Here is a 144,179-nt window from a genome sequence, read left to right as displayed (position 1 = left end):
TGTGCATAATAGTTAATTAATTGTGCAGATTAGTAGAAAGCCACTGAAAGCCACTATTATCGTTAACTAAAATGTATTAAAACCATTCTTGTTACTTGAAATAAAGCTGAAAAAAATATATAAATATTAACTGAAAAACCTAAGCTAAGTGAAAATTACAAATTAGTTCAACAAATAAGTTGAAGTACTAACTGGATTACTTCAGCTTTTCTTCAGCTTTATTTCAAGTAACAAGAATGGTTTTAATACATTTTAGTTAACTAAAATAACCCTTGATAATAACCCTTTTCTGTGTCATGTGAAGATAAAATGCAATGGAGGGCGATGGAGGACCCAGACAGGCCTCTGCCAGTGTTATGCCACATACAGTATGCATGAAAAAAAAGAGCTGTTATCTTCAAAAGCCATCGCCTGGTGACTCACAACACGCCGGGGACCTCGCTGCTCCGCAGACATACTGCATTCCAGCGCTCATTCCACACAGTACAATAACTTCCTGGAATTCTTCGAAGCCTGGCCGACGGAGCCAGGGCACTTCCTGTTGTCCTTGTTGTAGCACTTCCTGCGTGGCCAGCGCGATCAGGTTCTGTTGCTATGGTAAGGAGCAAACACCTCCAGCCGGTTTATGCCGGAGAGTTCGGTTTTGAAGCAAACATCCAGTGCATGACAAATGTTGGTGCGGTACCAGGTGACATTACATAAACAGGATGATATATCCAGTTGCCATTGTCACTAGATGATTTCTCGAAGACATTTCGTAATAAAAAAATAAAAGACTTAATTTTACAAACTATTGTCTCAAAGTGCTAGCTGATTTATATTTTGTTTTAAATTCATAAGGGTGAAACACCCCAGATTTGCAGATTTACAAGTAACATTTCTTGTGTTGATAACAGTTGTGCTACTTCATATTTTTATGAAAATTGTGATACATATTTAAAAATTAGTCTCCTGAATGAAGTCTAAATGCTCTGATTTGCCAAGATACCAAAGTCTCTGTATGAACTCAAACATTTCTCTGAGCTACTATACCCTTTTATCTTATAGCTCTATACTTCCGTACTCTAAAAGCAATGCTAAATGCAAAAATTAAATGCAACAAAGCATATCGTTTTTTATAAGCTTATCAAAATTTTAAAAGGTGTAGAAAACAAGTAAGTTTTCTTGTATTGTTTGTCGCACAGGTCATGTGTCCATTCAAACCGCAAATTAATCGGTCACTTAGAAGCTCAACAGGTTGCATGAAACAGTGTAAACAGTTTACAGATTAAACCATGCTTGATCTGTGCATATTTCTCTCCCAATTCAGAAAAGTGAATTTCACTGAAGAAAGTAATATTATGGATAGAACACTTCAGCCAGGAGCAGCAGTTTGAAGTTAAAAAATCTTAATTGGTTTGCTTTACAAAAAACAACAACAACGACAACAACAAAAAAAACAGCTTTTGACATCACATGATTTTAATTAATGGATTTAATGGACGTCATTCTGACGGCACCCATTCACTTCAGAGGATCCATTGGCAAGCAAGTGATGTAATGATACATTTCTCCAAATCTAATGAGGAAAAAAACACATTTACATCTTGGATTGCCTAAGGGCAAGTATCCCTTTTCAGCAATTTTTTTTTTTGGGTGGACATTTTTTTTAATTTTGAAACAAGTACAATTGAAAACCACAGATCTATATAGTTTTAGATGCAGGATAATTTCAAACCCTCCTAAGGTTTTAACCATGCGTCCTGGATAAAAACAAAAAATCCAGATGAGAAACCAATGATCCATACGATTATAGAAACAGGATTTTTAAATCCACCTTCAGGCTAAGGTTTAAACACACACAGTGATTGATAGCACCTGCTTAGACTAGACTGTTGACAAATCACTGTCAAGTTTGCTCTGGGCCTACATTCTGTATGCCAGAGAAATTCACAGGAATGATTAAGGTAAATGTGTTTGTTTGACATGTCTTTACAAAATCCACACACATACTGTATATGGCTTCTTAAATGCGTGCATGTGTTTGAGTCTTCATTGTATTTCAGTAAGTAGATTTATATACTCTGTTTTTGCATTCCAGACAAATTCTTACATAAAATTGTGCTCAAACATCCAATGATTTGCATTTTGGAACTGAACTGCTTAACTCTCCTAAAATACTTCCTTAGATGAGAGAATGGCAGATTATATTTCACGTAACTATGAATTGTTTCTACAGATCTGGGTTTTCTTCTGGCACATTCCTGCAAATCTTATGTAATGCTCGAATTGAACTCACGACAGGATTATGGAGAACCTCTTTCCGCTGGACTAAAGCCATCACTCCAAATCATGCTGATGGCCCAGAAGATAACACCATGCCACATGGCAAAAAACACCTTGGCGGTTCTCATTTAAGGTGCTTTCTTCATTATATTATAGTTGCTTTTTCTCAGAATGCAAGTATACCATTAAAAGAAAGTCATTTCACTAGTTCACGCTTACATATAATTAGCTGAGGTATGGTATGCGTATTTGGCGTGCTGTCCGGGGAAGGGCTCAGAGCTCAGGAATGGCCCGAACCTAGAGTACCCCCCTTCCCCGTCTATTTATAGAGTGAACTCAAAGTGAGGAGATAGGGTGGAGGAGGGATGCTTATAAACCGTCAATGGATAGAGGTAAGTCAGCGATATTTATACTATGGGATTGATTTCTTGATTATGGTCCACCTGTGTTGATTAGGCTAAGTATCTGACGCGCTCCTCCTGAATCTTGTTAATAAAAACGTCATTTCACTAGTTCACGCTTGCATATAATTAGCTGAGGTGTAGTATGCGTATTTGGCGTGCTGTCTGGGGAAGGGCTCCGAGCTCTGGAATGGCCCGAACCTAGAGTACCCCCCAAAAGCGAATTGTACAAGAGGACAGCCGCCAGTTTAAAGAACGCCCCCCCAAAAATAGCATAGAGTACTGGCGGGGGCCTGATTTGGTTTTCTGAGAAGTTGTCACGTTGGCAGGCTGCAAGGGCCTACGTATTCCGAAGGGAGCGACTTGGGCGTTGGAAGAGTAGGCCCTACCTGCTGCAGGTAGTGAACTACGTGGTTGTTGGCGCCCGGTCGGTAGGGCTCGAGCCGATGCTCAACGGGAGCTTGTGGCGTTGGAACGGTGTCGGCGTACGGGCCCTACTGGCTGATAGCCGCTGCTATTCAGTGGGCGAAGGGCCTAATGCTGACCGAGAGGGCCCATGAAGCCTCCGACAGGAGATTGAGACTCAGGATGACGGACGTCTGGGTCCTCTCGGTTTGGCAGATAAAAAGCTTTGGGCCGGCTGACATGGAGGACTCTGGCGACATCCGAAGGGAGATCCCGACTCACGGCATCGGATGGAGGAGACTCGCTTGCGGCCGGCAAGAACTCTCGCCAGACGTCTGAAGGGAGCACACGCATCAGACGGGTAAGCCTCGCCGGACGGGGAGAGTAGAAAGGAAAACCTGACTGGGAGGACTCTCGCGGCATCCGATGGGGCATTAGACTCAGAACATCGAATGGGTAAGCCTCGCCAGGCGGGGTTAAAAGATGTGAGGGTAGCTGAGAGGTAAGGTTGTCTAACCGGGAGGCTCCTGCCGGCTTCCGAAGGGAGCACACGCATCGAACGGGTAAGCCTCTCCAGATGTGGGACAGAAAAGGTAACATTAGGTGGCCAGGAGGCTCTCGCCAGCATCCAACGGAAACAACTGGGTAAGCCTCGCAGGCCGTAGGATGGAAAAGGTAAGTTTGTGTGGTCGTGAGGCTCTCGTCGACGTCTTATGGAAGTTTGCTACTCACGGCATGAGACGGGTAAGCCTTGACGACCTTAGGAAGGAGGGAGGGTTTATTTGTGTGTTTGGTACTTGCGGCATCGGATGGCTTGCCTATGGGTTTTGTAACCTAAACCACGTGGAATGGTCGTGGTTGTCGTGGTTGTCTGGCCAGGAGGCTCTTGCCAGCGTCCGATGGGAGCACTCGCATCGAACGAGTGAGCCTCGCTGGCCAAAGGATGGAAAAGGTCATGTTGTCTAGCCGGGAGGCTCTGACCGACGTCCGATAGGAGCTTAGCTCCAGGAATCGAACGGGTAAACCTCTCTGGCTGAAGGACAAAAAGGGTTGTCTAGCTGGGAGGCTCTTACCTTCGTCCGACAGGAGCTTAGCTCCCGGAATCGAACGGTTAAGCCTCGCTGGCCAAAAGACGGAAAAGGTAAGGTTGTCTAGTCGGTAGGCTCTCACGCCCAATGGGAGCCCCGACTCCATGCATTGGATGGGTAAACCTCTCCGTACGTAAGACAGAAAGGCAAGAAAGGTAGCCGGGGGCTTTCACCTACGTCCAAAGGGAGTGTGGCTCCTGGCAACGAACGGGTAAGCCTTGCTGGCCGCAGAATGGAAAAGGTGAGGTTGTCTGGCCAGGAGGCTCTCGTCAGCATCAGATTGGAGCTGGAGCTCCTGGCATCGAAGAGAGAAGCCTCGCCGACCATAGGATAGAAAAGTTAAGGTTATCTGGCCGGGAGGCTATGGCCGGCATCCAGGTTTTTTTATTTTTAATTTTTTATTTGAGACACCGGATGGCTAGTCTCTCCGGACATCAGAGGGAAAATTGAGATTGTTTTATCTGCGAAGCACCCGTTGGTGTTTGGCGAAAGCTTAATTTGCAGTATTGGATGGGTACCTCTTGCCATCGGAGGGAAAATTTGTTTTAGCTGCGATGTACTCATTGGTGTTCGATAGGTACGTGACGCAGACTGAAATTATTTATTTATTTATTTATTTATTTTTCTATTATTATTATTTTTTTTATCGGGTAAGCTTTGCTGGTGGTCGGATGGAAAGTCCAATATTGCTTAAGCGGGAAAGCTCTTGCAGCATCTGACAGGAGTTTAATACTCGCGATGTCATACGAGTAAGCTTTGCTGAAAGTTGAACGGAGAAGGCAAAGGTTGGCTCAACCGGGAGCACTCTTGCACCGCCTGACAGGAAGTTCAATACTAAGGACGATTTGGTTGTCTACGAGGGTAGACGCTGTGAGGCTTACTTGAATAATTGTTTAGCAAATCCGATGAGCTGCTTCCGATAACGAGTCAGAAAAATCTTGAAGTCATTGTATTAGAAATTAAGCGTGCAAAAAATAAATTGAATTTCCTGTACCAGTGGACCCCAAATAGGTGCCATGAATCAGCGATGTGGTCATTGTTAAATCGTCATATTGTCGGCATGTGGGATCGATGGTACATATCGACGATGTAATCGTGCATGGGTGGAGTAAGAGAAAGATTCTTTATTCTTGTCAGAGCTTACTATTTGCCATTTTAACCATGCAGGTGCACGAAAAAGAGCCTATGGAATCACCAATAATCGAAAAATATACTTTCATACGTACTGATAAACTGGCATTAAATATAAAATACTATATTTAGAACAGCTAGTTCATGTAGTTGGCACTACGGTCATCTCACTTGTCCTGTGACAAATTTTTTTGCATCTGCGCACTTACACTTTATCAGTCTAAATGTTCTGCAAAATCAGTCAACGGTGCAAAAACAATTGTAGATTTCATTTAAAGTCCAACGATTTAACACTAATATGGATGTAAACGAACGCTTTAAATATAAGGTATTCAAAAACAGGTAAGTTCATATATTTGGAGTGAGTTCGTTTGAACTGATGCCTTGGTCATGCGCGCTCCGGACCACGTGCCTCCTGATGGGACCGACGCGCCGCCCCGGAAACAAGAATGAGATGCATTCTAACGTAACTGTGTCATTTAAATACGTTAGCGAGAGCTCGTTTAAAATATGGCACGTATCGGATTGCCTGTTACAGTACGATGGAATACCTTATATCTGCAACGATGTATGTCTATTTGTGGATGGAGACTTCTTCGCCGCCTATGGGCTCGAATCATCCTTTGAGAGCACGGGCGAGCGTGAAATGCAGTGCTGAGATGGGATAACGGAGCAGTTTGATAGCTGATTTATGGTAGGCCGCCTAATAATGATAATAAAAAAAACGTTGATTGGAGAATGAGCCAAATATCGTCTTGGCTATCGTCGATACATGATACTATTCACCGCAACCTAGGATGCATGGCATACCTTTTAAGCGGAGGTGATGTGAGGCAGTGAGGAGATACGGAAAAGTCTCATGCGGGAGCAGACACTGCTGCGGCAGTGAGGAGATACGGAAAAGGCTCCTGCGGGAGCAGACACTGCTGCGGCAGTGAGGAGATACGGAAAAGGCTCCTGCGTGGCAGTGAGGAGATACGGAAAAGGCTCCTGCGGGAGCAGACACTGCAGCGGCAGTGAGGAGATACGGAAAAGTCTCCTGCGGAAGCAGACACTGCAGCAGCAGTGGGGAGATGCGGAGAACAGAGAAGTAAACGGGAGCATGAGAAGCGGAGCGGAGGAGAGATAGCTGCTTGGGCTGCCTGCGGAGCTTGCTTCGGCTGCTATAGATGTTGGCTGCGGGAAGAGTAAAAGGGTTAGTAACATTTGATGGGGCAAGCTAAAAAATGGATGGGTAGCCTACTGTGTTGCCAGCTTAGCAATTGGTTGCCTGATTTGACAATTCCTCAAGCATTTTCCACATTATTATGTTCCTGTTGGAAAAGCATCTTTCCTCTCATTTGGCCTCCGGGCTTTTTAGACGGTCTCCAGACGGATACATTTGGAACGTTGCTTTCACATGGTAGTATGGACTGTGGAAACAGAGGCTTTTGGAAACGATGAAGGATGATTAGTCTTGTAAGACGTTGTACCGAAAGACATGATTATAGCAGTAACGTTAGCCCCTTACCAGTCACCCCCCATTTTTTGTCATGGAGACATAAATTACATACCCAAAATAAAAATGTTTCTGCTCATGATTCTTTCTGACTAGATACATGATCCACGAGCTGACACTTCAACGTTTACCCTTCAGGAATCGGAATCGTTTTCCTGACATAAAATTACTAAATAACTGTCACTGAAACGATGTTTTATCGAAACATTGGTCAAATATCGAAGCTAGAGTCTTTAGATTTCAATTTATGCACAGTTTGTCAAGATCAATTAAGAGAGTGATGTTTAACGTGCTGTGAAAGTGAAACGATGATAAACTGGGGCCGTTGTTTGCGAGCAAATGGGTTATAAGCAGTTGTGTGCTATTCGCATCCAAGTGGTTTCTAAAGATATTTACTTGCCTGTTTTTGTATTACAGTTCTAAAAAGGCAACAGAAATTTTACTCATGCTTGCTGTCCTGCGTCAAAACACGAGGGCAGTTGCGTTTTGGATGAATTTTGAGTGATCACGCCAGTGAATGGTGAAATTGGTCCCTAAATAAATTGGTCCTGCCAGAATACTTGCATGGAAATTAAAATTTAAAAATGTATGCATTTAGCGGACGCTTTTATCCAAAGCGACTTACAGTGCATTCGGGCTATTGATTTTTTTTTTTTAAAATTTTTTACCTATCAAACTTATGTCTGTATCATTTCAGTGAGGTTTAAACATGCAAGGTAAGGCGAATGTAATGTCTTGGACATATCGGTGTGGATGAAGACTCTGGAAATAATGTCTTGGCTTCGTGGTGAAAGTGGCATCGTCGTCCGACGGAACTACGTTTGTGTCTGTCTTCCAAATCTATGCGCACTCCACACTCCAGATCGGCAGGTGGTAGTAACGCACCTTTACACTGGTTTGACAACCCGCCATGAAACACTAGTAGAAGAAGAAGACGGAACTGCGTCATGACGTCGTTTAACGAACTTTACCCGCAAACCTGCTTTTAGCGTCTTCGCCTGAAAATGTATTGGTTTACGTCACGCGGTCTGCGCCGCTAGATGAAGCGGCCTCAAACTGAGCCTCGGCCGGAAAAGCTGCGGTGAAAGGCTGAGCCGTGGCGGGAAGTGAGAGAGGCTTGCTGCGGTGAGAACTGGGGTGCGGCCCAGGCTGGTTGAATGGCTGCTACTGCTGCTGCAATCCAGCGCTCGAGGAGAGCTCGGTCTTGGGCGACACGATCGTTGTGTCGAGCGAGGCGAGCTCGGGGCTTGCACAGTCTATTTGCCACGACGTGTGGCTTGGCGAGGAGAGCAGATGATGCTTAATGGTGCTCAACGGCCATGTTTGGCTGGGTAGGAATGATCGCAGGTCCGGCAAAAGCAGCAGATCTGAATAATCCCCGGTATAGCTCTCTTCGTTGGTAGGAAAATTGGAGCTGTGATAAGGTGACAGACGAAGCGAGCCAGCATGCTGATAAACCATCAATGGATAGAGGTAAGTCAGCGATATTTATACTATGGGATTGATTACTTGATTATGGTCCACCTGTGTTGATTAGGCTAAGTATATGACGCGCTCCTCCCAAATCTTGTTAATAAAAACGTCATTTAGTTTTGAAGCACATTTTGAATCTGAATTTTCTGTAATAAGACAATGCACTTGTCAAAAAAAAAGAAAAAAAGATACAAAGAAAGTAACGCCATTTATATCTACATTTTAGGTGCACTAAACACAAATAGTGTTTTGTGCATTTAAATATCAAATAATATTTATAAATATATATTATAAAAGATAACTTATCTTTGGCAATAACATATATGTTGTTGCTGGTGGAAAAGGACCCAGATAGCGGAGAGGACGCCAGAGGAGGAAGTGGTAAGTATCCAACGAGAGGAGTCAGGTAAGTTGATGCATGCATGTGAACACCAGTCAGATTTCTGCAAAGAAATTCAACAACTTCTGAAGAAAGTGTGAGGGCCACTTTTTGGTGCAAAATTACAATTACGGTGCCAGGTGTTGTGGGCAAATAGTCTGCTAAAAACCAGCTGTAAACAATCAGAGATGATTTGTTGGTTTAAGCTGATCTAATGTACATTAATACTGATGGTGAATTGTAACAAACCTTGCATGCATTTCTATGAGCTATCCTGTTTAGTAAGCAGAGGTGAAATGTTTCAAGCCCTCATGAAAATAAGAGATGAAAAAGTCCTCTTACATCCACGATGGAGCTTGGTTTCGGCAGATGATGATGGGTTGAAAAACATCCTCTTTTCACTTAATTCATGGCTTGACATTTCAAAAATCTAATTTTTGCTTCGCACAATATGCTATAATATTCCATGCTTTCATTTGTCTATAAAGCAATGCTTTACCAGATTTCTCAAGCATATGTCCAATTCTAATATTATAACCTAATATGTTACTAGAACAGTAATATTTTTGTCTCTTGTCTAGGAGGCTAAACACTTGAGACAAGAAGAGCAGTAGCCATTTTGGTTTTAAATCTCTCACCTGTGATAATATACTGAGTTGTGGTGAGGTGGAATATGTGATTGTGTTGTGTGTGTCACGACACAAACAGCACCCATCATTGATGCACAACAACCATTTGTAACTTCTTGTTGTCTTGTTCTGCCACTTCATGTTTTTAAGTTAGTTATTTTGCACTGCGAGGGAGATTGTAAGCAATGGGGTAAAATGAGTTAAAGTGTAAGTTAAAATTAATGTCCATCTTTATAGTTAATTTATCTAAATAAATTTGTACTTTACAAAACAATGTGAAGTAATGTAATTCAGTTAGTTTGCAGTCTGTAAAGATGAGGTGAAGTAATATGTATGTATAGGTACAGTTTCTTTATGTTTTACATTTAAAAATGAACAATATTCAAGCTTCTTTCCTCCTTTTCAGTTTTCTCCATCTCGTGTGAACTATGTGAGTAGATTTGTGAATGTGAGCTGCACTGCATGCGGGTATTTTTGATGAGCACATGTGCACCCTGACTGATTTATTTGCCCTGTCCGATGTCCCATGTGGTGTTCGTGACTTCACACTTTGTAAGAGCCGTCCCGCATAGAGGCGAGTGTCATTTATGCGGCGCTCTGTGCAATAACTGTGGACTTTGCAGCACACGGTCCTTGATTCATCCCGTCTCAATGGCGTGAGTCCAGGAATGAAGCGTGCAAAGAGATTGGCTTCCCTAATCCCCTATGCAACCAGACATGGGCTTAGCAAATATTTATACGTCCCTGGGGTCTAAGACACAAAATGTAACCTCTACCTCAATATCTGCCTAAAACGCGAAGTGACGTGCTTGTCTTCGGTTTCACAGTAGAATGTAGTCTGAATATGTTTCTTTAGGCCTCTGGGCTCCCTTTCAAAACCACTTTGCCACCCACTATCCTACTTCCAGTCAGTGCTGTTTGCGTCATCATGACACAGAAATGGAGTGCACATTATTCACATGGATGTGCTGTCATGGGTCATCCAGATTGACTTGGATCTGGTTGTTGGTACCTGGCTCTGTTCTGTCTACCTGTCTGTCTTCTGACTGAAACGTGTTCAGCATACCGAGCTTGTTTTTATAGATGCCATTGCCTCTACATGCCTTTTCACAGATTTGAAGTCTATGAAATACATTATGCATACCATCTAAGATGTAGATTAGTTTGTTTCTTCATTGGAACAGATTTAGAGAAATTTAGCATTACATCACTTGCTCACCAATGGATTCTCTGCAGTGAATGGGTGCCTTCAGAATGCTGATAAAAACATCCCGATAATCCACAAGTAATCCACACGACTCTTGTCCATCAATCGACATGTAGTGAAATGAAAAGTTGTGTTAGTAAGAAACAAGTCAATCATTAACACATTTTCAAACAAGCTTCTGGCCAAAAAAATCCATAATCCATAATAACACTTCCTCCAGTGAAAAAGTCCCATTTTGTCCTCTCACAACAAAATCCACCAACACATATGTTTAAAACTGTTTTGGACTGTTTTCACTTACAGTGCTTGATCTGTGCAGATTTCTGTCCTGATTCAGATGAGACTTTTTCTCCGCACAGCAATATTAAGGATAGAAGAACATAGAAGACTCAACGTCACATGGTCATTCCTGTGTCAAATGGGTTGTGCAGTTCAGGTGGCACTACCCCCTGTTGTTCTGCAAGAGGCTATTCCCCTGTGCGCCTCAGCACATAAAAGAGCATTTCCCTAAAATAAAAATTTCTCTAAACGAGCTATAAACGTGTGCATCTTTGTAAAGATGACGGATCGTCTTTTTAAAGAAGCCGTTTTCACCCATGCGTATCTGGATGCATTCGTTACCTGGTGTTGGGTGATGGTCATGGTCACTGCCTCACGTGGATGGTGGCAAAGCCTGAATCGGATCTAGAGATGTCAGCTATACTTCCCCGGGCTGCCAAGAAGATAGGGTTCGAGTGGAAAAATCGAGTGGAAAAATGGTTTTTGGGGGGGCTCATGCTGGTTCTCAGTGCCGCGCCTCGATGCCTTTCTTCCCAGAAGTGCATGAGGAGCTCACCAGGTAGTGAATGGCACATTTTACTGCCACAAATCAGCATGTTGGTTCCTCCTCCCTCACCACCTTTGATGGTGGTGCAGCAGGGGGGTATACAAGGGTCCCCCCGGTGGAGTGGTCGGTTGCAAAGCAGTTGTGTCCTAATACCACCTCCACTTGGCAGGGCGAACCGTGCCTCCCCTCCCTGGTTTGAAGGTACTCGTCTAGCCTGTCCGGCGATGCGTATATGGGCTGTGGAGAAGCTGCCTTCACCCATCTTCCGGCCGCAGTGCCCCAGCCTGGTTGTCGCAGAGGCAAGCTCCCTGCATCCATCCCCGTTCCCGTGCCGCCCGCAACCCGCACCCGCAAAAGCCTCCAGCAATTGACCCCATGGAGCTGGGTGTAGGCAGGCTGCCCCACCTGTCCTGGCCCCTTTCAAACCTGGCGGTGAGCAGAAGAGCAAGAGGCCCTGGGACGGGTGACCCAGAGAGAGAGAGGAAGCTGTTTTTTGGGGGATGGTGAAAGCACCTCTCCCTCCCACAGAGGTGGAATGGGTGGAGAATCTGGTCAATTGCCTAGAGTTGTTAGTAGTGTGCCTTACCTTGAACCGTCTCAAAGGCTGCTGCACATTTTCAGAACCGCTCAGGTAGACCTGTTTGCTTCTCCAGAAAACTCTCACTACCAGTTGTTCTATTCCCTGACTGAGGGAGGCCACGGGGCCTATGCAAATATGTGTTTCCCCCAGTGCGCCTTCTCACACAGACACTGTGCAAAGTCTGGAGAACGAGGAGCAAGTTTTGCTAGTGGTGCCATATTGGCCTGAACTAGTGCTCCTTGTAATAGCCCCTCCTTGGCCGATTCCTCTGAGGAAGGATCTACTGATTCAGAGACGGGGGCACCGTTTGGCACCCACGTCCAGACATTTGGAAACTGTATCTCTGGTCCATGGACAAGACGCAGAGGTTCTAGGTGACCTACCCCAGCAGGTAGCGAACACCATAACTTTGGTGAGATCACTGTCCACGAGACTCGCTTATGCCTTGAAGTGGAACCTGTTGAAGTGGAACCTGCTTAAAAGAGATGGTCTTCATCCCTCCTGAGGTGGCGCCACTCTTCTCTCTAGAAATTTGGCAAATAGTCTTCGTGTTTATACTTGACTAACTAGGGCCCAGGTCAGGAAGCAGACAGACTGGCTAAACCGACCGTCTGCTAGCTGCCTCCCGCCACAGAGGTCAGTTAATTCTCAGCACATAGACTTTTTCACCTAGATATCACACTATAGAGACTGTGTCTGTTCCCCGAACTAGAAAAAACAAAAAACGTCCAAACCAAGTTAAGATTAACAATTTAATTGAGGTTCAACAGATAAAAAACAGAAGCAATATGGATAAACAAATGATGAAGCTTGGCTTATTGAATATCAGATCCCTTTCTACGAAAACACTTTTTGTAAATAATATGATCACTGATCATAATATAGATGTACTCTGTTTGACAGAAACCTGGCTAAAACCTGATGATTACATTATTTTAAATGAGTCCACCCCCCAAGATTACTGTTATAAACATGATCCGCGTCTAAAAGGCAAAGGTGGAGGTGTTGCTTCAATTTATAACAACGTTTTCAGGATCTCTCAGAGAGCAGGCTTCAAGTATAACTCGTTTGAAGTAATGGTGCTTCATATAACATTATCCAGAGAAACAAATGTTAATGATAAATCCTCTGTTATGTTTGTACTGGCTACTGTATACAGGCCACCAGGGCACCATACAGACTTTATTAAAGAGTTTGGTGATTTTACATCCGAGTTAGTTCTGGCTGCAGATAAAGTTTTAATAGTTGGTGATTTTAATATCCATGTTGATAATGAAAACGATGCATTGGGATCAGCATTTATAGACATTCTGAACTCTATTGGTGTTAGACAACACGTTTCAGGACCTACTCATTGTCGAAATCATACTCTAGATTTAATACTGTCACATGGAATTGATGTTGATGGTGTTGAAATTATTCAGCCAAGTGATGATATCTCAGATCATTATTTAGTTCTGTGAAAACTTCATATAGCCTAAATTGTAAATCCTACTTCTTGTTACAAGTATGGAAGAACCATCACTTCTAACACAAAAGACTGCTTTTTAAGTTATCTTCCTGATGTATCCAAATTCCTTAGCATATCCAAAACCTCAGAACTTGATGATGTAACAGAAACTATGGACTCTCTCTTTTCTAGCACTTTAAATACAGTTGCTCCTTTATGCTTAAGGAAGGTTAAGGAAAACACCATGACACCATGGTATAATGAGCATACTCGCACCCTAAAGAGAGCAGCCCGAAAAATGGAGCGCAGTTGGAGGAAAACAAAACTAGGGGTATTTCGTATTAATTGGCGGGAAAGTAACATATCCTACAGAAAAGCATTAAAAACTGCTAGATCCGATTACTTTTCTTCTCTTTTAGAAGAAAACAAACATAACCCCAGGTATTTATTCAATACAGTGGCTAAATTAACGAAAAATAAAGCCTCAACAAGTGTTGACATTTCCCAACATCACAGCAGTAAAGACTTTATGAACTACTTTACTTCTAAAATCGATACTATTAGAGATAAAATTGCAACCATTCAGCTGTCAGATACAGTATCATATCACACAGTGCACTATAGACCCCCTGAGGAACAGTTCCACTCATTCTCTACTATAGGAGAGGAAGAATTGTATAAACTTGTTAAATCATCTAAACCAACAACATGTATGTTAGACCCTATACCATCTAAGCTCCTAATAGAGGTGCTTCCAGAAGTCATAGATCCTCTTCTGACTATTATTAATTCCTCATTGTCATTAGGATATGTCCCCAAAACCTTCAAACTGGCTGTTATTAAGCCTCTCATCAAAAAACCACAGCTTGACCCCAAAGAACTAGTTAATTATAGACCAATCTCGAATCTCCCTTTTCTGTCCAAGATACTAGAAAAGGTGGTATCCTCACAATTATATTCCTTCTTAGAGAAAAATGGTATATGTGAGGATTTCCAGTCAGGATTTAGACCGTATCATAGTACTGAGACTGCTCTCCTTAGAGTTACAAATGATCTGCTCTTATCATCTGATCGTGGGTGTATCTCTCTATTAGTTTTATTGGATCTTAGTGCTGCGTTTGACACAATTGACCACAAAATTATTTTGCATAGACTTGAACACTTTGTTGGCATCAGTGGAAGTGCATTAGCATGGTTTAAATCATACTTATATGACCGCCATCAGTTCGTAGCAGTGAATGAAGATGTATCCTATCGATCACAAGTGCAGTATGGAGTACCTCAAGGCTCAGTACTAGGGCCGCTACTCTTCACGCTCTATATGTTACCCTTGGGAGATATCATCAGGAAACATGGTGCTAGCTTTCACTGTTATGCTGATGATACTCAACTCTATATTTCTTCGCAGCCCGGTGAAACACACCAATTTGAAAAACTAATGGATAGCTTAGTCGATATAAAAAACTGGATGACAAGTAATTTCTTACTGCTAAATTCTGAAAAAACAGAGGTGTTAATTATAGGATCTAAAAACTCCGCTTGTAATAACCTAGAACACTGTCTAAGACTTGATGGTTGGTCTGTCAATTCTTCGTCATCAGTTAGGAACCTAGGTGTGCTATTTGATCGCAATCTTTCCTTAGAAAGCCACGTTTCTAGCATTTGTAAAACTGCATTTTTCCATCTCAAAAATATATCTAAATTACGGCCTATGCTCTCAATGTCAAATGCAGAAATGTTAATCCATGCTTTTATGACCTCAAGGTTAGATTATTGTAATGATTTATTGGGTGGTTGTTCTGCACGCTTAGTAAACAAACTACAGCTAGTCCAAAATGCAGCAGCAAGAGTTCTTACTAGAACCAGGAAGTATGACCATATTAGCCCGGTCCTGTCAACACTGCACTGGCTCCCTATCAAGCATCGTATAGATTTTAAAATATTGCTTATTACCTATAAAGCCCTGAATGGTTTAGCACCTCAGTATTTGAATGAGCTCCTTTTACATTATAATCCTCTACGTCCGCTACGTTCTCAAAACTCAGGCAATTTGATAATACCTAGAATATCAAAATCAACTGCGGGCGGCAGATCCTTTTCCTATTTGGCGCCTAAACTCTGGAATAACCTACCTAACATTGTTCGGGAGGCAGACACACTCTTGCAGTTTAAATCTAGATTAAAGACCCGTCTCTTTAACCTGGCATACACATAACATACTAATATGCTTTTATTATCCAAATCCGTTAAAGGATTTTTAGGCTGCATTAATTAGGTAAACCAGAACCGGAAACACTTCCCATAACACCCTATGTACTTGCTACATCATTAGAAGAATGGCATCTACGCTAATATTTGTCTGTTTCTCTTTTGTTCCGAGGTCACCGTGGCCACCAGATCCAGTCTGTGTCCAGATCAGAGGGTCACTGCAGTCACCCGGATCCAGTATGTATCCAGACCAGATGCTGGATCAGCACCTAGAAAGGACCTCTACATCCCTGAAAGACAGCGGAGACCAGGACAACTAGAGCCCCAGATACAGATCCCCTGTAAAGACCTTGTCTCAAAGGAGCACCAGGACAAGACCACAGGAAACAGATGATTCTTCTGCACAATCTGACTTTGCTGCAGCCTGGAATTGAACTACTGGTTTCGTCTGGTCAGAGGAGAACTGGCCCCCCAACTGAGCCTGGTTTTCCCAAGGTTTTTTTCTCCATTCTGTCACCGATGGAGTTTCGGTTCCTTGCCGCTGTCGTCTCTGGCTTGCTTAGTTGGGGACACTTCATCTACAGCGATATCGTTGACTTGATTGCAAATAAATGCACACTATTTAACTGAACAGAGATGACATAACTGAATTCAATAATGAACTGCCTTTAACTATCATTTTTCATTATTGACACTGTTTTCCTAATGAATGTTGTTCAGTTGCTTTGACGCAATGTATTTTGTTTAAAGCGCTATATAAATAAAGGTGACTTTGACTTTGACTTTGACCTGTTTGTCGAGTGGTGTTCTCCTTGCCGAGAAGATCCCCGGAGATGCCCGATTGCAGTCGTGCTTTCCTTTCTGCAGCAAGGGCTGGAGCGAAGGCTGTCTTCCTCCACCATTAAAATCCAGGTTGCTGCTATTGGTGCGTACCATGACCCCATGAATGGGAAGTCTTTGGGTAAGCATAACCTTGTAATCAGGTTCCTCTAGTGCTAAAATCACTACAGCAGGGCCCATTCAAGCCTTAGCATTTAGTTGAGCTACAGATTTTTTAATTGAAAACTCTGCTCCTGCTTGCACTGGCCACCTTCAAGAGCTTAGGGTTATGTTTAGGTTACGTAAAGTAACCCTCATTCCCTGAAGGAGGTAATGGAGACATCACGTCCCATCGCCATGGTTGCTGTACCACCGCTGAGTGGCCAGGTCAATGGCTCGGCTCTTCAGCAAAAACCTGGTATGCATTGCACCTGCTGCCTTAAAATACTCACGCTGTGATTAGTGGCAGCTGGATGCAATAATTGCATGCCAATGTACATTGGTTCGTGTAGTTTACACTCAAAGTACAAAGCCACTTCCAAAAAAGTTGGGACACTGTACAAATTGTGAGTAAAAAAGGAATGGAATAATTTACAAATCTGATAAACTTATATTTTATTCACAATACAATACAGATAACATATCAAATGTTGAAATTGAGACATTTTGAAATGTTATGCCAAGTATTGGCTCATTTTGGATTTCATGAGAGCTGCACATTTCAAAAAAGTTGGGACAGGTAGCAATAAAAATGCCGTAAAAGTTAAATGTACATATAAGGAACAGCTGGAGTACTATTTGGCAAATTATTAGGTCAATTGGCAACATGATTTGGTATAAAAAGAGACTCTCAGAGTGGCAGTGTCTCTCAGAGGTCAAGATGGGCAGAGGATCACCAATTCTCAAAAATAGTTTCTCAGAGAAAAATTGCAGAGTTTCAAGTTATCATCAGCTACAGTGCATAATATCATCCAAAGATTCAGAGAATCTGGAACAATCTCTGTGCATAAGGGTCAAGGCCGGAAAACCATACTGGATGCCCATGATCTTCGGGCCCTTAGATGTACTGCATCACCTACAGGAATGCTACTGTAATGGAAATCACAACATGGGCTCAGGAATCAATCCACAATCCACAACACAATCCACTGTGCCATTCGCTGTTGCCAGCTAAAATGCTGTAGGTAAAAAAAGAACCCATATCTAAACATGATCCAGAAGCGCAGGCATTTTTTTCTTGACCAAGGCTCATTTAAAATGGACTGTGGCAAAGTGTAAAACTGTTCTGTGGTCAGACGAATCAAAATTTGAAGTTCTTTTTGGAAAACTGGGACGCCATGTCAGCCGGACTAAAGAGGACAAGGACAACCCAAGTTGTTATCAGCACTCAATTCAGAAGACTGCATCTCTGATGGTATGGGGTTGTATGAGTGCATGTGGCATGGACAGCTTACACATCTGGAAAGGCACCATGAATGCTGAAAGGTATATCCAAGTTCTACAACAACATATGCTCCCATCCAGACGTTGTCTCTTTCAGGGAAGATCTTGCATTTTTCAACATGACAATGCCAGACGATATACTGCATCAATTACAACATCATGGCTGCGTAGAAGAAGGATCCGGGTACTGAAATGGCCAGCCTGCAGATCTTTCACCCATAGAAAACATTTGGCGCATCATAAAGAGGTAGATGCGACAAAGAAGACCTAAGACAGTTGAGCAACTAGAAGCCTGTATTAGACAAGATTGGGACAACATTCCTATTCCTTAATTTGAGCAACTTGTCTCCTCAGACCCCAGACGATTGCAGACTGTTATAAAAAGAAGAGGGGATGCCACACAGTGGTAAACATGGCCTTGTCCCAACTTTTTTGAGGTGTTGATGCCATGAAATTTAAAATCAACTTATTTTTCCCTTAAAATGATACATTTTCTCAGTTTAAACATTTGATATGTCATCTATGTTGTATTCTGAATAAAATATTGAAATTTGAAACTTCCACATCATTGCATTCTGTTTTTATTCACAATTGAAAAAAATGTAACTTTTTTGGAATTGTGTTTGTAGGTTGGTCTATCAAAGTGATATATCCCAATTCATCGGTCACAGACGTGACGTCTCCGTTTCCTCCTTCAGGGAACGATGGTTAGCATATGTAACCGAGATGTTTTTTACCCAGAAGTAATGGTTTGAATTTAAAAACCTCTCAATGTTGGATTTGGTTGCTACAAAAACTTTTCACTTCACAAGACATTAATTGATAGAGTTGACTCATGTTGTGGATTATTGTGATGTAATCAGCTGTTTAAACTCTGAGGGCACTTGTTCACTGCAGAGGATCCATTGGTGAGCAAGTGATGCTAAATTCAATGCAAAATATTTTTCCAAATCTGTTCCCATGAAGAAATAAACTCTAGATTTCGGATGGTCTGAGGGTGAGTAAATTTCCAGCAAATGTTAATTTTTAAAATGCTTTTATGCGTACCATTTTAAAGCACCACTGAAATAAATTACTCAGAGTAATGTTTTATGAATTTCGTATTTTTTTACTTGACCTCTTTGTTTTGATGGGTCAAATACATGCATTATAATAATGATGGTCTCAATTTTTGAAGCAATTAAAACAGAAATGGCAAAGATCACAAGAATGCACTTTAGGTCACAGTATGCATACAGATGTCAGACATGCAGCAATCTCTAACTGTCATGAATAAACTGTAAATGAGCTGTGGTTTGTATGGGATCAGTGGAGTAGACAGCTGATCTTGTATCAACCTGTTTGGAAATACATTTAACATGCACAGAACATCACAATCAAAAAAAAAAAAAAAAAAAAAAAAAAAAAAAGGCGCCGCTGTGTGTGGCTCGCCGTTTACCTTTGCTGGGATTATTATTAATTTGTCTGTTTCTACTGCTTGTCACTCGAAATGTGTCACCGTTGCTGGTGTATGACCGCCTGACTTTGTTAAGTATATGTAACTCTGTGGAGAAAGTGCCGATCTATGGCTCTGTTGGTCAGTCAGCCACGCTGCCGCCTTTCATCGCGTCCATACCTGCCTATCTATGGCGTGAACCCTGCCTGCCACTCCGCAGAAATCGCCGCAGGAAACGCGGGAAGAGAGGCGGAATACGTGTCAGGCTCAGAGCGTACCTGACATCATCCTCCACCTGCGATCGGGGTCATCCGTGTTTTGGGTCGTCAGCTGGGTTCATCGGCTGCAATGTGCGTTCTTTGGCATGCAATTACCGGTGGCTCCGGTCGATTGTACCGGGCTCCGAGTGCCCATCTCCCCGCTACTGGAACAGGAAGCGCTCCTCCAAGCGAGGCTGCGTGCTTGGGAATCACCGCCCGCTCAGTCGTGCTTCCCAACGGACTAAAAGGCGCTCAATTCACATGGCGCTGATCAACACTAGGTCACTTACAAATAAGACTTTTATATTGAATGACTATTTTATGACAAACGCTGTGGACTTTTTGTTGTTGACGGAAACATGGTTGAAACCAGGTGATAACAGCGCCCTCTCGGAGCTCCTCCCCCCTGGCTGCTCTTTCTACAACTCCCCACGAGTGTCAGGTCGAGGCGGTGGGCCACGCTCTTCAAAAATGAGTACAGATGCCGGTTACTACCTGCACTTGTCTATAATAGTTTTGAACTTCAGCTGTTTGTGGCTGATCTAGATTATCCTGTATTGTTTGCAGTTATTTATCGCCCACCAAAGCCAAACAAAGATTTTATGCACGAGTTTTCTGAGTTTTTAGCTGATGTTGTTCCTAAATATGATAAGCTTTTGGTTTGTGGGGATTTCAATATCCATGTGTGTTGTCCCTCAAACCCACTTGCTCATGATTTTAAAACTCTTTTAAGTTCTTTTGGCTTAAATCAATGTGTGGAAGGTCCGACACATCAACTTGGCCACACGTTGGATCTCATTATTTCACACGGGCTCTCAGTTTCACTTGAAGAAATAACAGAATCTGGTATCTCAGATCACTTCCCCATTAGATTTGAGATCAGTATTCCACCACCCACTAGTAAACCTGTCTCCTCAGCCTCTAGGCGCCGCTGCATCACACCCTCCGTAGGTGTAGAGTTTGCTTCTGCGTTTATGGGCTCACAGTTTTATGCTATGAATGGTCTAGTCTCTCCTTCATCCCCAGATAATATTCTTTCTGTGTTTCTCTCCACAAGCACTGAAATTCTAGACTCTATTGCCCCTTTTCGGACTAAATCTATTAAACCTAAGGTGGATCCTTGGCTAAATGACACCACAAGGGCTCTTAGGCAACACTGTAGGCAAGCCGAACGAAAGTGGAAAAAGGACAAATTATTTTCATCACTAGGTTTATTAAGAGACAGCCTAGCCACATACCAGAGGGCTGTGAAGGCGGCGAAGATGCACTATCTTTCCTCGGTCATAAATAGCAGTTGTCATGAACCTAGAGTTTTATTTAATACCATTAACTCTGTGTTGAATCCATGCACCTCTGATCCGACAGAGGTTTCAGTTAGTACATGTGAGAAATTTCTTGGTTATTTTACTGACAAAGTAGCAGCTGTCAGGCAAAACTGCAGTGCTAATTTTAACGTGTTTGTACCTGCTGCTCCGGTGCTTTCTGCTGTTTTTGAGGATTTTAAGCCAGTTTCACTTACACTGCTTTCTGAGGTAGTGCAGCACATGAAACCCACCAACTGTCCGTTAGACATTGTCCCAGCCAGGATAGTGAAATAAGTTTTTAATACCGCCATTGGGTCAAGTTTACTCACTTTAATTAATTTGTGTCTTAGTCTAGGTTGTGTCCCAGCTGCATTTAAACATGCTGTGGTCAGGCCCCTACTTAAGAAACCAAATCTTGACCCTTCAGTGTTATCTAACTTTAGACCAGTTTCTCATCTGCCTTTTCTGTCAAAGGTTTTGGAAAAAGTTGTTTTTATACAGTTACAAGCCTTTATGCAGAAAAATTCTGTCCTTGAAAAATTTCAGTCTGGTTTTAGATCACGTCACAGTACCGAGTCTGCACTGCTAAGAGTACATAATGATATTGCCTTGTCTGTGGATGCCGGGAGTCCTGCTGTGTTAGTGCTTTTGGACCTCACAGCAGCGTTCGATACGGTGGACCATGCAGTCCTCCTCTCTCGTCTTGAGCATTGTGTGGGCATTCGAGGTTTGGCACTTCAATGGTTTAGCTCCTATTAAGCAGATAGGAGCTTCTCTGTTATGATTGGTGAATGCTCCTCGTCGGCTGCTCCTCTTTCTTGTGGGGTACCCCAGGGTTCAATTCTTGGCCCAATCTTGTTTTCTTTATATATGTTGCCGTTAGGGAGTATTATAGGAAAGCACAATCTATCTTTTCACTGTTATGCTGATGACTTGCAGATTTATTTGCCTTTAAAACCGAATGATAATGTCGCACTAGACTCCCTACTTAGTTGTATCGATGATATTAGGATGTGGTTGTCACAAAATTTTCTTAGTTTAAATAATGAAAAAACGGAGTGTATCATCTTCGGCAACCCAAACGGTTCAGCGGTGAGTTTGGGGGCTTTGGCTCATGCGCGTAATTTGCACGGGGGTTACGGGGGTCATGACCCCCCCAAAAATCAGATCCAGCTAATATAACCCCCCCAATATCATCACATCATTCAGATTAAAATAGATATGAAATATTCAGAATGAATACTTTTGTTCATTTTCTTTATTAATTTCATTTGCCAGCAAGAAAGATAGTATCATATTTTAAATAATCTGTAATGTACCCCCCGCCCACCACACCGATTTGGTATTACCAAAGTCTCTGGTATTACCCAACCCGCTTTCTGTACCAAGTTTGTTCACTATTTTGCGCAGTCGATGGGATGAATGGTTGGAGAAAGCTGACGGAAAGATGAAAAGGACACTGAAAGGCAGCCAGACAACGATTTTTTATTGTTTGTCGACACCAGCCAAAAAAAAAAGAAAAAAGAAAAAAAAAAGAAAAACGAAAAATCCTGACCAAACGGAGGTACCCTTAAGTTAGCTGTTAAGTTAGCTCAGCGTTTCTCAAAGTGTGGGGAATAGAAACATGACAAACAGGTTTTGTGCCCATCTTTTAAATTCCGTTATTTATTGACCATACACTCAAAACAAAGACACATTTAAATGTAAGCCTTGACGTTACTTAACCTCTTCACACGTAAGTTTAAAAGTATTTCAAGGCTACCGTTATTGATCGTAGTATCGCTTTATGGTTCCCATGGAGACGCGCCATTCATTGCTTGTCACACCGTAGCCACAATAGTGCTGAATAACTGATGATCTGCTTTTATTTCCTTTTTTATTCAAAATTTCACAAATGTGTTAGCTATAGCAGGATATATCTGATATTCCGATTGTCAAATATGTGCAAGTGGATGTGTTTTGTTGTTCAAACACCTTTATAACGATCGCATTACTTGAGCTGTATGCGCAACGTATTTTAGGTATCTATCTTATTAAAATACCTAAAAAAATACGTACATTATTAGGAATTTACCACCTCTGGTTCAATTTGAGATTATTTTTATTTTTGTTTGTTTGTTTGTTTTTTTGTTGTTCTTTTTGCATGGATTTTGCAAAGTGTCAAAATGAATCAAAGCACAACTAGGTTAATGTTAGTCCACACTTGTATTGATGTTATCAGAAGCTAAATGCAAACACAATTATTATTATTTTTTAATCTAATTTTGAGTCTTATTTCATGCAAAGTGATAATATAATTGCACTTTCATTTTCTTTATTTGAAATTTTTTAATGCTGTTATTTGATGTTAAGTTTTTAAAATGTGATGTTAATAAAATACATTTTAACAGTTAAACTTAAAGCCTAGTTTATTAACATTTTGTTGGGGTGATTGGGGACAGGTGGGGCTCGGAACCCTTTCCTACCTCTGAAGTGGGGAATGGCAGAAAAGTTTGAGAAACACTGAGTTAGCTGATGATTTGTTTTGTTGACTGGAGTTGGCTGGCTAGATGTTCGTTTGCCAGTGTCCTATGAGGTAAAGCCAGAGGGTGCCAGGGACTGTGTAGAACCAATGTCACTGAATTGTAACTGCTGTTTGCTCCAATACAGTCACCCGTTTTGGGGGGGATTGCATAATTAAATTATGCAAATTAGCATGTTACCTTTTACACAAGAAAATAATACAATAAATTAATAAATAAATAAATATGCCGCGAGTTTAACCCCCCCAATGGTAGACCCAAAGATACGCCCTTGCTTTGGCTCCATACCTTAAGCCTGCTGTCAGAAATTTAGGGGTTACTTTTGATTGCGACATGAAATTTGACAAGCAAATCAGCAATATTGTCAAAATGAGTTTTTTTCAGCTTCGTCTTCTAGCTAAAGTTAAGCCTTTTCTTAATAGGCATGATCTAGAAAAGGTGATTCATGCTTTTATTAGTTCGAGGTTGGATTATTGTAATGCTCTCTATGTAGGTTTAAGTCAAGGCTCTATTGCACGACTTCAACTTGTGCAAAATGCTGCCGCTCGGTTTTTAACAAATACACCTAAGCGTGTACACATTACTCCTGTCCTCTATTCCTTACACTGGCTTCCAGTACAGTTTAGAATAGATTTTAAGATTTTGTTGTTCGTTTTTAAGGCCCTAAATGGCCGAGCACCGGAGTACATAAGTGAGATTTTAACCCTGCGTGAGCACAGCCGGTCGTTACGGTCTTCAAATCAACTGGTTTTAGAAGTCCCAAGGTCAAAGTACAAGCGTTGGGGTGATCAGGCGTTTGCAGTTGCTGCCCCAAGACTTTGGAACAAGTTACCCCCTGATATCCGTACAACTGCAGATGAAACTCTTTTTAGGTCTAAACTTAAAACCCACCTGTTTAGGATGGCTTTTAATACATAGTAGTGGTGACACAATTTCCCTATTGCTGTTTTCTTTTTTGTTATATGTATTTTATGATATGATGTTTATTGTATTCTATGATGTGAAGCACTTTGGATACCTGACGGTTGTTGTAAAGCGCTATACAAATAAATGTTGATTGATTGATTGATTGATTGATCACAATCACAGTCTGTTCTTTCTCTTATTACAGGAAAAACTCCACAACATGTCCCAAAAATACACCCCAGATGAAGCCAGCAGAGCTGACACAAGCATCAAAGATGGAGTGAGTTGCTTTCCTGGGCAAATGTAGATCACGCAAACAGCCAAGAACAGAAAGGCAAACATGGGTGTCAGGCAGGGGCATTGATATCCTGTCGGGGGAGAACACAGTGTTAGTTTGGTTTTCCCGCATTTAGGCATTAATTCTTCAAGACCACTAATTTGAAAGGTGATTTCCTGTTATTTGCCATGCTGTGCTCCAGCAAATTAGGAACAGTTTCATGGCCTTGGAGCTACAGGCATGACACTTCACATGTACCACAGATTTCGTGATAGATAGATAGATAGATAGATAGATAGATAGATAGATAGATAGATAGATAGATAGATAGATAGATAGATAGATAGATAGATAGATAGATAGATAGATAGATAGATAGATAGATAGATGGATGGATGGATGGATGGATGGATGGATGTCTGTACTCGTACCCGCCCAATGCCATGAATTCTGTTGTTAGGCACATTTATTTAAAAAATAAAACTGATTAAAAGAATAGTTTGAAATTGAAACTATTTAGAAATTTATCAAAATTGAAAATTTGCTGAAAAGTTACTCATCCAAGATATAGAAGAGTTTGTTTGTTCATACAGATTTTGAGAAATTTGGCATTACATCACTGCTGCAAAAAATAAAATATATAAATAAAAAATAAATAAAATATAATCTAGTGAAATGAAAAGCTGCATCTAAGAAACATCCATGATTAAAATGTTTTAACTTTATTTGTAACTTCTATTTTCACTTTTTGGAAAAAAAGTGATGTTTTTATCAGCTGTTTGGACTATCATTCTGACGGCACCCATTCACTGCAAAGAATCCATTGGAGCTAACAAAAAATCTGTCTATAAATATCTGTTATACAAGTTATCATTAAAAATCAATTTTCCTATTGAGAAAATTAATGTAGTTATTACTTCTGGAGCATGACTGTTGCATTCTATATAACTGATGTGGTTTGTGTTGCATGATGACATAATCAAGTAGCGACTTCACACTGTTTTAAAATCCATTAAAATTCCATAACACAATTAGTTTAATGAGGCAGACTATTAATCAACATGCCAGATTATATTGATGATGGTCATGCTATCTGACACATCTTGTGTTGTTTTTTTTTTTTTTTTTTTTTTTTTTTTTAGAAATGATGAGTTTTCACATGGTTGAACAGACATAACATATTCTGATTAAACTATGAAGTGTTTCTCAAATGAGTTTTCCATTACACTGGAAACTACCAGCACTCGCCCGGACTTTTGTGTGGTTTCTCGGCTTGTCAAAAGAAACACTTTTCATCTGACACATCCTTATAGTTAATGGCATTCCAGAGTCAAAGGTGTGCTGGGATGGAGTTATGGGCTTGTTTGGATTGTTTGATTGAAGTCAGACTGTGTTTGTTTTATTACCTGCATCTTTGGCATTCCAGTCACTATTCTGTTGTTATCATTACAGTAACGGTGCGTTCTGGGCTTCATTCAGCATGGCTCTTATCTGCACCGCTGCAGAGGCCGGTTAGTGGTTCCTGTTATTGCGGTTTCATGTCACGGAAGCCGATCCGTGCACCCAGTTTGGCTGTGCAATGATCCACCGGCTTTTTCACCATCAAACAATTCAGATTGTGTGCAGCGCCGCAGTGAAGAATTTTGATTGTTTGTTATTACAATGCCAGGCCAAGCTAGGTCCAGCACACGTTGTTTTGACGTTCAAGAACAATCGGCATTTGCAATAGGAGACCCTGTCCTCCCCGAGCACACTGCGCTGGTCTTCCTGAATTGCTGGAAAGCTTGAACCAGGTCAAATGTGTTTTTCCTGTAAATGGAGGGTTTGTATTGTGTTGCGAGGCAAGACAATATGGCCCATATGTTGTTGATATTAATAGTGGAGGGTTTGATTAAAAACTAATCAGTGTGGTTTAGAAGAATATGTGACATAAACAAGTTAATTGTTTTTAAATGGGTGGTTTCCGATGTGGTTTTATTTGAGGAATTTAGTTTTTAACATAAAAATTCACAACAATGCACAAAACATGAATTGCGTGAATTGAACAAAACATGTCCTGGTTATGTTTCATCCCAAAATTAATATAATCTTGTGTATTAAAAAATAGACCATTTGGGGGCCATTAAGATGATAAGTAAGCAGTTATTTCCAAAATCCACCTTCTACTGTAATATAATGAATTAGCTAAATTATTTTAAAATCTCATCACAATAATGTAAAAAAAAAAAATTGATATTATGTTAATGCCAGTTGATGATATAAAATAAAAATACAGATTTTTCAAATGAAAAATAAGACATTAAGACAACAATTAAGCAGGAATTTAACACAATTTGAATACTACTGTAATACAATTATTTAATTAGTAAATTAATGAGAAGAAAAATAAATAAATAAATACAGCTCATTACAGTACAAATTATGTACATTTATGCAATGAATTTATACATCATGATTTTATTTGTTGTGATATCTTTAATTAATGCTAATTTAAATGGGATTTGTTTTTAGTGTAACAAGAATAAAATTTTAGCTAATCACAATAAAAAAAATTAAAAAGCTAACTTAAATAGACACATGGTTAAACAGACACATTAGAATTTAGAGAGAAAATGTGCTTAGTTGTTATGAAAATGTAAATAATTGTAATGTCACAAACCAAATACTAATGCTAGTAACATTTAAAGGTCATTTAAAAAGTCAAAAGAACAAAACAGGAAGTTGCCCTCTTGTTTTAGTCGGAGGGTCACATGAGAATTTTTCTTTTATGAATCCTGTGACTGCTCACAGGTCAGGCCGCGCTCACAGATCACAGTATTTGGCATTCCTTCATCAGTCCAGACATGATGAACACTATCCTGCTGATGTTGTTTCTGTCAGAGGGCTGAACAGACTAAATAAGGGTCCCTCGGTCGAACCTGCAGCCTTTGCTAATGTCACCCACATTACTGGGTCAGGTTTCAGGTCAGCGCAGTAAAGCAGATTTCTTTCCCTTATTTCAAATGAAGTTAATCTGAACAAATGGTTATCAGCGTGGTTCTGGATCAGGACGTTTGCTTGTTGACTTAAATATGGTGTGCATTCTTGAGACAAGGATGCATCTTATCTTCTGCAACACGCACAAACTAGTGATATGCTCACATTTGTTTAAACTTGTGAAATATTTTGCTTTACTTGGTATGGAAAACTTTATAGTTTACTTTACTGAGTTTGGTCTTCCTGGTCCCCTTCTTGAAGATTTTTTCTTCTTAATATCTATCTATCTATCTATCTATCTATCTATCTATCTATCTATCTATCTATCTATCTATCTATCTATCTATCTATCTATCTATCTATCTATCTATCTATCTATCTACAGACACACACACACACACACACACACATATAGTATTTATACTTAATAATTAATATTTCCCTTATTTAAAATATTTTTCTTTTTAATTAATTGTATTATTTTATTTAAAATACATTTCAGTGATTGATTATAGCAACATCTTTAATTTCCTGTTTAGAAATGTGATCTATTGATATAGTGAACTATTGACTTTTATTAACTATTATATTATATAAATATTTTTAGTTCACTTTTGTACAATAAACAGAGGAAACAGAACTAGTTTACAGGCACTGATTTAAATAACACTTCTCGTCTGGCTTTTTCATGTGAACACAGCCCCTATAATTAAACCTCGGCCACTGACATTTAACCAGCCCTTTCTTATTTCTGGCTCCTTATCAAGTCTCATTGTTGCAGGAGATGCACTGCGCGATATTAATGCATTTTAATGTTTCCTATCATTGTGTGAGGGACTCCATTTGTTGAAGCAACTGCAGTAGTTTCAAGGACACTAGAAGGAAATATGGACATTTGAGTTTGTCATTAATGAGTGATTGTGAATTCATTGTGCACTCACTCACACTGTGCAGTGTTTATTTTTTTAATTTATTTTTGTGATAATAAAGAATCAGTGGCAGAGGTTGTAGAGAGCAATGCTCATAGGTGAAGCCTATGCTGTCGAATCTGCCTTTTACTGAACTCACTCTTCTTTTTTTCCATCACATATCACATCTAAACAGTGTAAATCAATTGCCTAATTGATGCTAACGCATGCTAAATAATGATGTATTAATTGTGTAGCTTTTGGGATAGGTAGGCTATATGGAGGGCTTGTTGTGTACCAATAAGGTATTTTCTGTTTAATAATTTTTATGAATAAAATCATTTAAAATCTATGTTATTATTGCATCCTGTTAATGTATAACAATACTGAGGTGGAAATAGTATATATTACTATTTATAAGAATAAATAGCATGTAATTATTATTTACACTTATTTAAAAGATCTGCTACTTTTACATACCGTAATTAGAATCGCTATTTTCACTTAGTGTGAATAGCATCCCATGTGATATGTTATTAAAAAAGGAAGTAGAGTGAGTTCGGCTAAAGGTAGTTTCGAACTCTGGTCAACAGCATAGGCTTCATATACAAACACTGCTCTCTACAACCTATGCCACTGCAAAGCTTGCTAACACTTTCCAATGAGATAAAATGAACATGACACAAATGTGTTTATTCTCAGTATTTTATTTGGACTTTTGTGTCTCACAACACAACAATTTTTTCATGAAAGTTTAATATCGCATTATGATGACTTGAGTCTCGAGATGGTTTTATTTTTTGTTTTGTTTTTTATTATTGCTTGGCCCTAATCCTCTTCTGTATGTACTGCCTTTTTACTTTTTTAATAAAATTTAAATTTGATGTGATAACTTGCATATTTGAGTTGACTTAACCTAAAAAAGAGATACTAAAGAGAAACTTAAGTTTAAAAAAAGCAGCAGCTTGTTGAAACATTTTTATTTATTTATTTATTTATTTTACAATTTGGCCAAAATTTGTGATTATTTATCAGTATATGACCATGAATGAATGTATGTAAGTTTTTGACTCTACTAAAGCATAAAAATACCATAATATAGTTGCATATACTAAAGAAATATGCTAAGTTAACATACTTTTTAATCTGAATAACAATGCTACAGTCAGTTTTGTTTTGGTTTGTGAAACCCGTCCACTGTCCGTTTACCCAATTGTATTTGGCACCCTGGGTTGTCAGTTGGCGGAAAAAACACAGTGATTTTATTTTAATTATTTGTCAAGTGTGCTCATTGTTGTTTGTGTCATCAATCTGGCAACCAGCGTGTGCGTCAAGTCTGAGGAGGAGGGGCTGGGTGAAAAAAGCTTGTTTATAAGTGCTTCTCTTTACAAATTTGGTAAGATGATTGGTGCATGTTTCCAAACTATTTCTGCATGTACTGTAAACCAAGCTGCTGAAAACACCTGATCATGAGCTGCTGCTGTATTAAAGAAAACAGAGCTAAGCTTCACTCTAAACATGCAACACAAATATTTATTCAATTAAATCTCATTCTTTACAATATGATAATCACACATATTGCAATTTTAGCTTTATTTTCGTTAATCATGCAGCCATATAATTTACTCACATTAACACAGAAAGCTTTTCATATGACAATATAACGCACTAGTATACGGAGTATTAATGATACTGTTAAATTGCTTTTTGTCATATTTGAGCTTCACTGCATACTTTTTCATTTGCTTTTGTTACATGGAAATGGCAGTATGTTACACAGAAGAAATAAAGTCATACAGGTCTGGAACGACAAGAGTAAATGATGACAGAACTTTCTTTTTTGCATGAACGATACCTTTAATGAACAACTCTGAGTTCGTTTTGGCAGGTTATCTAAACAAAAGGCTTGAGCCTAAATCTCAGTGTCTCTCTCTAAACCACAGACTGATGTCAGTATGTTTATGTGTAGATGTTGTCACTCATGTTAAATAGATTTGACCTCTGACCTCTTAGAAGTACTTCCAGGTGGTGGCTCTCCAGCGTGGCTCTTCCTGTCAGGGCACTGAGACCCCCTGCGGTCAGCCAACACATCTCAATCTGTAAATATCACATTACGCTCCTTGCCCAAATATCCTCTGTGATCCTTCATACGTCCTTGATTCCTCAAAGAAGTATACACAAACACCAGACATGAGCACTTTGAGTGATGCATGCTATCAGTTACTCCAGAACAGAACAAGATGTGTAATGAGAAGATCTACCCATGCTGTCGTTAGACTAGCAGCTTGAGTGTTGCATAGTCTGTAATGCAGTATTTTTCTAAAATACATTATAAAATTGTATATTTTACAGTAAAAAAATAATAATATATTGCATAATTTATTAAAATCGAGCATCAATTTAAATGAGCACAGAAAATAGCATTACAAAAAAAATTATTTTCATGGAATTAATTTGAGATCAGAGAATTTATATATATATATATATATATATATATATATATTTATTTATTTTTTGTTTGTTTTTGTTTTTTTGTATCACAGTAATGTAGTGATGTTTGACCTAATTGTTCATTCTCAAATGTTAAAAACATCAAGCTGTAATTTTGTTTATCCTTAAAGAAATGCTAAGGTGTTGGTTAAACAACAATACTGCTATGCACTATTTTTATATTATTAAATATAAAATAAAATAAAATATATGTAATATTATTATACTTCTGTAAAAACAATAAAATGCACCATTTATTTTATTTAAATCAGCATCATTTTAAATGAGTACAACAAATACAAGCACAAAATAATACTTTTCCACAAATTTTCATGAAACTTATTATTATTAATATCTTAATATCTTTATTTTCAAATATTAAGACATCAAGCTTTTATTTTATAAATCAGACAACCACTAAGACTTGGGTTTTTATATTTTCTGAAAAAAAAATGCATGATTTATGTTAATTAAATCAGCATCAGTTTAAGTACAACACATATTAGAATCACAAACATTTATTTATTTATTTTTAAGTAATATAGTGATATTTGATCATACATCAGTGTTCTGGAAGAATTCTTGCATTTTTGCGATTCTTGCATTTCATGCCAGAATTGATTCACTCTCTCTGTAGTTTGTTGCAAACCTTATGCTACTAATTTCACAACTCCAAACCATTTACTGTTTCACATTAGATATTTGCACATTGCACTCATTTAAGATTGCATTGTAGCAGTATGATATCAGAAGCTTCACATGTGGTTCTGGAATGTGCTCTGATTCTCAGCGCCCTTGGAATGTTCCTGTGTGAACTGTGAGGTCACTGTGCATGAATGGAATGTTTCTCGCCTCATAATTCTTCACAGGTGCCACTCGGCATCCAGATTGTACTTGTAACGCTCCCCACAGGTTTTGCGCTGTTTCATTTTCCACACAATTTTGAATTAGCATGTGTTTGAAGCTTTCTTCACTTTGTACACACACAGGCCATTCCTTTCTTTTACTTTCTTTCTTCCACTTCTTACAGCACAGTTACTAATTGCAGTCTGGTGTCACTGGAGAACATGACATTCCAAAAAGCATTATTCTCTAGGTACTAAGTCTATAATGAAACATGAACAGCTTTATTAATCTCCAAAGAACTTCATAAACCGTAAATCTCGCTTTAACATGTCCAGGCCACATTTGCATCAAAACTCGAAGCAAAGAGAAAATATATTTTGCTTAAATGAAGTTTCCTTCCTAAATTGAGTTTTGTTTATAATCAAAATTATTTTATGCATATAATTTTCTTCATTTCATCAGCACTTGCATACACCAGGCCTTTCACCTTAATTTCATAATGCAATATAATGTATAAATGCATTTTCTTTTATGCAAAATCTCATTCTTTCTTTGGAATTTGAAGTAATATAACTTATCCTGTGTTATATGAGTTTTGTGTCAACGGCTTCTTAATGAGAAGAGCGTTTTTTTCAGTGTTGCAAAGAACCACTGAGAAACCACTGAGAAAATTTGAGTGTTGTGTTTTCTCATCACTTCTCATTACTCAAGTTGAGTTTATCTCTATTACTCCATCTCACCTCTCAGTGGTTTCCACACGTGTACTTTACAGCTTGTTTTTGATGGCTTCCATTCCATCACTGTACATAGATTCTAAACAGAGAAATTTACGTTCCGACTCTGAACTTTACATTCCTAATTTAAGGAGAGTCATTCATCATCCTGTCTTGATGTCATACCACACACTTACCAGACTAAAATTGTGTTTAAAATGTATTGGTATTGATGTCAATCACCAAAAGCTTTTCATGCACTTAAACTAGACGTGTGAAATATCCGTGAGGTCTTGATTATTAATTACTGACAGCATGGTCATGTGCAGTGCACGTCCTTATTCAAAACCTTTATAATGACAGTAACTTTAGAAATCGCAGCTGCACTCCTGATACAGAGGCTGTTCCAAACAGTAAAATGATTGAAGTGAGTGTGATTTTAAAAAGTAGGATGAATGCTGGTTCAGGAACAATATTCCAATAGGCCAGATTTAAATGTTTAGGTCTAGTGTTAAGGCTGGAGTTGGGAAACTGAACGTCTCATCAATCTGATATGAGTTTAGAGGTGGTTAATAAGATAAAAAATGTTGATCCAAGAACACATGCCAAAATTTAAAGCAAGACTGCACTACTGTGCAAGAGTACTTAGAAAGGAAACATTAAACCAATTGAAAATGACACTAAAGACATTTGTAAAGTTACGAAAGATTATAATAATAATAAATGTTTCTTGAGCAGCAAATTATCATATTAGAGTGATTTCTGAAGTGATTTCTCTTTTTAAAATATATTCAATGGTAAAAACAGTTATTTTAAATAGTAATAATACTTCACAATATTACTGTTTACTGTATTTTTATTCAAATAAATGCAGCCTTGATGAGCATTAAAAAAAGACTTTGGTATGCATTAACCAGGCAATATTTTAAGCGACATTGTTATATTAGTCAATTCTTTCATGATTTGACAAACATAACTTTCACAATTACTAAATTTTCATAGTCCCAACCGCTAATTATTATTAAATATGTGCTGTATTCAGGAGAGGTGTGCTGTTCATTTTATTTATTTTTTTTTAGTGATTTTAATCAAATATTACTTTGCACAAGAAAGAACCACTCCTACTTTCTCTAGAACATGTAAAAGTTAACTTTAGTTTGTACTTCTTTCTCACACATCAATTATGTTCACAGAAAACTCATTTAAAAAGAGTTGGTACAGTGAGAAGTTTTCCTAGCTGGGACTCTGGTGCTGTAAAGGCCCAGTGTGTCCCATCCTTGTGGTGCTGATGGATGATTTTATTAGAGGTTAGTGGTGGTCAGTCAAACAGAGTGACATCAGCACACACCCTCTGAGTCCGGAGGTCCCAGACGCCTGCCGTGTCGCTCTCTCATCATCTCATCAGTCTGTGGATTAGCCGGCTAAAAAAGAGCCTGTCAGCATGTGTGTGTGAGCAGTTAAGTGTGTTTGGGGTTTCTCCCTGATATGTGTTAGCGTGCTCTCCTTGTGTCAAGGGAGGCTACTTAGCGTTAGATGAAGCTTGAGGCCCTCGCTCAGAGCCAACGCTTTTCCATACCAGCAAAAAGAGCCGTTTATTGGCATTTACAGCACATGACTCCTCTGGGGTTTGGAGTGTGACATAAAATGTTGTGCACTGGAGCCCAATACTCACAACATCTGATACACACTAAATCCTTGGCTCATTTTTAAATACCCAAATGAAAATGCATGAATGCTAACAGTGGCGTCAACGCTAAAGTGTCCTTTCAGTCAGTCCGAATTTGGGTCTTGTACCACCACTTCTCCCCTGCCCCTCCAGAGGTCTGTGCACACCTCTGGATAAATAGAGTACCATTCAAAATTTTTATAAGAGTCTCTTTCTTATAAGGTTGCATATATATTTAACTTCTTGAGATGTTAATTGATGAACTGGAGTTGTGTGGATTAATTGTGGATTATTGTGATGTTTTAATCAGATGTTTGGACTCTCATTCTAAAGGCACCCATTCACTGCAGAGGATCCATTTGTGGAAAATGGATGCAATGATAAAATTCTTCAAATCTTTTCTGATGCAGAAACCAACTCATCTAAATCTTTGATGACCTGAGTACCGTGGCCGGGAAGTGCAAAACAACATTACAAAGTGTGAAACACTTTTACAAAGCTCGAGACAAATTTACATTTTAGAAAAAAATTAACAAGACGCAAAACACTTTTACCAGTCCCGAAACAATTTTACAATGACAGATTCTTCACGGAAAGGGAATGTACCACACACCGGAAGTGACGCGGTGAAAGGTGTCGTTGTTGTTAGTGAGCGCGGTAAATTCGTGTTGTGGAGTAAATGGCTTAAAGTTTATGGTGATCGAGCATGGACTGCGACCGAGGGATGTTTTGTCCGTTTTGTGGCAAACACATGAGCAGCTTAACGCGGTTTTGCTTTGCGTGTGGTCGGTGTTTGGAGTTCCTAAAGGACGCGGACCAGACGGAAACACCGGGGACGTCTCGACAGCCGGACAGTACTAAGCAAAGTAAGTTGTTAATTGTTTTTTTTTTTAGTGTATCAAAATGCTAGCTATCTGAGGCAATGTGAATAAAAATCAGTTATGCTAATAATGATTTTTTTGAGCAGCTTATAATTTTCTGTTTTGAAACGGAACTCTATACATTTCAGCAGAACAACCATGCCCATCATATAGACAGTTCATGGAGTACAGAAGCTCGAAGTCAAAAGAACGGCAGTCTTTTAACTATGGGCCAAAAGGAAGATTTAAGCCTAAAGAAAGAAAACACGTCCAGGTAACTTGTACTGACTGCCCTATACAATTTTGCAATGCGCTATATGTATTTGTGTGTATGTGTATTTTTATTTTACCTATGTATACATTAATTATATATCTTTGTTATTTTACTAGATAAATGTAGGATTGATGGTGCCACATGAAACTGATGGGACCGATTTAAAACCTCTAAGAGGAAAAACACTCCCGTTATTTACAGACCCAGAGGTAGCAGCTCCTGAACTACTGAAACAAGCTGTACAGAAAATGAGAACATTTAACAAGGACATGCACGAAGGACCTTACGTCCTTTTGTATCCAGACTGCTCACAGGTGGTCCATGTGCCTGGGTCAGAAAGGCCATTCAAATTGGCAGAATATAAAAAGGAAATAGGAAAGGCATATTCCAGGATCACTTTTTTCATTTGCCTAGAAAAACACTATAAAAGAGGTTCGTGAATCTCATGATTCAATATTTTTACATATTTTGATACTCTGCTGGACGATCGATAATGTTTGTTTGGTTTATTTTTTTTCAGTGGATGATACCTCAGACTCTGATTCTGAAATTGTCATCACAACAAGGAGCACAGCTGAATTCAATCGAGCTGACACTTTGGTACATCAGTTATTTCAAAAATAATTTATAGTTACGTATGTTTGTATTTATTTATTAGATGTGCATTGGATTTTACGCATACAATCTTTGTCCTGGTCAATAATTTTGTGGAAAATGGTTTGTTTTGATTATTTTGCAGTAACTATTATACAGTAAAACAGGAAACCATTCAGCATTGATGTACGTGGTAATGGAACAATAATGGAAGCTGTTGAAAGCTGTTGATAATTTTATCTGTTTCCTCTCAGGTTTTTGAACCACAAAATCAAAGTACTCCCAAACTCAAGCTGGAAGATGAAAGGTAGGTGTTGCACACTTGTACACAAAGGAAATTTCAGGCGTGCATGGGTTGAAATTATTTATTTACTTCTTGACTGGAAATAATAGTAATAACTCATATCTTATTGGGCTACAGTGCTTTTACTACCAGATTGAAAAAAAAATTCATTTAACTCTCAAAATTGTGATAAAACTACAAGCAGATATTTCACTCCTTATACACATACACATTTATATTGCTGTTTTGGAAATGTTTTATCACTTTTGTTCACCTGGAAATAAAGCAAGATCGCACATAAGCTCAACGTTGCTACAGGTCGTTTCTGTAACGGACTGAGGGTGCCTCCTCACTCCCTAACTAAAGGACCCACAGCTGCTTGTGTGAGCTTTACTTAATTCACCTGCAAGAGCTTATTGGTGTTTCCTAAAAACATAACAATAAGCTCTTGCAGATGAATAAACACAAATGACAAATTAACCAGACCTTAAAAAACAACAACATGAGAATGAAGTGGGGGAGATGTAATGAGAGACTATATATATATATTTTTTTTTTTTTTTTTTCTAGTGGTAATCAACCAATATGAATCTTGGTGTATACATTATGTGTACATGATTTGACTGTAGGCCCCAAGTACACCTGCTGGTTTTAAGATGTCTAAAACACCCACTCTAGCCCAGAACACATTGGCCACTAGAAAAGACCCATTGTCTCTCATTTCATCCATTTGACTCGCTGACGAAGGCTTGATACCAAATTTCATGAAAGTTTTAAATAATCGATCTTTAAGTTGTTGATGTGATCAGAGAATTCGCTCTGATGAACTTCAAACAGGAAATACTGTATGTGTAATGTGATTTTATAAAATAATATTTTTTTTTTTTATAAATCTTTCTGTTCCCTATAATACTACATTTTACTCAAAACTATATTATAGCCTTTATCATGGAGCTAATCATTTGTATGTTTTATCATGTTTCAGAGATGCACCAGGACATCCATCAACAATTCAGCCAGGACAGGTAATAAGGCAGACTGGCACCATGACATTTCTTGCTTTCAGTGTTGCTGTTACAGATATTTTAATCTTTTTTTTTTAGATAGTTATATCTGATGCTGAGGATCTGGATCCACCTGAAAAAAATCCAGAAAAAACGTCTTGCTACAGGTAAATAATAAAAAAAAATCATAATGACTGACATAATTTAACTTTATTTAACTGATTTAACGGGGAGGACATTTTTGTTTGTAAGATGTTTTAACATGGAAATGATAATTTCTCAACAGTAAATACACAGACCTGTATGCACCAAATGTTGAACAAGGGGACGAAGAGCTGGTTGCTGTCAATGTGCAGAATTTCCAACACACAACAATGTAATATGACAGCTTTTGACTATAGCACTCCTGTTTTTTCACTGTACTATAGTTCTGGTATATCTGGAATATCCACAAATTAAGTCACTTTTTGTCATTACAGGGAGGAGACAGACATTACATTATCTGACATCATAGCAAACCTGTCACTTCCTATTGATCATAAAAGAGTCAGCCGGTTCAACATCTCAAGGGCAAATGTTTGGGATGGGGCAGTCAGAGGTTTCAAGCGTGCAACATATTCAGAAACCTGTGACATGCTTGTCAAATTTACTGATGATACTGGTGTTCTGGAAGAGGGAATTGACACTGGTGGTCCAAGACGAGAGTTTTTAACTCTACTAATGAAACATCTAAAAGACCGGCCCATTTTTGATGGACCAGAAGGACATCGATTCTTGGTCTACAATGCAAAGGGTATGCATATTTGTTAGATGTGTATTATAGGCTACTAATGGTTTGTTAATGATCATTGACCATATATATCACATGACAAATGCTTGTATATTACAGTATATAATGCATTGTTTGTTTTAATTTTGCAATATGAATTAATTCACAGCTGTTAGGGAGGATGCATACTACCTGGCAGGAAAGATGATTGCGGTGTCAGTTGTGCATGGAGGTCCAGGACCCCATTTCCTGTCGAAAGATCTTGTACATTATCTTGCAGGCCAGCCTTCATTTAAAGCACCAGTTAATTTAATAACTGATGAAGAAATAGGGAAAGCTTTGCAAGAGGTGAGAATAGCATAAGGCTACGGGATGGTAGGGCAGAGTTTTACATAGTTCCTGCAGTGTTTTGAGACAGTGTTTACTTCCTATATCCAGTACAGAATTTGTTTAATTAATTCATTAATTTTTGATGGTGTAAGATTACACTATGCTGTGTATGTATCTCATTAAAAAAAATAGGCAAAGAGATAGTGCTAACAGTTACTGACTGGGGTGTTTATTCCCCTTTTCATCTTTTTCAGATTGAGAATGCTGCTTCATTGGATGCTCTGCACGAATGTATGATGAGACACAGTACAATGTTACAGACAGCAGGGTGTCTGAGACATGTGGCTACTGTAGAAGAAAAGAGAGAAATTGTTTCAGACTACCTCCAGTGGTATATTATTGACCGCAACTCATCTGTAATTGACAGGTAAGAGGATATTTGTAGTGATGAGATTTTCTTCTTTTTTATGTATTTATATAAGAAGTTTTAGTTTGAAATACCTCAGGTTTATCTTTGGTTTATGCAAGCATGTATATCCGTTACCAATTTGTCACTGTGACAGAATTTGTAACTTAGTGTATTTCAACTGATATGTAATGTCGCTTCATTCTGTGCCTTGTCAAACTACAGTGCCTTCAATTAAGTCTTCATACCTTATAGATTCAATTTAAAATAGATATTAATCTTTTTTCCTCGTCAATCTACACACAATACATCATAATAACAAGGCAAAAACAGAAATTAGATCTCAGGTTTTTCCCTCCTGACTAAGTCCTCCATAGAGTTCATGAGGAAAATCAGTCCAGTTACCCCTTAAAGTGATCGATCCACCTCTACTGCACATCTGGCACCAGAGTGATGGTTTAAGGCTCACTTGATCCATCAAACTCTTGATGACTTGTTGCTGTTTTGAAAAAGTGCGTGGGGCATGTAGACTTTGTAAGTGCACAAGCCACTCAGCCATCTGTGTCATTCCAGTCTTCTGCTTCTGTGTGTAATACTTAGTTTGTAACAATTAATTTTAACGTGCAATGTGAAAATAGGGTTCTTTTAAATCAGTTTTCAACATACACCCCCCCCCCCCCCCCCACACACACACAAATTTACGTTTGTTAAGGTGGATAGTAATTGTAGAGAAAATTATATTTAATACTTTAATTTAAATTCAGTTGCCACTACACAGCACTGAAACAATGTGTGTGTTCACTCTGTAGATTCAGGGAGGGTCTTTCAACCCTGGGGTTTTTGACTGCACTACAGCAACACCCTACTTTGCTGGCCCCTGCCCTGTGCCACTCTGAAAAGCAACTCACTGCTTTTGACCTTGAGAGACTCTTCAAACCTGACCTCAGTCCTTCGGGGAGTAATCGAAGACTTAAAGAAAGTCAAACCATGGGCTACTGGGCAGACTATCTCCTTGATTGTGAAGGTTAGTTAGATTTAGTTTTTTATAACTAGTTAAGAAAACACATGGCAATCAAAGCTGCAAGCAGCATTTATCGGGGTTCAAGCATTGCCAGCCCTTAAGCACATAAGCATCAAAAGACATTAAGTTTTATTTAGCAATAATGTAACCACCTAAATCACAGAAGGAAAAGGCCATTACAGGCAATTTACCATAGCCTTTTTGAAAGTTGACGATGATTGATGAATTTTGCATGCTTCTTTGGAATTTTATGTCTCATATGCTCACCAATTTTGGTGAAGTTCTGAGTTTTCGTTTAGGATTTATAGGCTTTTGAGTGTTTTGCAATGCCAATTTTCTAAATGACCCTGTTATGGCTACCCAAATGGTAAAGGTTTTTTTTTTTTTTTAATTATTGATCTAGAGAGTCCAGAGAATTGTACTGCACTTGTTTGGTTGCGATTGAGCTAAAAATCAACGACTAGTTCGTGCAAGTAGGTTTCTAAGATGATAGCAAATTTTTTATGGACAATTTGATTGACAGCAGTAGTTCTTGAGGCAAAGTTGTTCAGTATGAAGATATCTATCAAATGATATGCATCATGTGATAACAGAACTGTAAAATTTATAATAATAAAAATCAGTACAATTACAATAGGGTTTCAGCTCTTTGAACTTGAACCCCTAATTATGTATCTGATTTGTTTTTCTTTGCAGAAGGCCAGGCTGCTGTGTCTGTGGAAGATGTTTTGATGTTTGCAACTGGGCTGTCTTCACTTCCCCCATCTGGCTTGGAACCGCTGCCACAAATAGAGTTCCTGGATGACTCTGCTTTCCCAATAGCAAATACATGTTCAAACGCCTTGAAATTACCACTCCTAGACTCATACACTTTGTTTAAGTCACAAATGGACTTTGGAATTCAAAATAGTCCAGGATTTGGCTGTTTTTAAGCTAAATAGATGACCCCTAGAGTTAAGACTCTGTAAACGTTGTTGTTAAAGGTTCACTTTAAAGTGCAGTTGCCACAATTGTTTTTATAATGTAACAGTATGTGAGCATGTTTTTTTTTCTAACCATTAACATTTTGAAAATGTTTTAGGTTTGTGACTCTCAAACTGGGATCCCTTTGTGAATCACTGTTTTAGATAAAGAAACAAGTAGTTCAAGAAGTTTTGTTTTCTATACTACAAAAATTTTATAAATACGTATTATTTTTGATTAATTTACATCACACTTAAAACAATTAAGCTGTGGGTGACAGATTCATAAACATTGTGTTCAGACAGACAGCAGTATTCCACCACTACAAAAAAACTCCCTTTTTGATAATTTCATAGCTGAGCCATTTCTTTTAGTTTCATGTATAGTTCTGATGCAGACTCCCAGTTCTCTGGCTTCTGTAACTGATTGTGTTCCATGGCAAAGTCCAAGTACTCCTGCATGTTAGGGTCTCCACAAGGAGTCATTGACAGGCTAGCCTCAGGAAGGGCATCCAGTTCAGCCTGTTCGATTTGAAATCCGCAGTCTCTGGAGCCAAACCTATGTTAAATAGAAAACATAAGCATTTCTTTTCATGTAAACTAAAACGTTAGAATAATACTTTTATCTGTTTATAATCAATGTATCACCTGTGTGGTAAGTAGTAGAGTTCATTGGGCACTCCTCCTGGACATGCTGCTGTTCTGGAAGGGCGAATCCTGTGACTGTTCCACAGTCTCACACACTCATCCAAGTCCTTCTGAATAACATCACCAAAGCAATATCTCAATAGGCACTGATGCTCATGACTCCCGTTGAAGTATCCGGCTTCTCTAAGGTCTGCAAATAACTCCATCCAGAACTGAGACCTATTGAAATTGATACAAATTGTAGTTATACTTGTAACCATATACACATATGTTTGAATAATAAAATCAAAGATTAGTCGTAATAAAATTTATGGTCTGCATCTTTTGGTCATTCGATTTTCTTTTTTTTTTCATTACTCGTTAGAATGACCAAAAGATGCAATGACCCTTTATGAAGACCACTCACCTTCCCTTTCTAAATATAGACCACCAGGACTCAATACGCTGGTTATTTATAGATGAGCCGTACATGTGGCTGGATGCGCCAGAGTAGTAGTCACTGTGATGGTGGCGTAGGGTACATTGAATTGCAGCCATCGTGCCGTTCTCAGTGCCACAATCAGTCCTCAGTCTCATGGGGATGACACCGAGGTTTCGCACACATGACATGAAAAAGTGAGCAATCACTGTTGGGTTATTGTTTGTTGGTCCACATTCAAGCCACAGTACTTTACGTGAAAATCCATCTATGCATCCCGATATGGCCAAACCGAATGGCTTAAGTTTATCATAACCATCTGCGTGCCACATATAGTTAGGTCCCATTGAGTGGTAAGTTCTTCTTGTAAACCTTCTGCGTGTTCTGCTCTCACACCCTCGAGGATTAAGCTCCCGGAGCATATTCATCACATCATCCCTCTTCACTCGAAAATTGTACTTTTGTTTAAGTACCTGCCACATCGTGCGGTAGCCAAATAGTTGTCCAGGTCCACGAAGTTCCAATCTGATGGCGTTACTCACGGAGTTTAGAGAGGAATAAGACTTTCTGCGGTACAACCCGGCTTCGTTCAGTTTACTTTTAAGAGTCCTCAAGCTGATGTTTACACCGTGTAGACTTGACATCATGTCCACGATTACAGCGTACGAGTGGCCCTCGTTAAAATATTGAACACATTGATGCAGTATGTCTGATGTTTCCGTCTGGTCCGCGTCCTTTAGGAACTCCAAACACCGACCACACGCAAAGCAAAACCGCGTTAAGCTGCTCATGTGTTTGCCACAAAACGGACAAAACATCCCTCGGTCGCAGTCCATGCTCGATCACCATAAACTTTAAGCCATTTACTCCACAACACGAATTTACCGCGCTCACTAACAACAACGACACCTTTCACCGCGTCACTTCCGGTGTGTGGTACATTCCCTTTCCGTGAAGAATCTGTCATTGTAAAATTGTTTCGGGACTGGTAAAAGTGTTTTGCGTCTTGTTAATTTTTTTCTAAAATGTAAATTTGTTTCGTCCTTGGTAAAAGTGTTTTCCCCATGTAATTGTGTTTTATGATTGGTAAAAATGTTTTCCAAAATGTAAATTTGTCTCGAGCTTTGTAAAAGTGTTTCACACTTTGTAATGTTGTTTTGCACTTCCCGGCCACGGTACCTGAGGGTTGAGTACATGTTTAGCAAATTTTCAATTTTGGCTGAACTATTCCTTTAAACTGAAAAATAACTAATATAGAAACTAATCGAAATATTACTCCACCCCAGAAATGAGGAAAATTATTTCATAGTTTCTCTAGCATGCATTTGTTCCTTGGAAATGAGCACTGGGTGTCCGGTTGGTTGTGCGTAGGTGGGTTAAGAATAAAACACAATGCATTTAGTCTAGTATCGTATTAGAAAGAGATAAACCAGCATATGATTCGGTTGGAAAATGCAGATAAGGCTGTTTTTGACCATGAAGACATTCACCCTTATTATCCTGCCAGGCACAAGATTACAATGTTATGTGCAGATTTCCTGCATGATTCCACAGGATAAACAATCACTATACTTGGTGCTAAAGAATGTATGAAGGTTTCGTAGTAAACACTTCTGAATAAGATTATAATCTGGGTCGTTTACAGTAAGCACTCCTTTGGTAAAACGCATGATTTATCAGCTATGCGATTATTGCAGCCGGCAGCGAAAGTTTTCTATGGTATCTACAAACAAAGAGTGTCAACACAGTGGTTGGCAACGCATGCCCACAGATGCTGTTCTGTGAAATGGCAGGTGAATTCAATAAAGCCACACCTTTGTGAAAAGAAAGAAACTGAATATGTGAGACTGATATATTCATTATACAGTACATGCATGCCTGAAAATATTTGCTTTTTGGAGGCAGCAGAATACTGTAGTGCTTATACAAGCTGAATTAATGTCTGTGAGGGAACTTTGTTCAGAAATTTAAATTGCAAAAGCCTTCAGTGGCAGAACAAGTGAGTCAGTGTTTTGGAAATGTGCAATGTGAGCCGCTATGGTTTCATTTTATATATTATGACTGTCTATCTCAATAGATTTATAAAATAGTTTTTTTTTTGTTTTTATCTTGTACCACACAGAGTTCACAGTGTTTCAGAGTTCAAATTTGAGAAAATAGAATGTAATAAAATATAGAAGTAATTCATCTAAAAACTAGGGGTTTTACCATGGGTTTTAATATCAAGCAAATCAGCATATTAGAATGAATAATGGAGGATCGTGTGGCTCTGAAGACTGAAGTACTACTGCTGAAAATTCAGCTTTGACATCACAGAATAATTACATTTTAAAATATTTTCAATTAACAACAACTTCTTAAAATTGAAACGAAATTTCACAATATTAACATTTTTATTTTTGATTGAATAAATGCATCCTTGATAAAATAATCTTACTGACACCAAACTTTGGAAAAATTAAAAACAACAATTTGCTGTCAACTCTCCTTTCTAAATTAAATTAAACTTCACACTCATTATTTGAAAGCGAGCCAAAAAAGTTGCACAAAATCTTTGCACATGCAATAATTTCTAACGGAAACATGCTGCTACTGCTTAATGAAAGAGAAAGAAAGAGACGAGAGAGGTAGGAAGTGAAGAACACGGGGCAGGTGAAGTGGAACGGCAGGTATGGAGCTGAACGCCTTTGAAGCACAGCCGTAACTCAATCCTGAGGTTTTGACTGGAGCATAACGGCTGTCTATAGTCCATTCAGCACATGGAGTGAGTCCAGGCCCACCAGCGGATCCTCTTTAAACCACGTTGCCTCCTGAGAGTAACTTATCACCTTTGGCCTCCCACTGAAAGGATCTTCTCTTTGTTGTCTAGTCTTTCTTTTCCTCTCAGAGTAACATACATTTTACTGGTTCATTGCTTTTCAGGGAAGCCGGGGTGAAAACGGCGCTTGGGCTCAAATAGGGTCGAGGGACGATGGAAGGCTTTGCTCAGTTAGGTTATTTTTTTCTTCAGGCTCATGCTCAGTTAGGTTATTTTTTCTTCAGGCTCATCACCCTCTGACCTTTGGCTTCATCATAAACTCAATCAAAACTGGTGAAGGATTTTTAACCGGCTTCTGTTGAACTAATCCTGGCTGATGACAGTAATTATGTTGAAATATATTACTGAAGGTGGTGAATGTGGCTTTGACGGCTGTAGCAGTGATTAGCAGTGTAGTAGTGTGCTGACAGACTGACTAAAGCCCTCTCAGAAATTGTGTCATTGAATTCAACCCCTTTAAAGCAAAGCTGCTAAAAATATTGAAACTAACAACAAATTAAGAAAATTCTAGATACTGTACATTTATTAATTAGAGTGGAGGATAACTAGTCAATGAATTTAAAGGTGCAACTTTTTTTTTTGGACACGTATTTTTCTTACTAAACATTCAATAAAGATAATTAAAAGGTTTTAATATTTTTAGCATTTTTATTAACTTTTTGCTCCAAGTTGAGTTTTCTGCCTCTTATTTCTCTTTCTAAACCTTAAGTTAAGAGGGTTAAATATTTTTAGCATTTTATTTTTGCATTTTTATTCAATATTTTATTAAAAGTATTTTATTTAAAAAATATATATTATTTATAATTATATTATAAATAAATATATATATATATATATATATATATATATATATATATATATATATATATATAATCCACTTTACGTGTCAACATAAATTTTCCAAAATTTGATGAAATTTTTCCATAATTATGCATTTAGCAGACGCTTTTATCCAAAGTGTAATATTTAATTTTATCATTACTATTTCTTCTTTTTTGACCCTGTGTAGAGTAGATGATTCTTACATAAGCAGGTGTTTGTAAAAGTTGTAAAATGAGAGGGCTTCATGTCATAAAATAAAGTCAGTTGTAGGGCAAGTTATAGTTATTTCAATTAAAGATTATAAAGATTTGTTCTTCAGAATGGCATCCACTAATACATTGTGCATAATAAGACAACCAATGATTTTTCATGTTGACTTGTCGAATATAATGTCTCTCTGTGGTGATACTTTTATGGAGATTGTGATATTATATACACTATGTAAATTTTTTTGTGTGTTTTAATGGATCTTCATGAGTGAGGGCGCTGGACATGTTTTTGTATGCAGAAGCTTGTGTGAACAGGTGAGCTGACCCTGAACTAACACCAGCAGCCACCCGCTTCCCTATAGTCACCTAATGAGAGCGCCCTTCGCTCAGCCCAGCATCCATCGCTCATGTGCACCCATCCCTGCTCCTCAAAAGAGCCTCTGAAAGCTGTTTGTTTTGATACTTGTAGAATCTCTGCTCCTGAAAAAAGGACACAAGAATTCTGACATGAAACACTGAGGCTAAAATAACAAACAAAGCACCAAGATAAACAGAAAGAATGAGGGCAGCAAGTTTCATGCATTTATCTTTTCATCCCTCATTCATTGAAATCCATCGTTATCTCAACAATGTGCAAGATAATGAGGGAAAAATAAATAGTTTACGTGAAAATTCTAATTCTGTCACCTCACCTTCATGTTGTTCCAAAACAAAATGACTTTTTTTTCTTTGAATGCAAAAGCTAAATTTTAAGATTAAACTTTTTCTGATAAAAACTGGTGAGGGTGAGTAAATACTTAATTTTTTGGTGAACTATCCTTTTGTGTGCATAAACAGTCTGCTCAAGAATGCAAAAGTTATCTCCGATATACCGTGCCGTATCCAATGCACTCTTCGTAAGGGAAATTCTGCACTGTCCTGTAGCGTGCAGATGGCTGAATTTCAGCCAGGTTTAGTGTGTTTGAGGTGGATGATAAGCATGTGATACGGGCCACACTTCAGTCTGCTTCGGATGCAGAGGTCTGGAAATGAGAGCGACACTTTTCAGACAGGATGCAGTTGTCACTTGAGCAAACAGCAGTGGACGGCATGATAAAACATGTTCATGCTGCCATGTCCCCTGTGTCCAGACTGGACCTTTTGCCTCTGTTAGTTTAGCACTGCATTCCAGTTGAATCTGTAAAGTGCTTCTGGAAGGAAAATATATGGAACAGAGGTGATGTGTCGATAAAACAGCCTGAATGTGGTTTTGTTTTATTTAATTGCATTGCTGTTGGCATTTACCCATGCAAGGAAAGCAAATTAATTTTGTGTGGATGTTTGCACCATTGGCCTACTAGAAAAGAGTCCTTTGGGTGTCACTACAGTTCTGCTTCTCTACAGAAGTTGGAAGTATCTAGTCCTCTACATATGCATAGTATGAATGCTTATAAGATAGGAGAACAGAGAATGTAATTTAATTTTAAAGAATCATATCATAATTTGAATTGCAGTCTATTCATTCGTTATACTGTTATTGTTTAAAAATATGTACTTGCGCAGTTTTTTTATTTTTTTATGTTTTTATGTGCTAATGTGTTGTTGTTGGTTTTTAGGTAGAGTCTACAGTATATCAGTGTCTGTGGCTTTAAATGCCCTCATAGATTCCTGGAACTTGACCAAATGCGAATACGTCAAGGTTGTTAATTTGTGGCCTGGAATTCGAGTAGTGTAAGATGCCATGTATACAGTCACCCCTCCTATAAACTACTGTACTTCATTGTACAAATTCCTTTGACGAACATGATGATGGTGATCGAATTGAAAAAGGCCCTCAAACAATTGTGGCAAAGACGCAAACAACGGTGGATGGAAGACGACAGGATGTTAGTGCACAGCCAACATGCTTCCTCAAACAACACATGCAGACACTCGGACACTGACTGACAAAAATGAGATGAAGAACTGGGCAGTCAGAAAATTATTATTTTATTATTTAAATTGGATTTTTTTAAAAACCACCTGTCTAATAAAAGGTTAAAATAAAAATATGTATTTTTTTTTCTTAATATTCTATTCTATTTTATTTTTAAACTGTTGGTATTTTACTCTTAAATTAGATAATTTAATTTAAATATTTATCAAATTAAATTATTTAACTAAACAACCATTTTAAACAATATTTTTATTTTATTTATTTTGGTCCTGTTGGCATTTTACTCTTAAATAAGATTTAATTATTTAAATGAAACATAACTTTGATTTAATGAATTAACTAATTTAGAATTTGAACCTATCTAGCTAAAAAATTTTTTTAATAAAATTGTATTTTTATTGTACTTTGTTTTATATTATTTTATTTATTTATTAATATTAGCATTTTACCATTTAATTAAATTATTTCATTTTATGTGAATTAAGTTTAATATTTAACTAAATATTAATATAAAACCAACTGGATGATAAAAGATAAAAAAAAAAAAAAAAAATTAAACGCTTTGTGCACTTACATTAATTCTTGTAGATGAATAGATAGTTTATTAATTTAATTTAAAATTTCTTTTGGCATTTTACCCTTACATTAGATGAAATTATTCTATATTATTATTTATTATCAAATTAAAAATAATATAACTTATTAAATAAATTATTTAATTTTATTATTAAATATTTAACAAAATTATTGTCTTAAACCACCTGATAAACATCTGAATGGCTGTAGGTGTGTTATACATACCACAAAGAAAATCCCTCACACTGCCATAGCTTGCTAGAAATCTGTGGCACATTATTGGCACAGCCATAAATATTTGATCGTGCAGCCTTCTTGAGGTATTTTGCATTGTTAGCCGCGTGACAAAACTTTTGGATTTTTTGCAAGTTGCAACAGGGTGCTCACATTTTCTATAACTATATTTTGTTTAAACCTTGTTTTTCTTATTCAGAACTTGAATGCACAGTGTGGTCAAGGTCTGTGGAGCGAATCATTGCTGTGTGGTGACCTCCGTGGCTCCAGCCACCCAGATTTCCATGGCAGAGCAAGGGCACAGGCCACAGAGGTGTGCTTTGTATCCGGACGCAGGGAATTCCCACTGCTGACTGTTTGTAAGGAGAGACAACAGCAACCACAAAAACACTCTGGGCGTCCCCTTCTTAGACCTGAGAGACAGAGACTGTATGGACAGATGGAATGTGTATGCTTGAAAACAACCACATCAAATCTGTGCATGTAATGTAAAGATAATGTTTCTTTTCAACATTATTAAGAGCAGATGTGCCTTTCTTGCAGTACTTACAATAGTAAGTATTTGAATAGCAAATGAATCACTATGTTTGTATTTGCTGCAAGCTTTACTGCAACAATTACCGTTGGCATTCATTATATTATATGGCACTGCTGACCTTGAATAATAACTACTTAACAAAATGTTGATTATGAAGTAAAGATCCTACCAAAAATGTTTGGGTTTTTTATTCAACAAGGACGCATTACAAAAAGATTTCTATTTCAAATAAATGCTGTTCTTTTGTGCTTTCTATTTATCAAATAATCCTAAGAAATAATAAATTATATGTATATTTATATATAATATATATTATACTTTGCATCACATTAATAAATTACATTTTAAATTATATTTAGTTAGAAAACAGTCATTTTAAATTGTACAAATATTTTAAAGTTTTCCTGTTTTTGGTCAAATAAATGCAGCCTTGGTGAGCATAAGAGACTTTTTAAAAAAAACATACCAACCCCAAAATTTTGAACAGTAGTGTGATTTATAGACAGCTAAATTCCTTCATTTTCCAAATCAGTTGGGTAGCTGATCATTTGAACTCATTGTGCTAAAATGCCTTCGATGCAATAACAGTTGGGAACGTGAGTTATTTCTCCCTGAAAATGAATGTGACATAACTGACAGACAGGTATTTTGTATGCTTTCCATCCTCTTGGCCCCTGCTGTGACCTGTTTTCTGCCGCGAGGTGCACGTCTGACGGAGAGACGGATTCAGGGCAGTGACATCAGTATCAGTATGAAAACATCCCGGTGTGAGTCCAGACAGCCTGCTTTCCTTCAATGCACACTATCAGACACACTTCACAGACCTATTGTTGTTAACTATTGCTACACTCTAACTAAAGTTAAAACAACCTCTTTCTAAAGAAAAATAGTCAAATAGAATTTAAATGTCAAATTTGCATCGTCTTAATTTCTGTATTTCACAGGTTATTCTAATGATTTAGGCAAATTCAAACAAACAAATGAACTTATGATTCATTTTGCCTCTTCTTTTTGCTATTTTTACGACCCATATCTTTTAAAGTCTTGCAAAAAGTCTCAGTTTGAGTTTTTGTGTCAAGTTGTCAGACAAAACAGCATTTCTTTGGTCCGCTTCAAGTCATGTGGCAGTCACACTGACATTTTAAACTACATTTAAGTACATCTTTTTTTTCTAGGGTTGATGTTATATCACTCTCCCCGTCAGCGTTTGGGAAAAAGTCATTGTTGCATTTTAAATATTATGGAACAAGCTGCTGTGTTTGTCTTACAATCACATATTACTTTATTTTAGAGCCTGAGGTCGTTCAAGGAGCTGATGGTTGCCACAGTAATGAGTGATGTCATGTGTTCTAAACATTTCATTACATCTCTTTTCAAGTCAAGTGTTTAGGCTCCCAAACTAATTACCATGGTAAGTGGTAACACTTTTTCTTGTAAGAAAAATTGATTCATGTTAGCCTATGTTGTGTCTAACAGTTTGACATCACCAAGGAAATTATAAAATATGCATTTTCCCAATGGATGCATGTCATTCAAAACAAATCAAATAAATGTCCTAATTATGATTTCCGAAGTCCTCAGTGCACTGGAACTACTTAGCCGAAATAAGATATTAATAAATAAACTTTAAACATTTACGAAATGTTCTGTTTAATAATTAAATATCCACTATTGATGTCAGGGATCTAGTGTAAACATAATTGATGTTTATAGAGAATTCTAGTGATCCCTGGATGGAGGTCTATTTTATTTATTTTATTTTATTTTTATACTGTTTGCATTTTGCCCTTAAATACGATTCAATTATTTATTTTAAATATTAATTAAATTAAATTTAACAAAAAAAAAAAAAATTTTTAAACCACCGCTTTATTTATTTATTTATTTGGTGCTTTTGACATTTTACTAGATTATATTATTTTATTTAAATATTAATTTAATTGTTTGACTAAAGTATAATTTAACCACCTGACTGATTCTAATAACATGATTAGTAAATAAACAGTCTTTGCACCCCAGAATCATTGCAGGTGTGTTGGACATACTACAAAGAAAATCCATCACCCTGCTGTAGCTTGCTAGAAATTTAATCTTTATTGGCACAGCAATATTTATTTTGCTCATGCAGCCATCTTGAGGCATTTTCATATTGTGTCAGTGTCTGAAGAAGGCACGTTTCTTTTTCAGTACAGTACTGTTCAGCTTTCTTGCAAACTGCGACAGTGTGCTGAAATATTCTAAACTATATTTTCATTTGGCCTTGTTTGTTTTAATGTAACCTGCATAAGGTATTTTTTTTTTTTTTAAAGAGAAACCTGGTGATTTCATTGGATGGAGTTCTGAGTAACATTCAGGTGGTTAACACATCAACTACTTATTGTATTTCTCAATAGCACTTCATCTATATGGGTTTCATATAGAAGCAGCTTCAAATGTTTCGTATTTTCACAAGGGTGCTCAGAATAGCTTGAAAACCCTCTAAATTGCCCCAATAAACGCTGCTGTTTAGTGTTTTTACATAAATCGGGTTGAGTGCATGAGAAGCTAAAGGGGTAGAGCTTTTCAAATCATTAGGCCTTAATGTCACAAAAAGATCAGATGACTATAACAGCGTTTTCCAGTAAACCTCTTCTGAAATACAGTGGAAAGATTAAATGATTGATGACCCATATGTTTCTGACTAAATCATTTCTGGTAACATTATGCATTTATTTGTGTTTTTATTCTGTCATTTCTGCCAGAACATTCTGTGGTGTGATGCTGATGTTTTGGTGTCATAAGATAATAGCGGTAAGATAATAGCTCTGTTCTTTCTGGCTGTCCTCTTATGTAGGAAAGTTGAGCACAACGGAAGTGAAGCCAGAGCAACAGCTGTCTATATTGTGTCTGAAATGACATGTTGATGGGTTACTGTGATCTGAGATTGGCTCAGTGGTATGAATTTAAACCCACAGGCTCAAAAGTTTGGAGTCATGTTTTTGAAAGTCTCTTATAAGCTCACCAAGGCTGCTTTTTTAAAACTAAAAATACAGTAAAAATAGAAATATTGTGAAAATATTATTGCAATTCAAAATAACTGTTTTCTGATTTAATATATTTTCAAATGTAGTTCATTCCTGTGATGCAAAGCGGAATTTTCAGCATCTTTACTCCAGTCTTTAGTGTCTTGACCGTTTCTTGTCTTTTGGTATTAATTATGATATTTCAGGTGGGGAAATCTTTGGATCTTTTTTCAACAGTGGTTTGTCTGTCTGGATTGTTTCAAATTATAAATGAGATTACTTCTATTAAACCTACAGCTGACTTTTATACATCGAGCTTATAACATATAAACACATGTTATACCTAGATGTCGGGTCAAAGGTCATATTCTCTAATATTCAAAAGTTGATAAGATTTTTAAAAGGCTTTTGAAAGAAGTATAAAAACAGTAAAAACTGTAATATTTAAAAATGTAATTTATTCTTCTGATGCAAAGCTGATTTTAATCAGCATCATTACTCCAGTCTTCAGTGTCACATGATCCATGAGATATCATTCTAATATGCTGATTTGCTAAAACATTTCTTATTATCAATCTTGAACAGTTAATATGTTTGTGGAAAAAGGTGACTTTTTAAGGTTTTTTGATGAATACAAAGTTTTAAGGAACAGCATTTATTTAAAATTAAAATACAGCTCGACGTTTCTCTCCAAAACAGCCGAGCACCTGGAGGCGTGCTGTGGGCGGAGCTGAAGAGTCATGAGCATGCAAAGCTTTTGCAAGCTGTGACACTGATATACATAAAACAGGAACAAAAATTTGACTTAAATTAACTGGCTAACGAATGAGGCATGTTCTGGGAGAAATGTTCATACAAGGAATTCCGCCCTTTATGATGTCATACTCAAAAAAAAAAAAAAATTCCCAAAACTTATACTGACCTTGAAGGAGTGTATTTGTCACAGAAATACTGTGTCATACTTCTAACTCGTTTTTTGAGACTTTGGTCATGTTTAGCATGGGAATCCAACTCCTTAGCAGTGTAAATAAGTCAGAATGCATGAAATAGCATTAGACCTCCCATTTAAATAATGCAAAACAACAACAACAAAGGTACTGGTATTGGTAATGTTTTTTTTTTTTTTTTTACATTGTTGGTGTCTTAAAATTACTTTTCCTGTCTGCATTTCAACAGGAATTCAACAGAACTGTATCCTTCTGATGGAAGATAAGGTTTGGTGTTGGCATTCCTTTTCATGACCAGACATTAACTCCCTAAACAGAGATGGTTCAGCCAAAGGAGACATTTCCAATCACCTGGGAAAAAAGGTAAAAGGTGTTGTCTGTTATGTGTCAGGCAGCAGGGGACCCTAGAGTACCCAGAGGCCTTTGTGTTTCATGCCAAGATGCTTTGATAATACTTTGATGATGCAGCATGCTGGAATGCACTCGGAGCACTTTTCTATTTCCAGTATGCAGTTAGCATGTGGGTTTTGCCTACAGCTCCTATATATGTTTTTTTTTTATCTTTTGGGTGTTTAAATGTCAAGTGCGAGGGAATACAGTATTGTCTGAAAGACTAGATGAGTTCATGAGCGCAGTCCATTCGCACGCACCCTTTTTTTAAATTTATTTATTTATTGCAGAATATTACTCAAAACACTTGTGTGATGTATTCTGTTATAATATGTTTTTAGTAATGAACTTGAGATATATATTTAAATTCTTTACCGTCTTTACTTATCAGTTTTATGCCAGTTTTTGTGAACTGAAAGCTGTAGGTTTATGCTTGTTTTTCCACCATATGCAGGTGAAATATGATACGTACACCATTTTATTCTGGTAAAATAGGCAGTGTAGCTTTCATTTTCTGCTTTTGGGTAAAAATGCATGATGTTATCCTTATCTGGCACTGTCAACAGGCTCTGTAAGATGGGATCTGATTTGAAAATCAGTGCTGTTATGCAGGTTATATCAAGTCTACTTGGCATTATATGATTTTTATTTCTGTTTGGGATATAATGCCACTAACTAGATAAGTGACTTAGTCATGTTGAATTAGTATGCAAGAAGCTTGTAATGGAAATATATTAGTCAAAATGGCAACTTTACTATTTAGTAATTTGCTTAAAACAGTTTGTACAATATAATGATTATTCTCGGATATCTCTGATGTGACAATGTGCAGAAATAGCTAGTCTCTTCATCTCTCAGTATCTTTCAGAGTTTTGAGTCAAAAAGTTTGCAGACTGCTCAGGCAAATAATATTGTCAGTGCTTTTCTAAAATCTTGATAGAGAAAAATACATTATGTACTGTATATAGTCAAAAAAATTGTCTAGCTTCTGAGACTACATCTAATTTATAGAAGTCCTCATGGCTTGAAATGTTCAAAATGTCTATTGTGCTAAATGTTGATATTAGAGAAGCACAGTAAGCAAAGTGCATATATCGGAGCTAAGTAGACATTTGCAAATTGCTGTGTGTCAAAAAAGAATTCTGAGAATGTTTTGGGGATCTTCCGTAATAGTTTCAGAGGTTATTTTGTTGCTGATGGAGATGACCGGAGGCATAGAGGGTGTGTGTGTGTGTGTGTCTGAGTTGTGTTACCACAGAGAAAGTTGGATTAGAGTGAAACGACTGTGCACTGACCGAAGTCTGGACTGACCGTCGTAAATGGACCTGTGACATAAAAGCCCTGTTTCAAAATCAATGCCAAATTCTGGGGTCCATCCATCCATCCATCCATCATCTTCCGCTTATCCGGGGCCGGGTCGCGGGGGCAGCAGTGTAAGCACAGACACCCAGGCTTCCCTCTCCCTAGCCACTTCTTCCAGCTCTACCGGGAGGACCCGAGGCGTTCCCAGGCCAGCCGGGAGACATAGTCCCTCCAGCGTGTCCTAAGTCTTCCCCGGGGCCTCCCCCCGGTGAGACGTGCCTGGAACACCTCCATGGGAAGGCGTCCAGGAGGCATCCGAAATAGATGCCCGAGCCACCTCAGCTGGCTCCTCTCAATGTGGAGGAGCAACGGCTCTACTCTGAGCTCCTCCCGAGTGACCGAGCTTCTCACCCTATCTCTAAGGGAGCGCCCAGCCGCCCGACGGAGAAAGCTCATTTTGGACGCCTGTATCCGGGATCTTGTCCGTTCGGTCATGACCCACAGCTCATGACCATAGGTGAGAGTAGGAGTAGGAGTAGGAGAGTAATTCTGGGGTCATTCAAAATAAATAAATATTAATGCTGTTATTTTGTACTCTGTATTTATCAATGAATCCTAAAATAAAATATGAAATATTTAGCTGCACAAATTTTTCAACATTGATAATTTGTTTTTAAAACAATAAAAAAAAAATACTTAAGCTGCAAATCAGCATAATAGAATCAGTTATGATGCTGAAAATTCAACTTTGCATTGAAGAAATAAATTACATTTTTAAATAAATTCGAATAGAAAACAATGAAATTGTAATAATATTTTACACTATCACTGTTTTGATTAAACAAATGCATGCAGCCTTGGTGAGCATAAAATCCTAACAGTTTTACTTGCAATAGTTTGACGTAAACATTGTTAAGCTAATGATCTGGCTTTTAATAGCATAAAAGTACATGTCAAACATAAATAAAATATATATTTTTTTAAATATATTTATTACTTTTCATTGCTGAATGAAACTGTCATGTCTCTCACCTTCTCTACCATCTCGAAAGAATTTGCTCACTGAGTTTGTTTGCACTGCATTCTGGAAAAGTCATATTCATAAAGAATACATGGAGAGCTGCTGGAAAATTTGACCCAGACAGTGCATCAAGGCACAGTTTTCTTTTATTCCAAGTTAGCGTTGCTATGCTGCCTACAAAGGTTTTGCAACAGAGCCAATGTGTCATCACTCTCCACCAGGTGGATAGTCGACCGCAGACTGAATAAGTGGAATTTGCAATCCTATGACACATTTATTTATCAGGGAGGATCTCTGGCCCATCTAAAGAATAATTATACTTTTTATGAGTGTAAAAGATCGCTTAAACCATTTAAAACACTGATCGGCACCCATTCAATGAGCCCTGATCCCATCAATCAACTCTCATAACGACCGCCTCATTCGCAGATGGTGAGTGAAGGGTTTAAGCTGAAACAGTCATCAGCCTGAACTCAAAATCACAGTCCCGGGATGCCCTTGGAATTAAGTCCACATTTGCGTCAATGTTTTGTGTTATTATATGGCATAGCGTATGCGTGTAAGGTGAATCCATTGTTTGCGTGTGTGTGAAGGTAACTGAGGGCGGTGACCCCGGCAGCACGCGGAGACGTCAGAAGCCCGAGGCGTGTCCGCCCCTCCCTGAGACTCTTCCATTGTTTGCTCAATGCCTGTCAGTTCAAGGAGATTCCTTGTGCCATAATGGGCTATTATGTGTGCTCATGCTCTATTCAAGCCCTAATGACTTATGCCAGTTTTCCCGGCCCCTGGAGACCCTCATGCGAAAAGTGCACAGCTCAGGAGGAGAGGCAGCCTTTGTGCTCGACTTTTACAGGTCGATCCAAGAATATTTCTGTCTCTCTCTTTCTTCTCTCTTCTACACATATGGACAAAGACAGGCTAAAATTCACCAATCAAAAGGATCTATTGGAAATTCCCTATAGGGTGTATTTTCTTATTTGTCTTTTCTAAAGCTCCTGTAATGCAGGAATGCAGTGTGGGTGGAGTCTTATCGATTCTTTAATAAAAAGTAAGGATCTAATAAATAGATGGGTTTGTACGTGTAAATTAAAAGCAAGTTTAATTAATTGCAAATTAGTGGATTTAACAATCCATAGATGTAGTATATTATTTATATATACATTTTAGAATATTTTTTAATTATATAATAGTTTTTAATATGAATAAATATATAATAAATTATTTTTCTTTTTATTTATTTAATCGATTTTTATTTTTTATTTAATCGATTTTTATTTTTTATTTAATAAATTTTTATTTTTTATTTAAATTGAATTTTATGCATTTATTTGACAGGCTAGTAGTCAAAGCTGGAGTTCAGACCAAAACATCCAAGACCCAAATCTGCCAAGACCTCACAGCTAGATCCAGACAAAGACCTTTTGGTCCAAAGACAAAGCTGTCAGTCAGTTATGATTAACCTTATTTTTAATGCTTCCAGTTTTACATTTACATTACATTACATTTACATTACATTTTACATTTAATCATTTAGCAGACGCTTTTATCCAAAGCGACTTACAAATGAGAACAACAGAAGCAGTCAGGTCAACAAGAGAACAACAACAGTATTTTTATTTTTTTTTTTAATTAAAAGACAAGAAAAGGAAAAGTGCTAGTGTTAGTTGGTTAAGTGCAGGCGAAAAAGATGAGTCTTTAGCTGTTTCTTGAAAATGAGTAACGACTCAGCTGTACGAATTGAGATTGGGAGGTCATTCCACCAGCTGGGGACAGTCCAGGAAAAGGTCCTTGAGAGTGATTTTGAACTTCTTTGGGATGGTACCACAAGGCGTCGATCACTTGCAGAGCGCAAACTTCTGGAGGGCACATAAGATTTAACCAATGAGTTTAGGTAAGTTGGTGCCGTGCCAGTGGTCGTCTTGTAGGCTAGCATCAGTACCTTGAATTTGATGCGAGCAGCTACTGGTAGCCAGTGTAACCTGATGAGGAGCGGAGTAACGTGAGCTTTCTTTGGCTCATTGAAGACAACCCTCGCTGCTGCATTCTGGATCAATTGCAGAGGCTTGACAGTACATGCAGGAAGGCCCGCCAGGAGAGCATTACAATAGTCCAGTCTGGAGAGAACAAGAGCTTGGACAAGAAGTTGGGTTGCTTGCTCTGACAGGAAGGGTCTAATCTTCCTAATGTTGTATAAGGCAAACCTGCAGGACCGGGTAGTTGTAGCAATGTGGTCTGTGAAGCTTAACTGATGATACATCACAACTCCTAGGTTTCTAGCTGTCCTCGAAGGAGTAATGGTTGATGAGCCCAGCTGTATAGAGAAGTTGTGATGAAGCAATGGGTTAGCTGGAATCACCAGGAGTTCTGTCTTCGTAAGGTTAAGCTGAAGGTGATGGTCATTCATCCAGCTAGAGATGTCACTCAGACAGGCTGAAATGCGAGCAGCTACCGTCGGGTCATCTGGTTGGAATGAGAGGTAGAGTTGGGTGTCATCAGCGTAGCAGTGATAAGAAAAGCCATGCTTCTGAATGACAGATCCTAATGATGTCATGTAGATTGAGAAGAGAAGTGGTCCAAGTATTGAGCCTTGAGGAACCCCAGTAGCAAGGTGGTGTGACTTTGAAACATCACCCCTCCAAGACACACTGAAGGATCTGTCAGAGAGGTAGGACTTAACCCACAGGAGTGCTGTTCCAGAGATGCCCATCTTTCTGAGGGTGGACAGGAGAATCTGGTGATTAACAGTGTCAAAAGCAGCAGAAAGGTCCAGTAAGATGAGTACCGAGGATTTTGAAGCTGCTCTTGCTAGTCGCAGGGCTTCAGTAACCGAGAGCAGAGCAGTCTCAGTTGAGTGGCCACTTTTGAAGCCAGATTGGTTGCTGTCCAGGAGGTTGTTCTGTACAAGGAACATAGAAAGCTGGTTGAACACAGCTCGCTCAAGTGTCTTTGCAAATGAATGGAAGAAGGGATACCGCCGGTCTTTAGTTTTCAAGAAGCGCTGGATTTAGAGATGGTTTCTTGAGCAGTGGGCTTACCCGAGCCTGCTTGAATGCTGAGGGAAATGTTCCAGAGTGAAGAGAGGAGTTGATAACGTGAGTAAGCGAAGGTATGACTGAAGAAGAGATCGCTTGAAGGAGGTGAGTGGGGATCGGATCAAGTGGACAAGTAGTAGGATGATTGGACAGGAGAAGTTCGGAGACGTCCATCTCTGAGAGTGGGGAGAAGGAGGAGAAAGAGTGTGCATCGGTCATTGTGAAGTTGTCCTCAGTCTGCGGTGTGGAGAATTGGCCGCTGATGGATCTCGTCTTATTTGTGAAGAAAACTGCAAAGTCGTCCGCTGTAAGAGTCGATGGAGGAGGTGGTGGCGGCGGATTAAGAAGAGAAGAGAAAGTCTTGAAGAGTGTCCGAGCGTCACAACAGCTGTTAATTTTGTTGTGGTAGTAGGATGTTTTAGCCGTGAAGACATTTGCAGAGAAGGAAGAGAGGAGAGACTGATACACACTGAGGTCTGTAGAGTTTCTTGATTTCTGCCATTTCCTCTCTGCAGCCCTGAGTTTAGAGCGATGTTCACGGAGAACCTCAGACAGCCAGGGGGCAGATGGGGCAGTGCGTGCTGGTCTAGACAACAGTTGGCAAAAGTTGTCCAAGCAAGATGTTAAAGTGGAGCAAAGAGTTTTTTTTTCATAAGTGCTGTTTCAAAGTTTAAATATTTTTTTTTACATTTTACATTTTTTAAATTTGTAAACAAAGTTTTTCTGTTTAAATGAAATTAAAAATTGTTTTAAAGTAAATTTTAATTTTAACAGTTTAGATCTTTTGGGTTACATACTTAGGGGTCATTTTCTGTTTTTGAGTTTTGGCATGGTTTAATGTCCCTTTAAGATTATGCTAATTGGTTTGGTTCATAACTGTCTACTGGATGATGTCTAGTTTGCTACATCCAGTTTGCTTCACCTTTCATCTCTCACATCACATCACAATAATCTGACCTGTGTTCATTGAAAGCCTGCTTTCTGCACCTGGTTAAACTCTATTGTTGGTTGTAAGGCTTTCAGTGGAGTACGTCTTTCCAGGTCTTAAAGACCACATTAAAACTAATGCGCACAGATTTTCAATTGTTTTATCCCTGTAATGTTACCTGTTTTTTTGTTCCACTCATGCATGATTGTTTATGTTTTTGAAAATGCTTGTTTATTCTTTGTGAAGCGTCCTTAGGCTCTTATAAAAATAAAACAAAACTGTTATTGAAATTGTTTACTGTTTGTCTTTTATCTGTACCATTTGCATCATTTTAAAATCACCACAGAGACTGGTTACTGAAATATGGTGACATGGTGAGACATGGTACTTTTATAGTATATCTATCTATCTATCTATCTATCTATCTATCTATCTATCTATCTATCTATCTATATATTCACACACACATTGCAGTTGGGGCACATGATTATGTTCTATTAAATGTAAATACAGTTGGAGCAAACATAATTATGCATTTCAGTGGGACATAAAATAATAAGCAGAAAAAGTCAGAAGCAGCTGAAGTTGTTTAAATAATGTAAAATATTTATTATTGCCTAAAAAAGTTAACCACATTAATGGCAATTAAATGCTATCATTTCATAGAAATAACATTGAGAAAAATCTTATTAGCCAATATGGCTAAAGATAAATATTTAACATAAATGTGAAAAATAGCAATTCCATTGAAGCATTGACGCAGTTACAGAGCTTCATTGTTTTACAGTGAATAAAGTGAATAAGTCCAGTAACAAGATCCAAGAAAGAGTCTTTGGCTTGTAGTGGCTTGATGTTCAGTGTCCTCTGATGAGTTTCTGGAGTCCCTGATTCCACAGTTTCATTTAGTTACAGCATATTCCTCATGTGCAACAAATATCTTCAATGCTAGTCATTATTTGCAATCAGTTTAATTTAAACATCCCACTTGGCTTCTTCATCTAGTTATCCCATGCACCAGAAGGTCTAGTTCAGAAACATTTAGCGTTGATAGAGGTTAGTCTTTATAATTTGAGGTTTGGTTTGTTTCAGTCAACATCTTCCTTTGTTTTTCATCCCCCTGAGCTCCACAATGCCACATTGATACTGACTCACTTCTAAGGTGTCACAATCCAAGACGCTTGCATCTGTAGGTATTCCAACACACCTGATGACACCCCATGGCATGAAAACACAAGACGTGTGCGATAAATGAGCAGAGAGGAGCTTCTTATCCAGGTAAGTCCTGTGGTGGATCAGCAAAGATGAGCCTGATCTCTATGAGGAAGTGTTTTCAGACGTCCACGCTTGTGTCCTGTGGTGCCGCCTCACTCCCCATTTCTCTAGGAGAAGATGGATCCTCTTGATGGCCCTCACCCTGGAGAGGATGTCACCAATCTGTTTTGTGTTTTTCACCCTATAGAAAAACAAAGCAATGAGGTCGATATCAAGACCAGATTTACCGGTCAACTACTAGTACAACTTAAATCAGATGCTCAGAGATATTGAGAATTAAGAGTTCAATATAGATGCATCAGCCAGAAATGTACGATTTTACGGTACATCTATAGTGGAGATATATATATGTATATTTGTATAAATATATATCTTGTATATTTTTTGCATTCATGGTTTTAAATAAATAAATAAAAAATAGTTTAAGACTCAGATTTTCATTGTATCCATAAGATAAACATTGAAAGCAAAATCCACTTTAAATAAAATGTAGTCTTCAAAAAAAATATTTTCTTTCAAAGCTCGTGTAGCCTACTTATATCTGTCATGAACATTAATGACAGGTTATTTTCCAGGCTACAAGAGATATCAATCTTACAGAGGCTTGTAATTAAAGCATTATGTGAGCAGTATGTGAGAATGCGTTTGTGCTGCTTTAAATTTTTAATCTGTGTGGTTTGTCTTACCGTCTAATCGTTGTCTGTTTGTCTGCCAGCTTGTGTTTGCATTGCTTCTCGGCACAATCTTGGCCCTGGGCGGCATGGATTGCCTTGTCTGATGCTGCTTTATGCCTAAAAAAGAAAGTTCACATGAGACATGAGGAGTCAATTCCTGAACAAGTTTGATAAAAGTCCACAAATAGAACTGAAACCTATTTCTGCAAGTTCGTCAAGTCATGCAATGAAAGCAATTATGCCTTTAGATTTTTACTATGGTTCCCACACACAGCTCGTGCTCGGGAAAACAAGACACTGTGCCAGATATTTTTTAACCAGTAAGACCTGTGACCCTGAAATTGGTTAAAACTATCAGGGTTTAACTCTGACATTGTTGACATTTTTAGCATTCATTGTGTACTTACTGTAAGGAATTGTCCAGCTGACAAAACGATGAGCATGTTTTGTCTTGACTATCTGCACATTTGCAGCGTGACTTGGGCACAACAGGTTCTGTTACTGAGCGCTTCTTACGTGGAGCGTTTCCAAGTCCATATGACACTATTCGCCTGGGGGAAAGAAAAAAATAATTAGAAGACAATGTTGGTCATTCCATTATTTAATAATTATTTACAGATATATATTTTTTGTACATTTAAAGACATTAAATATAATGTTTGTCATGACTTACTCTGGTGTGTTGACCCATATTATGTCCAGGTGGCAAAAGTAGACACACTCTTTATCCATAAAACTTGCGCAGGAACATCTCTTAGTCCTGGAGTGTCGCACAGAGATTGCTGTGGCTTGTGCTGTGTCAAGACCCAAAGATGCTGGAGCAGCTAAAATCATAAAATGATTTATGATTTTAAATCATAACACACTGTGATTTTTACACTCTTAAGTTGCAAAACTGTGTTTGATGGACTGGAAAAACTGGAATTTGTCACGCTCAATTGAAAATGACAGTAATGCTCATCTTATAGATATATAAGAAAAGGCACTCAAATAATCTTTAACACATTATATTGGATATCAATATACTTAAAATAAGTACATACCCAAATCAAAAATTCCAGATGACAGCATGGACAACACTGGAAAAATAATCCTCAAATCCATTTTATTTAATCTTATGCAAGTCCCTGATGTGGCACAAATGGTGATAATCCAATAAATTCGCAAACAGCTAAACGGGTTGAGTTTTGCTCTATAAAGCTGCAGTCTTAATGCACTTATAAATCTTTCAGTAGTCTCGAGTACACCCCTGTACAGAAGCGCTTATATACGCGCGCTCTCCGCCTCCCGCCCGCTCGCTCACGCGAACACAATGCTCTTTGACAATAGTCACCGACAAGCAACGTGTGGAGCGAGATAAGAACTTTGTATTCCTGAGATTCCAGCGGGATGAAGATTTCAGTAAAGCGTCTGAAATGAGAAGAGTATTCACACAGGGCAGTAGAGGGAGCGCGAGTACAGACCGCGCAGACTTGAAACTCCAAACGAGAATATTCCACAATTTCTTTTTTTTACTGTATAGAACCGAAGACCTTTAAAGTTTGTACGAAAACTATTGAATATTCGCCCATATTCCCAAGAAAAGCTAATTGAAACAAAATCCTGCATCTGGAGCACTCAGTGTGGGGTAAGTTGTCACAGGTGAACCTGCTATTAAACGGTTTTATGAAACCGCACTTCAATTAAGAATAATTAATGAAACAGCACATTTGGCCAGCAGTGGCCCTGGGTGCCCTCCTGGGAGTTGGTGCCCTACGCCAACTGCATACTCTACGTATACAGTCGTGGCCAAAAGTTTTGAGAATTACATAAATATTAGTTTTCAAAAAGTTTGCTGCTAAACTGCTTTTAGATCTTTGTTTCAGTTGTTTCTGTGACTTCATACGTTTCAAAGGCTTTTATCGACAATTACATGACATTTATGCAAAGAGTCAGTATTTGCAGTGTTGGCCCTTCTTTTTCAGGACCTCTGCAATTCAACTGGGCATGCTCTCAATCAACTTCTGGGCCAAATCCTGACTGATAGCAACACATTCTTTCATAATCACTTCTTGGAGTTTGTCAGAATTAGTGGGTTTTTGTTTGTCCACCCGCCTCTTGAGGATTGACCACAAGTTCTCAATGGGATTAAGATCTGGGGAGTTTCCAGGCCATGGACCCAAAATTTCAACATTCTGGTCCCCGAGCCACTTAGTTATCACTTTTGCCTTTTGGCACGGTGCTCCATCGTGCTGGAAAATGCATTGTTCTTCACCAAACTGTTGTTGGATTGTTGGAAGAAGTTGCTGTTGGAGGGTGTTTTGGTACCATTCTTTATTCATGGCTGTGTTTTTGGGCAGAATTGTGAGTGAGCCCACTCCCTTGGATGAGAAGCAACCCCACACATGAATGGTGTCAGGATGCTTTACTGTTGGCATGACACAGGACTGATGGTAGCGCTCACCTTTTCTTCTCCGGACAAGCCTTTTTCCAGATGCCCCAAACAATCGGAAAGGGGCTTCATCGGAGAATATGACTTTGCCCCAGTCCTCAGCAGTCCATTCACTATACTTTCTGCAGAAGATCAATCTGTCCCTGATGTTTTTTTTGGAGAGAAGTGGCTTCTTTGCTGCCCTTCTTGACACCAGGCCATCTTCCAAAAGTCGTGGCCTCACTGTGCGTGCAGATGCGCTCACACCTGCCTGCTGCCATTCCTGAGCAAGCTCTGCACTGGTGGCACTCCAATCCCGCAGCTGAATCCTCTTTAGGAGACGATCCTGGCGCTTGCTGGACTTTCTTGGACGCCCTGAAGCCTTCTTTACAAGAATTGAATCTCTTTCCTCGAAGTTCTTGATGATCCTATAAATTGTTGATTTAGGTGCAATCTTAGTAGCCACAATATCCTTGCCTGTGAAGCCATTTTTATGCAACGCAATGATGGCTGCATGCGTTTCTTTGCAGGTCACCATGGTTAACAATGGAAGAACAATGATTTCAAGCATCACCCTCCTTTTAACATGTCAAGTCTGCCATTCTAACCCAATCAGCCTGACATAATGATCTCCAGCCTTGTGCTCGTCAACATTCTCACCTGAGTTAACAAGATGATTACTGAAATGATCTTAGCAGGTCCTTTAATGACAGCAATGAAATGCAGTGGAAAGGTTTTTTTGGGATTAAGTTAATTTTCATGGCAGAGAAGGACTATGCAATTCATCTGATCACTCTTCATAACATTCTGGAGTATATGCAAATTGCTATTATAAAAACTTAAGCAGCAACTTTTCCAATTTCCAATATTTACGTAATTCTCAAAACTTTTGGCCATGACTGTAGGGTAGGGAGCGGCGGTACTGATACACACACACACACACACACACATAGAAAGAAAGAGAGTTTGTAACTGTAATTGAACTTATATCTTAACAGCATCAGAGATACAAGAGTAACGTTAATTTAGAATCTCTTTGGTGTATATAAACTGCAGATTGCAGTATACTGAGTGAAACTAACAGCAGTTTGAAACTTTAGCCACTAGCTCTTTTCCTAACCCATGGAAAACCCTGTTAATGGAAACTCAGGCCAGTTGACGCTCACTTGGTTGCCCTCCACCCGCTCCAAAAATGTATTAAATATTACAGTGCGAAGATTCCGTACGTGCAGCCTGTTCTTGCTTGTTCATTCTAAGACAGAGAATTAGGACAACAATAAACGCAATCTGTTAAGATCAGGTGAATATGAATGCTGCATTAAGCACAATTATGGAAATATGTAGTTTTGTTTTTCAGTGTAGCTCTCCTCGGGCAAGGGTGGCATGACTGCAGTAATATTTTTCAAATATTCTGACAACGCGCTCATAGACAAGGCTAAGCCTCGCCTGTATATACACGTCCTAATGATGAAACTCTTAATTTTTCTCTATAGAATAGAACTGATGCAAAGATGCATTGACACTGACTAATGACAGAAAGGGATTTATTTAGAATTAAAGTCATACACATCTACATTACGGACAAATCTAGGAATGTTGTTTCCATTGGATAGAATAGTTTCATGTTGACTAATTATTTTTAATGTTCTCTCACTTTGATTAAATTCACCATGTTTAGATGGACGGAATGTTCAGAGCTAAGTCTCACCCACTCTCATGCTCTTCTGGGGGCTGGGTAACTAAGCAACATCCTCCCTCACCCCACCTTCTTGCATGATGTGCCCTGTACTCCTCTACTCTGCATGCAATAACATGACCCGTCCAGCAGGTAGCGTTATTGAGTCAGTCTTGGTGGACTGCAGAGGCAGCCAGCAAATACTCTCAACTGAATGAGTCATTCTGGGGATGTAATGAGAGCTTTTGCTCCGAGCCTCTTGAGACAAGGACAGTGTAGCAGTCAGTAAAACCTCGTAAAGGAGCTGATTGGTGACGTCATTGGCTGGCTTCTCCATGCTCCTCATTAGCGATTTGAACTGCTGAATAAATCTAGTGTCTTGGAGAGCCCCGGGAATAACCCTTTCTACAGGGTTGATTAAACGAGAGAAAAAAGCAAAGAAACATCAGAGAGCTAATTACACAACTTAAAAAAAGGAGACTTCAGAGGCATTTCTACACTTGTAAACAAGGTTTTACTGATACTGTTGATAGTATAGATACAGCAAACGTAAAGCCACCATTTTACTCATACCTATGGTCTTATGGAGTTCAAAATGGGCACCAGGTGGATATAATAAATACTTGACCACAACATCTGTGCACAAGAACACTGACCCCCAAAAGCCATAGAAATGTTTATATATCAGTACAACATTAATTTCCCCATCAGTTTACAATAGACATAAAACTTTTTAAAAAGAAAACATTAAAAAAATAAAACAAATTTCCTCCATTCTTCTTTTACTTCCTTATGAACGTAACTTCTAAATAGGTGACTACTAGATTTAAAATATATTATATACAGGTTTCTAAATGAGAAACTCCAAAAGGCACAATTGTCTATACAACATGTACAAAAAGAAAAGGAAAACTGTCTGGTGCTGACAAAAAAAACAAAACTACAAAATCAAATAATTGGTCATCATTTATGATTGCACATACAATATCACTGTCAGAAAATGTGCTTTTAGAGAAGGTTTGCAGAGCAGCAAACCTCCTGAAGTGTTTTAGTTTTACAAAGTGACAAAGTTTTACAAAAAAGGAGGAGAAAGTATTTGAAAGAGAAAGAGAAATTCATAGACAGAAAAGACAGAGCTTTTATTGGGATTCTCAGGTAGCTATGACAAGTCTATCCTCATCATCACTGGAGGCTTCATTGTAGTCCTCAGTCACTGGTTGTCTAGAGACAGGTTGCTTTTTCACTTCACTAGCCCCACCTGCAGTTGCCATGTGTGCAACATCGCAGCCTCTCTCATTACAGGATGAGGGGGAGGAGAGCGAAGGAGGTCGTGGTGGTGTGTTGGGTTTGTTCACCATGGCTGTAGTCTTCTTTACACCCCCTGTGTCCATAGATCTTGTGCTAGGGCTGTTTTGAGAGACCTGCTTTGGCTCCGTGGATGGCTTTGCATTTGTAGGAACATCTCCTGGATTGGCTATTGCAGGACTGGCTGAAGAAAGAGGTGCTGGTGGTGATTCTGCAACCTTTGCTGGTGGAGGTACAGATGCTACACCCTCAGGGCTACGTGACTTATTCTGGGCTGCAGGAAGTGGACTGAGAGCTGAGAGGGGCCTAAGGGATGGTATAAGGGCTGGCAGGGCGATGTTGAGGATCTGCAGGCCAGGGATTTGTGCTGGGGAAGCAGTGCTGCACTGAGGGGCAGGGCTAGCTGCCAACACTTGTACGCCTAGGGTGGCATTTAATGGCAGACTCTGTTGAGGCACCAGCTGGGTGGAATTGGCTAAACCCACCATGCTCAAGGTCTCCAAACCCACAGGCTGCAGGGCAGTTTGGGGAGCACCAAGTGTCTGAAGCCCTGCCACTTGCCCCAAAGGGAAACAAGGCAGTACACTACTGATTGGTTCCTGAACTACAAGCGGTTGGGTTGGGGAACCCTCTGGTTGCGAGGTGTTGGATGCTGGGAGGGGGCTTCCGGTCTGCCTGTGGATCACGCTGAGTGCTGGGATGGTTAGCTGGACTGGCCCGGCCTGAATGGGTACAAAAGTGGAGTAAGCAGCCAAACCGGTGGGAACAAGCTGGATGCCACCCACAGGTACCATGCTGTATGGGGAACGAGGGGGCTGTTGGGAGTGCAATGGCAGGTGGCTGAAGAGATGAGTAGTGGCTTCTACTCTTGCCTCATGGATCAGATCTGCATTTGGAAAGTGCAGAGGACCCTGAAGAGGGTCAGAAGAGGTCTGAGTACCACGGTCGACGTTGGCATTGCACTCACTTGCAGGCTGGGATATGGTGCTTGACACTCCTTCCTGTTAAAGAACAATGTTATGAATATTTTATCAACACCGCCAAACAAAACAAAAATTGCAGTCAGTGACTACATTAAATTCTATTCACCTTTTCATGCATTCAAAGCAGTTTTGTTGATGTGCCAGGCATGCGAGACTCAAGACATGGGAATGCATTTGGGGTCGGGTACTGGTATGGGGTGAGGTGTACATGTAGAGAGGGAGAGATGCATGACGGGAAAGACAATGACTGCGAGGACACGGGTCTCACCTGGCCAAGTTTGCCACCCTTGCCTGGCACTGGGGGACTAGGGGGAACATCAAAGTCGGGGTAGTCAATGGACATCTGCCTGCAAGGTGACACTGGGCTCATCATGTGTACGGAGTCAGTATCAGAGGTGTGGAATTCTGAGGAAGGGGCAGGGTAGGATGTGAAAGAGGTGGGAATAGGGCCAGGGCTGGTGCAGGATGCAGAAATTGACATCTGTCTGACCAACGAAACTGGACTTGTCATAGCCACAGGCTCTGTGTCTGAGGTCTGGGAGTCTGAGGCTTGAGAAAGCTGAGTTTGGGGAGCTGGGGTTTGATTCAGGCTGATGGACATCTTAGCCAGCAGAGAGCTAGGAGCCATGTCAGCCTGGTTAGCAGGAAGATGCTGTGGACTTGCAGAAACAGATGGTGTTGCAGAGACTCCAGACTCCGCCTGGCTGTCCTCCTCATCTTCCTCTTCTCCATCGTTATCTTCGTCATCTGGGCCATCAGAGTCATCACCATCTGAGTCCTGTCTGTCAGAACTTCCCGCTCTTCCTCGATCACCTTAGGGGGAAAAACAACTTAATGAACAAAAAGAGTAGGAAGAATTGTATAATATAGCATAGCTAATTGTAGCTACTTTGAAGAGCTACAAAGTTCTACTATGAAAAGGCTCCTAAGAACTTTTCACAACCCTAGTGTGTCCTAAATAATGTAACCCAAAGATGACAGATTTAAATTGAATCCTTGAGTAGAGTTTAGTTTTTCAACAGCTTACACTTTCCTGAGTTCTACTGCATAGCAAAAAATAGATGGTCTAGAAACACCCATCACATTATAAAGGGAAGGCATTAACACCTCAGACCACAAATGCAGCTAGTGCTTGACAGCTTGTGTGGAACTGTGTGAGAGGAAAACAAATATGCTCTCAGTAACTGAGACCAGAGAAAGCTCACAGCTTTTCTCCCTCTCTCTCTCTCTCTCTCTCCTGCTAAAATTAGATGCAGCAATTTCCTCACATTAAACGCTGTGTATGCCGCCCACATGCACCAAGAGTTAACAAGGAAAAAGACTGCATTTAGAATCTCTAATTAGACTATGGCATTGCCATTGATGATCACCACTGCAACAGAACATAGCCAGACACAATCCACATTTAACAGATAATGCTATTATTAGTAAGCCTATTAATTGCAGGTTGATTCTGTTATTGAAAAAAATAATATGTAATGGTGTAAACACAACTATAGTTTCTGCGATCTAAAGTTGTTGGTTATTCATTGGTCCTCATCAGATAAACTCCCATATTCAGTGTCTGGTTAAGTTTGATGTTTCTGAAAACACATAAGTGACTTCTACCTGAGTCTTCTGGGTCCTGGTCCTCAACAAAACCCACAGAAACTCCCATTTCTATGCACTTCTTGCTGTGGGCTTTGGACTTCATATGCTTGGTTAGGTTCCCTGTGTGAATGAATGGAACAAAGAGGTCACTCAGGTGGGAGGCGGATGCAGGGCATGGGAGTGGTTTACATAAGGATGACATATTCCTAAGCACTAGCTCTATGTAATGGGTGAGTAACTGATAAAGAAGTTCTAAAAGGAACGTGGGCAGGACTGACACTGTGTGCTGTACTGCAGCGTGGGAAGTTCAACTGTGATGAATCATACAGGCTTTTTTAAGAGGACAGGCACAGTCTGAAAAAAAACACTTTGTACAGAAGTAATTTCCAACCATCCCTAAGAATTATCTAAATTACCTAACTGTTCTCAAATTCTGACACATTTCATTTAGAAAATGAAACCGCATTTCATTTAGAAAATGAAACAAATTAACATGTTTAAATTTGTCCTTATGCAAGTGTATGACTTGGCCATTTATGATGGAAGACAAAAACCAGAAGTGCTTTTTGGATTACATTTTTATCTGCATTAAAAAAAATAATTCTTTTTTTAATCCTGTTTAATATATGTAACAATTTTTATAAAGTCTGCTTATTATTTGTAATGGTCAAAAATAACTTTTCAGTAATTATCAATTGAGTAAGAAAAAAAAAAATTAAGCATCAAAGCTTTCAAATCAGTGTTTGGGACTGAACCCACCTTTGGTCTTGAAAGAGAAGTTGCAGTGTGTACAATGAAATGGACGGATGTCCGAATGTGTACGGATGTGTTTCCGCAGCATGCTAGGTTTCTTGCAGCGGATTCCACATTCCTCACATATGTATTTCCCTCTTCCACGCCCCCTAACGTACACATACTCCTCATTCGACTTGTAACTGAAAATATACCACAAATTGCACATCAAATCACAATTTCCTGTTACGTAACTGGGAAGTGGGATAAGATAAATGATAAGATTTACAAACCCTCCATCAAAGATCTTCACTCGTTGGGGTTCAGATTTAGAAGAGTCTCTGTCCGACTCTGTTTGATTAATTAGTCGAGTCTCTGGTTTTGTTTTTCCACTATTCTCAGCTGACACAGATCTCTGCTGAATCAAAACCTGAAACAATACAAAATACAAGAAGAATTTTTCAATCATGCATGTACCATAACAAATCCATTTAAAATGTAAAATAGCAAACAGTATGTTCAAGCTAACTGTTAAAGCAGACTCAGTCGAGTGAAAATGTTCATACTATTGGCAAGATGTCCTTCAGCTTCCCAGAGTAGGTCAAGATGTCAGATTTCAAAGTTGTTGTTTTTGCTTGGGTGTAGTGTATTTTCTTGGATGTCTGTTTGGAGTCAAACAAGGACATGACCACTTTTGTGGGAAGCCCCAGTGGATTGGGATTGTTGGGGTTTACTACCCATGCAGAGTAGGCAGAGATCCTCTGGTCTGCCTGTTGAATGTGGAGGGGTTTCCTTTTCATGAGAAAACACCAGGTGAAGGTTGTAGCTGTTTTGAGACTAGGGAAAGACAGGCGATGACTGTCTCTGGTGTTGACAACAGACACAGAAGAAGCTAACTTCACTTGTCCCTGAAATGTTGGAGGCCTCAGAGGAGATTTGGATGGAACCCAACGCTGCTCCTCAGTTTTCTCTTGTGGCTTCAGAGTGGAATTCTCTGGCATGGCATAGCTTTGAACTCTGGAAGAAAAACATGTAGCAGTTGTTTTGGTAGGTGTTCTGCTCTCCATCTCGTGTTCACTTAACTCAGTTGTTGTTTGAGATACTGATGTCTGGGTGTTCTTGTCAGCTTCTGTCGTCTCTGGCAATTGTTCTGGGGCATCGGTCTCAATTGGGCTGTCCACTGGCTCTGTGGTGCAAACTTGTCTAACCAGCATTAACTTCCTCTGCCTGGTCATTTCTGACATCTTGCAGTTCAGGTAGTTTAGAGATCTACCATCAGTGAGACATGCAACTCCGTGTTCATCTTTAGCCCGTTTCTGTGTCTTTTCCATAGCAATGTCCAGGCTGTTGGCAGGGGATAGCATACGCTTGCTTGAGGCAGTAGACTCTTGGGGGCATAAATTTGCAGATGCCAGTTTTTGTGTACAATGCAGTGAATCAAGACACTGGATGCTTTGCTCAGTGGTTTGGTTTTGGTCAGTAGATTTCAAGTGGGTTTTCATCGGTATAGCAACAGACCCAGGTTGCCTATGAGCTTGAATTTCTGGTCTAATATTTGAATCACTGTTCACAACATGTACCGTAGGAAAGCTGACCTTGGAAACCACAGAAGAAGGTGCTAGGGTGTGCTCGTGGGTAATTAGAATCTGTGGTACAGGTGTAGATACTGGTGTTATATGAGATGCTGTATCAACTTGCAAACTAGTAAGCAGTACAATTGGGGGCTTATTGATTCCAGCCTGATAACCTGATTGTGCTACATAGACATTTTGCATTCCATCATTTGACTGAGAGACTTTCATTTCATTAGCAATTGGTATAGTTATCACTGGCAAATTGATCTGTGGGCCTTGTACACCTGCTAAATATGTCTGGTCTGTTTTTAGTACAGGGCAATTCATTTGGTATTTAGGTATAAAGCTCTTCTTATTTTTTTCATCAAAGCTCTTCTGAGCGTCTGTCTGACCAGCCACCATTTGGACCAGAGGTTGCACACGGCATCCCAAAACCCTTGAGGTCTGATGCCATGGATGTGGAAGACCATGAACTTGGGGTTGTTGGGTTTGGCTTCCAAGGTTGATGCTTTGAACCACTTGCTCATTTTTCGGTAGCAGGGCCTCTCCAGAATGTAGAACATAAGACTTAACAAGTGCAGATGTGTTCAGATTTATTGATCTAGGTTGGGACGCAGAGCATTCATTGGTGAATGGGACTCTTTGGATGGGGGGAGTCTGTTTACCTGGTAATTGGGGGTCTGGTGCAATCTTTAAGGACATTTGACGTACCAGAGGCCCCCTTCTTCGTTCAATGAGAGGCACCAGGGTATTTAGAGGACTTTGTGTAATTTTTGGCAGGGCAGTCTGAATAGGTGACAAAGGCCTGCTGGGTGACATGCTGCTGCAATCAAAGGATTTGCTACGGTAGTCACAAGCAATTTCCAATGATGACTGAGTGGAACTGATTTGTTCTGAGGTAGCGCGTCTCATCATGCCTGGCACCCCAAGAGTGTTGTTTGCTACAGGGATCCCTTGAGCTTCTGGTGGCTTCCCAACACTGTCAGACCTGGATGGGCTGTCAGATCTTGGTGGATCATCTCTGTCAAAAGAGGCTGAAATACTAGAGCACCTTGACAAGCTACTATCTCTACTGAGGCTACGAAAGAGACTAGACTCAAAACTGGATTCACCAGAAGAGTGTTCCATTTGAGCAAGTCTTATGCGCTTTTTCTTTGGGGGGAGTTTTTCTGTTGGTAGTTTAGACAGGCTCTCACTCCTCTGAGGCCAGTTGAATGTTTCTATTGGTTTCTCTGTTGATTCTACAACTGGAGTTTCATGATCTCTGTCTGGTTCCTCTGTTACTAAGATTTCAGGAACTTGAATGTTGTTCTGTCGCACAAGCCTTGATTGCTGTACAGGTGTGCCATCACTAGAAATGGTAGAGGTTTGCTTACCATGAGGTTCCATTGCTTGGCTTGCACATTTAGGTGTAGACATTCTGTCATGGTAACTTTGTGAAGATAAACTCACTGCAGCCTCTGTATGACATTTTACTGTGCTCTTTACCTCCTTTTCCACAGGATCAACTGGAGATGACCTGTCAATGGACTCGGATGTTTCAAAGGAGTTTGGACGGCTGAGGGAGTTGGTATGTCGAATGACTGAAGTTCCACTTCCTTGCCTCTGGAGGTCTCCTCTCTCTTTATTTGGTGTGCTGACCTGAGCTTCTCTTATTGGAGATAGCCTTGACTCTTGTGGTTCTGAAACTCTGCCAATGATTTGTATTTGTCCTAAAATAGCAGTGTTACTTAAGGACTGGGTATGTTGAGAATAAGGTTGCCCTATTAAACATGTAGAGGTTTGGCAGGAGTCAAAACTTCTTGAGCATGGAGGAGTGGTCTCAGTTGGAGACTGGTCATCGTCATCTCCAACACTTTTAATTTTCCTTCTTTTTCTTACTGTGAGTGGTTGCTCTACAATGCCGGTAATTACTGCATTTCTGTTTAAAAGGGGCTGCTGAGTTCCACGTCCAAAAACTTCTGTGTCAATCTCTCTGGCATGCATAGGCTTGTTTTTTGGACCATGCAGTTCAGAACAATAAAACTTCTTGTGATTTTCAAAATTTTCCAGTTTTCTGTAACGGTTGCGACAAGTCTCACATTCATACATTGACCCTTTGTTTTGCTGGGGTTTTAGGTTTCTTTCTGTTGCATGCTCAAAAGACTTACTTCGTGGTTCATGTGTAATACTTGGTCCATGATGGCTCTCATCCATGGAATGGACAGAGATAAGAACGTGACCATCATTTGTGGACAAATCCTCAACTGCTATCTGTCTCACTAGTGTACGTGGATGTACGGCAGGATTGGGAGTAGAGGGAGCTGAAGAGAACACATCATCATTTAGTGAACTAATCTTTTCATCAAATGAATGACAGATCCTAAGTGGGTGAGGCTGAGGTGTTACATTGGGGAAGAGAGCTGACTGACCAGGTGTTGTAGGCATCGAATTACTTCTTGTAATTGGTAAACAGTCGATAACTGGATACTGAGGTGGTACAGAAAGAAGGAATACTGGCTTTGATTTGTCTGTCGGAGTGAATGGAGATTTTGGTATGTCTGAGTTGGAACTAGATCTTCTTACTGGTGGTTTTAAATCAAATTGAAAGGAGTCTTTAAATATGTAGGATTTAGGGGAGTCAATGCTACCCCTTCTTGAAAGGGAAGTCCGTCTGGGTTTGACACTGTCTAATTGTTTGTCATCCACAACAGCCTCATTGTCTGAGATCAGCTTTGAGATACGCTCCTCAAGAGATAGAGCTTTGGTTTCTAATGGAGGACGCATTCGTCCTGAAGAAACTCGAGGCCTTTCGACAGGTGCTACATGCATGACAGTTGCCACAACTGAGGAAGGGGAAACTTGTGCTTTTGTAATGTCATTTTCTGCTGGTGGAGTTATCTTAACAAAAGGACTTGGCGGACTCATTGCTTGATCTGCACTCTCAGAACGTGAAAAGTAGCCAGAGTCCGTGCTTCCAAGACTCCGAGGACTTAGCAGACACTTGCCTTGTGATTGTTGAGAGTAATCAGTTGCTTGTTGTCTTTGTAGCTGGGCATGGCTGCCTCCTAGTGGTGATTTACAATGCTGATCTTCATCTTCACTAACTGAATCTTGTAGAGGACTTGTGCAATCCACTTCTTTCAGTGAAGAAAGAACCATTACATTGGACCGTATGTTTGCTGTGTGGAAATCCCGTTGCCTCTGGGCTGTGGCATGTTCTGGTGTCAAATCTGTAACTCTTGGGCTGTCTGCACGCAAAGGCGAAACATTTGCAGGGTGAACAACCACTTTAGGGAGAGCAGCTGTGACCTTTGGCTCACAACCTCTCTGAGTAACCAGTGGTTTCAGAGTTTCAAACACCAGTGAATGCTCTGATTCTCCTTGGCTTCCTGGTACCATGCCTGCACTCAGCAGGCTGCTCTCAGACAATGCTGTTAGGCTGCTTTGTGAAGAATCCAGGTCTAAGTCAGCTGCAATACCTTCCTCATCACTGTCCCCACTTTCCTCCACATCAGAATGTGTTGCCAGGCCTTTGTCCAATTCTTGAGAGAGGGATCCACTTCTGGAGTCTTTTACCAGACCCAGTTTGATGGCATGTGCATGAGATTTCTTATGCTTGTATAAGTTACTCTTTGTCTTAAATGAAAAACCACATGTCACACATGGGTAAGGTCTCTCTCCTGTGTGGGACCGTATGTGTTTTAGAAGCACACTTGGTTTAGCACAAGCCCTTTTACAATATTCACAGACATACTTCCCTTGTTTTTTTGGTTTTTGATCTTTTGCAGAGATGTCAGATACCTGGCTTGCACTGAAGTTGACCACATTTGTCATCTGAACAGGGTTGAAACCTGGTGTGACAGGGACTTGAATGGAGTTGGGTACTGTGGCTGACAAAGATTGGCATGTTTGAACAACAGGGGGCTGGCTCTGAGGGAAGCCACCTGATCCAAATGGAACAGGTGCATGTGACAATGTAAGTGAAGGACCCACACTATAGCTTTTCTGGAATCCTGGTTTGTCTTGTTGACGATTTCCTGACATGTTCACATACTGTTGTCTTGTGTTTTGCCCTGGAGATGCCACACTGCTGCAGAACTGTTTGGCTGCATTGATTGGTGGCACAAATGAGGGTTGTGACTGGACATTGAAATTTACAGCAGGCATAGTCACGGCATAGTCTGAATAAGTGACAGGAATGGAAACTGATTTTCCAAGATGACCTATTGAACTGATGTTCTTTCTTTCTGTCAGTGTATTGAAATCTGGCTCCATAGCCTTGAGCAGTACCTCAAGGGGAGCACTTGTGTGAGAGGGAGATGTGTTTTTGTTGTTGCCGATGCCACAGAAGCCTTCTGCCTGCAAAGGCCCTGTAGCACAAAGTTCCTCTGCAGCACTTTTGTGACTGAGAGCCTGTGGCTCTAAGGTTGAGGGCTCCTTGTGCTCTTCTTTTACTGCTCTAGATGTGGATGCATCCTGTGGTGCATCTTCAGCATCTTGAGGTTCAGGCAATCCATGCGATGGACTGCTTGAAAAAGAAGAGGAGGGTGTGGCTTCCTTGGATGAAGAAGAGATGTTTGGAGAAATTGATTTTTTGGTCTGTGATTGCTTTTTGACGGGAGATTTTGGTATTCTCTTTAGCTGGTTTTGTGCCACAACTTTCTTCCTCTTAAGTCCTTTGATGCTTTCAGAGTTTCCGGCAGTAATTTCTTTTGTGTCTGTATTGGAAAAAAGAAAGAATTTTTTTAATGAATAATCCAAAAAACTTTCAACATTTTTTATGTCCAATACCTTTTGTGTTTTCTTTTTCCAGATCAATATCAATTATTACATATAATTATTTAAAAACATAAATTTTTATGACCAACCACAAGATTACTCAACACACTGATCAAATAGATTTTTAAAGGTTAAATACACATTTTTGAATAATGTTTAAACTTAATTAAATTACATGTAGTTTTTAAATGTTGAAAACATAGAATTCTTGATTAAATTATTCTTACCCATTTTTATTATAACAAGAATGTTAACTGAATCAACTGACAATTGGTATCTGAGCAATCATTGACATATTACAGTAAATACATGATGTTTTATTTTTGACAGTGCAATTCAGTGTGTAGTGCACAATAACACAGAATGTATATCTCAAGACATAAAACACAGAAAAGCCTAAAAACCTAAAAATGTAACAAATCTCTATTAGTGTGCTCAACTACTAGGGGTGTAACGGTACGTGTATTTGTACCGGACCGTTTCGGTACAGGGCTTTCGGTACGGTGCACGTGTGTACCGAATGACTGAATGCAATATTTTGTTTGCGGAACATAGGTAAATTTTCGTGTTTCCAAACGAACATATTAAGTGGCGGAAGTCTCCGCGTTCAGCGCAAATCCCGCCCTGCAGCTGATTCTAAGGCCGGTGACACACTGGCTGCGTGGCCTGAGTGTGCGTTTCTGCTGCGTGTCAATTGCTTCGCGTTCTCTGTGTCTTTACACACCAGAATCGTGCCTGACGCGGCGCTGGCGCGCTGCTGCTACTGTAGGTGACATAGAGGGAGGCCGCCGACAGACCAGGATCTTGTCTTCACGACAAAAATATCGATACTTCATGTTGAGCATAAATATAAAGCCTACTGATAAAGGACACCGTCAACAGTATTGACGGTAAAATAGACTATGTTTGACAGGTGCAATATGCCAGTGTGTCACCGGCCTAAGCTTTTCAAAAGGCATCACGCGAGTGTAAACATAACTACAACTAGGTAAAAACGATTGCAATTCAAACGCAGCTCCCGTCGGCATTTAAACAGACCTTTGCTCTTAATTCAATTCGGTCCAACGCAATAACGAAATCTGAGCAGGTCTAAAAACTGAAACGGTTGATGCTGCACTTTACACTTTGGAAAAGTTATATATATATTTTTAAATATGAGCAGACCTACAAGCTGGGATTGGTAATGCTGCACTGTAATCATAGTTATTTATTTATATTTTTCATTATATTTTATTATATGATATTGGTTTGAGACTGAGAGTATTTTATTTAGTGGAGAACTTTGCAGCAGTATTTTATTTCTTATTCTTTTTTTATTTTATTATAAATTATATTTTATTATTTATTTTATTAAAAAGTATTTTAAAAAAGTGTAAACAAATTGTTAAGAAAAGTTCATAGTAATAAACAACCTGCAGTTTAATGTTTGCATTTCTTTCCCTTACTGTACCGAAAATGAACAGAGACTTTAAAACCAAGGTACGTACCGAACCATGATTTTTGTGTACCGTTACACCCCTATCAACTACAGATTGTACAAATTGCCCATGCATTTCCCTAACAATCTTCAAAACAAACACGTCTGTTATTTTCTGCTTTCATTCCCTCCCCTTTAGCAGAAAACCTTTCATCATGCAAAGTTCGTAAGCAAAACAAAATCAAACCATAGATTGCACTTTCTACAACACCCAAACATCAAAATTAACTTCACAAATGACCCAAAATTCTGACAAAAAGAAAATTCAGATAAGTCATCAACAGCAAAAATCTTGCTAATATCAGACAAACCAAAACATACCTAAGCAACGGATTTTGATGAATTGTAGTGTGGATGAAGCAAATCAAGCAAATCTAAATAAAATAATCCTCTTCTTTGCAAACCCAGTTCACTATAAGATTCACCAGTGCTTCTGACAGCTAGCACATAGACAAGACTGTTGGAATCTAGAAGATCTCCTGAGCTGCTACTGAGGCCCACGCATCATTATGTATAAAACCCACTCTGTTTCTCAACCCTCTGTCACCATCCTTCTCTCGCTCTCGCTCTCTCTCTCCAAACCCTCCCTTCACTTGCTCTCCTACATCTCATTCAATACTGCAATTGTGTTAGTTAGAATGAGCCTTACCTTGTTCTATTTTTTTACAAGCTCTCAGTCAATTGGCAGAGAAAAACAATAAGAAATCATTTGCGTGTAGGTGTTCATGTGGATGAATAAACTTGTGTGAATTAATTAAATCTTTCCCTGGATTAAATGCAGTCCAGATACTCTGAGCAGTAAGTTCTGAGCACCTACGTCAACATCTGGCAGAAAACAAATTGCTCTTAATTTGGAAAAGGAAACATGGCAAAGTGCATACACAACTGAATCTTGTTCACAATTACTCATCATTGGGCAGGGTTTACCACACTTGCCATGTTTGGACTCACTGTGGTCTTTAAGTTATACTGAGGCTCTTTGTGTGCCTGATGCCAAGTAGTTACAAAACAAGTAACCAAGCCTGAACATCTGTGGCAACCCTGCACTTATTAGGGTTTCCCTTCTTTACTTTGCTTGGCATGGTTGGTGGAGAGAAGTGGTTAGTATTAGAACAACAAAGTCATAATTTCCTGGATGCCTTAGGAATTCCCCAGAAATTAAAAAAACCTGTTAGGATTTAATGAATACTTCAATCTAACTTTATTCTCTTTGTAACCTTAGTAAGTCCGTGATCAACAAACAAACTTCCTTACATTTCTAGAGAATGTAGAAAGAGGATGTGAGGACATCCACAAACTCTGAGCTAATTAACGCCTTTAACGGATTCAGGATTAACATGGAGATGGGCTGGTGACATCACTGCCTGCTGTATTTTGAGGAGTTGTTTACACGTTTCTTAAACCAGTTGCATTCTGGTGTAATCTATCCCAACATGAGCACTAAAAAAACAGAGCCAGAATAAACTGAACATATGCTAAATGAATCCTTCATGCCACCATTGTAGATGAATATGGTCATACTATTGTATAATGGTAACAAAGGATTACATTTATTTAAATTGTACAAGGTGCTTCAAATGATTCAACAGCAGTACCATAGGGCCATGTTCTCATATAAACAAATACTGTAACAGCTTATTTAGAATTTTTCTTTGCTTTTACAAAATATAAAATGCTCCCATTCTAACCTATTATGCAACATCTATGCTGTTTTTCCATGTATGAAATGTGGCTTTTAAATGGCTGCTACTTCTTTTTTTTTTTGATTAAGCCAAAGATGTAAAGTGTGGCTAGTTCATTTACAGAGTGCAAGTGCAACAGAGCTAAATGCGGTGGCCACAGATGAAGGCTAACAGAGGTGCTGTAACTCCTGGAAACCCCCAGAACATCCAATGCACCTTCAAAAGCAGTACACCTTTTCGGACCAGAGAACCTGGTCACAGATACAGTCTAGTACAAGCAAATGCCATTTGCTCTGGGAAGCTGAATGAAGGTATGTTTGAAATAATTTCTCAGAATTTGCCCTCGATTCAACACAGAAAATATTCTGCCTTGCAATGTGTAATGAACAAAGTGAACAAAGAAACTATTCCCCTTTAAAGCCATAGAAGTTCTCGTACCTCTCTGGGATGAAGGAGGAGGAGGAGAGAGAAGCTTCCTGTTGATGCTGCATTTGAAAGGAACAGTTAAAAAAATATTGTTTTATATAATGAATCATACCTTTATGTGAAGCTTTGGGGTCTTTGAGCTCCTTCTGTGCCTCCTCTATTTTATCTGAAACAGAAAAACAAAGAGATTTTCATTTTAGCCAAATCCAATAGTGAATAATAGCATTAAGTATAAATTATGGCACAGTTCTGGGACACAGTGATATGGCATTTCAAAATACATCTTTAAAAACAAAGAACATCAAAGTGTGTCAAATACGGCAGAAGAAATTTGTTCATCAATATATTATCAATGCTATATATATATCAAGACTTAATTTTACAACAGTAAATCTTTAAAATAATATAATATAATATAATATAATATAATATAATATAATATAATATAATATAATATAATATAATATAATATAATATAATATAATATAATATAATATAATATAATATAATATAATATAATATAATATAATACAACCCGAATTCCGGAAAAGTTGGGACGTTTTTTAAATTTTAATAAAATGAAAACTAAAAGACTTTCAAATTACATGAGCCAATATTTTATTCACAATAGAACATAGATAACATAGCAAATGTTTAAACTGAGAAAGTTTACAATTTTATGCACAAAATGAGCTCATTTCAATTTTGATTTCTGCTACAGGTCTCAAAATAGTTGGGACGGGGCATGTTTACCATGGTGTAGCATCTCCTTTTCTTTTCCAAACAGTTTGAAGACGTCTGGGCATTGAGGCTATGAGTTGCTGGAGTTTTGCTGTTGGAATTTGGTCCCATTCTTGCCTTATATAGATTTCCAGCTGCTGAAGAGTTTGTGGTCGTCTTTGACGTATTTTTCGTTTAATGATGCGCCAAATGTTCTCTATAGGTGAAAGATCTGGACTGCAGGCAGGCCAGGTTAGCACCCGGACTCTTCTACGACGAAGCCATGCTGTTGTTATAGCTGCAGTATGTGGTTTTGCATTGTCCTGCTGAAATAAACAAGGCCTTCCCTGAAATAGACGTTGTTTGGAGGGAAGCATATGTTGCTCTAAAACCTTTATATACCTTTCAGCATTCACAGAGCCTTCCAAAACATGCAAGCTGCCCATACCGTATGCACTTATGCACCCCCATACCATCAGAGATGCTGGCTTTTGAACTGAACGCTGATAACATGCTGGAAGGTCTCCCTCCTCTTTAGCCCGGAGGACACGGCGTCCGTGATTTCCAACAAGAATGTCAAATTTGGACTCGTCTGACCATAAAACACTATTCCACTTTGAAATAGTCCATTTTAAATGAGCCTTGGCCCACAGGACACGACGGCGCTTCTGGACCATGTTCACATATGGCTTCCTTTTTGCATGATAGAGCTTTAGTTGGCATCTGCTGATGGCACGGCGGATTGTGTTTACCGACAGTGGTTTCTGAAAGTATTCCTGGGCCCATTTAGTAATGTCATTGACACAATCATGCCGATGAGTGATGCAGTGTCGTCTGAGAGCCCGAAGACCTCGCATCCAATAAAGGTCTCCGGCCTTGTCCCTTACGCACAGAGATTTCTCCAGTTTCTCTGAATCTTTTGATGATGTTATGCACTGTAGATGATGAGATTTGCAAAGCCTTTGCAATTTGACGTTGAGGAACATTGTTTTTAAAGTTTTCCACAATTTTTTTACGCAGTCTTTCACAGATTGGAGAGCCTCTGCCCATCTTTACTTCTGAGAGACTCTGCTTCTCTAAGACAAAGCTTTTATAGCTAATCATGTTACAGACCTGATATCAATTAACTTAATTAATCACTAGATGTTCTCCCAGCTGAATCTTTTCAAAACTGCTTGCTTTTTTAGCCATTTGTTGCCCCCGTGCCAACTTTTTTGAGACCTGTAGCAGGCATTAAATTTTAAATGAGCTAATTAAGTGGATAAAAGTGTAAGATTTCTCAGTTTAAACATTTGCTACGTTATCTATGTTCTATTGTGAATAAAATATTGGCTCATTTGATTTGAAATTCCTTTAGTTTTCATTTTATTCAAATTTAAAAAACGTCCCAACTTTTCCGGAATTCGGGTTGTATAATAGTAATGGCATACATTTCAAATTTATTTTCATTGGCTCTGTGTGTGTGGGAGGGATATGCACACTGAGAATATACAATATTAGAATGCAATTAATTATTATTATATAAGAGCAGCCAGGATTTTGTGTGTTTGTATGTACTGTATGCATGTACATGTGCTCTAAAATATGGGGAATGAGAAGCAATCATCTCCTTTCACTACCTTCACACACACATGTACACATCCGCCCACCGCATACACAAATACAAAAAAGCATTGAAAAGCAGAAGAGATTGGTGTGGTATGTTTGAACCACAAAACCCCATTACAAGGCATGAGCAAACACTAGTTTGCTTTAAAAACAATGCCTCACTGTGAAGCGAGAACCAAAGCAGTTTCGGAAAGAGTCCTCTCTTGCTGTTTGGAAAAATGCTGTGGCCACTAAAAGACTACCGGACACTGTTACGGGAAAGACTCTCTTCACTGCAAGCAAAACAGGGTGGAGTTGTGAGGGGGTGCCCAGTGACTGAGGTCACAGTGTGTTTTGTCACGATGACCCCCAATTTCCACCAGATGCGTAACGGCTCCGCTGCGTGACAGCTCCATGTTCCGTCGTCCGTCAATACCCACCAGGTCCGTATTTGTTGCGTAACGGCTGCGGTCATGACTGACAGCTGACGTCACGATGCCCCATGTAATCTCACAAATTCTTGTGTGATCGCGCGATATGTAGTTTCTATAAACAGAACTACCAAACCAGGAACAGTTTTCCATCCGAAGGAGTATAGGATAGAACTCTTTTCTTTTCTCTTTTCATTTCTTCATCCATCGTGTCAACGGGGTTAAAACTTCAACAAGCCTGTCTCCGCCCATTATGACGTTTTCAAGGTGTAGTGTAGGGAAATATGAGCGCGGTGTATTTTATTTTGAAAATTAAACGGATCTTTTATTTTGTTTCTGGCTGTTCTGTTTTGTCACTCGACTTCCTGTCCTGCGTACTCTGCCCTGTAGTGCTGCGGAGCGCTCCGGCATCCGGCAAAAATAGAAGCTCTGCGTATCTGGTCCGGAGGGCTGCGGATCGCCGGAGTCGGAACGCAGCTGTAACGCATTCAGTGGAAATACACTCATTGACTTTAATGGAAACCTATTGACTCCGCCGCCGTGACGGAGCCGTAACGCAGCCGTTACGCATCTGGTGGAAATTGGGGGTGAGTGGGCTGAAGGCAGACCCTTGATTAACTCTCCCACCCTTTTTTTCTCTCTGCAAACTCAATTTGTTATATAACCAAATAAATTTATACATAACCCAATTTTTGCAAATCTTTCCCTTCAACCCACATTCAGCATCACTCACCACTCAATCCCTGGTGAAAACAAACTGATTTTTGTCTAAGTAATCCAAAAAAAACTCTGAATTTCCAAGGGTAGCTTGATCGGTGTGTCCATGAGAGCCTGAACTTGCTCTGGAGGGCTTATCTAAACCCTAAGAATGGAAACTCCTCTCATTCCCACTCTATCCTCTTCCATTGCATCACTCCTCACTTGTTCTCTAACCACTTCACTGCCTCAAGCATCACTGTATCTCATTCATCACCAATTATAACACCATCACATTCTGCACCATCATCTGGGGGATTTCTAGATGCTGAGTCACCACATATGTTTATGGGCTTGAACCGATGGTCTAACCACACGTCCAGATTTACCAGTCCTATCCTCAATCATTTGGAGCAAACATCATATATGCGGCAGTAAATTAGGGATCATATAACAATGTTACTTAATGTCCCTCAAATAGGATCTCTTCCGTCCATCCCTATCCCAGAATTCCTTGGACGAGATGGAGTTCGAGAACTGAGATGGAAAAACTCTAAGCCTGTGAATCAGAAATCGAAATATTCTGGTTGAAGCAAAAGAGAGTGGTTGCAGGTGTTGCTTCCTTAACTTCCTTAAGTAAATGCAATGTGGCCTCAAACACACAAGCATTGTTGAGTTTCTTTGCATACGGTAGGAAAATCATTACCAATGATAATTACGCTTGGTTTCAACTTCAACAAACCAGGAAAACTTTCCAGTGACAAGTAATTTGTCTGTTCACAATAAAAAAAGTAAATGTTGCATGACACATCATGATCTCAGCCAATAAGAATTTTGTGGTGTTTTAAAGCAAAGTGGAGTGAGATTTTGGACCAATGAGGTTTCACTGTGGGCAGGGCTACACAAATATACCAAAATTGTTACCAAGCAATGAACAAAATTACAGTCTGATGACCTGACAGGAAAGAAACTTCGTGACAAAATTAAGAGTGAAAGAAGAACAGAAACAGAAAATCTGAAAGTTGCTAGTCATGAACCCAATGCAAAGAATCTCCTCTAGAGATTTTCCCTTCCCCTTTTCCACTCTTATAGTGTTCTTAGCAGATCATAGCATATTTGTAGATGTGGTGGATCTACTGTAGTGTTTTGTGAGGAACTTCCTGGACTGTAGACGAATTGCAATCAAATGAAATGACATCCAACTATTACTGAATGAATAACGGCCAAACCACAGTATATGGACAGCAGTTGGTCCACTTTCAGTTCTTCTCCAGATCTTTTTCTCTTTATCCATCATTCTCTCCCACACACCTTCTTTCCCCCAACACACAAGATTTTCCTTCCAAATTACACCAACTCCAAACCTCAGATTCAGTGGAACACTTAGCGAGGAGATTTGGAAAACAGAGCTGCTGCACAAGGCTGACAAATGAGGACAATAAAACAGGCTGAAATTTACACTGATTAATGCAGCCATGAAAACAAGGAATTCTGAAATGTCTTTCTTCCTTGAACAAACGCTTATTGATCATCTCGATTGGCCCGGGAGACTTCATTAGATGTTAGTGTATGTGCACTAACGACATAGAGGCTAATGGAAATATAATGTGATCAGAGCTCTGGTTTTAATGGCCGTGGCAGCATGTGCAGCATGTGGGTATAAATATCAGTACATGAGTGGGTAGTGCTTTTTTCACATAAACAAATTTAAATGGGAGCTGGACTGAGTGTACCTGTCCTAAAGAGCAGGGTTGTTAGAAAAAATAGTCTCAGACTGTTCATTGGCCTTCTGACACATTATTCAACAAAAATGGCAAGAGCTGGCAAAATCAGATCTGTCCCAATCTGATTGGGTGGAAAGAGAAAGAGAAAGAAGACACCTTTTGTTCAATACTAATTATACAAATATATATAGGCTATAAATATGTAGCAAACAGGATACACAGGACTCAAGACAAAAAAAAAAACAGACTCAACAGTTTACAACATCCAGCTCTTCAGTGTGTAACATGCAAATCATTAGAGGCCACAGTATAACACAGTATATAATGCTCTCAGTTTTCCACACCCCGTGTTTTGACAAATAACAGAGTAGGTGTCAAAAGGATTAAGTAATTTATCTGATAGTGTAGGACATGTTATGGCATACAGAGGTTGAATGCCTGTAAACCAGCCTGTCTCACACACTTAACACACACTAAAGAAAAATAAAAAACAGCCCACAATCTAAAACTAATTTAGGGAACAGTGGATCACTAAATGAGAGTGAAATGTCCAAACACTCGACAGAATTTGTACGTCTACCCCAGATCTGATTAAATCAGAGAGCATCTCTGATTTTATATCAATCTGTGGGAATCACATGACTAAAGCATTTTATGCAACCTATATTTCTCCTGTCATGCATACTGTAACACCACCACATCCACAAAAACACAAAAAGAACAAAAGAACCACGCTGTTCAGGAGGAAATATCTTCAAGAATGTAGTGAACTTAGCACTTCCTTTGCACATCTTTTATCTTGCCACTTGGCACACACATAAATACTTCTTATTTAGAAACTAATATAAAAACATGCATGTACTCGACACACACACTTCTGTGGAATTCACGCCAGGATTCCCCCGAATCCAGCAGTCCCATGTTGTACTGCTGGGAGAAATGGAGACAAAAACTTCAGATGATTGCTCAAGGGTTTCCAAACATAACCGAACATGGATCAATTTTGCAGCACTACTTGTTTCAAAACTACACTTGGAAAAGGCTTTGGATTACATGCACAGTGACCTCTTGCTCTCTTGCAACATTTAAAAAGGTCATATCACGTTTTAATGATTTTGTTTTCAGTAAAGATGCATTCAATTGATCCAAAGTGACATCAAGGAATTATATATAAATGTTAAAAAACATTTCTATTTCAAATAAAAGCTTTTCTTTGAGCAATTCATAATTATGTTTACATTTAGAAATATACTAAAATATAATTAAATTGCCATAACATTTCACAATATTACTGTTTTTACTGTATTTTTATTCAAATAAAAGTAGACTTGGTGAGCATAAAATTAATTAGATCTTTTAATCTTTTGTATCACCTTACCATGATTGGATGGGCCAAGTTTCTAAACACTGAACTGTATATGTTCAATCAGTTTTTGGACTGTTGAAGAAGTTTTGTGTTCTTAGAAAAGACCAACACAAGAGTTCACAGGGTTTCCAAGATTTGCTCACAGGAAACTTAGATGAGCCTGAAGCCACCAATCAGCACACAGGAGACAAGGGAGAGGCTTACCAGAAGTAGAGTCAATAACTATCCCCCTCCTCATTACTGTCAGAACCCCCCCCCCCCCACACACACACACACAAAGACACAAACAAATACACACACACCTCACTTCTGGACTACAGCATCTCAAGACTGCATTACACAACACTCTGTCTTCATTAGCTGCATCATCACTTGCTGTCCAAACTTCCTCTTATCTTTCTCTTGAAATGAGTAATCTCTCCTTCTCTAATTCCCTGACTCCCCTGTTGAGAGTCGAGATAAAACAAGCATGAGCGCAAGACATACAACATCCAGTTCTGCAGTGCTCTGAATAGTTTCAGTTTCACAAAATCCTCAAAAAGTACAAGCATAGATCCTTAAAATCTTAAAAACCGTTCTGAGGAGGCTCCAAAAAACCCCTTCAGGATTTGTCATTCTAGGTGTCTGAGAACAGCAGTACTTTAAGGAACATCTATAGAGTTTGTGTTAGAAGTTTCTAGAGTAAGCAGCAGAGAACGGCGCATTACTGATAAGGCGCACTACTGTGAGCCTGCGGCCGCTCTTAATAATGCATGAAAATAAAGAAACGGCTGGAATCACAAAGAATGAGAGCAACTTGAAGAGAAACTGTTTCAAATGCAGAGCCACACATGAGCTTCCTACATTTTCTCAATAAAAAAATAACCTCATAAATCAATGAATAATCACAACTGATGGAGCTGGAAAAGGCTGAATAGAAGTTGAGCTTACTACAACGGTATATTTCACACTGGTATATAGGCCTTCAACAAAACTGGTATTACCGGTAACACCTGGGAGGCGGGGCTTTGGATGCTTTCACTTTCTAATAGAGCATCTGTACCTATATCACGGTTTGGTCAGTTACCTGGATGCCCGGCCATATTGAAGGTACTCGGATGTAAACAACAGCATGGATTGCACAATTAATGTACTACTGAAGACGTTGTTCTACTAATTTATGAGGCACTCTCAGAAAAAAGGTTTAAAAGCTGTCACTGGGGTGATACCTTTACAAAAGGTACACTTTGATTCCCACAAGTTTCTAATATTTACACTTAAAGTACTAATATGTACCTTTAAGGTACCAAAATGGACCCTTTAGGAACAAACAAGTACCCTTTGAAAAGGTATCGCCCCAGTAACAGCTTTTGTACCTTTATTTCTTAGAGTGTCTAAACCACACAAAAAAACAGGTGGAAGCTGCTAAATTATATAGAGAAATTAATAGGTGGTAAAGATTTATACTAGTTCAGAAATAAGAACCACCATTTGCAGCACTTCTACAGACGCAAAATACAATTAATCTGCTCTCCCGAAATTTCACACCACACTCATGGTTCATGACCTCGACGTCCCACCCACACATGCAACACACATCTGTCAATGATATCCTGTGCACATCTCCGCTGAACACACTTGTGTACATCATATCACACATCTTACCCACCAAGAATGCATACAAATCAGTATCATTTTTTGTCAGCTCCTCGCACACACATACACATGCGTGCGTGGCGAGACTGCCCCCGCAGGAAGTGGTGGGTGGATGCAGCAGTAGACAAGAGCTGATAGTGAAGTCTGCATGGGCACGTTGGTGAAAAATGTATCCAGTGCAGATCCTCAGTACAAACATACACCTCCTAGACTACAGTTATCCCATAATGCAAACACAAAGAGAGCGCATGAGATGATGAGCGCATCATATTCAACTACATCTTTTCATTTTCTAACCAAAATATGAATTGTGGCTGAACTGGCAATCTTGCTTTGAAAAAGGTAGTTAGGGTGTTCCTATGTGGTTGCTAGGTTGTTCTAGGTGGTTGTCAGGCCATTGCTATGCAGTTGCTCGGGTGTGCTGGTTTGTTGTCAGGGTGATGTTATATTTAGGGTGTTCTGGGTGGCTGTCACAGTGTTGCTATGCAGTTGATAGTGTGTTCTGGTTGGTTAATAATGGATAAATCTCTTTTTTGATAAGAGGAAAGTCAAGTTACCCCTGTGGTTCATGCTGAGATTTTTCACACTGAATGCCTTCATAAATTACCCTGAGTTTCTCAATGAATGTTCCCGCTGGATCCAGCTGGGTAGGTGTTTCATCCGCACCGTGCCTCTCTCTCTTACACACACCTCATTCACAGCTTTAATTATTCATCAATGCCTGATCTACCTGAGACTACCCCTTGTTGTGTTAAATAATTAATAAACACTAATGCTAAACAGACTAACAAAGTGAATCCACGTGGTAGATGTGTTCACCTGCACTCGGAAGTGGGACTCACTTGTACACACAGACACACACCAGTGATTAAACTCGCTCTGTTGCACTGTGGATTCGCTCAAGAGCGAACAATTTGCTGCATGTCTCATACTGATGCTGCAGTGTTTGCAGCTATTCTTGCTAAAGACATCACTCCACTGGAAACGGGAAGGTTCAGCGGTTGAATATGAGCCTCTGCGCAAAATAGCATGCTCCTGTTTTTACCTCCCATAAAGAAGAAATGAAACAAACCCAGTGCATTACAGCCTGACACCACGGTACCCAACCAGAGAACTGTATTAAAATAAAGAGTATACAAACAACAAACAACATTTTTTTTTTGGTAGTTTTCTAATTTGACTGAAAACGTTTCATAGACATTTCACAGACATGTCATATTTACATAAAATAACGGCATATGTTCTCAAAGTTATTAATGCAAACTTATACTAATCAATTACTGTTTCACACATAAGAGGACATATATCAATTTACTATAAAAAGGCTTTTTTTTCTCACATTTCAGATGCGATAGTTAAAGCTCAAGACTATTAATATCTGCTTAAGACAGGGAACCACGAGTGTGAACTGATAATGACACAAATCTTTCCTAACTCGAAAATTAGGCCATTTACCAGTAATTCAATATTTCAAAATTGTTCACATATGTGGAAACCAGATGAGAAAAGCAACAGTTTACAAGTTAACCAGTCATATCTTACTGATATATTTTATATTATTAATTTTTTATTTTATTTGATATACATACATAAATACATACACACATATATGTATGTACTGTATGGTTTTCTTTTTTTCTTTAAATGATTGAATATTTTCAGATTCCAGTGTTTATATTTTAATTAGTTTTTATTTTAAATATCATACCTTTTTATTCATTATATTCATCAAATTATAAACAAATTGGATAATCAGTCTCAAAAATATGATATTCACCCAAACGCACCAAAAGTAAAACCAACTTCGGTTCAGTGTTACAAAATTAATATCAGTTATCTTTTTTTGCCATTTTAATAAAATTCAAAAGAAATAAGAGATCTGCTGAAAAAAAAATGCCTACAAATAAATATGGTTTGTAATTTCAAACATAACAATTAAAACAGAATCAGTATATTTTCAGAATTAAAAATTAAAGATTGGCAAACCTGTTTTCTTTGGCCACAGCTGACATGTGTGAATCCGTGACACTTCTCTGAAGTGAGATTTCATTTCCTCATTGTGTCGGGATAATAAATCCCATCCAGAGTGATCTGGAACAGCGTGCAGCAGTGCGTGTGTTTGTGGCTGTTTGTTTACAGCTGTCTGTCCGGCTGACAGTAGAATAGCTGCTCCCTGTCACCTCCCATAACATCAGTTTCTCTTATTACACTTTGGCACTTTACACTGGCACACACACACACACACAGCTATGTGTTAATTCAGTAAAGACAACACAGTACTCAGTCTTTCTGTCTCTCTTGACTAGGGTTATTATAGTTAACTAAAACTACAAATATTTTCGATACTTGAAATAAATTTGAACTGAAACAAAATAAAATATAAAACAGCTAAATGAATTTATTCAAACTGGTTTCCAAGGCAGCATTTCTTTTTTCATTTAGTTTAACTTGATGCACAATAACTAAAATTAAAACAAATGTATAAAAATTACACAGATGTATAAAATCAAAATGCAACAAACAAATTTCTCAGCTTTAAAATGAAAATGAAAAAAAAAGTACAAATTAAAACTAATGCAAAATATTTTTTAAACTATAACAGTATCTTGATGATACAAAAATAACACTGCTCCTGACTTGTGTTTTTGTACATTTTTATAAATATGAATCATAAAAATAAGCATCAATCTACCGACAAAACTGTCAAATTATTATGAGGCAATAAAAGAGAATATAATGATTAACAAATAAATGTAATAAAAAAACCAGTAATTGTACAGTAAGTAAAATTAAGTAATTAGAGAAATGGGCCTATTTTTCATGAAATTAATTTAGCAAAATTGCTACCAAAAGGGGGGGGGAGTTCATTCTCTTTATGCAAAATATAATTTCTGCAATGTCTAGGTTAAAATATGAACTATACATATTCTTGACAAATTTTCTGAGATTCACCCAAAAGCATGCAACAAGTGTGTGTGTGTGTTCTTCCTCTAAGAAGTGTCCTGCTTACCACACCCTTTAGTCCACAAAATAGGAGGCACTTGTGTAAATAATGTTACCGTGCACCACAGACATTCAACCACACACACACACACACAAGTGGGGAATCCCTGTCAGGGCAGGCCGAGCCGTTCCTGACCAAACAAAAAGATGATGTCATCATTAGCAGAAGCTCAGCGTGGGCGATCCTGTTCTATCCTGCCCCGCACAATCCCACACAATCCCTTCTTTATGAGCGTCTCTCTTGGACTCTTGCTTTCTTTTTCTCTCAGGCAGGTTTAACCCTTTAAACACTGTGCTGATCCCACCATGGGGATTTCAACAAATGTGATTCCACAGCCTAAACATCAAGGGTGAATCTCATAAAAACAAGTCCAGGTCACAGTTCAACCAAATAAAATGTTCTGTATTAAGAATTAAGCAACAAATAAAAAAAACTACTTGTTTAAGGTTAATATTAGGGTTTGTGGTTAGTTGCATGAAATTATGCATAATTAACTGTTATTACTATAGTAAGCATAATAATGTATAACTAACAATGAAACTGTAAAATAAACTTACCAAAAATAATTATTATTATTTTTATTTATTTTTTAATGAAAACTGAGCACATAATTCAGTGGCACTTTATCATAAGGTCCCATTAATAATGTTATTTATGCAAAATGCCATTTATCAATCTTTGTTAATGTTAGTTAATAAAAATACAACTGTCCATTGTTAGTTTGTGTCAGCTCAAGTCCATTAAATAATACTAACAGACAAAACTTTTGATTGTAATAATGTATTCGTAAATATTGAACTTAACATTTACTAGGAAAAATAAATGCTTTATCAAGTATTTTTCATTGTTAGCTCATGTTAACTAATAGTTATCTAATGTTAACAAAATGTAAAAAAAAAGAAAAAAAAAAAGAAGAAAAAAATGTATTTCTTTAATGAATTCAAATATTTTACATTTGAGTTTTTGTAACTGCCATTATGTTTTTTTTTTTCATTAGAATTTCTTTAATGCTGTAATACAAGGATTTTTGTTTTTATATTTATTTTATATTTCAATCAGCATAATGTAAAAAAAAAAAATACGACAAATTTAAGTAATGAGAATTTGAGGAGGAAATGTGCTTAAATGTCATGAAAATAATGCAACAAAACAAAATAGGCTTCATGAGAGGTTTCATGAGATTCAAGCATAAAAAGTTTAATAAAAAAAACACAAAAAAAGGAAAACCACTTTGGTCGACACCTCCTCTCCGGTTCACAAAGTCCTTCCTGACCACTTTTCCGATACTCTGCACTGGACAGCAGAGCAAAAACTCCATGACGCTTGGCAAAGGAAATTAGTGTCGCTTCCAATCAGCACTCAGTTAGGAAAAGGATACGGCCTAATCCGAGATCTAAATAGTCAGGATAACAAGATTGCCGTTTGTAATTTGTTTTTGGAAAAAAGAAGGTCTCAGCCCTGATTGTTCTGGAAACATTTTTGCATTCGTGAACACCCTAATGAAAATTTCCAATCAGCACAAAAAACAGTCTGTAGACTCTTCTCAAATTCTACAAAGAATGATTTATTCTCTAATTCTAGAAAACCATATGTAACCATATGTTTCCTTCACTCTTTTTTTATTCACATTTCCAAGTAAACAAGTGATGGAAACGCCAAATTTCTCAAAATAAAAGGGAGGACATTTTTACACTGGCTTGAGGTGGTTTTTGACTTTTACATGGAAACACATTTACCGAATAAATCCACTTACCAAATTCCTACATGCGCATCAATAAAGTCATTATGGTCATTCTTAAATGCCTGAACAAAGTCTGTCGTCAAAGTATTTCTAAATAATTGCCTCCCAGAACTGTCTTACATGGCGGAGTTCTCAAACAGCTGGTATCCACCTCCATAAACAATGTGTTTCTTCTGCCCGCTCCGAGGAACAAGTAATTTATCATACATGAAAAATATTATATTCAGTGGCTTCTCCTACCTGTCTTCGTGATATCTGGTGCCTGTTTATCAGGAAGTGACTATTTTGTTCTCTCTGACTCATTGGATAGAAACTGTGCTTTATTTGCAAATGTTTTATGCTATATTCCAATTTTGCATGTAAGTTAATTAGCCAACTTTGGATGGAAACATAGCTATGTTGTGGTGATGTAAAGAACCCAGAAACCAAAACTCTGATCTGAAGAAACTATAAATGCAAGAACCTTTTAATCTACAATCCATATAGCAACCAAGTCTGTTATTTTTAAGAGTGCACACATATATTATACAAACACTCAAACCTCAACAGCTCACAATTGCAGAAATGCATTCTCATTTAGACTACATGTGAAAACAAACAAACATGTCGGAAATCCCCATGGTCGATTTTTATAAGTCGCTAATACTTTTATACTGGGGGAATTTTGGCAGCTCAGCCAAAACCCCTCGTTGGTTAGTTAAAAATACAGTTAAACAGTCATTGAGGCGACTGTTACAGACATGGTAAACCAACACCCAAAACATCATTAAAACAAACCTTTTATGAGGGCAGACCTTGATAATGTATATTAAGTAGTATTTTAAAAGATTTAATGAGCAAAACAGACTACATTCTCTATGGGATTTCTCTATGGGAAGTCTATGGGATTGAAAATCATAAGTCTATTTAATGAACATACCTGTGCTTTAACATACCTGTTTTACACACATTTAGAAAAGAAATCACTCTCTCTCGTTCACTCCCTCAGACTGAATCCAGCTTTGCAATAAGAGTCTCTTTGCATCTGAATCTGAATGTGACAAAAGGACAGTTTGAATAATAATAAAGAGAAAAGGCCTCACACTGGTGGCAGAAATCTCTCTTCCATCACCGTTTCCTTTCAGAGGTGCTCTGTGAGAGAATTGCAGAGTTTGTGTCGAATGCAGCTGTCATTGTGACTGTATCACACCAACACAAAAGCACATTCACTCCCGTCCTTTATGCCGCTAAGATTTTTTCATTCCTACTTCCAGCGAAGCAAAAGAATCCAGCTCTCCTCAAAAATTTATATTACCGGATGAAAAGAAGAAAAGGGCAGCACATTCTTTAGAAAGCTGGCTTACCATTTACGGTAATTATACAACATCTTGTAGATGGACTGCTTAACGCAGTAAAGTCTGACTTTCAATGGAGATCCTTTCCAGATTATTTTTATTTATTTATTTTTGATTTTGCTACTTTATATTTTGCAAAAACTGCAGAATGAGATACAGCCTGGATTCGACTCTGTGTCGCCCATATGAGCACCACAGATCTGCAATATTTTTCAGTTAACTGCAAATATCTAACTCCAACAAAGGATTCAGACCTCGAAATGTAAAAAATTACCAAAAAATAAAACAAAATAACAATAAAATAATAATAATAATAATTTTATTCAGCAAGGATGCATTAATTCAATTGTTTAGAGGTGATGGTAAAGACATAACGTTAAAGCTTTATATTCCAAATAAATGCTGATCTTTTAAACTTTCTATTTATTAAAGAATTGTGAAAAAAATGTCACGGTTTCCACAAAAATATTAAGCAGCACAACTTGATAATACTTTTTTTTTAAAGTCTTGAGTAATAATTAGAATGATTTCTGAAAGATCATGCAACACTGAAGACTGTAAAGAATTTATATTTGCATCACAGAAATAAATAAATACAAATAAATACAGTTTTAAATACATTAAAATAGAAAACTGTCTCAGGTTACGTATGTAACCATAGTTCCCTGAGTAGGGAACGAGACACTGCATCCTCTAGGGGCCGCTTTGGGGAACACCTCGTCGTGACCCGTGTCTGAAGTATACATTGAAAAAACACCAACTTGTTGGCGGGTGACAGCCTCCGACGTCACTACCGGCGCGACTATAAATAAGCACCGGGAGAGCACGTCATTATCTTCTTCGTCTGAAGCTTGCATCCGAAGCATGGCAGGGAGCTAGAGGACGCAGTGTCTCATTCCCTACTCAGGGAACTATGGTTACATACGTAACCTGAGACAGTTCCCTTTCGAGGGAACTTCGAACTGCGTCTTCTAGGGGCCGCTTTGGGGAACAGTATACCCACGCCGCCATGCCGAGGGGAGTGCAGGCCAGAATCATGGCGAGCACTAAGTACCAACTCTACCATTTCCATGGGAGTTGCCCCTGGGACGTTAGAAGGCTGTCTGTGACAGTACCCCTTACAGCCAAAAGGCCTAAGCTACATACCCAACTTAATTGTTATGGTCTCTGCCCAGGGTAGAGCTGAAGGCTTTGAATCAGGAAAGATTCCTTTAAAGGGATACAGCTAAGAACCTAGCATTTCTACCAAGTCTTGTCTGTCACACAGGGGCTACCGCTAGCTTACGCATAAGCTTGCTGAAAGAGCTGTCTCGACAGTTCTCTAGTAGCAACACCCTCTTTAGATAGGTATCCGAGGATACATGGGTGGAGTGGCGCCCAAGATGAACGGAGCTTCTACCAACTCAAGAAAGGGCACGAAGCAACCGCGCGAAGCCCTCACCATATAGGATTTTAGAAAGAACGCAGAATACTAGCGTGCGAACTTACCACAGTGTGGATTTCAGAAAGTGTTCAAAGACTTCACGTGCACACTTACCATAGCATGGATTTTGAAATACTGTTCTAAGGAGGGGCTCTCGTGGCACTCTGATAGAGCAGCTCATAGATGGAATGTTGCATCTCAAAACAGTATGATTGAGAGTCATCAACTCGATCTATGTAAACAATACTGGAGCGCTCTGGGGAAAAAACAGAGAACTCAGTCTCATATGAGAGGAGAACTCCAAGCTCAGAGTAGCGCGCTCATAGGCGACCCTTTTTTAAAAAAAGGGGGAGCGCTGCTAAGTTACCACGAGAATCACCCAAATAGCCCCTCATGTTGAGGGAAGCGATGCTTGAGGTGTATAAACAAATACACACTGGCTGAATGGAGCCCAAGGAACCAAGGTCTAATCATCTCAAGAAAGGGAACGAAGTGGAGCGCGTAACCCTTATCGTACAGGATTTCAGAAAGTTTGCAGAGTCTTGCTTTTTTTTTTGTGGAGAAAGTGCGCAAAGTGTTCACGTGCACACTGACCACCATGTGGTTTTGAGAAAGTACACAAAGCTTAGCGTCTGTACTTGAAGGTTCCTAAGCATCGCAGAGGCGCTGAATCTCACGGGAGAGGCAAGCTCAATTTTACAAACCTCGGGCGAGGGGAGCATCACCTGAGGCAGCATATACAAGAAGCCTTCTGTAACTGCCACCTCCACTTCCACGCTAGATGCGACAGCACCCCTAAGCGGCCAGGAGACCCCTCGGGGTGACCTGGCCAGACATCCATGAAATTCCCTGCAGTGCTGTGCCAGGCCTGATAATCAAGGAGGCTCCCTCAGAAACCTGTGATCTCAGCCGCCTAATACCGGAACATGAAGCCGGATGGCTGGTGCTGGCGAGTGTTTAGTAAACACTGTAACGAAGCACTGCAAAGGAAACTCACAGAGTTTATTAGTAGACACGTACAGTAACCACCAGCAATTAAATACACATAAGTATATACAGAGAGGGTTACATTTACTCACCAACCCTCCTGCGCTGGAGCCCCACTCAAGGTGCGCCTCCTTTTAGTCTGGACCATCAGTCAGGTGGTTGCTATGAACATAGAACCATAAAAACATTATAGGTCCAGCATAGGAGACTGTTATGCGAGAGGTTTCCACCTAACCTCGATCAGGTGGAGAGCTGGTGGTTACAGGGGAATTAGGAAGGGGAGGATAAAAGCAGAAGTTAACCCTCTGAAGTCGATTAACGCATATACGCGTTATGAGGCTATTTTTTCCTTATAACCTCTTAGACTCCAGAGGGTTAAAATCCCCAAAGGGAACGAGTAGATACCTCGGTATCACTCTGATTCGGACGAGAACGTTGCCTCGTCTAGATCATAGATCATATCTTAGGTTCTGCTTACCTCCTCGTGACCCACGATTCCTCTAACCCCTGCCAGCAGGTGGGGGAGGATCGCGAGTTGCGACACTAGCCTTCTGTGCCCGTCTTTGATCCTCAGATCGAGACAGGTCAGGACCCCTATGTTGTTCGGGCTCAGACCTGGACCTTCGTGGAACGAAGGATCTGAAAGCAGCAGAGTGCGCCTTCGTCTTCCTGAACTTCTCAAATCGCTGTCTCAACGGAAATACCGAAAAGCTCAGCACGGAGAGAGATCCGTGGTGTGGCGCAGCTCAGCTACCTGATCAGAAAAAGGCCCCTGCCTCTATCCAGGTCTCTTAGCAGATCAGTCTGATATGCTTGAAGCACCAGCATTGTGTGTAATAAAGCCACAGCCTGACCTGCTACTGCGTATGCCTTGCCATTTAAGCGAGATGATTTTCTGAAGGGGCTCAAATGGCAAGGAGGGAGATTAAGAGAGGATGTTTCCCCTGCAGAAAGAAAAAATTTTCACAGATAAAAATTTATAAATTATTTATAAAAATGTTTGCTCTTTCTACAGGGGGCATTCCCTCATAGCCGCTTTCGCGCATCACCTCGATGTTGGCAGATTATTTTCATGCCGAAACCGATGGATGCGAGAAGACAACGGCATCTTTCATTTCTTTTTAATCTCTGTATGGAGATCATTCAGAAATAAAAGGCTCACCTGAGCTGGAGGGTTATGGTCAAAAGGTAATTTTCGCTCAATAACCTCCAACAGCTCTACATACACAGGGCAGGAGAATTGAGAAGGCTCAGCCTCACCTTTTTCACCATCCTCAAATATCTCCTGCTTTTCCTGGGTAAAAACCCAGCAGAGCACCAACCTCTGTATCAGAAAGTGTTAAAGATATAACATCATTCTCCCGAGGCTCTCTCTCGTCCGCCGCCCTTCTTTCTTTCTTTTTTTTACGAGCGCGAAAGGGAAAGTCCCTCTTTAAACCATTCAGACAGATCCACCTGTATTCTCACGAGCTCATTCACTTCCACGCCTCAACGTGGACATGTCCTGAACCGCGGGAAGCAGATGGCTGCCTTTTTTTCCCTTTTTCTTTCAGAAGAGAGATGAACAAGAGCGGAGCTTTTTCCATTGAAAAAACGCTCACAATGCACGCAGATTGCCTTCTCAAAGACATCACGTGCGTGCTCTTCACGCAAACAAATGACGCAAAGATCGCGTGTGTCATCGGGTGTCAAATAACGCCGACACGGATGCACACATCGTCTAAACGCTTGCTAGTTGTTGCCATGATAAACAGAGAAAGATCGCCCTTACCGGTTCTTTCAGATGCACGCTTCAAACAAAACAGTCATTGAAGATGAAGAAGATAATGACGTGCTCTCCCGGTGCTTATTTATAGTCACACCGGTAGTGACGTCGGAGGCTGTCGCCGGCCAACAAGTTGGTGTTTTTTTTCAATGTATGCTTCAGACACGGGTCACGACGAGGTGTTCCCCAAAGCGGCCCCTAGAGGACGCAATTCGAAGTTCCATCGAAAGGGAACAGGTATTTTAAAGTGTTACTGTATTTTGATCAAACAAATGCAGCCTTGGTGACCACAAGAGACTTTCAAAAACATTTCAAACGTGTTCATATCATGTCTATTATTTTATATTAAAAGTGTACAGCATAACGCACTACATTTTTTCTAAGTACATTATGCAAAACAGGTTACATTATGATTATGTTTCAGTACTAGATTGTCACATGACTTCAATACGTTTAACAAGGTCTTCTGACAAATCACATGTCTTTGGCCTTATGCAAAAGCATTAAATTAGCAGAACATCTCATGTCACTCTCCACCTCCCCCCTCTCGAAACACATTCATCTCTCTATGCAGCACCCGTCAACAACTACAGCATGTACTAGCTTACTGCCAGTGTGAAAGAGAATTTGTGATTTCCCCTGCTAAATGGATTTAGCCAAGTCTACAGCGAAGGAATTTTGACGAGGCAGTGTGAGAGCACTGAAATGGCAGGAACGCTGCATGTTTCAGGGCATCCGAGGAGATTCACATGTTTAAAGAGAACATGCTAATCTCTGCGAGCTCATTAGGACAGGGATGTTTAGCATTCATTCATGGAATTCTCTTACTGACTAAGTGCTGCTGGGTAACCTGGATTATACATGTTATGAAATTCCTAAGTGTCACTGTAAGAAACAGAACGGAAAGAATTTAATTTGTCAACAGAAAATGCTAAATTTCCTACAAGGCTTTAACAATAATGCTATGTAGATGATATTAGGCCTTAATTTACTGATTGACAAAACTGAATCCATTTAGCAGCTAAATCCAAATTCTGTGTTTTTATAAACACGCGTCATGTTAAGCTTGGAAAAATGGTGACTATTTTGCTTGTTACAGCAGTATAGCTAGCATGACAATAGACATAGCATCAAATTGTAGGAAACTTTTCAAACTAGATTCACATTTCCTGAAGCAAATATGACCCTAACATTTAATTAAATGTTATTTCCTGTTTCCTTGGTGATTAACTGTGAAATTTACTAGCAGTTTCAGAATAAAATTGTTTTCAAATGCAGCTTAAACCAGATAAGAGCATCTAACCAGGGTTTTAGGGTTGTTTTGGTTTTTTGCTCTTTTTTCGTCCTCTCCGAAAAACCAGCTCAGAACAGAAAACAGCTTGAGGCTGATTTGAGCATTTTTTTACACACACACACACACACACACACACACACACACACACACACACATATACAGGGCTGTAGCTGGGGTTAGCGGGGCCCCGGTACAGGTTGTACCAGTGGGCCCTGTTTGAAATTTTTTAATTTGTATGTTCGTTATATTTAATTATTTGTGCTATTTTCACAATGTTTAAGCTTGTTAAAGTTTGTAGGTGTCCAAGTACAGAAACCGAACAATAAAATGTAAAATAGCACTGCATAGTCTTCAGTGTAATATCAAATATACTGTACTGTACAGTCAAACCAAAATGTATTCAGATACAGTACCTTCAACATTTTTTAAATCATCACAGTTTATTTGCTATAGTTTAGAACATGGTAATAAAATATAACAAGAACTCTTAAGAAAGTTAAACTGTGTCAGAACAAATTCATCTCGATAATGTCAGAAAACTTTGACAGAAAGATATGTAATGGATTACAATCAAACAAAACTTCAGACAACTGTTAGTGTGACACTATTTGCACAACTATCAATTCTTTGTTGACCAATTACCAAACAATGTTTAATTTTGTTCAGTCTGTGGTTAATTAGCAGTTAAAGAAAAAAACATTGTAAGCAAAAACCACATCTTTCTGTGGTTCTCACCTGATAAAAACATGCCAACAGCTGTTCTCCTAAGTCACAATCATTTTGATTCTAAATTGTGCTTGGACTGTTTAGTAAAAACAAGACACATTGGCCACGTACACACTGCATTTTAATTCAGTTGTCGGTTCACCTTTTAGTGCTTATCCTGTTCTATATGCACAGTTCAGTGATTTAAAGAAGTGACAACTGCATTCTACAACCAAATTAACTCCTGGAAATTTTTACAAAGATTCTATGTAGCGTGAACAGAACCGAACTGAACTACTAGATGTTAATGACGCATTTAAACACATATCAGAGTTGTTCCTCTTTTTTTATGCGCACTGCAATAAATTACAGGGAAAAGGGACATTTTGTCTCAGTGTTGCCAGTGGCTATTGTGATTTTGTTCTTAACTGATGCAAGGAAGATTCTGAAAGTTCCAACATGATATTCTGGAGGACAGATTGAAAATTAGAAATCGCAACAAAAGTTTTTTTTTTCTGATAGTAAAATGGGTTCATCTTGTCCCTTGCATTATCAAGTAGAAACTGTTGACTGCACAATACAACCTGAAACTAATCTAATGATGAAACCCCTAATAAAGTCACCAGCAAACTACCATTTTATACACTTTACTAAACAAATCCCACTTTTACTCTTATATGGCACTTACCAAGTGTTCATTTTAGACTGTGGTTACAGAGAGCTGTCAGAAACTCCTCCTCTTTTATATCGCAAGGAGATGTGGGTAATGTTAGCCAAGAACATCATGCACCAGGGCATATTATTTCAAATCCACCGGTAACACTGCACTTATCCTGGTCTATTCAGGATCTATTTGGATTACAATGCAGCCAATACACAAAATCTGTGGCACTATATTACCTGAATTACTGGAAGTATTGTGAGAATAAGATTTGATTTCTGTTGGCTCTTTTGGAGCAGCATGTGTGTGAGTGTGTGTATGTCATGCTGCCTGGCACTTTGGCTCAGAGTGTCAGCCAAAGCAACATGATGAGTTACAGACTGTCAGAACAGCGCGCGTGTGTGTGTGTTTGTTTGCTTCTTTCTGTGTTTTTCCGTTTCGATCAAAGCCTGGCTGGAAGCAGCATTATGTAATCTAACATGGGGAGACGAGCGAAACAGAAAGTGTGCAAATAACAATTATCCACCTCTCCCTCCATCTTTACCTCTTATGCTATGCACCTCAATTTCAAATAGTTTTTTCTCCTCATATTCCCACACCTCACTCTCTCTTTCTAATCTTTTGTATTATTTATATAATTATAACACATAACATTTGTAGCACTATAAATAATTAAAATAAATTATATATAGAGATAAATAATATTTTTAAAATATATGTAATACATTTTATTTATTTATTTACATATAATGGTAAAATAAATAATAAATATTATTTACTATTTCTAATTTGATAATTATGAAATATAGCTATGCTATATATAGATAATAAATAATAATAACACACACACACACACACACACACACACATATATATATATATTTGTGTAACATTATACATACAACAAAAATATAAACATTTATAAATGTAACATTTTTATACAACTTGTATATGTATATGTATAATAATTTAAAACATTATGTATACTAAATACATAATATAAAATTATTTCAAAATATAAACAAAATAAATATGTTATACTATATCACTTGTGTTATATATAATGAATTTAATAATTATAAAATCTATCTTACTGCATTTAAATTCGAAAGCTTACTAGTTGAGCTCTGACACAGCTTACCCCATCTATAGAGCCAATATTGTTAAACTGCCATAAAAAAAGATCAATCATATTGAGATACAGTGAAACAACACTAGCCGATAGGGTCATTTCCATTAGCTGACCCAAAACTGTCTTACACTAGCCTTGGGACAGCTGGTCATTCTTACTGTTGAGCCCTGCTCAAACAAACATTACTTTGCTATCTTGATTCAGATTCATCCATATGATGAAGGTCTCAAACCTTCAGCTCTGGCCCATTAAATACCAACTTCAAACTCGCAGTCCATAGACAAACTCTCTTCCTCAAACAAACACACATGTGGTTGCATGAAAATCCTGTGATACTCTTGTCCACTAATGAGGGTCATTTGTCTTTCTGTTGTTAATGTAAACCAGAACTCTCGAGCCAGATCTGTACTGTGTGTTTATAGCACTATGTCCATCTCTGACTGTGTTACGTAACCAATGTGGGCTCATCCTTTCTGGGCTGATCCTCTCTACCCAACCCATCAGTCACTGAGCCCTCGGGGTGGAGGAGGGGAAATATCCACCTCTGACCCTGCAGAACCTCAATCATCACTCCTAAAGGTTAGCATGGATATCTGATAACAAAATGGTAAAAAACAAGACCATTAAAATAAAAATTAAGAGCGTGTATAATGTTGTTTCAATGTTCAGTGTTAAAGTAGGCCGCCTTATTAATACTATTAACCAGATTAACTAAGACCTGACAGGAGAGATTTATGCCTAGCTGCACTAATCAACCATAAGATTACCTACAGTAATCTTGACAACATGCACAAGAAAAAACAGTACAAAATAATAACAAAAAAGTGATCATGAAAAAAGAAAAATGACAAATAAACAAATACAAAATAATAATATATAAAAATAAAACGGGTCAAATCAAACTCTGCAACTATCAAAAATACAAATGAAATAATTTACTTACTTATGTATTGATTGGTTAATAAACAAATATCATTTAACAGTAAAAAAACATATTGTACTGTATATATATATATATATATATATATATATATATATATATATATATATATATATATATATATATATATATATATATTTTATATATACAGTACAGACCAAAAGTTTGGAAACATTACTATTTTTAATGTTTTTGAAAGAAGTTTCTTCTGCTCATCAAGCCTGCATTTATTTGATCGAAAATACAGGGAAAAAAACAGTAATATTGTGAAATATTATTACAACTTAAAATAATAGTTTTCTATTTGAATATACTTCAAAAAAATAATTTATTCCTGTGATACAAAGCTGAATTTTCAGCATCATTACTCCAGCCTTCAGTGTCACATGTAACATCCAGTCTATCACATGATCATTTAGAAATCATTCTAATATTCTGATTTATTATGAGTGTTGGAAACAGTTCTGCTGTCTAATATATTTGATGAATAAAAGGTTAAAAAGAACTGCATTTATTCAACATAAAAAAAAATTCTAATAATATATATTCTAATAATATATTTTCTTTACTATCACTTTTTATCAATTTAACACATCCTTGCTGAATAAAAGTATTGATTTTATTTAAAAAGAAGAAAAAAAAAAAATTACTGACCCCAAATTACTGACCAGTAGTGTATATTGTTATTACAAAATATTTATATTTTAAAAACATAGCTTCTTTTTTGTTTTGTTTTTTTACTTTTTATTCATCAAAGTATCTTAAAAAAGTATCACATGTTCTGAAAAAATATTAAGCAGCAGAACTGTTTCCAACTTTGATGATGAATCATCATATTAGAATAATTTCTAAAGGATCATGTGATAATGATCCTAAAAATTCAGCTTTGCATCACAGAAATAAATGATAATTTAAAGTATAATAAATTTAAAAACAATTATTTTAAATTGTAATAATATATCACAATATTAAAATTTTTTTCTGTATTTTTGATCAAATAAATGCAGGCTTGATGAGCAGAAGAAACTTCTTTCAAAAACATTAAAAATAGTAATGTTTCCAAACTTTTGGTCTGTACTGTGTATATATATATATATATATATATTTTTTTTTTTTTTTTTTTTGGCAAATTGGGTATCAATACAAAAATACAACTGTAAGTTGACCTACAGTATCAAACAACAAATAAATTAACTTAGCAACTGCAAGGATGACCAACTGTACAAAATGCTCATAAAATAAAAATATTAAGCTGACCAAATCATGCAACACTCCAGAAACACAAGCGTTAGGTTGGCCAATCATGCAACGGTTTATAAAAATGGATGAGCATAAATCTGGGCAACTGCATACTTTAACACTTTGAACTGTAAACCAGACAAATTAGCAACATAAAGAAAAATAATAATAAATAATAAAGTAAACAAAAAAAAAAAAAAAAAAATTTAACTGGCCTAGTCATGCAACAATTAAAAAGGGCAACAATCAGACAATACAAACATTATGCTGACCTATTAAATAAATTAATTCATTGATTAATTAAATAAACATGTCCAATTGTGCAACACTTAAAAAAAATGTTATATAAAGCTGACAAATCAAACAACACTCCAAAAAAGATGGCAAATTGTGCAACAGTTTAAAAAAATCTGGCAGATTATTCTGGCCAATTTCAAACATTCAACTTTTTTTTTTTAATTAACAATTAGAAACAATTAAACAACAACTAGAAAATACACATTTTAAGCTGACATATCAAGTAATATTTTAAACAAACAAAAATTTTTAACAAATGCAAAGCTGACCAATTGCCCACCCTGATCATAAAATGCAAATATAAAGTGGACCAATTATGCAATATTCCAAAAAGCACAAGCTTTAAGACGGTCAACTGTGCATTACTCTCAAAAGTACTAAAGAACATCTGACCAATCATAAAAAGACAGATGAATAGCCAATCATGCAACATTTAAAAACAAATATACTCTAGAAGACCAGACAGGAGGTCACAATATGATCACACACCTCCACATCGAGTACCTGAGCAGTGCTGATATACAGACGGCAGGGCTGCTTCAGTTTTGTTTGTCTTCCAGTGAAAGTGGGTCTCTATCAGGACAAGCCGGATTTCCCTGAACTGCAGAGGAACACTGCTGGGGAACACCTGTCCTGGACCTCCCTTCAGAGTGTGTCCTCTCTCTCAAACACACACACAAACACACACACTGCATAACCATCTCCAACCAAAACACATCGGACAAACCTTGCCTAGAAACTCTCTTTCGGTTTCTTTCGCTTTCGTCTGAAAAGCCAGCTGAGTGTTGATAGCTCACTCACTCACTCACCCAACCGTCCCTTGTTCCCTCCTTCCCTCAATCTGTGTCTCCTCCTTCTGCACTATTTTTTTTTTTGCCAACTACTTTTTTCAGTGTTTTTAATCCCTAAACTAAATGAGGGAAACCCTGACTACCACCACGCTGACACCCTCTCTCAGCAAATGAGTGAGAGAAACACAAAGCAAGACGGACAGCTGGCTGCCTAATTCCTTCGTGTGAACGTTTAAAGCCACACACAGAGCAGTGGAAGCCGAGAGTTTGTCAGCATCAGATCAGCTTCTAACCCACTCGTGGAGAGTCGCCGCCCACGTTACCACCACACACTCCCATTAATACACAAGTCGGGCTCGAGCCCACACACTCCACACTGCACGGCCGTCCACTCAAAAAAATAAAAAATAAACATACTCAGAGACGTGAATAGATGCACATACAAAAACACTCCAATCTGCCAGGCCAATTACAGAAATTAGCCAATATTTTGAGATTTATGGTCAGATTTTCACTACAACATACACTCATAAATAACAGGTTAATCAGTAGGGATTTCAAAATGTGTATTACCACATTTGGATATTATTTTGAGGATGATTATTCAGTTGTCATTCGATGCCAGTAATCAATGCAATATTTTAATATTTTAAGCCAATTTGAAATGCACATTAATATTCATATAACAATCCAAAAGTTTTAGATCAGATCAAAATCAGCTAATTACCAAATAATTGTGTTTTTTCTAAGAATTGCATCAAGATTTATGCTACATTATGGTATTAAATGTCTTAAACAATATTTTAAGATTATTGACAAAATAACAGATTAATCTGCAGATATTTCAGTCTGTCTGACATCAGTAATCACAACATTGCCGGCACATTTGAATGTTTGTTTATTAAATGTAATGTATATTAAGATGTCCATAATGTTGCATCACTTTTAGATTATCAACATTGGTTATCAACATCAGATTTACATTATAACATTTAAAATGATCATCACTGATGGTACATAACAATAACAATTTACAGAATAACGTTCATATTTACATAACATCACAAAATTTGCCAATAATCAAGTAATCAGATGATAATCTGGGATTTATATTAACATTTAAACTACATTATGAGGTTTTGATTACAATATTGAAATGTCATGGGCCGATAACCCATGAACAATATTTTGAAATGACTGAAATCAGCCAATTATTTGCTTTCCAGCCACTATCAGTAACCACAAAATGTTGAGATATACATTAAGATTTGCATTAAGGCATTTGAAATTGTCAACACTCAATTGTCAATAAGCATAAGGGCACTGTGTATATCTGAGAAATGAGAAACTCATATTGTCAACCACAACTCTTAAGCATCACAACACACAAGAACACACACACACACACACACACATACATGTACCTCTATACTCCATGAAAAAGGACTAAATGTGGCCAAAAAACAAAACAAACAACAACCTGGCCAGTCATAATCATGACCTGTTGATCTCATCTGCTGTGGTAAAATATACCTACACACATATAGAAATAGAAGACCGCACTCCCTCACCTGTGTGCTAGATACTAACACACAGGAAAGTGTGCAAGCTTACCCACACTGCTGTCTGAGAGTCTCTGGTTAACAGCTGCTAGATCTGCATGTTATGGGTGGATGAGTTCTGTCAGAGTTAGTCATTATACACGTAGACTAACACACACTTACACACCTCGGGCGCAGTTTAGTCAAAGCCCAGCGGATCTCACACTCAGAGCACCCAAATACACACACACACACACACACACGCTTTCACAGCCTATATTCGATAAAAAAGCCCTCACACATTCACAAAGACTCTCACAAAAGCTAGATTTTATCTATGCATAATGCTTCATTCAATTTGAAGTTTCAAAGAAGTCTTTTTTTGCTCACCAAGGCTACATTCAATTAAAAAATACAGTAAAAGAGGCTTATTGTGAAATATTTTTACACTTTAAAGTAACTGCTTTCTATTTTATTACATTGTAAAATGAAATTTATTGTGACACAAAGCTGTATTTTCAGCATCATTACTCCAGTCTTCAGTGTCACATGATCCTTCAGAATCTATTTTGCTGATTTCCTGCTCAAGGAGAAATTCTTATTATTATCAATGTTTAAAACAGTGTGTTGCTAATACTTTTGAGCAAACCGTGAAACAACATGGTGGTGAAACATGGTGGCAAACCGAGAAACACCACAACATGGTGGCAAACCTTGAAACATGGGTGGTGTTGACGCAGTGGATAAGACACATGCCTTTGGTGTGAGAGACCCAGGTTCAAATCCACTGTGAGACACCAATGTGTCCTTGAGCAAGACATTTAACCCCTAGTTGGTCCAGAGGCGTGTGACCTCTGACATATGTAGCAATTGTAAGTCGCTTTGGATAAAAGCGTCAGCTAAATGAATAAATGTAAAATGTAAATATACAATTCCTTCAGTATTCTTTATTTGAAATGAAGGTCACATTATAGGTCTTTTTAGTCACTTACAATTAATTTAATGCATTCCTGCTGAATCAAAGAATGAATTTCTTTTTTTTTTAAATTTACCAACCTCAAATGTTTGAATGGTAGTGTATAAAGACAGCACGAAGTGTACAATATATAGTGTGCAGTACTCTAGCATTTCATTGCAAACACAGCCAAAGTCTTTATTTCTATTCTGTCAGTCGTTCACAGATCGCCCAATTGTTGTCCCAACAGGAAATGCGTGCTTTCCAACTAATTTGTTTCTAATTTATGGTTCTATGAAGAGGAGGGAAGACTCAGAGATGATTCACTGGAATTCTTCAAATTCGAAGCAGAATTCCCATGGCAACAGCTGCTGCAGGAACAGCCCCGTTACGCAACAGGATGAGCTCTGCCAGAGGGCAAATGAGAACACGCTTGAACCGCAACCACATCTCCTGCTTCACATCAATCCACCTCTCCCCATTCATCCCTCTCTGCCAATCATTTCCTTCATCTGCCTTTCATTTTTTTTCATACATCCATTCATCCCAGCTCACTCTGTCCATACGTTTACTGCAGAATGGTTTAACCTTTACCTGCTCATAATCTGTCCCCATTCATCTAGTTTGTACGTTCACATTTTCACATGCCTCTTTAGCACTCGTTCAGCAATCAATCTCGACTCCTTCTCTGAGTGCGAGTTATTCCCAAGCATTCCCTCACGTCATTTCTCTGCAGAAATCAACACTGAGCATTATTATATTTCACTACCTCATCGATTAAAATCATCCGTGCCCCTCAAATCATTTAGTTCACTACCCTTTCATCACATTAAAACCGAAAGATAATTAGGATGTCATCACAAACTCATCTTTAAACTTTCAATAGTTTGTTCTCTCTTTTCTGGGTTAAAAGGAATAGCAGAGTCTGAATAATACATTTCAATAGATACAATCAAGTCCAACCCAAGGTTGTTATTATTATTTTAACTAATAATTAGTTTTAAGTATAATTAAGCTGAAATAAAATATAATATTGCTAAATGCTAGTATAAGGTATGAAGACATTATGTTTTGATAAACATTTACATCATGATTTTCTTCAAAGCTGCTTTGAAACAAAGTGTTATGTGAAAAGCGCTGCACAAATAAAATTGACTTGAATTTTGGAAAAGTCTGGAAAAGGTTGAAGACTAAAATTAATAACTGGAAATAAATAACTTAAACTGTGAAAAAATAAAGAACTAATGGACAAAATTACAATATATATATATATATATATATATATATATATATATTAAAAAAAATAATAATATTGACCAGTGACATCAAGACCAACTTTTCATTATCCAATCAAATTCCAAAGTGCAAAATGAAGCTTCACCTTTCATTTTATCCGTCTGAACATTCAGATTCACTCAGATAGTAAAAAGTTTCATGTTCAAATGTATTGTGGACTTGCAGTAGACAGTATACGTCAGCCTAAACAATCACCAGTAAAATCACCCTCAGAAACTCTTGACCCTGCAGTGAACAGCACAAGCTTCCCACAGCGCCGCTGATCTAAACAGTGCTTCAAATTCACGATCTGTGGACCGGCATCCATCGTCTCCGCTGACGCCGTCTGATTGGACGAGATCTGGCTGGCAGCCTCACATCATCCACAGGGTGCTTCACTTTCATCATAATGTGCTGAATCTCATTTACATGTAAAGCACTTCACTTGTCTGAAAAGCACTTCACAAATGCAATTATTCATTCAGTGCTCATTCGTATAGTAGTTTGCCTTTCTGAGCTCTAACTCTAATTGTTCTGTGATTTATCCTGCCTGAACCATCAGGTGAATCTAAAATGACCTGAAATCAGGTGTTAATGTGCCGTAAGCAACCAGCAAAAATATAATAACAAAACACAACGATGCAAGCATTTGTAGAAGACCAGCATGAATGAAATTGTACACTATCATTAACTAGCTTGCCTTGTAAAATTCAAAATCTCAAATTTTAGAATCTCTGCAAAGGTAAAAAGTTAATAAATGTTTATATATAATAAGTAATAAAATGTTTTTTCAAAAGAATGCCCAGAAGCACTCTGAATAAAATGTGAAATTTTGACTTAGAAGGACAGAAACTGTACTTATTAAAGTGTAATTAGTGTTATATGATTTTTTCAAAGAAAGCTAACTTGAATTATGTTATAGATATTTACGTGTGTGTATATGTTAGCATATAAATATATATACACACACACACACACACATATATGTAAGGAATAATTGACGACGGGCAATTGAATTATTAGAAAAATAATGCACACCTGAGGTGGTGATTGTTTTTTAAATCTTGCTGATCCCAAATTATTTATTTTTAAATAATTTTTTTTTAAATAATTTTTTTCTCATTTGCTACCCTTAAACTCGTATATCAGCTGTGCTAAAACCCTCCAAAATAATCTTCAGCCAACTGCATGAGTCTCTGTACTGTCTGTTATGATGGTGACCTCAGAAAAGACACGAGGGATTGGATATGTGTGAATGGAAGAGGAGAGCGGTTGGATTCCCCATCAGAAGTGGAGGAATTTCCAGAACGGACAGGGTGAATCTGGCATTGTTCTGGAGAAATCTGCTTTTGTGCGCCTCTGAAAACACACAAGAGAGAACACAGCACAGGCAGCTAATTTTTCTGGCTTAGAGATCCAAGTACACACAAATCTTTAAAGGAATAGTTCACCCACTATATAAAAATCTCTCAAAAACACTACTGTACAGTGTTTGCTATCAAAATATAGCATAAAAGTCTTCCATTGGGCTTTTTTAAATCACTTTCGGAGCTTGATTGCATCCATTTATTAGTTGCTATGGCTGAATTTATTCAATTTTTTACATAATTTTCTCTGCATTACATCTTTTTTCCTTTCTTTTCCTCTCTGTATGAAAGTCACTCAAGTTACCGGACTCCCGCTGGGTCCTTGGGCTCCCGTTCAGGGCTGCCTCTCTATCAAACTACCCTTCTTTCTCTCTCTCAATACTTTCTTCTCCTCTATCGCCATCCTCCAATTCCTGTTAGGGTCTCTCTCACAGATAATCCATCGTTCACTTGTTCACCCAGTCAATCCTCCTTCCTTAATAATAAAAAATAAATAAAAATCTCTCTTTCTCTCCCTGCTTCCTACCGCATTCAGACGCAGGAACGGCACCTGCACACACAGACTCATGCTGCTCCTGTTGCCCTAGCAACAGCTAGATCGAGCTTCACTACGCCAGTGTCGTCTCGTACACGCACACACACACACACACACACACACACACACACACACACACACACACACACAGGCAAACCCCACGCAACAACATCCTTCTAAGGGTTTCCGATGGTCTGCAGTTAGGGTTTTGATATTTTTAGAGCAATTCTGCTTTCAAAAAAAAAAAATAGGATGACATCTTTGCTTAAAGTCAAGATGAATTCAAAATTGTCACTATTTGCATACTCCTGGATTTATAGTACACAATCCATCAATGCACGATACTCAAAAAGTTTGTCTTTGTAATATTATCAACTTGAAAAATGACTTTCCATTTTGGCAAAATTGAAAGATAATTAGGATGCGTATTAAAAGCAAAGTACTGATTCATGTTTACTCATTGTTTTAGTCTACTGTATAGGTAATGCAGCTTTTCTAAAACAGTCAACCCAGTTATTTAATGCCATTTTACATTAATGTAATAAAGGTTTAGACAATAAAAGCTTAAACAATAGATTTAAAAAATACACGTTACCATTGAGATACTCTAGAGCGTGAATTCTAATTTATAAACTATAATAACTATGTAAAGGGAAAATAAACATTATTAAACATTATTATAAATATGTAATACATAAATAATAAATAGAAACTCAAACGGAAATGTTGTCTTGGCAAAATATATAAAATAAGTTTAAAACTTAAGTTCAAAAAGTTGACAGTAAAATATTAAATTTTAACTCTAAACTGCGGTAAAAGTGCTAGTGTAAAAACCTGTTAATTAATTAAAAGGCAAGTGTACTATATATACTGTGAAAAACATGACATTTAATTTTTTTTTTTTTTGTAAAATACTCTTAAAATGTACAGACTTTGGAAGTAAAACAAAAGGTCATATTATTTACAGTGAAAAACTGTAAACCAGCAATCTTACAATAACATTATATTCAATGGTACTTTAAATTATTATGATTCTTGTTGTGTACATTTGTGTACAAGTGTACATTTGTTACATCTTATATTGTTTAATTAATGTGTTTTTCATAATTTTTGTGTCATGTCTGTTACCATCATGGTGTTCTGACTATTTGCAGGACATTTAAATGTTTTTACCATATTTTGTGCTAAAGTACTGGCAACCACTGCAACATGATCTACATCAATTCTGCCCTCGTTTTTTCTTGTTTAACACTGTTTCACTCAGAAATAAAACCAATTTATGGAAGCTGAATGGGTCACAAATGCAGTTTTATGCCTTAAAAGAAGCCCTCAAGAATCAAATGCACCCAAAGATGCTGTTCAGCTTAGAAAGAACAAACGCTGCAGGGTTACACAGTTAAGACCAGCAAGAATGTTCACTGGATCTTGGATACATTTCTGGGATTTACTTGTGGGATTTAATTAATCCATGTCATTCTACAAACTTGAAAGCTACATTGTAAAATTTAACAAGTTTGGCATTTTTTCATTCACAAGCAGCGGTTGTTGTAACCGCAAGAAACAAAACACACTGGAATATTCTATCCACTAGTGTGATGTAGTGTTTGAACTGCAATGCGTTTAAACAGAGACACAAAAAGAGCATTACAGCGTGCTGACAGACACGGCGGCAATGAGCATGTGATGCATGGATTGAGTGAAAACAGAGAGAGAGAGAGAGAGAGAGAGACACAAAAACACACTTTTTCGACGCTATCTTCATCTGTCACGCCAAACAGAGCTGTTTTGACCATAATACCTGAAGGCCTGAACTCCTATATACAGGCGTATGTGGGCGATCCCCTGTAAATGTGCATGTAAATACACAATCTCTTCTAAAAATTAAACCGATATGCAGCTCTCACACAGAAATACATCTGGCAATCAGCTCTGAGGGGAAAATAAGGCAACACGCAGACCTAAAGTGTGAGAACACACACACTCTCACAACCTTTTCAGCTTATAGCAGGTGGGTGGCGTCGGTCCTGCATTAGTCACTTTAGTCCGACACACAGTCAGAGCTTGACAGACATTCAGAATGAAAGTCTGAATGGTGTTCAGGCACGGTGAGGAGGTGGAAAGCACAAAAAAAAAAAAATTGCAAGAATGAGCAATAGCCAAAAAAGACATTGTGTGCAGCAAGAGGGAAGCACTGAGCAGCAATCTTACTCCGGCTGTATTGTGAACCCTATGAGAGGAAGCAATTTGAGGGTTTGCAGGACATCTAAAAGCCTCACAGAAGAGGAGAAGCAGTTAAGAGTTAGGGTCAATTCTACCATGGTAACCATAGTTTACAACAAAACACTGATAACTACAGTTACTGTTGCTACTAAAAGGCAAAAGCGAAGACAATGGAGGCTGATATCAAGTTACTGCAGCCTTTTTTTGTTGTACATGTTGTATGGGGTAGTCGTGGCCTAATGGTTAGAGAGTTGGACTCCCAATCGAAAGGTTGTGAGTTTGAGTCCCGGGCCGGCAGGAATTGTGGGTGGGGAGAGTGCATGTACAGTTCTCTCTCCACCTTCAATACCATGACTTAGGTGCCCTTGAGCAAGGCATCGAACCCCCAACTGCTCCCCGGGCGCCGCAGCATAAATGGCTGCCCACTGCTCCGGGTGTGTGCTCACAGTGTGTGTGTGTGTTCACTGCTCTGTGTGTGTGCACTTTGGATGGGTTAAACGCAGAGCACAAATTCTGAGTATGGGTCACCATACTTGGCTGAATGTCACTTCACTACATTTTAGCAAAAACTTCTGTTACCATTGCAAATTTTTGTAAGGGTTTCTTGTATAACAGGAACAATTCAAAGAAGGGTGTTAAATAAATGCAGACATGACCTTGGCAACAGATTTCGCTTGTTAGACAAAAGCGATCACAAACTGAAACATGACACCCTGCTTTTGTAACAGATTTGAATCAGTTTGTCAGTCAGTTATTTATGTTGTGATGGATTTAAAATACTTTTCACATGACCAAACAAACATCACACACCATCCCGATTAACACACTTTGCCCTTAAATAGTATGTGAGAATCAGAATTAGTGCAGTACAAATCACAGTCTCATTAAAATGCACAATGATTTTATGAGTAAATTTTAAAAGAATTATCCACCCTTTTTATGAACAGTTACAATGTTTTTAAAATGTTACAAAGATTTTCATTTCAAATAATTGCGGTTCTTCTTTCTATTCATCAAAGAATCCTGGCAAAATTGATCCCAGTTTTTAGAACAATATTAAATAGCACAACTGTTTTCAACATTGATAATACTAAGAAATGTTTCTTGAACAACAAATCAGCATATTAGAATAATTTCTGAAGGATCATGTGACGCTGAAGACTGGAGTAATGAAATTCAGCATTGCATCACATTTCATAATAAATTCAGATAATAAAACAGTTATTTTAAATTGTAATAATAGTTTTTACAAGTAATACTTTTTTCAGTTTTTACTGTATTTTTGACCAAACAAATACAGCCTTGGATATAAAAGATATAAAAAACATTTAATATTTGTTTTTATGTAACAATTCACATAATGCACTAATACAAACTATTTGCACAAAATCCTGCTCATTATTCATGAATAAGACCCAAAGTATATTAAAAATACTATGTCAATATATGATTTTCACCATCACCTGTGAAATATGTACTTTTACTGTGCGATTTGTGATTCTTATCATTAAAAAATTATAAGCAAGGGTGCAACATCTCATTGATTAAATTGGGGGAAAACAAAATTTACACTACAATAGACGAGTATAACTCCAGCAAAGTTTCTGACCAATGAGCCTAAAGTGATGGCCTGCATCTCTCCACCGATGCCAGGAAAAGCCCATGATGGGCAAACAAAGAAACATTTCCCAGTTGCTTTTCGGGCAGTAAAAATATAATTGTGTAACAGCTGAGCTGTTAAATTTATTGCTTAATTACTGGAAAGAGTCAGTGTTTCCATGGATGGGAGGAAAATGCATATTCCTTGAAGAAATCAAAAGCAGAAATATGTATTTTCCCCTCATATGTACATGTTCTAAAGTGGTTTTAAAAATCTTTGCTGACCAGAGAAAAACTATTTTGATACCATACACGTGCACGATTGTTCCATACATCAATATGAAAAACAGTCTCTCACATTCAGTTTTTGTTCTCTCACACACTCTTTAATTTCTCTGTAAGGTTTGCAGGGAGTTAAACAGACATGGCCAAACCTGTTGCTGCGCATCTGTTTTAGTTACTGTTGCTAAAACGGAGGGTGATCCCAGCCGCAGGGAACACAGAGCGCGAGAAAGAGAGAGAGAAAACAGCATGGGTTTCACTTACTCAAACTGTACAGTGAAGTGCGGAAATACTGGTTTGCCCTCATGAGCATGACAGGACAGGTAAAAATCAAGCCATCTGAAACCACAACAAAACTGCATCACAGAGTCTCTATTGAGATGATCTCAAATGGTTACCAGAGTTCATCTACATCATCAGGGTCTGAACTTAATTTAATTAACACCTTCACAAAACTAGGTCAATTGATATGAATCTTTCATGTAATAGTTTTGTCCTTCATATTTCACCCTTAAATTAATGTAGTATAGTAATACAAATCATTCAAATTAAAATTTTAATGCATAATACTCACAACTATTGTGTTTACTTACAATGTACATACAATTGTTCTTTGCAAATTAATCACTTAACTGTCACCCCGTCCCGAATACGGGACGCCTACGTTTACTTCACTATATTACAATCAAATCTAATCTTGACAAACTATATATCGTTGGAAAGTTCGAAGACTCCCAAATATATATTTTACCAATGTTTTTTGTTAAAAATTATGTAGGAAAAGTAATAGAATAATTTATGACAAGAGTGGACCCTCAAAAATCTAAATTATAACTGGAGTTTTGACCTTTGTTTAAAAAAAAAAAGACTTCTTCGTTGCCTTTTTCTCTATCACATTTTAGAAATCATCAGAAGTTATATAATAACTGAAAACTTAAAATTTCAAAATTCATCCTTTAAAACCCATTTTAAAATCAAGCATTGCATTACCATGTTAATGGTACATCAATATCATGTTACAAAATGTTTTCAGTCATGAATTTGAACACATCTATAGGAATGCACTGCTTTGATTTCAATATCCCGTCTTGTTCACAAATATTCACTTTCTTTTATTGAGATCAGGCCTTCAAACACAACCCGTACTCTCATGAAATATCTGACTGATTTTAATATTACTGTGAAAGCACAGCCTAACTATGCAAATTGTCCATCAGCTGCCACTGCAGCTTTATGTTTGAAATGCTATAAAAAGAACAGAGATGCAAGAACCATTTAACTTTAGACAGAAACAACTCCTGGATATTCATAGTGTCTGTCGCTGGGATTAGACAGAGTAGAATTAAATCCCTAGTTTCAAGACCCCTTCTTAACCACAAGCCTAAACTCTTGACCTCTGATGCTTAGGGGAAGACAGAAGTGTCAGACCACTACATCACTGAAACAAATATGAGCCCTGGGTAACGCATGAGAAAAACAACACTCGCCATTCAGACTGCCTCGCAGTCAATTTATCTCCTCATCTAAACCGAAATGTACAACTAATGTGAATTATACGATAAATATTCATCATACTGAGGCTCATTCAACAGGTCACGATATGAGAATGTATGTTTTTTTTTGTTTTGTTTTTAACAAAACATTCATTGTACTATAAAAACATATTGTAACTTACTGTTAACTAAAAATTTCCTCCCAAGTCTGAAACTGCAAATCTTGGGGTAGTAAGACTTTTTTTAAGTGAACACTTGCACTGAATCTGAAGGACACTCAAGACTGGAGTAATGGCTGCTGAAATTTTTGTTTGAAAGTTTTGCATTAAATGTGTATTAAAATTTCCAAAATTAACATAACTTATCCGGTAACTTCACTTCATTTTTAATTTGGGTAAAAGACATGCAGAAACTACCATGAAATCCCTTTTACCACATAAATTCGTATGTGTGTTAAAAAAGTAATGCCTCAACAAGCCATGTGGCTGAACAATTTTCTCAAAGAAGAAAATTTCATCAAATCAGACCAATATCATCACATTGCATCTTAAATACCAAAATGGCAACAGCTTTTTGTGCAAACTATTTTATTCTTTTAAACAGAATGGGAATGCTACTTGCAAATTTGATCCTAGAACAAATAATTAATAATAAATTACTATACAGTAATTAATACTAAATTACTTCCAAAATTGAATTTTGCCAACTAGACAATTGCAATGAACCTGACAGCAAACCATTACATGAGTGTAGCAGATTGCTGTTAATCATTTCACATGTAAAGTATGTTTTTAAATGTATCAACAAAAGCAGCCTGTATATGTGCATCCAAGAGGAAAAAAAGCTTTTTTTTTTTTTTTAGCTTGAGCCCACCTGAAATGTCAAACCTCAAATCGTATACTGCACGTCTATAGATATATAGACTCCTACAGAGAGTTTGTTTTTGACGTCAGACTTGGCACAGCCATGCAGTAAGACATCGAATCAACCTCCCCACCTCATAAACCATGAGAAACACTCGACAGCACTACTATGCATGTCTCACTCCTCCGCGTTATTCCTAAAGGAGGTTACTCTCATCCTGCGCTAACGGAGAAGTCAGACTGAATTGAGACAGAAACAGTGGCATCTGCCACAAAAACAATTTAAAGTGACAATTCTGAATCTATGGACCCATCGATCATGGCCGTGAGAAGCCCAATGCACGTGACACCTGAGATTATCAGCGCTGGTCCGGGTTACACAGTCACACCACATGCACGCCTGGACTCTGCAGAGGTCAGCGAACAAACCAGGAAGTTGATTATTAACAAGTTCGCCAGGTCACGCAGTGGGCATTCTGGGTGAAGCATTTACCCCTGCTGCCTCAAAGGGACGTTCCAGATTACGACAGCAGCGACTGAGCGATTGCTGAGCATGTGCTGCACTAAAAAAGGGGTTTTCCATTTTACCGCTCTGTGGTCATCTACCACCAACACAAGCTGCAACAGTCTGCGAGCCGCACCACCTGTGCGTGGGTGAAGTGTGTTAGACCAAGAGCAGGTTGATTCAATGTCTCAGACAGAGCACGTGTTTTAATGGGCGCTTTAGAAATGGGAAGTAAAGGAAGGACCACAGGAGAGAGACATCCTGCATTGGCATGCTGCAATAATCCCACCTAAGGTTACTGTGCCAACAAATTTTATGGGGATGGTTAAAAGCAACGTGGGCCAACATTCAACTTACTCCCTCATTTCTAAAGAGCGTACCTTACGGTCTTTAGGCATGCAAATAAACAACTAATGTATTCTGCAGAGAAGCATAACATGTTAAAAGGAACCAGGACGTGACTAATTTACATTGTTTTGGTAACTACAGTTTTGTTTTCCTAGGCAATCCTAACAAAAAGATTTGCACACATACAAACTGGACTTCCATGAAATGTAAAAAATAAATAAATAAATAAATAAATAAATATATATATATACACATATATATATAAACAAGCATGGTAAACAGTAAAGAAAGTAAATTTATAATACTAAGCAATAATATTATATAATATTATTTTGAATTTGACATAAATGCTGTTATTTATAACACTTTTTACTCAAAGAATTCTGAAAAAAATAAAAATAAATGTGTTTTCAGCATTATTAATAAAAGGAAAAATTAAGGATCATGTGACACTTAAAACTGGAGTAATGATGCTGAAAATTCAGCTTTTTGCAACACATGAATAAATTAAATTTTAAAATACTTATACACTTATTTTAAATTGCAATAATATTTCACGATATTTCTGTTTTTACAGTATTTATGACCCCACAATTTTAAACAGTATATGTAAGTAAAGTCATGCACACAGAAAAAACCCTTAATAGCTAAATTAACAATAAAGTGACTATGGAATTTCATAAATTTTAGACTTTCCACCAGAAATGCTTTTTCCAGCCTTTCAACACCTTGTGCTCCTTTCACGGTACGTTTACTGGCGGAAAACGCACTACTGTACGGATTTTTCAAGAGCTCTCACCCATTCATTATATTTAACAATTCACTCATAAAAAAGGAACAGCATTCTGACACAAAAAGGCTGCTTTTTACCTTTATAAATTCTATTTTTAAAAGCAAACATTCACCCAAAAATGAAAACCCAGTGATTATTTATTCAACCTCATGCTAATCCAAACCCGCACATTGTAATTTTTTCCCCCACAAAACACAAAAGGGAATTTTTGAAGAATCGTCACATAGCTTTTCACTACACAACAACAGTTCATAGTGACTACACCTGGTAAGCTTCATACTAAATGCAAAAAAAAAAAAAAACCTGCATAAAGCAGTCTAAATGCATAGTAAGGTATATTTCAAGTATTCTGGACTAGGGTAGCCCTTTGTGAGGAAATAATTCACTAATAGGGAGTCAAAAAATTTGACTTAAAAGTCTATTCTGAAGCTAAAATCTTTGGCTAACATGGTGTTGTTTAAAAAAGACCTTTGTGAAGTTTTGTTCCACTGCAGGCGGAAAGTTATATGGGTTTGGAACAACTTGGAGCTGATTAAATAAATAGGTTAACTATTCCTTTAGCTAGGAACTAGTAGGAAGGTTTTAAAAAAGCAGAATAAAAATATGTGACATGCTTGTAAGCTGTTTTGTAGCATATATATTTGGCCCCAACACAACCCCTAATGGTTTATAGTTTTGTAAATAGAAAAACTGGTGACATTAAGATGGACAATGACATGACGAGCAGCAGCACAAGCGCCTGTGTGCTTGAAGACCAGCTGTTTCAGAAAAGTAAACACACCGAGTCCAATGTGGGGGGAAGAGGTTCCTTACTTCCTGCCGTTTCAGCCGCAAACTGCGTCACTGAAGCATTCCTGCTCTGCTCTGAAGTCACGAGATTCACATGCACAAAACAAAACACAAACTGACATGTTGGCTGAGTCTGCACCTAGCAATGATTTCAACAAGCTACCTAACAGTAAACACAGCCTGGAAACACGGCAGCCTCAAAGAACAATGAAAGCTTTATGCTTTTATGCGTTGACCGTCTGACTCGATATTGACATGCTTTAGAATGAGTGTGTTCTGCTGATAGACAGAGGTCACCTCTGTATCCATGACACCAATAACACAGCCGCCCAACACAAAGGAGGGAATCCTCTAGTTCCTTGTTCTGGTATTTTTCTTTCTCTTTGTTGTTTCAAAACATTGCTGTATAGCCATTTTCATTCACGCAGCCCCATGACACACTATGCAAGAATAAGTCCATAAATAAACTATATTTTTTAATGTAACTTTTATTGCAATTCAAATTAGATTCTAAGCAATATATTGAGTTTCAGTATCATAAACGACAAGGAGCTTTTGAACATGAAATGGCATGAATTGTGGCTGGATTTTGAGGTGGGGACTTTCTTGTTAAAAAGGAAATGTTTGCGATTCCAAAGAACGTCATGCATGGAAGCGCAATTTGAGCGTGTACCGACATGCTTGGTGCAATTCCTTGTCACACAGAAACATTTAAAGCAACCACTGCTTTGAGAAATACGTAACTAAACTTATTAATAAGGTAATAATAAAGTATTTGATTGTCTCCAAAAGATCTTGGTGTCTTGTTATTAACACACTGTAAAAAAAAAGTTTGTAATTTTCACAAAAAAAAGTAAAAACTTGTTAATTAGTTACCTGCACAGTAATTAATTTTTTCAAATAAAACAAAGATTATCTGAGCCCATTTTACAAGAAATGCTATTTCAGGTTTTCTACTTCACACTTTCTTATTAATTCAATGGGTTCCTTTGTAATTATTTTTTTACTTCGCTATAGCAATTTCTGTGGGTAAATTGTTTATATTATTCCACTTACCATATAGCACGCACTATTTGCAATTTTATATAAAATAGTATCAAATGAATGTTTTTTTACAAGTACAAACTATGAATTACTGAATAATTTCTGATGAAAGACAATAAACTTATACATTCCCAGAAGATGATTGTTTTTTTTTTTATAAACATTTTTTGTTTTTTGTTTTGTTTTTTTGTTATCAGTAATTGCATGAGGGTGTTTTGTGTTACATTTTCTGTTATTTAGTTTTTATTGCATTAGTTTAATGTGTGTTACCCTGATGCTTGTCATTGTGTGTATGAACAAGTGCACCATTTAAAATACTTGTCACTTAGGATGTTTAAAAGATCAATCATTTTTACAAGACCAAAGTGTTACTAATATAATCTAGAGCTTTATTGTTAATATGTTATGACACCTTCATAAACTTCTACAATCATAAACTTGCTTTTAATCAAGAAAAAATAATCATGGTCATATCTGTGGTCTTTATTATAAAAGCAAAAATAAGACTGAAAAATGGTTTTGTGTGTGTGTGTGTGTGTGTGTGTGTGTGTGTGTCTCTTCACTTATGAATACTAATATTGTGAAAAGTCATAGCCGTCTCTGAGGGATGCTGTTCTGTAATCAAAGTATCAAACTAAATTATTCATTTTGTTTGGCCAAGCTCAAAGCAATAACTATCCAAACACTCCAAAAACTGGGTTGCTACACACTCTGCTACAGTGAGTATATTTTTAATTCTATAAAAAAATACTATAAAAATTATTTTATATTATTTTATAAATTATTTCTATAAAAATGAGTGCATTAAAATACAGATACTAGCTTAAATCTATTCAAAATTCTAACATAAAATATTGCTAGCCGTAATTAAACAGATGCCGTCTACATGCTAGTGTACTCTTAAACATGGACTATAAGTTACAGTAAGCAGATATATCTCAATAAAAATATCAATAAACATTGATCCACAAAAATAACTTCCCTCCCTCAAACACCACCTGCCAGAAACTATTCCTGTTTCAACAGGAAATACATCAAAACAGAAAAAGAAAACTGTCTAGTCAACTGACTTGACAGAAAGTCATCAAAATAGGATGATTAGAAACACTTTTTAAAAGACACATCGAACTGAACTGTAAAGTTTCCACTCCCACAAATCTCTTAATGACTAACTAATTTGTGGTAAATAAACATGAGTAATTTCACACAGAACAAAAATAGCCCAAGCCACGTAAACAAATGTACTAGTTTGACTGGAAAACCTACACTTTTCTTTTAACTAGCCAAATATTTCCTTTCTACAAGCATTTTCAGAAACTTCACAGACATTTGAACCACACCGAGACCTCCTGACATCTGTGAAAGGATAAAGCATAAACACCCTGAAGCAAACAGAATTCTGGTCCAACGGAAGATAGCGCTTACCTTTCAGGTTTTTAGGGTTGTTTTGCTTTGTACGTGGCATTTTCAGGGTTTTTCCACTGGCTCAGTGACACATCGTACAGAAAGATGCTGGATGGAATGCGGCCAGTCACAGGGAGGAAAGACAATCTCCTATTCCACACAGGAAAGACACCCTCTGCACATCTGGGACAGATGAGAAACAAATAAACTGAAGCACAAGCAAAATAGGCCACAAACATACTCTTGCTGCTGGAAACAACACAAGCGTGGCTTCCTCTTTCTCTTGCTCCAGCTACTGTGACAAAAATCACTAGTGTTGTCAGTAAGAACTGATGTCTTAGGTGGACTGACACAGATACAGAAGTGTTAACAGTAATCAGATTCCTGATCTTAATGGTCGGTTGCCGTCGATGAATTGACTAACTGCACTTCTACACACACCTGTGTTTATCTGACATCAAACACAGACAAATTACACTGTCATCTCTGCCCTAAGGGGAATTTTAAAAGATCTATTCGGGTCTCCATCACAAGCAAAATTTCAGAATAATTTCATTAGACATATTTTAAATATGATACATATACAGCCACACATTTAGCCATACAGCACAATAAAAAGGTCCCACACAATATTTTAAATAACTATAAAAAATGCATTAATTTGTTAAATAGTAGCTACAACGATATATAGTATCTAAAAAATAAATTGTATAAATTTCAATAGAAAACGGATTCCCCTAACTGTTAAACTTTAAAAAGATTGAAAAGAATACATACATTTATAGACTGTATAAGTGCAGATAAATAGCCAATTAATCAGCCTGGTTGGTACATATCCTCTCGCAATAATGTTGACAGGTTGTTTATGATGAATATCACCAGGCTTCAAAATATTTTAAAACTGCAGCTCTCAAAAAGGCAAAATGCATTTCTCAGCTCTGCAGGAATAGATGCAAATTAACCCCATGTTCTGCACAAGATGCTCTTTGTTTCAATGTTTAGGAGGTTTCTATTTGTTCCTTAGCTCCATTGCAGCATGAAGCAAACATCTGACATTCCTCATCCATGCATTGCCGCATGAATCCCCAACACGGCATGTGCCAGATTCCACGCGAATGTTCCGTCTTACCACATTACATAACGCTTACTACGAGTGTGTATGATTTCCCTCCATGTGCAGCTCTACGGCAATGACATCACCTCCCTGAAGATTCTAGCATACACAGACTTACACACACAGCGCATGCACCAGGTTTCACACACGCTTCTAGAATAGTGTTTCGCACTCCTGGTCCAGAAAGTCCCCACCACAGCACATTTTGGATTATCTGACACATCCATATCAGAACATGGAGCCTTTTATAATTAGGTGCGTTTGGATAGCGAGACCAGGATTGAGAAATTGCTGGCCTAGGAAACCCCTGCACGACTATATTGAAGAATATTGTGTTATTTCAGAATTGGAATGTAACAATGTTAGTGCAGAATTTGAATATGTCATTTCAGAATTGGAATGTTACAGTATTACTATTTAATTTGAGCATTGTGTTTAAAAATTGAATTGTTACAATGATACGGCAGAATTGAAATGTTACAATTTACTGCAGAATTCGAATATGTCATTTCAGAATTGGAATGTTGCAGTGTTGCTGCAGAATTTGATTCCTGCATCATTTAAGACATGGAATGTTACTGCAGAATTTGAATATTGTGTTACTTCAGAATTGGAATGTTACTTCAGAAGTTGATTACTACATTGTTTAAGACATGGAATGTAGCAATGTCACTGCAGAATTTGTATATATTATTCAGAATTGCAATGTTACAATATTACTGCAGAATTTCAATACTGTGTTATTTCAGAATTGATACAACTGGTCTAGCAACGCCAAGGTCAGGGGTTTGATTCCCTAGAAACGCACTAATAAACTACATATTTCGCTATGCATCTGCCAAATGCATAAATGCAAAATGTAAAAATAATCTGTCAATCAGGATATTAGGAAACACCCTGAAAACGGTTTAACAGACCCAACAGAAACTGCTGCACATGAGACACACACGAAGCCTACTTGGCATGGATGCAATGGCAATAAAAGACGGCACTAAACAGGGGTTGCTCCTGTTGGCAGACCGAGCCAGTGACAAACTGACATGTACAGCCTATAAGACCCGCATGCGATGAGTCACCATGTGTCCAAGCCTAACACAAATCCACCGCCTTTTTAAATAAATGCCACTACGTTAACAAGCCACATTTCGGTGCTAAATCCAGGTGCGCAAAGGATGAATGGCGCATTAATGCCTTTAAGAAACACATGAAGAGGGCGGAGCCGGGGAAAACCCCTCTGCAACAGGACATGAACAAGAACACTTCCCTAATTCGACAACAAAATGCTCTTTAAACCAGCCGAAGACGTGCAAAGCGCTTCCGAAACGTGTTCATTTGCATCCCATGGCCAAGGGAAGGTGTTTTGGAGCTCACCTGCCGTTGCGGTCGGTGCTCCGGAGACTCTCTCCAGCAGCGTTGCGGGCTTGATAAACATTTACACCTCGCGTATTAGGATTCTGGAGACGTGCGCTCTCGGCGAGATACAAAACACGGCACGGCTCGGTACAGACCGACCGACACCAAGCAAAATCCGCGTAAAACTCACCCAAACATGCTCACAAGTGTAAACAACCCATAAAATATTTTTGGAAACATTGTGTTCCAAAACAACAGCCAGCTCCTGGAGATGCGTTTACGCACTGGACCATGCGTCCGTACGCTTATTAAGTCGCGTGAATTTCTTAACTTTCGGTACTTACAGGTGAAGCCCGAACTGTTGTCAAGGGTTTCAACGGTGAGATGTCTGTTTTTTTCCTCTCTCTCGCTCTATCTTCTCTCACTTTCTATTGCAGGAAACCGACAGGCCCACTGACGTCAACGGGGGTCCCGTCTCCGCCTCCCAAGCGAAGCAAACGCGCTCAGGGAGTGTCCTGACGGCCGATGGTGCACATGAATAAAACGTGTAAAGCAGCATCCGAGAGACTAATATTGTTAACTTACTTCATCAACACGGTACTGATGCAATATTAATGTGCTTTAATCGAGCGACACTTGCAAAAGCGCATTTTAAGTATCGTTTGTAAAGTGTCGCTTTTCGCGGGAACCCTCAGATGAGCCCCATGTGCGCATAGTTCAGGACTGACGGTGTTCCCGGAGGTTCCTTGTTTGTTAGGTCACGTTGTGCCCCTCAACCAGCGCTGGGCTTTCCCACACAGATCCAGGCAAACAATGGAGAATGCAGCACAGAGTGTGATATCGGCGTAATTATATGCGAAATCATATCGGAAATGTAAACGCTACAACTGTAATGTTTGACAGCCATATAAAACTGAAAGCCTACTCGTTTTAGCACTGATGTTTCTAAAAAAAAATGCACATGTTACAACCAGTATTAAGTTTTTGGATTTTTGTGCATTTAAAATCAATAAAAGAAGAGGTATCCACCTTTAGGTTTTCTATGATTCCTATAATAGTTCGTAGCGTTTTGTTGCATTATACGAAGGTACAGAGGAAGGAGGAGCTTAGGGGGAAAACAGTGTAAGAGAATAAAACGCGTTTTGGAAAACCCTGGAGTAATGTTAAATTTATTTCATGATGTTGATATCAAAAAATGAAATATTTTCTTTCTACTTTTTATATTAATGTGGGACATTTTATGGTAAGTTTAAAACAAGGTAGGTAATAAGCATTCTAAAAGTAATCTAAAAAGTAGTCAGAATACAAAATTAGTAACCTAGATTATGTTACTAATCACAATATATATCATTTAAACAATAACAGAATACAGTTTGTAGGTAATCTACACAGCACTAGCGGTTTATACAGCTAATGACAAATCAGGATATGCAAGATGATATAAGGAACTACAAATGTAATTTTATATTTATGTTGGTTTCTTAAAAAACTTTTCAACAAATATTTTAATTTAATTATATGAGTGTAATATTTGATCATTTACATCTTGACTATATACAGTATTTGAGAAAATATATTACACTAAAATCATTGAATCAGATATGCATGTGAGGCATGTATAAATCTTGGGTCACAGATCAGTTTTAATGATTTGATAAATGACCTAGAAATAGAGCACAGGGTTAGTGTGGGTTAGTTTCCCCAAAAAAATAAATTAAGCCATAAATTACTCACCTTGAAGTCATCCTGGTATATGTGACTCTGCATATGAGTTATAAAAAATGTCTTTGATCTTTCAAGCTATTTGATACCACTAAGTGAGTGTTGTGGGGTGGTGTTGGCGCAGTGGATAAGACACATGCCTTTGGTGTGAGAGACAACAACGGTCACTAATTAGAAGTACAAAACAAGGATTTGTAAAGAAGAATATCAGAGGATTTTGATATACTGTAAGCCAAGAGGAGACTAGTTTTCCTTTGCTAAAGTAAGGAAACTTTGCTTTCTTTGCTCCTGTTAACAAACGTTAGTTTTCACAAGACTCATGGGCGCATGCGCTACACTGACCTCATATGTCATTCCCCCGGAACTGCTTCTGTTTTACAACAGTGAGTGCAAGCTAGATTAAAGTGATTATTACTTTTTGAATATGTATATTTTTCTTACAAAAATGCACCGATTAACTACAGAAGGCCTTTGTTCGTCCCCTAGAGCCATCTGAGACTCTTTTTTTAATGGATGCACTCTTTATTAAACTTCTCATGGACCGATGCAGTGCAACACCTGCTGAGTGGCATCAAATGGCTTGAGAGATCAAAGAAAAAAATTGTAATAACTCTGAGTCGATTCGTATGAAAGAAGAAAGTCATATACACCTAGGATGACTTCAAGGTGAGTAATTTATAGGCTAATTTTCATTTTTGGGTGAACTAACCCTTTAAACGTCCTGTTTATTCCCAGGTCTTGATTCACAGATTTTCAGTATGCAATGATCCCACTGTATGTTTGTGTTTGTTTGGGCATTTAAACAGAAAACAGAAAGAGGCAGAGAGGAGGAGAACACATATATACAGTATCTAGTGTGATGCTGTTCGCCTTCTATTCTTCATCATCCAGCACATGTCAGCGTTATATATAGCTCTTTTCACAATACAGATTGTTCAGAGCAGCTTTACAGAAAATACATTATGGCCTACAGTGATGATATCTAAACGTGAGAATCCTATTTCAAAGAAAAAAAAAGTTTTTCAGATGCAACAAGAAATGTTTGCATAGTCATCTATGTTTGCAGTTCAGTCTGACATAGCCATCTGGTTGTCATCGATGACCACTGTTCAGAGCGAGCGACAATAACAGCCCATGGCAAACCAACTAATCAATATCTTTCCAAAACACAACACATTCAAATACTAATCAGACTCTAATTAGAACCAGCCTTTATCACAGTAATGGTGCTTAAAAACTAAAGTTGATTTATTGATGGGTGTTTTGCTGTAAGTTCTCGCAGTAAGTGATGTCATTATTTTCTTTGAATATGTAAACAATTGCCTCATATTGCAGGACGCAAATTCACTGAATGCTGACCTCAAGAGTGTGTGCACAACCACAGGATACCACATATCAGCCAAAAAACCATACTAAGCCACCCTGAGACATCACAAGATAGCACAAATAATGCTGCTCGGCTATTTATAACCCACATCCAAAACGTCTCGCAATATTTCCACGGGTGTTTGTGTTCACAAATGACAGATTGCTTAATGAGAAAGGTCAGAGTATTTCAGCCCTGAGAATATAAATAGCTTTTTAATGAAGGTGGAAGAGGTGACTATCCTTTCTATCCTTCCTCCAGCAACAAGCCCACAGGGATGCATAGATATGTGTGCTGGTGACGAAGAATAGGGGACGAACAACATCACATCAGGACTTTTTTATTTATTTATTTTTATGTAAACCTGGGGATAAACAGAAAGTTTTAGGATTTTCAAAATGTAAAGGCATCTAGGTCACTGATCAGATTTAAAGCACTCATCAAGTGGCTCCAGATTTTCCAGCTTCCATTTAACTCTGGAGTCGATTAACGCATATACGCGTTATGAGTCATTTTCTCCTGATAACCCCGAAAATAACTTAAATTACACTTTCAGTTTTAATCATACAGATAAGAGCAATACATCAATCGAATCTGTAAAGGGTCTACTTTTTTTGGATACAGACATAATAACAACAAAACTTTTTGCACTTATAAAATAAAGATAACAAACAAGGTGTGCTGTTTGCAGCCTTTGTCTGTGCTGATCTTCATTTACAAACACAGATATTCTGTGTTAAAGTAATCCATATGAAAACAACGCGATGTCTGTTTTTCACATCTCTCTTCATTATATCTAATGTGACCACGCCCCCGCGCTGAACGCGCTATTCTGATTCAAACTGAAGCGTGCGGCTTGAATACGCCCATAACAGAAGAAAAAGCAGCCAGACTGTTCTTCAAGTTTTTTTATTTTACTGTTTGCTTCGCGATGAGAGCAATAAGACATAATTCACCCCAAAAAGATGTGATGTGGTTGAGGATTTGAGAAATGGATTTCCTCAGAAAAAAAGAATGAAGCACTTTATTCAGCAGAGATCATAAACAGAGTAAGTCTCTTTTTATTTATTTATATACTTGTACTAGTTCTCATATAACGTGTAAACATTTTACTAGTTAGACTTTTTCCAAAGACTTTTTCCAAACTATAATTCCTGACTAAATGTATAATCAAGTGAAATATTATGAAGTTTCAATAACAATATACAATACTATACCATTCAAAAGCTTGATGTAAATAATATAAATGTAACAAATAAATGTAACTGTAACAAATGTAACAAAAAATGGTGTTCTTTATCATTTATCCCCCCTAAAAACCTGAAAAATATTCTCAGCTCTTTTCAACATTAATAATAATAATAATAATGATAATAATAATAACAATACTTTTTTTGTAGAAAATAAGATTGTTAAAAGTATTTCTGAAGGATTGTGTGACTGGAGTAATGATGCAAAAAATTAGTTTGAAAGTCAGCTTTGATTGTTCCTAATAAACTGTTTAACTGCACTCCCAAGTGGATATTAAATTATGTTGTGGGATAATTAAATATATTTTAAATAAACTACAAACATAAAATTATATACATTTATTTTGTCTTCACATTCTTTCTTGTAACTCTTTCCTCTCAGTGGCACAGATGACTGAGAGGCTCATTATGCAGCTCATTATGCAGGCCTTTGTCTTCTCAGGTGTAAATCACAATGATATTCATGATAGTTGACGCCTACCAACAAAAAAATGTCTTAGAAAATTTAAATCAATATATTGTTTTCTGTAAGTGAGAAAACAAGATGATTTTCACATAATTTAGAAAGAAAAATTCTAGGCTACAAGCTCCAGTTCGCAAAAATCCCGGGAACCATTGTTCTTTATGTGTTTTTTTGCCTTATTCAAGTGTTTTTACATTTTTAGTTTTCCACTAACCACGCATAACATTTTTTTTCTCAAAAACACAATCATGTACATACAATAATTTCACATATTATTACAGCCCAGTTTGTGCTGATTACAGATAGATATTAGACTTTACCCATTTAGATATTTATAAGAAACTGAAAAAAGCACAAATGTCAGGGCATGACAAAACTTCTCCAGGCCCCAAAAATACCCTTAGACTCCAGAGAGTTTTTTTGGGGTAAAGCTAAAATCATACTGAAGATCTTGATCATCCAGTTTTGTTGTAACACTTTATGTCTGTTAATGAAACAACAAACATTAACTAACAATGAGCATAACATTTTTAATGTACTTATTAATCTTTACTAATGTCAGTTCATTGTTAGTTCATGTTAACTCGGGTTTACTGAATACTGTTTAAGTTGTTAAAAATATTTTAATTGTTAGTTCATGATTGCCAATGAAGTTAACTAATATTAAAGGCAGGGTAGGTAATACATGTATAAACAACTTTCTTCCAAATTTGTTTAAACTTTCTATATATATCAATGCATAATTAAAATGTAAGTACTCTGATAAAAAGAGTATAAAAATCGAGTGACTTTAGACCGTTTAATCTGTATTAAACACAGCTCATTATTTCCATTTCGGGACGAAACATAGGATTGGCTTAGGCGACTGTCACTCTCTCGCAACCATGGCAACCACCCTTTTGCCACACATGACCTGCCCACTTGCGCGTGCACGTTTGATTTGAGGAAACAGCACGTTTGATTCAACAGGCACGGATCCTAGGAATACCAAAACAATGGCAGAGAAACAGCAAGCAAAATTCACAGTACCAGCCTATGCAGTTAGTGAAGGCAAACCAGGCAAAAAAAGGAAGACAGTAACAGTACAAGAAAAGGCAATGAAATAAAGAAATAAAACGCGAGTTTATATCGGCGTGGCTTTCCAGCGATGGCGAGAACTGAGGGAACTCAAGGGGCTGAAAAGTGACTCCTTGATGGCTTTATTTCTGCTGGACAGGTAAATCTTTCTTTTTGTATTTTGATCATACATATTTTTTTCATGAAGCATGTGTCATTAGCACACGTAGCTGCGTAATATAGCTAACATAACATTACTTAGCGAGCCGTAGTAGAGGCTTTGGAAGGAGCCCAGAAGGGAGGGGGTGGAGTGAATGGAAATAATGAGCTGTCTTTAAAACAGTCGTGAGAGGTCTACAGTCACTCGATTTTTATACTTTCTTCTTCAGAGTACTTACATTTTAATTATGTATTGATATATAAATAACGTTTAAACAAATTTGGAAAAAAAGTTTTTTATACATTTTTTTACCTACCCTGCCTTTAACAAACAGAACCTTATTGTATATATATATATATATATATATATATATGTGTGTGTGTGTGTGTTTGTGTGTGTTTGTGTGTGTGTGTGTGTGTGTGTGTGTGTGTGTGTGTGTGTGTGTCTATACGCGAATTCACTGATATCTAAACAAATATCTAAACATTCTTTTTTAATGTGTCTGACACTCCCTCTGAGTTCAAACAAACCAATATCCCGGAGTAATTCATGTACTCAAACAGTACACTGACTGAACTGATGTGAAGAGAGAACTGAAGATGAACACCGAGCCGAGTGTTACATTAAAAAAAAACATTAAAAAAAAGTTAACAGCTTAAGCCATTTGTTGATAAATGCGTATTAGAGATGCGAACCGTTTAAAACGATTCAGTTCGATTTGGTGAACTGAATGATTCGTTCGCGAAGCGGATATCCAGACTGCTTTGTTTTGAACTCTCTCTCACAACAGACACGGAAGAGAAGACAATGCTGAATAAAGTTGTCGTTTTTGCTATTTTTGGACCAAAATGTATTTTCGATGCTTCAAAGAATTCTAACCGACCCTCTGATGTCAAATGGACTACTTTGATGATGTTTTTCTTACCTTTCTGGACATGGACAGTATACCGTACACACAGCTTCAATGGAGGGACTGAGAGCTCTCGGACTAAATCTAAAATATCTTAAACTGTGTTCCGAAGATAAACGGAGGTCTCACGGGTTTGGAACAACATGATACATAAATTTGCTACCTGGGTGAACTAACCCTTTAAGCAACATACCCGTATGATATTGATACTAAGTCTTGTTTTCAGAGAAAATTATTCAAATTAAGCGAGTTTAAGCTTAAAACAAGAAAGAGAAAATAATTAAAAGACAAATTTCTTGAATTGGCAAATATTTGGAAAAATGTTGACTTGTTTTTAAGCACAATCACTTAATTCCGATATATTTTTCAGAACAATAAGACTTAATATCTTAAGTCATTTTGATTCTCATGTTATCTTGGCTCAGAAACGTTTAGATATTGGTACTGAAAAACAAGACAAAAACAAAGAAAATTCTAAGTTTTAGGAGGTTTATTCATGTCAGCTCCAGCACTGTTGTCAAATACTCAAACAATTTGAAAATCATATATATTCTTTTTATTTGGTAAATTCAATATTTCAATTAAATTGTCATGACAGTAATATTATTTGTGTTAAAAAATACATTCGATCAGAAAAATGACTTTTGGACCCAACTGCATGTTTAATTTCAGCTGGTGCATAGAACAAACCCCCTACGAGCTGTTGTCGCAGAGCAGGAGCACGTCATATCACATGTACCCTTGAGGTCCTTGTGCAGAACACCCGTCTGAGTTTGAGGGGGTGATGATGTTCCATTCAGAGATGCCTCTGTGACAGCCAGCCGCCTGCACACTCTCCATATTCTGACACGGTGACTCACTCGCTTTCAACCACCACCGATTACAAAATGGCATCCTGCATTTTATGCCTCTGCTGTTTCTTTCAAAGTTTGCTTGAAAATGTTTAACATGGTTACAAACTTTTGTTAAATTACTTGAGCTATGCTGGCTAGAATTTGTTGTTTTAGTCTGATGTTTAATTCATGCTCCTAGTTTTATTGTAAATGATTCACCAGTGCACATTATTCCAGAAAAAAAGGCAGTGCAATAACCTGCTCTGCATCTGAATACTTGAACTTTAGTTTTCAGTTAATGTCACCTATAGGCCATGCAAAGTTATTAACCAATACCGAACTAGCTATGAAAGGGATAATCTAAAATTTAAAATTCTGTCATCATTTACTCATCCTCAAGTATGACTTCCTTTCCTGGAAGACAAAATAAGTTATTTTGAAGAATCTTGGTAATCAAATGGTTTTGGTTCCCATTGACTTCCATAATATTGTTGTCCATATAATGGAATTGAATCAGAATTGTATATATACAGTACAGACCAAAAGTTTGGACACACCTTCTCATTCAAAGAGTTTTCTTTATTTTCATGACTATGAAAGAGTCACACTGAAGGCATCAAGGATATTTGACCAAGAAGGAGAGTGATGGGGTGCTGCGCCAGATGACCTGGCCTCCACAGTCACCGGACCTGAACCCAATCGAGATGGTTTAGGGGTGAGCTGGACCGCAGACAGAAGGCAAAAGGGCCAACAAGTGCTAAGCATCTCTCAGGGAACTCCTTCAAGACTGTTGGAAGACCATTTCAGGTGACTACCTCTTGAAACTCATCAAGAGAATGCCAAGAGTGTGCAAAGCAGTAATCAAAGTAAAAGGTGGCTACTTTGAAGAACCTAGAATATGACATATTTTCAGTTGTTTCACACTTTTTTGTTATGTATATAATTCCATATATAATTCCACATGTGTTAATTCATAGTTTTGATGCCTTCAGTGTGAATCTACAATCTTCATAGTCATGAAAATAAAGAAAACTCTTTGAATGAAAAGGTGTGTCCAAACTTTTGGTCTGCACTGAATGTATATATGTTGAAGAATCATGGTAACCAAATGGTTTCATTTTATTTTTTTATTTTTTGTCAATACTATGGCCGTTGATGGGACCCAAAACCATTTGGTTACCAATTTTCTTCAAAATATATTCGTTTACATTGCACAAAAGAAAGTCATACAGCTTTCAGAAGAGACTAAATTATGACAGCATTTTTATTAATATTATTTTGGGTGGACTTTCCCTTTAAATCACTGTTTTATCAGCTTCTTTCTTGTTGGTTCTCAGAAAATCTACTGAATAAAATCTATTATAAAATGGTTATTTTCAACATTGTTGCTGTTGCCATTTCATAAAAACCCACTAAAGTGCTGCGTGTCACAATAATGATGGTAAAATCACTGTAATACACAACCTCCTGTCACATCAACATATGGATATCAGTAATTGCATGTAATTCTAGCTAGAGTTTGTCAACATTCAATGAATGAGGATTGTTGCATCATCCCTTGAGCTATGCGAGGGACATGTGCGCTGCTGCTTTCGTGACATGCAGTCTGATCCTAAGTGCATTCTGGAGTCTGTACAGACGTCCTTTGGGAGCAATCATGTTTCAACCACGCCACATCAAAAATAATAAGCTATTTGCATACTCTAGTTAGCTCTTCATCCAGCACAGATAGAAATCAGTGCGAACTTACACGCCACTGAAGCCTTCAAATACTCACTGAACATATTATAGTATGTCAGCCTTGGACCTTCTTTACATTCACTATCTCTAATTAGAGACTATTTCAAGATAAACAAATTAGCTGTTAGCATGTAAGGCCAGCAGGGCTGTATATCCTTTGTATAGTTCATGTTGAAACATCTATTTGGTTGGAAATTTTGGTTGAACCTTTGACCAGGGTTTAACCAGGGTTTAACCAGGGCTATCTATCTATCTATCTATCTATCTATCTATCTATCTATCTATCTATCTATCTATCTATCTATCTATCTATCTATCTATCGATCTATCGATCTATCTATCTATCTATCACTTTATTTTGTTATTGCTTTTGCCTTTTTTGTTCATTTCACTATTTTTCACTTTCTTTTGCATCTTTTCTTTTGATCTTTTCATACTTTCTTTTAAATGTTCCTTTTGAAACCTTCCTTTTAAGCTTTTCCCACTGTTTCACCCATTCTTTTAAACTTAGGCTATTTCCAGTGCCACTCTTTTTATTCCTTCACATTTTCTTTCGATCAATCATTCTCACATTTTTCTTTTTGCCTCACTTTCTCACATTCTTTCCTTCTCAAACTGCCAAAAAATATATTCAAAAAATAGCAAGAAACAGTTGCAGAGAAACCTTAAGCAAAAGTGGGTTCTCTGAAAATGCTTTTCCCTTTAAATCAGGATCAATTATATCTGAACCTGGCTATCATTTATCATTCTGCTATCAGCACTGAAACCATGTCAGTTTTCATATGCAGCCTATTTTTAAAACTCTGTTTTTAAATGGTCAATCAGCCCTGACAACACATTCTGTAGTCAAGTGTTTAACTATCCCACGGGCTCTGCAGCGCAGCTTTATGTAATGTGGATATGATGTGATGTGCTGTAATGGTTTTAAGTGGTTGAGGGAGGGGGAAGCCCAGTCTCTCATCACTGCACTCACTTCTTTGTTTACACATCAACATATGATGTTACATAACCAAGGTTGTTGCCATGGCAACTACTGGACTCCCATGCCCCACCCCTCCTTCTCCTGCTTTAAATGTCCCTCCGCCCCCTTCCATGTTTAAATAAAAGTGTCGACACTCAGTTGAGAGATTTGAGCTCAGTTTCAGGCTCTGGATATTAGTGATCCGTACTTCCATAATGGGTTTTTAAGTGATTGTGCACTGTGATATTGTACACTGTAAAAATAAATAAATGTATATATATATATATATATATATATATATATATATATATATATATATAATACAAATGTACTTAAAAGAAAACAATGCTATTTACCTATATTTATTAATATTATTTAAATTAAGAATGTATCATTTAATTTATATTTATTCACGTAGCTTGCACTACTTAATTTTTAGTTAATTATTTTTTGAATGCATTTCGTTATCAAAATTGCTGCTGTTTGCTGTAATGTTGCACATTTGAATTATAAAACTTTGTTTTACTACTATAACATGGTACTGCAAAAAAAAAAAATATGGTAATTAATATGGTAAATTGTCCAAAATAAATAATAAAATAAAATATTTTGTTACTTTATTTGTAAGGAATGTAAATTTAAAAATAAAACAAAAACTGGCTTCTTTTCTTTCAACCTTATTTCTCAAGTTATTAATAGCAAGAGAAAGGTCATAAATGAATAAAAGGCCTCTATTGGCAACCAAGATCACAATATTGCCATTATATTTCTGCATTTAAAATCTGCTCACAGTTCAGTACTGGGAAATGTATTCATGCAAACATGCCTGTGGGATCAACAAACACTTCTGTATTTTTTGAAAACCTTGGAGTGTCCCAAACAAATCTAATAAGAGAAGCATTGGCCATTCTCTGCATACACACACACACACACACACACACACACACACACACACACGAGTGATATCAATAGCAACATTACAAATCTTTTTACGAGCTTGTGGCTGTGTGATCCTCATTTTATTACTGCACCAAGGTCATTTATTTTCCGGTTCTCTCACTTTTCTGTCTTCTCCTGTCTGGGCTCCTTCCTCATCTGTCTTCTCTCTGTGATCTGACCTAACGCAATAGTGCTAAGTGCTTTTTCAGACAGCAGTATTCCCTCTGTACTTCATTCTTCTGGCATTTGACCTCTGTTCCCGGCCATCTGCTAGACTGTTGCATTATGTGTGATTTTACTCCGGACATCAGTGCAGGTGTTCCTAATGCTTGCTGCTTCCTGTATGGACTCAATCAATTAAGTTTCATTTATTCTGCCTTTCTTGATTTATTTCTTTACCTTTTTTTTCAGTTTTGAATCCTCTCACTTCACATTTACAAAAATCGTTCCGGGGTTTTTCATGTTATTGAGTGGACTTGTTTTAAAGTGTGTTTGCGGAGGAAGCCCACAGGTTGCTCTGCTGATATGATTCAGGCAATGACTCAGTCATGGCCCACTGGCATGAGATGTTTGCTGTTCATAATTGTTCAGGTTGGAGATATTTTCTGTATGTGATGTATAATATGTACTCATATTTGGCTTTAAAATAAAGGCCTTAAAAACACTAGTATTTTTGACAGATATGTGTAAAATGATAAAAGATGTAAAACATATTCTGTTTTCATAAAGGAGCTCAAATCCTACCAGTGCCCCTACATTACAAAACATCAACTACCAGAGTTTTGTCACTGCTTCCAATATGAAATGTGTAAAATATTGGCAACCTTGAGTGGCACTATAAGTGAGTTTGTGTTCTCCAAATCAGATGAATGTGACTGTGGCCATATTTTACATTTGCATTTTTCTATTTATCAGATACTGTGTACAATGTAAATGCTTAAAATATTGTATTGTGGAGACTAGAATGTCATTAGAAGAAAACATAAGTATTGAGAATGTGTTTTATTTGCAGCCAATGAAGCATTTAAGAGTTCTTTATGGTTCCAAATCACTGCCATGACTTTTTCATATGTCCATTATAAGACCATTTAGATACAACATTTAAACAATGTTGTCCTTACCAAATGCAGAACGTTTTAAAAATTTCCAGAAGAACCACCAGGCAGATTGTGTAGGGATGATGTATAAATAAAGACCTGTACAAATAACTCAAAAAAGTGAGGAAAATATCAGCCTGAGCTTTTCTATTCACTCCCAAATTAATATAAATCAAATCACTCCACATTTCAGTTAGATTCAGGTTAGTGGTTTGCAGAATTCCAGCTAAAATCAAATGAATTATTCCAAAACAAGTTGAACTCTATGGACAGCATCTGAGGCCTGCTGTTGGCTTGTTACCTCAGTTTGTAAAAGCATGCAAAAACATGTTTATAGTAATACACTTAAAGGAATAGTTCACCCAAAAATGAGAAATCATTTAAAATGTACATACCCTCAGGTTCAAGATGACAAATTTGTAGACAAAGTTGTTTTGAGTTGCTGTTTGGAACAGGTTTGCAGAAATGTAGCATTATATTACTTGATTACCAATGGATGCAGTGAATGGGTGCCGTCAGAATGAGGGTCTAAAAAACTGATAAAAACATCACATTAATCAATGTCTGTAATCAGCTGCGTGTTTGTAATAAACAAATTCATCATTAAGGACTTTCTGGACAGGGTTTATTTGCCAAAATTATGCAAATGTGTTATTCTATGGAAGCCCATTTCTGCCACTGAATAAAATTTTTTTAAACTTTTCCTCACAATTCGATTGCAAGTTCAGAATTGCGAATTCTGAGGAAAAAAGTCTGAATTGTGAGATAAAAAGTCGCGATTACCTTGTTTTATTTTTTATTTAGTGGTGGAAACTGGCTTCCATAATGTCTATAGTAATGTTTATTCCAGTGAAATGTCTTGCCCCACAGTAAACTTCCACTGCAACTGCATAACTGTAAATTAAATTGTTGTTTGTTTTACAAACTGGGAGGAGTTGAAATAATTGTCTGTGGTAATTGGCAGCATGCCTTTGATGCTGATGATAAAACCCATTGCATGTCTTTAAGTGCATTCCAAGTCTCTCTTAAGCATAACTTCCTTAATATTGCTTCAATTCAAAGAAACCCTTTAAGCAATCAGTTTAGCTTTTACTAAATGTATTCCTTAAAATCATGTGAACAGATCTGGAACTGCCGAAACCCTGGCAACGAGAAGAAGAGAAGATCCTCAGCTTTAAGTGAATCCCATTGCTCAGGGGGTCATACATCAGCTGATTTATGGTTTAATAATCCTCCTCTAGCTCCACAGCTCAAGGGATCAGAGCACTGCCACATACCTGCAGAAAGGGCATCATCTCTGGGTAACTGTCTGTGAAACGCCCCCACTGAAAGCACAATGCCAATCGATAAAGGTGTTTGACTGCTGAGCAAGAAAGTTCTGAGTCTTGAAAGCTAATGGGAGAGGGAAGAAAGGAAATCACATATTAAACACATTTTGGGAATGAAAGCGTTGGTTTCCTTATATCTGTTCCAAATATTCTGAGAGCATTTTCAATAGATAATATTCATTTTAGTGAAATTTGGGTCAATATTGTGTAAAATATTTATATATTTATTCAATAAAAATAGCAATAAAAAACTAAATAAAAAATAACACTAATTTATGTTTGAACCAAAATTACAGAATTTTCTAAGTTTTTTGTTGTTGATGAATAACTGGCTCACTTGTCTACTTCTGTTCCGTGGTCTCCCGTCTGTGCTCTGGCGCCCCCTGTGGGCTGTAGGCAGAAAAGGTTTGTTTTTATCCCACAAACCTGATGGGTCTGCCTGTATAATGTGGGCAATTACACACACCCACACACACACAAGTGTAGGCTACATGTGCGCTGTGCACATTAGATTGCAGCGTGACTGTGGGAGTGTCGGTCAGTTACCAATGATTCGGGTTGGACTTGGACAAAGGCATTCAGGCAGAGTGTGGGAGATGGAAAGTCTCTGATATTGTGACAAATCAGGACCTTCCTCAAAATCGGTTCTCCAGCAACTATCAGTTAATGGTTACACCAAGCAGCTTATTATGCAGGCCGATGCCAAAACATTGCTGATGGCTCATTAGCACTGGCTGAATGGCTCATCAAAATGTCAGGCCCGGGTCAGACCGGAAGGTGAGATCCACAAGCTGATGTCTGGGGAGGTCTTATAGAGCTGCAGCCATTGTAAAAGTTTGAGGACCTGCATTTGCACACCACTGCTGAGGTTGACACATGCTTGGCATTTCACATGCTCACGGAGAACCAGAAAGGTTGCATAACTGTTGGAGAGAGTCTGAGAAACGTCAGGGCTGACTGCTGTTTTAGGAATTGATAAGGACATGGAGTTCAAGCACTGATATTGTTCTCATGAACAGAAATATTTTTTTTTTCTCACAAAATGTTCTGCCAAGAAAATAAAGGACAATAAATGATTTAGTATTGATGTCAGGATTTACTGTTTCACATGATCACACCATCTGTAACAATAATGTTTTCAGCAAGTTGCCAAGGAAATATTTTTTACCAAGTTTAAATTGATGTATTAAAATAACTAAAACAAAAACTATATAGGTATTTTGTAATAAATAAAATATAGGCATATTATGATATGGGAATCTTGGTGTTGCTAGCACCAACCTACTGTTTTAGCTGCAGCAATCCAGAATCAGAATTCACTTTATTCGCCAGGTGTGCGCAAACACACGAGGAATTTGTTGTGGGTTTTTTTTTTTAAAGTTGCTCCTGGTACATACATACATACATACATACATACATGTATACATACACATCTGACATGAGAACAAAAATGTAAATAAATTTAGCAAGACTTTTATATAATGTTTATGAATCTGGAACAGTAGATTGATTTATGTACAGATTTGTGCATTTTTACTCTATATAGAACTATATAAATAATAGAGATATGCATATGTATTTACAAAATACTTGAGAAAGGCAATAATTAAAGATGTGATTTACGCAAATAAACTGCATTATACAGGTAATGATTCATATGTTAGCTAGGAGATGGAATGGGGTAAAAAACTGTTTTTATGTTCTAGATGTTCTAGTGCACAGAGATCTGTAGGGTCTGCCTGAGGGGAGAAGTGCAAACAGGTTGTGTCCGGGGTGAGAGGGGTCTGTGATGATGTTACCTACCCGTTTCTTCACTCTGGAGTTGTACAAGTCCTGAAGACTGGGCAGGGGCAAACCAATGATCCTTTCTGCTGCCCTAACAGTCCGTTGCAGTCTTAAATCTGATTTGCTGGCTGACCCAAACCAGACTGTTATAGAAGTGCACAGAACCGAATCAATAATAGCTGAGTAAAACTGTGTCACCTGTGCCTGTGGCAGGTTGAACTTTTTCAGCTGACGAAGGAAGTACAACCACTGCTGGGCCTTTTTCAAAATGGAGTCAATGTGATTGTCCCACTTCAGGTCCTGAGAGATGGTTGTGCCCGGGAACCTTAATGACACCATTCTAGCCACAGTGCTGTTTATGATGGTGAGATGGGGGAGTGCAGCGGGGGTTCTCCTGAAGTCCACGATCATCTCCACAGTTTTAAGGTGTTCAGCTCTAGGTTGTTGTGACTGCACCAGACAGCCAGCTGCTCAACCTCTCGGCTGTAAGCAGACTAGTTTCCGTCCTGCATGAGGCCGATGACTGTGGTGTCATCTGCAAACTTTAGGAGCTTGACAGAGGGATCTTTAGAGATGCAGTCATTTTTGTAGAGGGAGAAGAGCAGTGGGAAGAGAACGCAGCCCTGAGGAGCTCCGGTGCTGATGGTGCAGGTGTTGGATGTAAGTTTTCCCAGCCTCACTAGCTGCTGCCTGTCTGTCAGAAAGCTGGTGATCCACTGACAGATGGAGGTGGACACAGAGAGCTGGGTCAGTTTGTTCTGAAGGGTTTCCGGGATGGTGGCGTTGAAAGCGTTTTTTTACTGGAGAAACCGCTGGTTCTGCCGCTCTCACAGCGCCTCCAGCTGGCTGACAATCACTTTGCATTCAAGTCCGACTCCAGCAACGTGTTTTTTTAAACAGCTTAGACTTCCATTCAAAAGTTTTTGAACAGTAATATTTGTATAATAATGTTTTTAAAATGTGTTTTTTTTTGTATGTTTTTCTTTTACAAATTCTTCTGCTCACCCAAGCCTACATTTATTTGATCCAAAGTACAGCAAAAACACTTTAATTTTTATTATTTAAAATAACTGCTTTATTTTAAAATGTAGTTTATTTCTGAGATCAAAGCTGCATTTTCAGCATATTTACTCCAATCTTTAGTGTCACATGATCGTCAGAAATCATTCTAATATGCCAATTTGCTGATCATCAATATTTAAAAAAAATGTTTTATCTGAAACAAAAAGCTTTTGTAACATTATACACTATTCCATTCAAAAGCTTTGAGTCAGTACCATTTCTTTATTTTTTGGAAATAAATTATATACATTTTTAATTTAGCAAAGATGCTTTAAATTGATGATAAAGACATTTATAATGTTACAAGTTTTATTTCAGATAAATGCTGTTCTTCTGTGCTTTCTATTCATCAAAGAAACCTGAAAACAATTCTACTCAGCTGTTTCCAACATAATACATTCTTTTTGAGCAGCAAATCAGAATATCATTGAAATCACAAGAATAAATTACGTTTTAAAATATTTCCATTTTACAAAATATTTTAAATAGTAAAAATATTTATATACATATAAATGCAGACTTGGTAAGCAGAAGATGATTTTTTAAAAACATAAAAAATCTTATTTTTCAAAACATTTTTGACTGGTAGTGTATATTAGCCTATAGTTTGAAGTTAAATATATTAATATTAATTAGGTGAGTCTGAGACGATTATTTTACAGTGATTTTACATTTATTGTTCATATGAAGGCAAAAAAAAGTTTCATTAACTGAGGGATCAAAACATAGAAAGCATTGAAAGCGAGAGCCAAATACGCCGCCTTGTGGTTATTTTTGGATAAATAGGCCAGGTTTATTATAGTTAATTGCATCTAAAACTTAAAAAAAAAAATTACTTGAATTAAAATAAGCATTGACAAAATTGATATATATATATATTCAAAAAATATTTCAGCTAGTTGTCATTCATTTACAAACTAAATTCAATAAAAACTATGTAAACATAAAAAAGTATAAAAATGTCAAAAACAAAACACAATTACTAAAACTTTAACATTTAAAAAATCATTTAAAATCACAGTTATACTAAAATAACACCAATCCACACTTCTTGTGACAAATGTCTGAATTTCATGTTGCCTCATCTAAACATTAAAATCATCAGCTTTTTCTGAAAAGTCTTATAAGAGTCTAATAAAATCCTTAAATTTCAAGGACCGGCCTTGCATTTTTTTGAACAAAGACCAAATATGCTGGTGAAAGTGAGAGGGAGTGATATTTATTTTAGTAGCCTCTTATTCAGTGACACGTGTCTGCTGTTCTCCTCTTAGGGGTTGATGGCTGGCGCCGGGACAGCAGGTGACAGTTAGCCTGTCATTGCACACGACCGCCCGCTGGTGTCCCGACAGAGCCCTCCACCGTTCACTCCCCCAAGGAGCTGAACAAAGGACAAGTACCTTGTTCGGCGCCTGCCAAGGGGTGAGGATACACCATTGTTTGCGTTTGGCTGCAAAGTCTGGCGAAAGCACGCTATGAAACAATGGAGCTGAAGACCGAGTCCATTTTCGAGGCCCTGCTAAAAATAGCGTGATTCACTGACCATCATAAATCCCCCCTGCTTTTCTGGGATTGGGAGGGGCAGAAGTCAGACACTTCTGTGGACCCTGGAGGTCCAGACCTGCTGGAGCGCATCACAGAGCTCAAAGCTTCCAGGGAGGAATTTATCATTGAAGATTGGTTGAGGTTGAGGGGTCAGGTTTGCTTGCAGACATTGTTTCCTAATTTTTTTCCCTTCCAAGTTCAAGAATCCAGGAAGGTCTATAGTCTGGATGCCTTCTAGACACGAGAGCACGTCTTACCAATAAAAAAATCTGAAAGTTCATCAATTAGATTTATGGAGTAAAACAACAGTTCTTGGAAGTCAGAAATAACATCCATAGCTTAAAACCTGTTAACTGTCACCCGTCCCCTCTGTGGGACACCTACATTTACTTCACTATATTACAATCAAATCTAATCCAATCTTGACAAACTATATATCGTTGGAAAGGTCTAAGACTCCCAAATATATATTTTACCAATGTTTTTTGCTAAAAATTATGTAGGAAAAGTAATCGATTAATTTATGACAAGAGTGCACCCTCAAAAATCTAAATTATAACTGGAGTTTTGACCTTTGTTTAAAAAAAAAAGACGACTTTGTTGCCTTTTTCTCTATCACATTTTAGAAATCATCAGAAGTTATATATTGACTGAAAACTTAAAATCTCAAAATTCATCCTTTAAAACCCATTTTAAAATCAGACATTGCATTACCATGTAAATGGTAAACCAAAATCATGTTACAAAATATTTTCATTCATGAATTATAAAAATTTAAGTTTGGATCGTGCACTACAAAGTCTATGTTCAAAAATGTGAGTAACAGTTAAGGGGTTAATTTACAATCACATAAATTATTAAATAGTTTAGGTTTTCAGATAAAAAACAAACCTTTTGAAGAACTTCAGAAACCGTTAATCATTGCAGTCAAGCCATTAAAGACACAAATCTAATCTAAGGTCTAGTTCTTTTTTTTTCTTTTTTTCTTTTTTTTATAAGTGCAAATCATTCAAATTAGTAAAAAAAATGTTGTTAAAAAAAGTT

General features: G+C 37.9%; 4 protein-coding genes across 9 annotated transcripts; 1 reads left to right on the top strand and 3 right to left on the bottom strand.

The window, feature by feature from the left end:
• Positions 1-34,791: 34,791 nt before the first annotated feature.
• LOC132104005 (G2/M phase-specific E3 ubiquitin-protein ligase-like) lies at positions 34,792-40,799 on the top strand. Of its 4 annotated transcripts, none has more exons than XM_059509143.1 (13): positions 34,792-34,971; positions 35,118-35,239; positions 35,356-35,671; positions 35,760-35,839; positions 36,088-36,140; positions 37,102-37,141; positions 37,220-37,287; positions 37,407-37,496; positions 37,600-37,913; positions 38,059-38,237; positions 38,474-38,646; positions 39,435-39,649; positions 40,343-40,799. In XM_059509143.1, exons 1-13 carry the CDS (start codon positions 34,812-34,814, stop codon positions 40,576-40,578), a joined length of 2,046 nt encoding a protein of 681 aa, XP_059365126.1. In that variant the 5' UTR covers positions 34,792-34,811; the 3' UTR covers positions 40,579-40,799. The 4 variants fall into 4 exon arrangements, with proteins under 4 accessions (XP_059365126.1, XP_059365125.1, XP_059365129.1 ...); XM_059509142.1 differs by having other exon boundaries at positions 35,115-35,239; positions 40,343-40,782; XM_059509146.1 differs by lacking the exon at positions 39,435-39,649 and having other exon boundaries at positions 35,115-35,239; positions 40,343-40,605.
• A 70-nt stretch (positions 40,800-40,869) lies between these two features.
• On the bottom strand, positions 40,870-42,552 carry LOC132104006 (uncharacterized). Its single transcript, XM_059509147.1, has 3 exons — positions 41,663-42,552; positions 41,257-41,475; positions 40,870-41,167 (listed from the first exon to the last, which is right to left on the bottom strand). Exons 1-3 carry the CDS (start codon positions 42,508-42,510, stop codon positions 40,960-40,962), a joined length of 1,275 nt encoding a protein of 424 aa, XP_059365130.1. The 5' UTR covers positions 42,511-42,552; the 3' UTR covers positions 40,870-40,959.
• Positions 42,553-59,993: 17,441 nt separating this feature from the next.
• On the bottom strand, positions 59,994-62,605 carry edn1 (endothelin 1). The gene is made up of 5 exons (XM_059510196.1): positions 62,398-62,605; positions 62,028-62,178; positions 61,762-61,905; positions 61,367-61,471; positions 59,994-60,861 (listed from the first exon to the last, which is right to left on the bottom strand). The coding sequence occupies exons 1-5, from the start codon at positions 62,456-62,458 to the stop codon at positions 60,723-60,725; spliced, it is 600 nt and encodes a 199-aa protein (XP_059366179.1). The 5' UTR covers positions 62,459-62,605; the 3' UTR covers positions 59,994-60,722.
• Positions 62,606-65,930: 3,325 nt separating this feature from the next.
• LOC132104007 (zinc finger protein 40-like) lies at positions 65,931-125,414 on the bottom strand. Of its 3 annotated transcripts, none has more exons than XM_059509148.1 (9): positions 125,266-125,413; positions 122,476-122,637; positions 80,082-80,135; positions 70,616-76,323; positions 70,343-70,479; positions 70,077-70,252; positions 69,336-69,437; positions 67,996-68,540; positions 65,931-67,745 (listed from the first exon to the last, which is right to left on the bottom strand). In XM_059509148.1, the coding sequence occupies exons 2-9, from the start codon at positions 122,513-122,515 to the stop codon at positions 66,591-66,593; spliced, it is 7,917 nt and encodes a 2,638-aa protein (XP_059365131.1). In that variant the 5' UTR covers positions 122,516-122,637; positions 125,266-125,413; the 3' UTR covers positions 65,931-66,590. The 3 variants fall into 3 exon arrangements, with proteins under 3 accessions (XP_059365131.1, XP_059365132.1, XP_059365133.1); XM_059509149.1 differs by lacking the exon at positions 125,266-125,413 and adding an exon at positions 124,940-125,184; XM_059509150.1 differs by having other exon boundaries at positions 67,610-67,745; positions 67,834-68,540; positions 125,266-125,414.
• Positions 125,415-144,179: the final 18,765 nt, after the last annotated feature.

The sequence above is a fragment of the Carassius carassius genome, chromosome 25 (genome assembly GCF_963082965.1).
Source record: "Carassius carassius chromosome 25, fCarCar2.1, whole genome shotgun sequence".
Taxonomy (NCBI): domain Eukaryota; kingdom Metazoa; phylum Chordata; class Actinopteri; order Cypriniformes; family Cyprinidae; genus Carassius; species Carassius carassius.
The sequence above is the reverse complement of the archived record's forward strand: the minus strand, read 5'-3'. Positions and strand labels throughout refer to the sequence as shown.

Excerpts from the sequence above, each read along its gene's own strand:
- LOC132104006 (XM_059509147.1), bottom strand. The coding sequence starts at position 42,510 with ATGGACTGCGACCGAGGGATGTTTTGTCCGTTTTGTGGCAAACACATG. Across the intron at positions 41,476-41,662 it reads TCTATATTTAGAAAGGGAAG|GTCTCAGTTCTGGATGGAGT; the intron begins GTGAGTGGTCTT and ends CAATTTCAATAG. Across the intron at positions 41,168-41,256 it reads CTCTACTACTTACCACACAG|GTTTGGCTCCAGAGACTGCG; the intron begins GTGATACATTGA and ends TATTTAACATAG.
- LOC132104007 (XM_059509148.1), bottom strand. The coding sequence starts at position 122,515 with ATGCCACGTACAAAGCAAAACAACCCTAAAAACCTGAAAG. Across the intron at positions 70,253-70,342 it reads GTGAAGATCTTTGATGGAGG|TTACAAGTCGAATGAGGAGT; the intron begins GTTTGTAAATCT and ends GTATATTTTCAG. Across the intron at positions 69,438-70,076 it reads CTTCTCTTTCAAGACCAAAG|GGAACCTAACCAAGCATATG; the intron begins GTGGGTTCAGTC and ends TCATTCACACAG.
- edn1 (XM_059510196.1), bottom strand. The coding sequence starts at position 62,458 with ATGGATTTGAGGATTATTTTTCCAGTGTTGTCCATGCTGTCATCTGGA. Across the intron at positions 61,472-61,761 it reads CAGCTGGACAATTCCTTACA|GCATAAAGCAGCATCAGACA; the intron begins GTAAGTACACAA and ends TTTCTTTTTTAG. Across the intron at positions 60,862-61,366 it reads AAACAGACAACGATTAGACG|GGTGAAAAACACAAAACAGA; the intron begins GTAAGACAAACC and ends GTTTTTCTATAG.
- LOC132104005 (XM_059509142.1), top strand. The coding sequence starts at position 34,812 with ATGGACTGCGACCGAGGGATGTTTTGTCCGTTTTGTGGCAAACACATG. Across the intron at positions 35,840-36,087 it reads TCAATCGAGCTGACACTTTG|GTTTTTGAACCACAAAATCA; the intron begins GTACATCAGTTA and ends GTTTCCTCTCAG. Across the intron at positions 38,238-38,473 it reads TAGGGAAAGCTTTGCAAGAG|ATTGAGAATGCTGCTTCATT; the intron begins GTGAGAATAGCA and ends CATCTTTTTCAG.